At 35.8% G+C, this 144,179-nt stretch overlaps 1 protein-coding gene and 1 non-coding gene across 2 annotated transcripts; both read left to right on the forward strand.

Moving 5' to 3' along the window:
• Window positions 1-42,653: 42,653 nt before the first annotated feature.
• ABCD2 (ATP binding cassette subfamily D member 2) lies at window positions 42,654-110,660 on the forward strand. Its single transcript, XM_037848270.1, has 10 exons — window positions 42,654-43,799; window positions 45,332-45,512; window positions 52,832-52,953; window positions 55,120-55,288; window positions 56,008-56,102; window positions 58,116-58,261; window positions 81,086-81,231; window positions 87,172-87,256; window positions 100,926-101,051; window positions 107,007-110,660. Exons 1-10 carry the CDS (start codon window positions 42,858-42,860, stop codon window positions 107,224-107,226), a joined length of 2,232 nt encoding a protein of 743 aa, XP_037704198.1. The 5' UTR covers window positions 42,654-42,857; the 3' UTR covers window positions 107,227-110,660.
• On the forward strand, window positions 70,694-70,800 carry LOC119543592. The gene has a single exon (XR_005218657.1). It is a non-coding gene; the product is annotated as a U6 spliceosomal RNA (small nuclear RNA).
• Window positions 110,661-144,179: the final 33,519 nt, after the last annotated feature.

Below are 144,179 nucleotides of genomic sequence, written 5' to 3' on the forward strand. Positions count from 1 at the left end.
CCTGCACAGCACCGCAGTCAAAAGCCTCGAGGGAATTTGGGATTCAGCAGGCTTGTGACAGTGTCCAATCTTTCACCACAGGAGCCCGCAGTGTGCATAGCCTAGGGGCAGGGGTGCCGCACGGAAGTGCCACCAACCCTCTTCCAATCCCAGGGACCAGCAGGCAGCACACAGAGAGTGACTCTGGGGCATCTGATCTGGAGGGGGAGACGCACAGGTCTGAAGCCTCAGGTACACCACCTGCAGCCCTGGGAAGACTGGGATCACTGTGTCCTAAAGCAATCACCCTGCCAATCTGCATAGGGCATGACCCCCACTCACAGGACTGGCAGTCCCCACTGCAGATGGAAAATTGGTGCACTGATAGGACTTCCACATGGTTTGGACACCTGCTTAGCACATAGATGAAGCTGGAGAGAACTGGACTGAGGGAAAGAGGAGGCTCAGGAGCCATCTATTGATAGCTCAGGGAAAGTGCACCACACCAAGCTGTAGCTCTGTCAAATTATACATAATTGTTTAAATAAGCCTGCATATCCTAAAAGAACCCTATCAAGATAAGCAAATGCCAAGAGGCCAAAAACAACAGAAAATTATAAAGATATGAAGAAACCAGAAGATATGGATAATGCAAATGCCCAAGTTAAAAAGCCAGAGGAGACACAGAATTTGGAGCAATTAGTCAAAGAAGTACTCACAAACATCAATATCATGGTTCAGGATATAAAGGATATTTAGAAGGCCCTAGAAGAGCATAAAGAATAATTTGCAAGAGTAAGTTAAAAAAAAATAGTGGATCTTATGGAAATAAAAGATTCTGTTGATCAAACTAAAATAATTCTTGAGTCACATAAGACCAGATTTGAAGAGGCAGAGGAAAGAATTAGCAAACTCAAAGATACCATGATGGAAAGTGAAAGCATAAAAGAACAAATAGTGAAAAAAATAAAACAAGTTGAAGCAGGTATCAGGGAAAGGATAGACAACATGAAGCTCACAAATATAAGAATCATCAGCATTCCAGAAGGGGAAGAGAAGAGTAAAGGGCTAGGAAGAGTATTCAAAGACATTGTTGGGGAAAACTTCCCAACTCTACTAAAAGACATAAATACACATATCATAGATGCCCAACGAACTCAGATAGAATAAATCCAAATAAACCCACTCTGAGTCTTATTCTGGTCAGATTATCAAATGTTGAAGAGAAGGAGAAAGTTCTGAAAGCAGCAAGAGAGAAGCAATTTACCAAATAAAAGGGAACCAACACAAGACTAAATAATGACTATTCAGTGGCAACCATGGAGTCAAGAAGGCAAGACATATTTAAAATTATGAAACAGAAAAATTGAGAGAATTTGCCCTACAAGAAATACTAAAGGGAGATCTAGCAACTGAGACAAAAAAAAAAAAAAAAAGAAAGAAAGAAAGAAAGAAAGAAAGGAGAGAGCAGTCGGGAGAAAGGCTCAGAACTGTAGAGCTTTAGTAAGGGTACATTAAATGAAATAAAGAGAGGAATACTCTCTCCTATAGATAGATCAACCAGATGGAGGACCCGTAACGAAACTGAAATCCTAAACAATGTGATAAACAAATTTGACTTAACAGACATGTACAGAGCATTACATCCCAAATCACCAGGATACACATTCTTCTCTAGTGCTCATGGAACTTTCTCCAGGATAGATCATATGCTGGGGCAAAAAACAAGCCTCAATAAATTTAAAAAGATTGAAGTTATTCAAAGCACATTCTCTGATCACAATGGAATACAATCAGAAGTTAATAATCATCAAAGATCTAGAACATTCACAAATATCTGGAGGTTAAACAACACACTCCTAAACAATCAGTGGGTTAAACATGAAATTGCAAGAGAAACTGCTAAATATCTAGAGATGAAGGAAAATGAGAACACAACATATCAAAACTTATGGGATGCAGCAAAAGCGGTACTGAGGGGGAAAATTATAGCTCTAAATGCATACATTAAAAAGGAAGAAAGAGCTAAAAGCAAAGAACTAATGGAACAACTGAAGAAGCTAGAAAATGAAAAGCCACCTATTCCTAAACCAAGTAGAAGAAAAAAAATAACAAGGATTAAAACAGAAATAAATGATATAGAGAATAAAAAAAAATAGAATAAATAAAACCAAAAGTTGGTTCTTTGAAAAGATCAACAACATTGATAAACCCTTAGCTAGACTGACAAAATCAAAAAGAGAAAAGACCCAAATAGACAAAATAATAAATGAGAGAGGGGACATTACTGTGGATCCTGAAGAAATTTAGAAAATCATAAGATGATACTATGAACAACTGTACGACCACAACCTAGATAATTTAGACAAGTGGACAATCTTCTGGGAACACATGAACTACCTAGACTGACCAGAGAAGAAGCAGAAGCCCTCAACAAACCAATCACAACCAAAGAGATCCAATCAGTCATCAAAAAGCTCCAAACAAATAAAAACCCAGGGCCAGATGGCTTCACAGAGGAATTCTATCAAACTTTCCAAAAAGAACTGACACCAATCTTGCTTAAACTCTTTCAAAATATTGAAGAAAACAAAATACTACCTAACTCATTTTATGAAGCCAACATCACTCTAATACCAAAACCAGGTAAAGTTTCTACAAGAAAGGAAAACTACAGGCCATGTCCCTCACGAATACAGACACAAAAAAATTCTCAACAGAATACCTGTAAATTGAACCCAAAGACACATTAAAAAAATCACACACCATGACCAAGTATGGTTCACTTAATACATGCAAGGATGGTTCAACATAAGAAAATTAATGAATGTAATACAACACATTAACAAATCAAAAGGGAAAAATCAAATGATCATCTCAATAGATGATGAAATAACATTTGACAAAATCCAACATCCCTTTTTGATAAAAACACTTCAAACGGTAGGAATTGAAGGAAACTTCCTCAATATGATAAAGGGCATATATGAAAAACCCACAGCCAGCATAGTACTCAATGGCAAGAGACTGAAAGCCTCCCCTCTAAGATCAGGAACAAGACGAGGATGCCCACTGTCACCACTGTTATTCAACATTGTGCTAGAAGTGCTAGCCAGAGCAATCTGGCAAGACAAAGAAATAAAAGGCATCCAAATCAGAAAAGAAAAAGTAAAGCTGTCATTATTTGCAGATGATATGATTTTATACTTGGAAAACCCTGAGAAATCGACGACATAGCTACCTGAGCTAATAAACAGATTTAGCAAAGTAGCGGATGTAAGATTAACACACATAAGTCAGTAATGTTCCTATACACTAGAAATGACCTAACTAAAGAGACACTCAAGAAAAAGATTCCATTCTCAATGGCAACTCAAAAACTCAAGAACCTATGAACAAACTTAACCAAAGATATAAAAGACCTATACATAGAAAATTACATAACTTTACTGAAAGAAATAGCAGGGGTCCTAAAAAGATGGAAAAATATTCCATGTTCATGGATAGAAGGCTAAATGTCATTAAGACGTCAATTCTACCCAAACTTATCTGCAGATTCAATGCAATTCCAATCAAAATTCCAACAACCTACTTTGCAGACTTGGAAAAGCTAGTTATCAAATTTATTTGGAAGGGAAAGATGCCTCGAATTGCTAAAGACATTCTAAAAAAGAAAAACAAAGTGGGGGGACTTACACTTCCTGACTTTGAAGCTTACTATAAAGTCGCAGTAGTCAAAACAGCATGGTATTGGCTGAAAGCAGTGACACGAACAGATATTTGCACACCAATGTTCACAGATGCATTATTCACAATTGCAAAGAAATGGAAACAATCCAACTGTCCTTCAACAGATGAGTGGATAAACAAAATGTGGTATATACACACAATGGACTACTACGCAGCAGTAAGAAGGAACAAGGTCGTGAAACATATGACAACATGGACAAACCCTGAAGATATAATGCTGAGTGAAATAAGCCTGACACAAAAAAAGATATATTGTATGTTACCACTAATGTGAACTCTGTGAAAAATGTAAAATAAATGTTCTATATTGTAGAATGTAGGGGACCTAGAGATAGACAGCAACTAGTGAAGGGGGAACGATAATCTAATAAAAACAGATAAGATATGGAGAGTAATCTTAATGATATAGGAATGCTAAGGAATGACTATGGTTTGTTAATTTTCTTGGGGTATGGTATGAACATGTTGGAAGCAATGTAGTTATTTTAGGTTACTTGTTTTTCTTATCCCTCTCTTTTGTTTGAATTTTTTTAATTTTTTGATAAAGTATAAAAAAGTTTAAAAAAAAAAATAGCCACCCAAAAGAAACAACCCAAACAGATGAAAGAATAAATAAGTTATATCTGTACAATGTAATACAAGTCAACAATAAAGGGACTAAACCATGATATATGTAAAAACATGAATGAATTAAAAAACATTATATTAAGTGCAAAAAGCCTGACATAAAAGCCTAGCATGAAATTACATATATATATATATATAATTCAAGGTAAAGGAAATCTAATTTATAATGACAGAAAGTAGATCATTGGTTGTCTAGGTACAGATAACCTAGGCATCAGGGATCTTTGGGAAGCAATGTTCTCTAAGTTATTTGCTGTGGTAGTTGTACGGTTGTATACATTTGTCAAAACTCATTGAACTGGGTACATTTGTTGTATGTAAATTATAGCTCAATAAATTTGAGATGTAAAGTTAAAAAAAAAAAAAAAGTAAACTGCTGGCATCCAAACTTTACAAAAGAAAAGGAAAGAAATCACATTTAATTGACTCCTAAAAGGTTAAGGCTGGAGAGGACCTTAGAGATGAGATCACTCTACATTATTTAAAACATATCAAAACAAGCACAAAAAGCAAAGAGATTTTCCAAAGTCAAAAATGTAAGGAAAGAGCCAGTATAACATCAAGCAATCCAGATTAAAAGAGATGATAGGAAGAAATATCAATTCTATAAATAGTTCTCATCTCATAGAACTCAGAAGAATTAGGGACAAGCCAAAGTCTAAATACAGTCCTCATATATGTGTAAATGAAGTTATTTTAGGCCAGGCTGATTTTCCGTTATTCAGAGCACTTTAATGGCACTCACCAAATTCTATGCACTACACTCCTATGTGCCTGAGAAAAAATTAATTAGGAATTCAAGACCAGTATCTAGATCAGCACAGTACTAACTAGACATCAGTGAAAGTGAAAAAGGATTCTGACATATATATCAAAGATTGTTTCTTAAACAGAATATTACAGATTATTAGTAAAGCTACCAATGCTACTAAACAGTACTATATGTCTATATAATCTAAATGTCATAAAATATAGCCATCTCAATTACCTGCACTAAAAAAGGAGATTGCATCAGTCAGAGTTCTTAAGTTACAAACAATGGAAAACGTCTTTGGCTAATTTAAGCAGAAAATAATTTTATTAAAAGGAAATTAGGAAGCTGACAGACCTGCCAAGAAAGCAGGCTTAGCAATCATTCTGCAGGAACAAAGAAGTCTAAGCTGCAGAGGGCTCAAAGCTAAAACCATGACACTACCAGTCTCATAAGGAAACCATACTGACACTGCTGAACATTATACATGACCAACTGCATGTATTTCTTTGGGTCATTAGCTCCTGACTCTAAATCCAGGACATGTGCACCAAATTATCTGAGTTTACATACAGACTGGGAGGTAAGCATCTGGTATTTCAGCTTATACTGAGAGAGGTGGTCTGTACTATAACAAAATTCATAAGGTGGGAAAAACCTCACACATAGGAGGCATAGATGCTGGGTTGTCAATGACTACAAATGTCCACTAAAGAGATAAAGAACAATAAAATTAAGATAGTTGATAAAAATCATTTTAATTTGGCTATGTCAGGTATTATATATTTTTTTCCTAATAGTTGCATCTGATGGTTTGTTTTACTAATATTATAAATAAGACAGTAAAAGAAAAACAAGACTATACAACACAGTAAACCCTACTGTAAACAATGGACTATAGTTAATAGTACAATTATAAAAACGTTCTTTCATGAATTGTAAATATACCATATTAATGCAAGGTGTTAATACGTAATAGAGTGTTACATAGAAATTGTATTTTATGCATTATTTTTCTGTAAACCTACAACTACTCTTATGTAAATAAACAAATAAACAAGGAAAGAAAAAGAATGAAAGAAAGAGAAAGAAAGAAAAAGAGAAAGGAAGGAAGGAAGGAAGGAAGGAAGAAGGAAAGACAGACAGCAATGAAGGGAGAACACAGCCACCAAAACTTCGTGAAATTAGCTGGAATTTTATATCTGACAAAAATAAATCATAAAAAGAAAAATTTGCATATAATTAAAAGAGGTTGCCATACATAAAATGCAAATACCTAGAAGCCATTTGCTAAAAGCATTCTACATTGACTACTGTGATACTAAGTATGTAGCCAACTGCTGTGATTATATTTTAAAGGATCTCCTTGATTTTAAAATGTTCTCTAGTACATTTTACTAAATGGGTAATCACACTAAAACCTAGCTCTGATGATTGTGCTCAAAAGCCTCCAAAATATTTCCTACTACTATCAAAAAACACCAAGACTTGGTCTCACATTGAAGAACTCCATAGCCAGGTCCCAACTTAGCTTTCAGTCTTGTTTGACTTCACGTGCTCTAATACTCCAACCAAACTAAAGTATATACTTTTCTTCTCTACATTATGTGCACTTCTCCCATTACATCTTCACATTCAAATTTTTCGTCTCCTTCAAGATCCCTTCAAATGCTCATTTCTTCATGAAATTTATAGACACTTTATAAAAAACAACTTTTAGAGATTTAAATTACCAGAGAATTGCAAGGGGGGGGGGACATAATTTTAACAGTAATTATGCTATTCTGTAAACTTGGTTTTTAAAGAAATATATTGAGGTTAATAAAAAGAAATACTTTTAATCATTTCTTTCATTGAAACTTTGAATGAATATTACTTGCCAATAATAGCTACATCCTTAAAATCAGTAGGTCAACCACTTTATAGACTACTACTATAATTCTGGGTAGTAGGAATATACATATTTGCTACGTTATTCTTCTTAAGAAAAAAAGCATGAATAAAGAGGGAGGTAAGGTTTCGTGGAAAGGGAGGGAAGGAAGGAAATGGAGGGGGGGAGGAGTTGATCATGCTGACTACTGAAGTGTATCAAGACATTTCCACCTCTTGCTATTTCTTAAAAGGAAAGATTTAAAGGAAAAACGATAAAGAAATACTTTCTTTAAATAAAATGATACAATGGTAATAAGGTCACCATTATAATTTTTAAAACAACAGTAACAAGTATATTTAACATGTAGTATGCAGGAAATATTGATATCACATTAAGAATTAAATACAGTGGATGTCACATAAATTCCTTACATATGTTATTCTTAAATAGTTCTTTTTCCTTTCTTTTGCTTTGTTTTCTTTGTAGTTTACCAATTTCTTAGTCGTACGGTACCATGCAAACAGAAACTGTTTCTAGAATGTTAAGCCTCTGTAATATCTTAAGTGTTATTAAAAGTGGAAAATGTAAAGAAAAAGTAATAGAACAACAACTAACCAATGAAAAACAATATTTTATGGATTGTGTTACAATGAAATAAATATTATGCTGAAACACCGTAATTTAACATTGTTAGCTAGGAAACTTATTAAGATTCAGGAGAGTAATTAGCCTAGAAAAAGTACTTACATTGGCTTTCCACAAAACAAAAGCAGGTCAATCTGATGTGTTAGGAATAGTAATGATATATGTTGGAATTTTATGGCTTTTAAATAAATTCTCTCTTATAATACAAGAAAAGAGTTTTTAAAGATGTATGAAAAATTACAAAGGGTAAGGTCTTAAAAAATATAAGCAGAAATCCATCCAATACTCAGAATAACAAACCTAATTAAAATAAATTCTGTTCAGAGATGGTATTGTTACAGTATTTTCACATAGAAAAAATTATTCCACACCTACAGGTTTTAATCATAAACAGGAACAGCCATCTCTTATGTCACACCATGGAGGAGACTTTAGAATCTGAGTAACACCCCAACACAGATGTACATTTCAAGCTATTCATGTTATCATGAAATCAGAAAGAAGCATAAATGTAGTCTTAATACTGTTAGTACTTTTCCTAAAATTTAGAAATACTCTTGAAATATTTAACCTACTTCCATCACTTTATTAAACCAATACTTAAATGAAATTTTCTAACTAATTTTATAGCTAAAAACTTAGTAATTTTTCCACATAAAAATTCCTGGTGGTCTTACTTTGCTTGATAAAGATTTTAAATTTAACAAACAACATTATAAATATTTTTGAAAATCCCTAAATTCCTAAATACGTCTTTCCCTAAATCTTTAAAAACTTATTCACAAATAGAAAAAGGGTAAGTAATGAACTGAGACAATCATAAAGCTCACAGTTAAGCTTCAGTGTGTAAATAATAGGTTTTATTATTTTGTTCCTATTGATACAGATATGTCAGTTTTACCTGCCAGAATGTTATATACTCTCAGGATAATTATGATAATGATACTTATCACCATCACCCTGAAAAGTTTCAAGAGTATTTTTAAATTTTAGCAACAGGGCTATGAATATATTAGTTTTAGCAGCTAACATTTATTGACCACTGATATGCTAGGCACTGGTCAAAGAATATAAGTCTTTAGTCTTTATCACTAAAATTAACATGGAAGCATTTCCAAAATTTCCATTCAACCATCTGGGTCAAACTTAGCACCAGACACCTATATCAAAAAATAATAATTAACATTTATTGAATGCTTGTTATGTACCCAGAAATACTAGCATTTTTACATTTATTGTCCAAACAGGACACTTTTTTCTTTCAGGATGGGGGGGGTGGGGGTAACCAGGACACTTTTGAGAATAAAAAGGCAGCTAAAAACGTATACACACAAGTACATAATTAGTAATAAGTATATAATTAATTAGATAATTATTTGGGTGGTATGCAGGTACCACCTGAAAATGGACAGCTATAGCACAGCAGCCCCTTTCTGGAATGTCCCTGAAAGACAGTGGTGAGGGGAAGTCCTCCCACTGGGCCTTCACTTTGCCTGGAAGGAGAACTGGCCAGAGGTGCGTTTGTATACTGATTCATGGGCTGTTGCTAATGGTTTGGCTGGAGGGTCAGAGACTTGGAAAAAACATGATTGGAAAATTGGGGACAAAGAGGTCTGGGGAAGAGATATGTGGATAGATCTTTCTGAGTGGGCAAAAAACACGAGGATATTTGTATCCCATGTGAATGCTTACGAGAGGGTGACTTCAGCAGAGGAAGGTTTTAATAATCAAGTGGATAAGATGACCCATCCTGTGGATACCAGTCAGCCTCTTTCCCCAGCCATTCCTGTCATTGCCCAATGGGCTCATGAACAAAATGGTCATGGTAGCAGGGATGAAGGTTATGCATGGGCTCAGCAACACAGACTTCCACTCCACTAGGGCTGACCTGTCTACAGCCACTGCTGAGTGCCCAATTTGCTAGCAGCAGAGACCCACAGTCAGTCCCCAATAGGGCACCATTCCCCGGGATGATCAGCCTGCTACCTAGTGGCAGGTGGATTCACGTGGACCACTTCCATCATGGAAGGGGCAGCGATTTCTTCTAACTGGAATAGACATATACTCCGGATATGGGTTTGCCTTCCTTGCACACAATGCTTCCACCCAAACTACTATCCATGTACTTAAGGAATGCCTTATCCACAGTCATGGTATTCCATACAACTTTGTTTCTGATCAAGGAACCCATTTCACAGAAAATGAAGTGAGGGAATGGGCACATGCTCATGGAATTCTCTGGTCTTACTATGTTCCCCATCATCCAGAGGCAGCTCGGAAGACTCAATTACAGCACCAACTAGGTGGCAATACCTTGCAGGGCTGGGGCAGTGTTCTCCAGGAGGCCATGTATGCTCTGAATCAGTGTCCACTCTATGGTGCTGTTTCTCCCATAGCCAGGATTCACAGGCCAGGAATCAAGGGACGGAAACAGGAATAGCACCACTCATTGTCACTCCTAGTGAGCCACTAGAAAAATTTTTACTTCCTGTCCCTACAACCGTAAGCTCTGTTGGTCTACAAGTCTTAGTTCCAAAAGGAGGAGTGCTTCCACCAGGAAACACAACTGTAATTCAATTGAACTGGAAGTTCAAGACTGCACTTGGCCACTCTGGGCTTCTTATGTCTCTGAATCAACAGGCAAGGAAGGCGATTACTGTACTGGCTGGGGTGAATGATCCTGGCTGTCAAGGGGAAATAGCACTGCAACTACACAATGGACATAAAGAAGAGATTTCCTGGAATACAGGAGATCCCCTAGGGCATCTCTTAATAAATACTATGATACCTTGTGATTAAACCCAATGGAAAACTGCAACAACCCAATCCAGACAGGACTACCAATCACCCAGAAACTTCAGGAATGAAGGTTTGGGTCACCTACCAAAGAACCACGGCCAGTTGAGGTATATGCTGAGGGTAAAGCAAACATAAATGAGTAGTGGAAGAAGACAGTTATAAATATGAACTACGACCACATAACCAGTTACAGAAATGAGGACTATAATGATACGAATATTTCTCGCTTGTTCTGAATATGACTGAATTTGTACATAAAGTAAACATCTTTGTTTTCCTCTCTATCTTATCCCCTTATCATATGACATAAGTAATATTGTTCATGTCATAGTATTTAAGTTACAGGATATCAAGTTTAAGAGTGAGTACTGCCCAAGGACTTGCACCCTACTCTGGAGAGATTTAGTGCATTTCTGGTTGTATGCAGTCAACTGAGTATTGTTAGGCAAAAAACATGTCTGTTATTATTTTTTATTTAGAGATTAAGTATGGTTTAAGGTGATGTGTATAGCTGCCAAGTCGACAAGGGGTGGATTTGATGATTGGGTTCATGTCTCAACTTGATCAGGTGATGGTGCCCACTTGTCTGGTCAAGCAAGTACTGCCCTATCTGTTGCTGTGAGGACATTTCGTGGACTTAAATCATCAACAAGTTGACTGTATCTATGGCCAATTACATCTATAATCAACTAAGAGGAGTGTCTTCCTCAATGAGAGACATTTAATCCAATCAGTTGAAATCTTTAAAAGGAGAGATGACGAATTCAGTAGTCAGAAGAGACAATTTCCATCTCTACATCAGCCAGCCTCTCTTGGGGAATTAATCAAAAATCTTCATCGGAGTTGTAGGCTTCAAGCATGCCCTATGGGAATTTGGACTCGTTTATCCCCACAGTTGCATAAGACACTTTTATAAAATCTCATCTTTACAAGTATCTCCTGTTGGTTCTGTTTCCCTCAAGAACCTTGACTAATACCCACACAAACACACATAATTAGTAACAATAATTACATGATTATTATAATTAGATAATTGATAATTAAATTAATAATATATTTAATATTAATGGACCAAAAATATTGTATTATACTGTCAGACCTCTATAATAGTCTACACAAAAGCTACTTTTAAAATAAAGTAACTCTAAAAAATTAAAATTACCTATATCCAGGAACATTAAAGAAAAATACCTTTATAGCAATTATTGAAAGGCTTTAAAAAGAAGTACAAGCAGAAGTTATTCATAGTATATATGTACTATAATCAGTTACTTAAGCTGCATCTGTCTCTAATGCTATGAGTCACTGATATTTTAAGGGGAAAGTATTTTTTCAATTCCTCATTATTTTTAACATCTCTTCATAAAATTGTCAGGAATTGCAGCATTACTCATGAGAACCAAAAGGTGCAAGCAACACAAATGTCCATTGATAGACAAGTGGATAAACAAAATTTGGTACATTCGTACAATGGAACTCCACTTAGCCACAAAAAGGAATGAAGTTCTGATACATGCCATAACATGGAAGAACCTTGAAAGTATTATGCTAAACGAAATAAGTCAGGCATAAAAGGATTTATATGAAATATCTAGTAAAAACAAATTTACAGAGACAGAAGGAAGATTTCAGGTTACCAGGGGCTGGGGGAGGGAAATGAGGGAGTTAGTGCTAAAAGAGTAGAGTTTCTGTTTTGGGTGATGACAAAGTTTTAGTAATGGAAAGTGGTGATAATAGCACAACAATGTAAAAGTAATTAATGCCACTGACTTGTACATTTTAAAATGGCTAAAATGGCAAATGTTCCGCTATATATATGCTACCACTATAAAAAAAATTGCCATCAATCTCTGTTCCGGTTTGCTAATGCTGCCATTATGCAAAACACCAGAAATGGATTGGCTTTTATAAAGGGGATTTATTAGGTTACAAATTTACAGTTCTAAGGCCATAAAAGTATCCAAACTAAGGCATCAGCAAGAGGATACCTTCACTGAAGGAAGGCCGTTGGGTCTGGAACATGTCTGTCAGCTGGGAAGGCATGTGGCTGGCATCTGTTGGTCCCTTGCTCCCGGGCTGCATTTCAAACTGGCTTTCTCCAAAATGTCTCTGGCCTTCTCTCTGTCTTAGCTTCTCTCAGCAATCTGCTCCGTTCTCCTGAGGCGTTTCTCTCTAAACATCTGGGAGTCATCTCTTAGCTTCTCTGGGACAAACTCTGGGCTTCGTATCTTAGCCGATAATCTCCAAATGATAATCTCCAAACGTCCTTCTGTCTGCATCTGTAAGTATCTCCAAGCTTCAGCATCTGTGTCAGCTCTTGGCTCTCTTAAATACTTCAGTGAACTAATCAAGCTCCACCCTGAATGGGTGGGGCCCACACCTCTATGGAAATAAGGTAATCAGAGTTCTCACCCACAGCTGAATGGGTCACATCTCCACCGAAACATTCAATCAAAAGATTCCACCCTAATGAAGACTATAAGTCTACCCTCCACAAGACTGCATCAAGAACATGGTATTTGTGGGGAACATAATAGATTCAAACTGGCACAATCTCTAAAAGTATTTTTGGCTAATAATTTTAAAACTGTTGAACCCTCAATCAACACTTCTCCATTAAAACATTATTATTTTTCATTTTAATTTTTATGTGCAATGTACTTAACTGACTTTATAATTGTATGCACAATAGTATCAGATGTTACGTCTTTCACAGAATGAAGCTGCAAGAACTTCACTATGATGTCATAAATTACATGAAAAACAACACCAAACATTATTTGAATAACTGATTTTCTATTTGTAGTACCTGATGATATTGAAGTAAAATTGGCATCATTTCACTGTTGTTAAGTTCCGCTAAAAAGGCTACATATTTACAGCCATCACTTCACTTTTTTTTTTCCTTTAATTTTTTAATTTGGTGAAGCTGCAGGTTTAGAGAAAAATCATGTAAAAAATACAGCATTCTCATATACTTCCCCTCCATTATTAACACTTTGAATTAGTATGGTACCTTTGTTACAACTAATGAACGATATTATAATTATACTATTAACTACAGTCCATAATTACATTAGGATTTTTTTTTATATTTTCTCCATACACTACCCTTTTATTAACACCTTGCATTAGTATGGTACATTTATTTTAATTCATGAAAGAATATTTTATAACTGAACTATCAACTGTACTCTATCATTTACAATAGGATTCACTGTGTACAGTCCTATGTTTTAACTTTTAAGTCTAGTAAAATATATACAACTTAAAATTCCCCCCTTTTAACCACATTCACATATATAATTCAGTGCTGTTAACTGCACTCACAATGTTGTGCTACCATAATCACCATCCATTTCCAAACCTTTACAATCAATCCAATAGAAATTCTGTACCAATGAAGCATCAACTCCCCATTCCCTACCCCCAACCTAGCCCCTGGTAACCTATATTCTAAATTCTAATTCTTTTAATTTGTTTATTCTAATTATTTCATAGCAGTGAGATCATACAACATCTGTGCTTTTGTGTCTGGCTTATTTCACTCAAAATAATGTTATCACATGAACCAGAACTTCATACCCTTTTAAGGCTCAATAATATTGCATTGTATGTATAGACCACATTTTGTTTACCCATTTATCAGTTGATGGACACTTGCGTTGCTTCCATCTTTTGGCAATTGTGAATTACGCCCCTTGAATGCTGGTGTACAAATATCTGCTCCTGTCCTGCTTTCAATACTTTCAGGTATATATATACCTACTAGAGAGAGCGCTGGGACATATGGTTATTCCACACTAGCCTTAGGAACTGCCAAACTGTCTTCCATAGTGCTGCACCATTTCACATTCCTACCAGCAATCAATGAGTGTCCCTATTTCTCCACATCCTCTCCAAAGCTTGAAATTTTTTGCTTTTTTAAATAGTAGACATTCTAGTGGGTGTGAAATATCTCATTGTAATTTTGATTAGTATTTCCCTAACACCAAATGCTGAACATCTTTTCATGTGACTTAGCCATCTGTATATCCTCTTGGGAGAAATGCCTGTTCAAGCATTTTACCCATTTGTTAAATGGGTTGTCATTTTATTGTTGAGTTGTAGGATTTCTTAAAATATTACAATATATGTGATTTCCAAATATTTTTCTCCCATTGAGTAGGTTGTCTTTTCACTTTCATGATAAAGTCCTTTGATGCACAAAATTTTTCATTTTGATAGGGTCCCATTTACCTATTCTATTCTTTCCTTGCTTGTGCTTTGAGCATAAAGTCTAAGAAAAAAGATCCTGAAGATATTTCTCTACGTTTTCTTCTAGGAGTTTTACAGTCCTGGACCTTATATTTAGGTCCTTGATCCATTTTGAGTTAAATTTGTGTATAGTGTAAGGTAGGGGTCCTCTTTCATTTGTTTCCATATGGATATCCAGTTCTCCCAGCACCAAAAGAGAAGACTATTCTTTCCCAATTTAGTGGACTTGGTTCCCATGTCAAAAATCAGTTGCCTACAAATGTGAGTGTTGATTCCTAAATTCTGAGTTTTACTCCACTGGTCCATATATCTATCCTTGTGCCAGTACCATGCTGTTTCGACCACTATAGCTTTGTAGTAAGCTTTAAAGTCAGGATGTTATAGCCCTACAACTTTGTTCTCTTTTTTTTTTTTTGGTAATTTTCTGTGTATAAGTCCTTTAAATTCTTGTTTAGATTTATCCCTAATTATTTCATTCTTTTAGTTAATACTGTAAATGAATTTTTTTCTTGATTTTCTCCTCAGATTGCTCATTACTAGTGTATAGAAACACTACTGATGTTTGCATGTTGATCTTCTCAGCTACTGTGCTGAATTCATTAATTAGTTGTAGTAACTTTGTTGTAGATTTGTCAGGACTTTCTACATACAGGATCATGTCATCTGTAAATAGTGACAGCTTTACTTCTCCCTTTCCAATTTCGATGCCTATTACTTCCTTTTCTTGCCTAACTGCTCTGGCTAGAACTTCCAGCACAGTATTGAGTAACAGTGGTGACAGTGGGCATCATTGTCTTATTGCAGATCTTCAAGGGAAAGCTGTCTATCTTTCACCATTAGGATGTTAGCTGTGGTATTTTTATGTGGGCCCTTTATCATATTAAGGAAGTTTCCTTCTTTTCCCCTCTCATTTCTGATTTTATTTATTTGCATCTTCTCTCTTTTTCCTTGTCAGTCTACCTAAGGTTAGTCAATATTACTGATCTCAAAAAACCAACTTTTGGTTTCATTGATTCTCTCTATTGCTTTTTTATTCTCAATTTCATTTACTTCTGCTCTAACATTTATTATTTCTTTCCTTCTGCTTGCTTCAGGATTAGTTTGCTGCTCCTTTTCTAGTTATTCCAGGTGTGTATTTAGGTCTTTGCTTTTAGCTCTTTCTTCCTTCTTAACGTAGGCATTTAGGGCTAAAAATTTCCCTCTCAGCACTGCCTTCACTGCATCCTGTAAGTTTTGATATGTTGTGTTCTCATTTTCATTGTGTTCTCCAGGTATTTACTGATTTTTCTTGCAATTTCTCCTTGGACTCACTGATTGTTTACAAGTATGTTGGTTAGCCCTCCAGATATTTATGGATTTTCCAGTTCTCTGCCTGTTATTGATTTCCAGCTTCATTCCATTGTGGTCAGAGAGAGTGCTTTGCATAATTTCGATCTTTTCAAATGTATTGACATGTGTTCTGTAACCCAAAATGTAGTCTATCCCGGAGAATGATCCACGAGCAGTTCAGAAGAATGTATATCCTGATCTTTTGGGGTGCAATGTTCTCTACATGTTGATCTAATTCATCTATCACATTATTTAAGTTCTCTGTTTCCTTATTAATCCTCTGTCTAGATGTTCTTTCTATTGGTAAGAGTGGTGTGTTGAAGTCTCCAACTATTATTGTACAAACGTCTATTTCTTCAATTTTGCCACTGTTTTCTCATGTATTTTGGTACACTCTGGTTAGGTGCATGAATATTTATGATTGTTGTTTCTTCTTGGTGGATGGTCTCTTTTTTTTTTTAATTCATTTTTATTGAGATATATTCACATACCATGCAGTCACACAAAACAAAGCACACATTCAATTGTTTACAGTACCATTATATAGTTGTGAATTCATCACCAAAATTAATTTTTGACATTTTCATTACCACACACACAAAAATATTAAGAATAAAAATTGAAGCGAAAAAGAACAATTAAAATAAAAAAGAACATTGAATGCCTTTTTTTTTCCCCCCCATTTTTCTACTCATCCATCCATAAACTGGACAAAGAGGAGTGTAGTCCATATGGCTTTCCCAATCACATTGTCACCCCTCATAAGGTACATTTTTATACAATCGTCTATAAGATTCATGCGTTCTGGGTTGATAGTTTCAGGTATTTACTGCTAGCTATTTCAATTCATCAGAACCTAAAAAGGGTTGTCTATATCGTGCGTAAGAGTGCCCACCAGAGTGATCTCTCAGCTCCTTTTGGTATCTCTCTGCCACTGAAGCTTATTTCATTTCTTTTCACATCCCCGTTTTGTCAAGACAATGTTCTACACCCCACAATACTGGGTTCTAGATTCCTCCCCAGGAGTCATATCCATGTCCCCTGGGTGTCAGATCCCACATAGGGGGGAGGGCAGTGATTTCACCTTCCAAGTTGGCTTAGCTAGAGAGAGGCGGCCACATCCGAGCAACAAAAAGGCATTTGGGAAGAGGCTCTTAGGCACAATTATAGGCAGGCCTAGCCTCTCCTTTGCAGCAACAGTCTTGCCAAGGGCAAGTCCCGTGGTAGAGGGCTCAGCCCATCAAACCACCAGCCCCCTAAGTCTGGGAGCACATCAGCAACCACTGAGGTGGGGAAGCCCAACACCCATGCATTCCCCACCAGCTCCTCAAGGGGACTCTGCATATTTTTTTCATTTTTTTTAATTAACCTTTTTTTTAAATTAACCTTATCAAAAAAAATTTTTTTAAAGATATACAATAAAAAAAATTCAAACAAATCATAACAAGGGAGTAAGAAAAAGACAATAACCTAAAATAACTACTTTATTTCCAACATGTTCCTACTATACCCCAAGAAAATAACATAATATAGCAACATTTCTGTGAACTTGTTCCTACCATACCCATCAGAAATTAATAAACCATAGTCATTCCTGGGCATTCCCAGAATGTTAAATTTACCCACGATAGCTTATCTGTTCTTATTGGGTTATGGTTTCCCCTTTATTAATTGTTATCACTAGTTCCCCTACATTCTACATTATAAACCATTTATTTTAGGAGTATGTTGTTTAACCTCCAGGTGTTTGTGAGTTTTCTAAGTCTCTGATGGTTATTGACTTCTAATTGTATTCCATTGTGGTCAGAGAATGTGCTTTGAATAATTTCAATTTTTTAAAATTTATTGAGGCTTGTTTTATATCCCAGCATACGGTCTATTCTGGAGAAAGTTCCGTGATCACTAGAGAAGAATGTGTATCCTGGTGATTTGTGATGTAATGTTCTATATATGTCTGTTAAATCCAATTCATTTATCCGATTGTTTAGCTTATCAATTTCCTTATTGGTCTTCTGTCTGGTTGATCTATCTATAGGAGAGAGTGATGTGTTGAAGTCTCCCACAATTATTGTGGAACCACCCATTGCTTCCTTTAGTTTTGCCAGTGTTTGTCTCATGTATTTTGGGACACCATGATTGGGTGCATAAACATTTATGCTTGTTATTTCTTCTTGTTGAATTGCCCCTTTTATTAGTATGTAGTGGCCTTCTTTGTCTCTCATAACATCCTTGCATTTAAAGCGTATTTTATCTGAGATGAATATTGCTACTCCTGCTTTCTTTTGGCTGTAGCTTGCGTGAAATATTTTTTCCATCCTTTCACTTTCAATTTCTTTGTGTCCCTGTGTCTAAAATGAGTCTCTTGTATGCAACATATTGATGGTCCATATTTTTTTATCCATTCTGCCAATCTATATCTTTTAATGGGGGAGTTTAATCCATTTATATTCAATGTCATTACTGTGGAGGCATTTCTTGAATTAGCCATCCATCCTTTGGTTTATGTTTGTCAGATATATTTTTTCCCTCTCTCTCGTACTGTCCTTTAATGAACCAATATTGAATCTCTTTAGTACTGAACCTTTCTCCGTATCTCTCTCTCCTTTCTTTGTTTCTCTGTCGGTAGGGCTCCTTTTAGTATCTCAAGTAGGGCAGGTCTTTTATTAGCAAAATCTCTCAGCATTTGTTTGTCTGTGAAAAATTTAAGCTCTCCCTCAAATTTGAAGGAGAGTTTTGCTGGATAAAGTATTCTTGGTTGGAAATTTTTCTCTCTCAGACTTTTAAATATATCATGCCACTGCCTTCTCGCCTCCATGGTGACTGCTGAGTAGTCACTACTAGTCTTATGTTGTTTCCTTTGTATGTGGTGAATTGCTTTTCTCTTGCTGCTTTCAGAACTTGCTCCTTCTCTTCAGTATTTGACAGTCTGATCATATTATGTGTTGGAGTGGGTTTATTTGGATTTATTCTATCTGGAGTTCGCAGGGCATTTATGATTTGTGTGTTTATATTGGGTAGAAGGTTTGGGAAGTTTTCCCCAACAATTTCTTTGAATACTCTTTCTAGACTTTTACCCTTCTCTTCCCCTTCTGGGACACCAATGAGTCTTATATTTGGACATTTTATTTTATCTATCATATCCTTGATATCCAGTTCAATTTTTTTTGACTTTTTTCCCCATTCTTTCTTTTGTTCTTTCATTTTCCGTTTTGTCCTCCTCCAGGTCACTGATTCGTTGTTCAGCTTCCTCTAGTCTTGTACTATAAGTATCCAGAATCTTTTTAATTTGGTAAACAGCTTCTTTTATTTCCATAAGATCATCTATTTTTTTATCTACTCTTGCAGTTTCTTCTTTATGCTCTTCTAGGGTCTTCCTCATGTCCTTCATATCCTGTGCCATGCTCTTCTTCATGTCCTTTATATCCTGTGCCATGCTCTCATTGTTTGTCTTTAGTTCTTTGATTAATTGCTCCAAGTACTGTGTCTCCTCTGATCTTTTGAATTGGGTGTTTAGGTTTGGGTTATCCATATCGTCTGGTTTTTCATATGCTTTAAATAAAATTTTCTGTTGTTTTCGGCCACTTAGCATTTGCTTTACTTGATAGGGTTCTTTTAGGATATGTAGGATTATTCAAAGACGTATCTCTAATTTATCATATCTACAGCTTGGTGGCGTACAGTTTAACCAGCAGATGGTGTCCATGAGTCACCTATTCCCCTCAAGTCAGTTCTGCCCAACTTCGTCTTTGTGGTGTGTGGGGGTCTGATTCTTGTGGGGTCCAACTGGTGCACCAAGTTTGGGTGTGTTGTTGGTGCTGTCTGCCCTGAATGTGGGGCATGTGTCTGAGCAGTTAGGGAGGGAGGGCAGCTTTAATAATTAAACCTTTCAGGTGTTCCTGGAGATTTAAGGCTGTTGCAAGAATCTAAACCTTCACTTCAGTCTCGCCACAGATTGTCTCTGCCACTGACCGACAAGTACTTGGTATTGGTGTATGATCCCTCAGATTTCCGAGTGGGTCCCTCTTCCAAGCCATGCCCTTCTAGGGCCTCGGCTGAGGGAAGGTTGTACTATGACACAAGTGCACCCCGTCCCTCAAGGGAGGTTCTGAGCTGCTGGGCTGTGTAGATGCATTCCCAGACTGCTGTAAGGATGGCTGTATGCGGAGTGTTAATTTCCCCCATAATTTTCACACAGCTACGCCTTCCCATCTCCTGGACAATTAGCTGTGGGTGCGCAAAAGGCTATTGTCCATGCCTGATATTGTGGCGTGTGCACGTGCTACTGGAAACACTTCCTGTCAAACTGGTTTTTTTGGCACAGTTCTGGGCTGTGGTGTCGGCGCCAGGCAGGAGCGTTCCCAGCCCGCCAGGAAGATGGCTGCAAGGGGCGGGGTTATTTTCCCCTTTTGGCTCACCTCTGCCTTCCTCACTCCAAGACAATTAGCAGCAGATGTGTGAAAGGCTATCTTCCACGCCAGATACTGAGGCATTCGCACAGCCCGTTCCTGCCACGCTTCACTGTGCGGTTCTCGCTGCCGTATTTGCAGCTCCTTTTTTTTTTTTTAAAAAAAGAACTAGTATGCCTCCAAACGCCAACGCACGGTTTCCCCACATTGCAGCTTGGCTGCTGGATAGTCAGCAGGCTTACTCACTCGTTTCAGAACACAGACTCCTGGTTTCACCAAGTGCACAGTCCTTGTGGATTTAGCAGACCTTGTCCAGCTGGTGCATCGCTGGAACTGGTGTTCTGGGTCACTTGCTGGCTTTTATCTAGTATTTTTCACAGAGGTGTTTTTTTTTTTGCCCTGTCTCACTTAGCCGCCATCTTAGGTTCTCCCCTTTTATTAATATATAGTGGTGTTCTTTGTCTCTTATAACAGTTTTGCATTTAAACTTTATTTTGGGTAATATTAGCATTGCTACCTCAGCTCTTTTGTGGTTACTGTTTGCCTGGAATATCTTTTTCCAACCTTTCACTTTCAACTTATTTGTGTACTTGGATTTAATGTGTGTCTCTTATAGACAGCATAGAAATGGATCATACTTTTTTATCCATTCTGCCAATTTATGTCTTTTGATGGAGGAGTTTAATCCATTAACATTCAGCATTATTACTATGAAAAGAGTACTTTCTTCAGCCACTTTTTTTTTTGTATCTCTTTTCCTTTATCACAACCTCCTTTCCTATGTACTTGATCTTTTGTGATATGTTCCAGTTTGCTAATGCTGCTGTAAAGTATCAGAAACAGATTGGCTTTTATAAAGGGAGTTTATTTGGTTACACAGTTACAGTCTTTAGGCCATAAAGTGTCCAAGTTAAGGCAAGAACAATAGAGCACCTTCACTGAAGGATGGACATTCGCATCCAGTAAACCTCTGTTAGCTTGGAAGGCACGTGGCTGGCATCTGCTTGCTTCCAGTTTGCATTTCAAAATGGCATTCTCCAAAATGTTGCTCTTGGGGTGTTTTGTCCTCTTTTAGCTACAGCTCCTCTTCAAAATGTCACTCTCAGTTGCTCTCCAAAATGTCACTCACAGCTGCTCCGAGTTCCTTCTGTTTGTCAGCTTTTTATTTGGCTCAGTGATTTAATTCAGACCCACCCTGAATGGGTGGGGTAACACCTCCATGGAAATTATCCAATGAAATGGGTCACTCAGTTGATTGAGTCACATCTCCATGGAAACACTCAAAGAATTCCAATCTAATCAACACTAATACATTTGCCCCCACAAGATTGCATCAAAGAACATGGTGTTCTGGGGGACATAATACATCTAAACTGGCACATAATATATTTGACTGATACCTTTCTCATGCCTGTTTTTAAATATTTTTAAAGTACTTTCTTCATGGTTATTTTTGGGTTTGTATTATACAACCTACATCTAGAACCTACTCATTTGAATAGATACCAACTTAGCTTCAATAGCATACATATTCTCTGCTCCCTGCTCCCATATCACTCCATTTCCCACTCTGTATAGCTTTTTTGTCCCACTTTACCTCTTTATACTTTGTGTGTCCTTTATCAGGAAACATGACTTTTCTTGTTCAATTGTATATCTAGCTTATAGGAATTAAAAAGTAGAGTTGTATATTGAAGATGCAGTACTATTTGGTTTTACATTTACCCTCAGTTACCTTTACTGAGATCTTCATTTCTTCCCACTACTCCAAGCCACTCTCTCCCATCTTCTCCTTTTAACCTGCAGATCTCCCTTTAATAATTCCTGTAGGGCAGGGTCTTTTGTTGACAAACTCTCTCAGTTCTGTTTATCTGTGAATATTTTAACCTTTCCCTCATTTTTGAAGGACAGTTTTGCTGAATAAAGAATTTTTGGCTGACAGTTTTTCTCTTTCCAAATCCTAACTATAAGCACTATATTGGAGTCTCTCACCACTATATTCCAACCTCCACACCATTAACACCACAAACTAATAGTCACAAAACACCACCTACATTGTATTATTTCTGAATTTTAATGGAACTTCAGTGCCTAACAGATCAAATCTCAACTACTATGGCTTTCAAGGCACTTGTTCTATCCATACTCACCATCAGGCAGACACAAATACACATTTTAAATATTTAAATATATAACCTTATATCCAACTATTTATGTAATGTTAATTTTCTTTTTTATTTTCCTCTATCTGAAGCTTTTCCTTGTTTTTTATTATCCAAGCCTTCTGCTAAAATTATTTTATGGTCATTTTTGTTTGGGATGATGGACAAGTTGTGGTAAAAATAGTGGTGATTGTAGATGACTGTAGCACAACATTGTGAATATAATTAACACCAAAGAATTATATATTTTAACATGGTTAATAGGGGAAATTTTAGGTTGTATATATGTAACTAGAATAAACATTTTATGAAAACTCATAGGGCTATACAAAACAAACAGTGAATCCCAAAGTAAGCCATGGACTACAGTTAATAGTGTAATTATAACAATATTGTTTCATCAATTGTAACAAAGGTACCACACTAATGAAAAGTGTTAATAATAGGGAAAATGTGTGTGTGAGGGTATATATGGGAACTCCGCATTTACTGCACAATTTTTCTGTAAACCCACAACTTTTCCAATAAAATTTTTTTAAAAATTCCATGTTCTACTATTCTTCACAGTAGCTATTTTAAAAGTCATATATTTTGGCCCTTGCTCTTAAACATTTTCAAACTTAATGACTTGTCACATTTTTCTCCCCCACTAGAATATATACACATCCCAGAAAGAGACCAAATCTCAGTTACTTTTGTATCCCCACCTAGAACAGTGCTTGTCATATAGCACTCAATAAATATTTGCTCTGGTGAACATTCTGACTTACATTTACAAATGCTAACCTCTCCCTCACCTAAAACTAGCACTCTACCTGTGCCTTTCTTATGCCAATGGCTGCATTTTCCAACCTGAATTATAAAAATAAACCTCCCTCCATCAAGCGGACTTCCAGTCAAACAAGATGGCAGTGTTATTCACAGAACCGTTGAATAACTAGTAAAAACAAAACAAAACAAAACAAAACAAAAAAACTGGCAGAGCCATCTTCCTCAAAACTCCAGAAAATAGTTAAAGGGTCACAGTAAATGGGCAAGTGCTGAGTCATGAAAACAAAGCTTTAAAACCAGTAGGAGATAAAGGAGAAAATTGTGGGAAGATAGCAGAGTAGGAAGCTCCAAAAGCAGTCACTCCACCAAAACAATTATTGAACTAGCAGGAAGAGTATGAATCAACTATTTTGGAACATTGGCTTCTGGTGGAGCACCTTGCAGTGTCCAGGGAAGAGCAGTAGAAACAGCTGGTAAACTGTGGTAAATATTGGTGAATTTCAGTCTCCATAAAGCACCTACCATTCTCCATCCAGCAACCGGATGGCAGGCAGCAGTGGGGGCTCCTGGTACAGCCTGTCAGGGCCGAAGTGTGATGCAAAAACCTAGTCCTACCAAACCCAATAGGTGTGGGGGATGATCACTAATCACAGCTCATGAAAAGCTATGATTCTGATCGATATAGCTATTTCTGAGAATACTACACGGTCTTAGTTAACCTACCTATTGAAAATCTTAAAATTGGGTAGACTGCAATACTAGTGATCAATAAGAGGGAGGGATAAGGGGTATGGGTAGTTTGGGGTCTTCTTTTTTCATTTTATTTCTGTTTCTGGAGTAATGCAAAGGTTCTAAAAATGATCATAGTTTTGAATAGACAAATATGTGATACACTGTGAACAAGTGATTGTACATGTTGGATGGATTGTGCAGTGCGTGACTATATCATATATCTCAGTAAAATTATGTTTTAAAAAAAAGCTGTGATTGATCAGCTACTTCAGATTGCTGGAGAGCCCATTCTGAGGACAACCATTACTCCAAATCCACTCAGCAAAGAGTGGCAAAGGAGTCTTAAAGAGACAGTACTTTTTTCGCTCTTTTCTCTTTCCAATCTCCATTTGGGAGCAAAAATAGCTAGGAAAAGTCACAAAATGACAGATCCAACCCTCATCATCATCAACAACAATAACACAATAACAAAGAACATAACTAGCAATCCCAGAGTAGTAGGAAAACTACTCACAATATCCAGTGCTCAACAAAAAATTACATGACACACAAAGAAACAGGAAACCAGGGCCCAATCATAGGGAAAAAAAGAATTTGCTAGAAACCATCCCTAAGGAAGTTCATACTTTAGAATAAAATCAGTCAAAGACTTTAAATCAACTGTCATAAATATGCACAATGAGATACAGGAATCCACATACAAAGATCTAAAGAAAACTAAGAAAACAGTGTCTGAACAAAATAAACAGACGGAAATTCTAAAAAGGAACAGAAAAGAAATTTTGGAGGTACAAAGAACAGTAACTGAAAGAAAAAAGCAGACAGATTCAACTGCAGATGTGAACAGGCAGAAGAAAGGATCAGAGAACTTGAAGACAAGATGATTGAAACAATCTAGTGTGAAAAGCAGAAAGAAAAAAAATGAAGAAAAATGAAAAGGCCTGAGGGACCTGTGGGACATCAAGTGTACCAAAATATGTATCACTGGAGTCCCAGATGGACTAGAGAGAAAGGGGCATAAAATATATTTGCAGAAATAATGACCAAAAACTTCTCAAATCTGAAGAATGACATGAATATAAACATCCAAGAATCTCAATAAACTCCAAGCTAGACTGACTCCAAGGAATTGACACCAAACATATTATAGAGAAACTGTCAAAATCCAAAGACAGAGAGGATTTTGAAAGCAGCAAGAGAGAAGCAACCTGTCACATACAAAGGATTCCCAATAAGATCAACAGTGATTTCCCATCAGAAACCATGGGAGGCCAGACATATTTAAATGTTTTAAAGAGGAAAAAAAACCTGTTAACCAAGAATTCTATATTCAGAAAAATAATCCTTCAAAAATGAAGAGGAACTTAAGAAACTGACATATAAGCAAAAGCTGAAAGAGTTCACTACCAGATGCCTGCCCTTCAAGAAATGATAAAGGGATCCCTACAGGCTGAAATAAAAAGACACTAGATGGTAACTCAAAACTATCAGCCATAAGCAGAAATAAAGAACAACTGGTAAACGTTAACTGCAAAGGTAAATATAAAATCCTGCATCCTTGCAATTTAGGTTTGAAACTGCTTCCCCCTCCCCCCACGTATGACAACAGAAAAATGTGTAAAAAATATTTACAGTCTACGTTAATAGGCAGACAGTATATAAAGGTTTTATCTGAGACAATAACAATACAAAGTGGGAAAGATAGAGATATACAGGAACAGGGAATTTGTATGCTATTGAAACTAGATTGGTAACAGTCAAATTAAGTTGTTATTACTTTAAGATGTTAACTGTAACTATGAAGGTAGCCCACCAATAAAACCACTAAAAAATATACACAAATGGAAAGAAGGGACACAAACGGTACACTACAAAAAAGCAACAAGAACAAAAAAGAAAGGCTGTGATAGTTATTGAAGAACAAAAAACATACCAGACATATAAAAAAAAAAAAAGTAGCTAAATGGAAGAAGGAAATCTTTCCTTCTCTGATACCACCTTAAATATTTAAGTCAATGGATTAAACTCCTCTATTAACAGGCAGCGATCCGAAGACTGCATAAAAAAGCATGATCCATTCATATGCTGTCTACAGGTTAGCTCACTGTAAGTACACAGACACAAAATGGCTGAAAGTAAAAGGGTCGAAAAAAAATATTCCACGCAAGCAGTAATCAAAAGGGACCCAGAGTAGGTATATTATTTTGATACAAGACAGATTTTAAGTCAAAAAAGATTACAGAAGACAAAGAAGAATATTATATACTGATAAATGGTTCAACCCAACAAAAAGGTATCATGAATACACCTCACAACAGAGCAAAAATACATCTGAAGCAAAAAAATGACAGAATTGAAGGGAAAAATTTAGTTCTACAAATAATCATGGGAGAACACAATATACCACTATTTTGGTTTGCTAAAGTTGACAAAATGCAATATACCAGACATGGATTGGCTTTTACAATGGGGATTTATTAACTGACAATTTAAGTTCTTAGGCCATGAAAATGTCCAACTCAAGGTATCAACAGGACAACACCTGGACTCTGAACAGTCTACCAGCATCTGAGGCTCCTCTGTCACGTGGCAAGGCACCCGAGTTTTGTTGCTTCCAGCTTCTGGCTACAGTGGCTTCTTCTCTGAGCCTCTGCATGTCTCCTTGTCTCTCAGTTTCCCTGGGGCCTTTTTCTGTGAGCCTCTTTTAATTTCATCTCTTTTAGTGTCTCTGTGTTTTATCCTCTTACAAAGGGTCCAGCAAGGGGATTAAGATATACTTTGAATGGGGTGGGTCACATCTCAATTGAAATAACCTAATCAAAAGGTTCCACCCAAAATAGGTCTGCACCCACAGGAATAGATTAAAAGAACATGGCCTTTTCTGGAGTACATAACAGCTTCAAACTACCACAACCACTTTCAATAAATGGTAGAACATGTAAACAGAAGTATCTATAACGAAATAGATAACTTGAAAAACACTATTCACCAGATAAACCTAATGGACTTATATAGAACACTCAACCCCAAAAAAGCAGAATACACATTCTTCTCAAGTGCACTATGGAATATTTTTCAGGACAGATTACACGTTAGGCCACAAATCAAATCTTAATAAATTTAAAAATACTAAAATCACACAAAGTATCTTCTTGGACCACAAGGTAATAAAGTCAGAAATTAATAACAAAAGAAAACTGGAAAATACATGAACATTGATAATTAAACTATAACTATTAAACAACCAATGGGTCAAAGAAGAAACCACAATTAGGGAATACTTTCAGAAGAGCAAAAACAAAAACAACATACCAAAACTTACGATGGAGCCAAGACAATGCTCACAGGAAAACCTATACCTCAAAATGCCTATATTTAAAAAGCAGAAAGATCACAAATCAATAATCTAACTTCACACCTAAAGAAACCCAAACAAGGGAAACAAACTAACCCCAAAGTTAGCAGAAAAAACAAATAGTAAATATTAGAGCAGAAATAAATGAATTAAAGAACAGAAAAACAAGAGAGAATAAACAAAACCAAAGGTTGGTTTTTTGAAAAGATCAATAAAAATAAATAAAACAAACAAACATTAGATGCACTGACAAAGAAAAAGAGAGAGGACACAATAACTAAAATGAGTAATGAAAACAGGAAACACTACCAAACCCACAAAAATAAAATGATTATAAGAGGATGCTATGAACTACTATATGCCATCAAATTAGATAATCTAGATGAAATGGGCAAATTTCTAGAAATACACTAACTACCTACATTGTCTCAAGAAGAAAAAGAAGATCTCAACAAACCAATAACAAGTAATAACAAGTGAAGAGAAGGAATCAGTAATCAAAAACCTCCCAACAAAGCAAAATTCAGACTAGAAGTCTTCACTGTTGAGCTTTTTCAAATGTTTACATTAGAATTAACATCAACCCTGCTCAGACTCTTCCCAAAAAATTGAAGAGGCAGGAACACTTCCTAACTCATTTTATGAGGCCAATATCATCCTAATACCAAAGCCAGGTAATGATACCACAAGAAAATTAACAGACTAATATCCCTTATGATTATAGATGCAAAAGTCTTCAACAAAATACTAGCAAACCAAATCCAACAGTATATTAAAAGAATTATAAACCATGATCGAGTGGGATTCGTCTCAAGTATGCAAGGTTGGTTCAACATAAGATCATCAATTAATGTAATAAAACATATTAATAGAACAAAGAGGAAAAAAACACATGAACATCTCAATTGACACACAAAAGGCACATGACAAAATCCAATGCCCCTCCTTGGAAAAAAAAACAAAACACTTAGAAAATTAGGAATAGAAGGAAACTTCCTCAACATAATAGCAAGCATGTATGACAACACTACCACTAACATCACACTTAAAGGTGAAAGCTGAAAGCTTTCCTTCTAAGATCAGGAACAAGACAAGGATGCCCATTGTTATTTAACATTATACTGACATTCTATCTAGAGCAATTAGGCAAGAAAAAGAAAGAAAAGGCATCCAAATTGGAAAGGAAGAAGTGAAACACTCCTTATTTGCAGATAAAATGATTCTATATATAGAAATCTTGAAAAATACATAATAAAGCTATTTGAGCTAATAAACGAATCCAACAAAGTGGCAGGGTACAAGATCAATATGCAAAAATCGGTAGTATTTCTCCACACTAGTTATGAACAATTTGAAGAGGAAATTAAGAAAAAAATTCAATTACAATAGCAACTGAAAGAATAAACATAAGCAAGGACATGAAAGCTTGTACACGGAAACCTACAAAATATTACTTAAAGAAATCAAAGAAGTTCTAAATAAAAGGAAGGATATTCTATGTTCATGAGATGGAAGACTAAATAGTGTTAAGATGTCAATTCTACCCAAAGCAATTTACATTTTCAGTGAAATCCGAACCAAAATTCCAAAAGCCTTCTCTGAAGAAGTGGGAAACCTAGTCATTAAATTTATATGGAAGGGTATGTTAAAAATTTCATCATGAAGCTAAAAAGACAACCTATGCAATGGGAGAAAATATCTGGAAACTACATATCCAATAAGGGGTTAATATTAGAATCTGTAAAGAAATCCTACAACTCAACAATAAAAAAGACAATCAACCCAATTAAAATATGGCAAAAAACTTGAATAGACATTTCTCCAAAGAAGATATACAAACGGCCAAAAGTACATGAAAAGATGCTCAACATCATTAGCCATTAGGGAAATACAACCCCAAACCACAATGACAGCATTTTATACCCACTAAAATAGCTACTATTAAAAAAATAATAGTAACAAGTGTTAGAGAGGATATGGAAAAATAGGAACACTCGTTCACTGTCTGCAGGAATATAAAATGGTGTAGCACTATGGAAGACAGTTTGGCAATTCCTCAGAAAGTTAAGAATAGAATTACCATGTGACCCAACAATACAACTTCTGTGTAGATACCCAAAAGAAGTTAAAGCAGGCATTCAAACTATTTGCATACCAATACTGTATTATTCACAACTTGCCAAAAGATGGAAGCAATCCAAGTGTCCATCAACCAAGGAATGGCTAAACAAGATATGATATACACATACAATGGAATCTCATTTAGCCTTAAAAAAGAATGAAGTTCTGATCCATGTGACAACATGGATGAACCTTGAAGAAATCATGTTAAGTGAAATAAATCAGACACCAAAGGAAAAATATTGTATGATCTCATTGTCATGAAATAATTAAATATGCAAATGCATAGTCAGAAACTAGAATACAGGCTACCAGGGACCAGAGTATGCATAAGGAATGGGGAGCTAATGCTTAATTGTTATTTAGTTTCCATTTGGGGTGATAGGATAGTTTTGGTAATGGTTGGTGATGCACAATATAGTAAATGTAATTAATGCACAGAATTATATTTTTGCATGTGATTAAAAGGGGAAATGTTAGAGTATCTACATATATAGATAACTAGAATAAAATTTAAAAAAAAAACTGCACAACACAGTGAAATGAAATATAAACTATGGACCTTAGTTAATAGTATAATTAAAATAATATTGTTTCATCAATTGTAACAAAGGTACCAGACTACTGCAAAAGTGTTAATAGGGAAAACTGTGTGCATGAGGAGAGGTATACGGGGAACTCTGTATTTTCTGCATTATTTTTCTGTAAACCAACAACATCTCTATTAAAATAAATAAATAAATACACTCCCCCCCGCCCCGCAAATGCATACCAAAATATTCGGAAACGAAATTTAGTAACATAAAAAATGAGAATACAACATCATCAAGAGATTTTACTCTAGAAATGGTTTAACATCAAACATCAGTCTGTGGTTGGGCAAGATGGCGGCACAGAGAGGAGTGGAAGCTAAGTAGTTCCCCTGGAACAACTACAAAAAACCAGAAACAACTAGTAAATAATCCAGAATAACTGCGGGGGGACAAATGAGACCATCCACTCATCATACACCAACCTGAATTGGGAGGAATGCCCAAGAACACAGCATAAAATCTGTAAGTAAAACCTGCGGATCCAAGTCGTGAGACCCCCTCCCCCATAGCCTGAGCTGCAAAGCCTCGTGGTGCCAGAGAGAAGCTCTCTCCCAGCAAGCGAATATAACTGAGCTCCAACTGGGATTTTAAGTAGCGAGTGTGAACTGCTCACTACAGGTACGAATCCCCAAAAAACAGACAGAGGCTTTGGGTGACTACTGACCTTGGAGAGCCAGAGGGTTGCCTTGGACTGGGTCTGAAGGGGACTGTCTGCTTCTTTTTCGGCTCAGTGGAGAAAGCCCCAGTCATTTTCAGTTTCCAGGGCTGTGACTCCGGAAAGGGTGGAGACAGCACAAGCAGAGAGAGAGAGAGACCATTGAAATGCTAATGACCTCCACCTGGGGGGGTCTGTCTTCTCTAGGAGGAAAGGGGTGGGGCCCTTTCCATTCAGAACCAGACCCCAGAGCCTGGGGGAACACGGCCATACCTCCTCACACCAGTCAAGAATTATAGGCTAACAGGCGTCACCTGCTGGGCAGAAAAGCACAGTGACCTGAGGCATCACAGGGTAGAGCAGTTTTCTAAGACACACCCTCAGGGAAAGCAGATACTGAATATTTCTTCCCTCTGGGACCTGAGCCTGTTCTTGTCTGGGAAAACCTGATTTGGATAACCAAGGAAACCATGCCTAGACAACAGAAAATTACAACCTACACTAAGAAAAACAAAGTTATGGCCCAGTCAAAGGAACAAATGTACACTTCAACTGAGATACAGGAATTTAAACAACTAATGCTAAATCAATTCAAAAAGTTTAGAGAAGATATTGCAAAAGAGATAGAGGCTGTAAAGGAAACACTGGGCATATACACGGCAGAAAACAAAAGTTCAAAAAAACAACCAGTAGAATCTATGGAAAGAAAGGCACAACACAAGAGATGAAAGACACAATGGAAACATACAACAGCGGATCTCAAGAGGCAGAAGAGAACACTCAGGAACTGAAGAAAAAAACACCTGAAAGCCTACACGCAAAGGACCAGATGGAGAAAAGAATGAAAAAATATGAGCAACGTCTCCGGGAACTCAAGGATGAAACAAAGTACAATAATGTATGTATCATTTGTGTCCCAGAAGGAGAAGAGAAGGGAAAAGGGGAAGAAGCAATAATAGAGGAAATAATTAATGAAAATTTCCTATCTCTTATGAAAGACATAAAATTACAGATCCAAGAAGTGCAGCGTACTCCAAACAGAAGAGATATGAATAGGCCTATGCCAAGACACTTAATAATCAGATTATCAAATGTCAAAGACAAAGAGAGAATCCTGAAAGCAGCAAGAGAAAAGCGATCCATTACATACAAAGGAAGCTTAATAAGACTATGTGCGGATCTCTCAGCAGAAACCATGGAGGCAAGAAGGAAGTGGTGTGATATATTTAAGATACTGAAAGGAAAAAACCACCAACCAAGAATCCTATACCTAGCAAAGCTGTCCTTCAAATATGAGGGAGAGCTCAAAATATTTTCTGACGAACAGAAAATGAGAGACTTTGTGAACAAGACACCCACCCTACAGGAAATACTAAAGGGAGCACTACAGAGTGATAGAAGACAGGAGTGCATGGTTTGGAACACAATTTTGGGAGATGGTAGCACAACAATGTAAGTACACTGAACAAAGATAACTATGAATACAGTTGAGAGAGGAAGGTGGGGAGCATGTGAGACACCACAACAAAGGAGGAAAGATAACGACTGGGACTGTGTAACTTGGTGAAATCTAGAGTATTCAACAATTGTGATAAAATGTACAAATATGTTCTTTTACGAGGGAGAACACACAAATGTCAACCTTGCAAGGTGTTAAAAATGGGGAGGCATTGGGGGAGGGATGCAATCAGCATAAACTAGAGACTGTAACCAACAGAATCATTGTATTATGCTTCCTTTAATGTAACAAAGGTGGTATACCAAGGTAAATGCAGATAAGAGGGGGGGATAGGGGAGGCATGTTAGACACTTGACATTGGTGGTATTGTCTGATTCTTTATTCTACTTTGATTTAAGGTTATTTTTCCTTTTGCTGCTTCCTAGCTGTCATTTTGTTTTCCTCTTTCTTTTGCCTCTCTACCTTCTTTGACTCTCCCTCCTGCCTTGTGGAAGAAATGTAGATGCCCTTATATAGATAGTGGTGAAGGTGGTGAACACATAAATGTATGCCCATGTAGAGAACCATCGATTATTTACTTGGGATGGAATGTATGGTGAGTGAACAAAACCATATTAAAAAAAAAAATGGGTTGATGACAAAACCTCGAGGGCAATATACTGAGTTAAATAAGCCAGACACATAAGGACAATTATTGCAGGGTCTCACTGATAGGAACTAATTATAAGTAAACTCATTGACATGAAATATAAGGTACCAAGGTATAGGACGAGGCTTAAGAATGGGGAGTGGTTGCTTAGTATGAGCAGAATGTTCAGTTAGGATGAACTTAAATGTTTGGAAATGAACAGGGGTGTTGGTAGCAAGATGTGAGAATAACTAACAGGGCTGAATGGTCTGTGAATGAGGTGGAAAGGGGAAGCTCAGAGTCATATATGTCAGCAGAAGGAAAGTTGGAGATCAAAAGATGGGAATGTATAAAACTGAATCCTATGGTGGGCAATGTCTATGATCAACTGTACAAGTACCAGAAATCGCTTCCATGAACCAGAACAAATGTATGACAATACAATTAGAAGTTAATAATAGAGGGGCATATAGGGAAGAAATATATACCTATTGCAAACTACATACTACAGTTAGTAGTATTTCAACATTTTTTTCATAAACAGTAACAAATGTACTGTACCAGTACTACGAGTCAACAATTGAGGTGGGTTGGTTAGGGATAGGGGAGGATTAGAGTTTCCTTTTCTTTTTTTCTTTTTTCATCTTTCACTTTATTTCTTGTCTGGAGTAATGAAAAGTTTCTAAAAATTGAACAAAAATTAAGTGTGGTAATGGATGCACAGCTGTATGAGGGTACCCAGGGGCAAGTGATTGCACACTTTGGATCTTTGGATAATTACATGGTATCTGAACAATCTCAATAAAAATGAAAAAAAAAATCAGTCTGTGTAATTCATCATATTAACCAAATAAAGAAGAAAAGACATTTTTCTAAAAGCCTCCTCTAGTTTAAAAAAAAAAAAAAAAAAACCGCTTCATATACTGAATTATAGTCAATATGCTTCTGAATAGCATACCATGGCCCAATGAGTGGTCATATCTTTACATCCTCCTTCTTCTATTCTCTTCTCTATTACCTTCATGTCTGAAGTGGCTATGAATTTAGTGAAACTAGTCACTGGGCCACAAACAAATAAAAGAAAAGAAAACCTTTTCCAAACAAATAAAACCAATGCTTTTACCTGCCACCTCTCAAATCTGCACTTCAATCTGACTAGGAAAAAAAGGGTCTCAGTGGTGATTTCTAGCATGAGTACAAAACGAAAATAAGGATTTTATGTCAGTGACTCCAAGACCACTAAAAAAAAAATAACTAATTGGTGGGACTGACAAAAGATTGACAATTTTGTCAAGAAAGGATTTTAAAATGGGAACATTTTAATAACAAGTTAAGTAAGGATATAATTTTTTTTTTTTTTAAAGAGCAATCTTTTAAATTGAAAAACTTTACATTATCATTTATTGGTAAAGTTGAAGGGACAGTAGCTTAGGAACTACTCACAGATATGTAAATTAGCTCCTGGTTTGGGCCAAATCTTATTACCCTAAAAGAGACTTTAGTTTGTGACTAAATGTTAAAATTTCTTGCAAAGATGTCTAAAAAGCAACAAAAGTCAAACTAAGTAAGCAATTAAAAAAGAAAATACAGGATACTTACTTCTTCCCCACCCACTAGTCCTTTCCCTCACAAAAAGAAGACATGTTCTGTACGAGTGGTCGAGTCCCTAACCTTAAGGGCAGCAAAAGGCCAAATGACAAGTTTTATACTAGGAAAAAAAAATTGTAAAGTCCTTTGCAACTGTAAAGCTGTAAAGATGCTCCTACCAACTGATTCTGTAGTTAAATTTAATACATCACATTTTGTAATATATGACAAGAAAACTCCTGCTTCAATTTAGTGTACACAATCAGGTTGCTACTACCAGAATATAAATTTGCTATAGCCTACTTCCTTCATTCACTTAACAAAAACTGTATAGAGCACTTATTAAGTGTTCTGGTATCTTAACACAGACCCACCTACTATCTGCCAAATATATGTTTCAAATTTTTTAATATCTACCTTCCCTATCCTTCTAGAGAGCCTTGCTAAATAACTAGATCTACAATTTGATCAATTCCTTATCTCACCTCCTCAAAGATTTTCTCTGGTGCTTATTCTGTACATTTTTGCTATCCTTCAAGGCTTAGTGTAACCTCCTGTTTCTTGACTCTCTAAATTTCTACAACCCTTTTTTTTTAAATTAAATTTTATTGATATATTCACATACCATACAATCATCCAAAGTATACAATCAAGTGTTCATAGTACCATCATATAGTTGTGCATTCATCACTCCAATTTATTTCTTGAACATTTTCCTTGTTTCCAGAAAAAGTAAAAATAAGAATAAAAAATAAAAGTAAAAAATAACACGCAAATTGCTCCCCCCACCCTATTTTTCATTTAGTTTTTTTTTGTCCCCATTTTTCTACTCATCCATCTATACACTGTCCACAAGGCTTTCACAATCACACTGTCATCCCTTGTAAGTTACATTGCTGTACAATCACCTTCAAGAGTCAAGGCTACTGGGTGGCAGTTTGATAGTTTCAGGTATTTACTTCTAGCTATTCCAATGCATTAAAACCTAAAAAGGGTTATCTATATAGTACATAAGAATGCCCACCAGAGTGACCTCTCAGCTCCATTTACAATCTCTCAGCCACTGAAACTTTATTTTGTTTCATTTCCCATCCCCCTTTTGGCCAAGAAGATGTTCTCAATTTCACCATGCCAGGTCCAAATTCATCCCCGGGAGTCATATCCTGTGTTGCCAGGGAGATTTACACCCCTGGGAGTCAGATCCTACGTAAGGGGTAGAGCAGTGAGTTCACCTGCTGAGTTGGCTTAGCTAGAGAGAGAGGGCCACATCTGAGCAACAAAGAGGCACTAAGGGGGAGATTCTTAGGCACAGTTATAAGCAGGTTTAGCCTCTTCTTTGCAGTAACGAATTTCTTAAGGGCAAGACCCATGATAGAGGGCTCAGCACATCAAACCGCCAGTCCTCAACGTTTCTACAACCCTTTTTGTATCACCTTTACGATACCTGTCTTTGGACATAGCATAGTGGTTAAGCACACATGGGCTCTGGAGCCAGACTACTGCCGTTTATTAGCTGCGTGACCTTAAGCAACTCAACCTAACTGGTCTCAGTTTCCCCATCTGTAAAATGGATAAAATATCTGTATCTACCTCATAAGGTTCTCATTAAGAGCAAATGAGTTGATATATAAAAAGCACTTACAACAGCACTTACTGCATATTTAATGTTATTTAAATGTTAATTATTACAGTGATTTACCTAACTCTAATCTTGCCATCCTACCATGGGCTCTTCCTGTGGACCGGAATTATATCTTTCTGATTTCTGAATCCTCCTAAATGGGCAAGCATATAAACTATATATTTGTTGAATTAATTAATATTGAAAGTCCTGGAGCTGTTTTGAAAGAGCTTTGTAATTATTCTGCAGTAACATCACTTGTCTCTATTTTATGTTTCTAACATTTCCTTAAATTAAAGAAATAGATTTTCCCCTAATCTCTGAGTAAAACTGATGCTACCAGGAGATGTGCTATGTTTATCCTGTGGTTTCTTAAACCCCTGGGTACCTAATACCTCCAGGTGCAGCAGTAACCTCATTTTGAGAAACTCAATTCTAGACTAGTTTTCTAGTTTCCTGCAGTATACTGCTTTTGCACATTCCTAAAAGCAACTAAAATAATACTCCTTGAATAGCCAGAAAAGTTTGCCATATATGATACAACAATAATAGCACCTACACTTTAATACTACTTCAGCATTTGTTAAATTTCCTATAAATCATCAATTAATAGTCACATTTTAAAGAATGTCAAATGCATAAACCTCAAAATAGAATCATATCAACTAAATCAACTAAATCCTGTAAGTGAATTTTCACTTTTCTCCAAAGTGCAAGAGAGCCTCTAGAACAATAACCTGAAATGATTAAAATACATTTCTAAAACACAATGCTAATATATTCTTCAACAGGATAAATGCTCCTGCTAAAATTATTGAGCACACTTACAACACCTGGTGAAAACACAAGTTGTCTTTCCTTTTATAAAACTCTTTAGAATTTCTATGTGTTGTAGTCTAACCATATCATCACTGTCCTGGGTCTACCTGTGACAAAAATTGTATATCAGGGCTTAGTATTCCAATCAAAACAATTCTTCTGCTCAAGGATTTTTATCTACATGAAATCACAGGCCTATATGATTTCCATCCAAGTGAATTTTAAGGTCAGTAATAATGAATACAGTATACAAACATAAAATTGTCCAACTAGTACCCTTTAATTTATCCTAAATACGAAATAAATTGTAAATTTTCACACAATTTATTAGAGAAAAAACTTCCCCCTTTAAAAAACAAACTATAATTTGGATTTATGGTGATATTGTTGCACTGCTACGTATTTGAGGGCAGTCCAGACTAGACTCTTCCAAAACACCTTCAAAATTCATGCAAAGATTGTATATTGGCCAAGAAGAGCCCCTGCCCTAGCCTCCACCCCCACCCCATTCCCCAAGCAAGACACACAAGCAAGAAGCCAGTAAAGGAGGGCTCAGGTGTTCTGAGGGCTCTTTAGGGGAGGAGGAGGCATGGAATCTCCCAACCAGCGTACCCCACAAGTAAGGTCTTTAGAATGACGAGTGTGTTGCTTTTGTTTTAGGAACAGGTAACTAGTACCAAGCCTCCACCCCGGCTTAGAGAACTATTAAGGACCCTACCAAGCTCTTTCCATCTAAGGCTGTGACTTCTCTGCCAGGGCCTAGGTCAGAAGCGCCATTATGGGAATGGACATCCAGGGATTTAAGAGCTAGAGTCTCAAATTTCAGCAGCGAAACTCACCTGGAGCCCCCAACCCAGTTCATCTCTCCAAAGCTCCCGAACGAGAAGGTGGTGAGGTCGCCGCCGCTAGAACTTACAGTCCCGTCAGTTCTGCGCAAAGGCGAGTCCTGCGACCCAGCCTCCCAGGACCCTCTGCGGCCCGCAGGCTCCTTAACGGCGGTCGGTTCTTCTAGGCCCGGGCCTGTGGCGCAGGCCCCGTACAACTTCTCGGGCCTCGTTCCGCAGCCGCCTATCCACGACCCTGCCTCCCGACAGCCTCTACGTCTGCCGGAGGCTCCTTTCGGGGCCGAGACTCGGTCCTGGTGGGCCAGAAAAGGATGTGGTGGGAAAGCAGTCAGGCCGACTGAAGGAGGAGGAAAACAACAGTTCTAACCGCTTCAGGCAAGGCAAACTTAAGTCAATGAAGGTATGTGACTGTGAACGCAGGGTTAGTTTTCAAAACACTTCCAACATAATTTGATCTCGTTCTGTACTGGTATCTGGAATCTCTTCACGCCGAAGACCAGATTTGGGGGAGAAAAAAGAAGGCAAGGATAAAGTGACAGATCCCTACCCTAAATATGATGTTTCCATTCCCATTTGTTAGTCCATATCCAAATTCTTTAAATAACTTTCATTTACAGTTTTAATATTTAGTAAACAGTTGTTTGTAAAAAATATTACTATAAGTAATTTACTATCCTTTACGTTTTATGAATTTCTGGTAGAGCCTGATCAGAATTTGATTTTGTTGTAAAGACATTAATGTAATAACCAGAATGAAAAAAAAATCTGAAAATAAAAATTATGTTTTATAGTTCACTTCTGTACTGTTTTATATCCACACAAAACATTTATCTTCCAATCTATTCTATGATATTTTGTTATACACTAGAAACCTTGTCCAAACAAATGCAAAAAGTACATTTTATTATACAATTGCCTTATTTTTCCAGAACTTAACCTAGGGAAGATCTCATACAATATAATATATTTTCTTTTAAGTTGTTGGAAAGTAGTACCTAAAATAGAATTATGTCCCAGGGCGTGTTTTACCATATAAATCCTGATTTTTATAAGAAAAATGCACCGAAGTATATCTATCTATCATTGGTTTGAATTAGACTAGTTTAATTCAGCATTTTACAGCAAATTAGTCTTCTACTTGGAGTGGGTGGAGGGTTTGCAGTAACTACACCATACAGTCAAGGCAGGAGCAAAGACCAGAAGCAATGGCCCTGTGTATCAGCCTTTCCTACTTTCCACTTTTAAAAACATTGACTAAATTGACTAGAAGGGAAAAAGAATTTGCTAAAGGACTGAATGAGGAATTCATGTGGCAGATAGGCAGAAACTTTTTTGGCCTTTTTTTGTGTGAAGGGACATACGGAGAGGGTGAACAATTTGTTGAGAAAAGTCAAAAATTAGGAGCTATGTAGAGAATCATCTCTTCTTCCTGACTAGAGTCACTGCCTTTCTATAAGTCACAGTGAGGAGTGGCAAAGTAGGCTATGGGAAGATTAGTCTATGTACATAAAGTTCCGTTTCCTTATGAACTAGTTAATGGGTAGTTAATTATAACAGCTGAAATGCTGACATAGGATCTCATCTTCAATGTTGCTTAGGCCTTGAATAAAGAAGGCTAGCATGACTGATAAATAATAGAAGTCAAATACTGTCCTATTTTAGGGCCAGTAGGGCAGTAAGGTAATCTAATGGGTCAGGAAGCAGTTTAAGAAAGGAATAGCACACAGATAAAATATTACTCAGCATTGTTGAGAAAGAAATCCATCCAACATTCTTAAACCTTAGACAATTTTCTCTTTATTACTAAAAATTATTTACTTTTTGGATTTTTATGTACGTATATATGTAGTTGTCTTTAGTACAAAAACACTTTCTGCTGCTTAGCAGTTTATACAGCATATATGTATAATTTCTCCAATATATATATAAATATATATATATTCTCTAATATATATAAAATCCAGTTATTCCTACACTTCTGTGGATATTGGTAGTGTCCATAAGAGTATCACACTTGAGAGCAAAGTGATTTGACTATTATTGCTTATTTTTCGTTTTCTTTCATTTTCAAGATCTTTTTCTAAGATTATTTCCCCCTTTTAAAAAACAAATAGTATTTTCCCATATAAACACATGTAAAGTTAAGAACCTTGAGTGGAAATTAGGCTGAATTATATTTACTAAAGTAACAAGTGATTTTTTTTTCACCTTTTTTTCCTTCCTCATTAGGAATGTAAACTAAATTAATAACATTCTTTTTGCTTTAATTGAATACTGCCAGTATGAAAAAAAAAGAAGGAAGTAGCTGACATTTTTTTCTTACTAAATAGCATATGTTTTCTACTCTAATTGCCTGTCTTATTTTCAATCTCTTGAATTCTTCCTCTGCCTTCCTTGAAGCCTTGAGCCTAGTCTCAGAAGCTGGTAAAAACCCAGCTTGGGAGCAGGGTGGAAATGGGAGGTGGAGTTTTAATGGTCAATGCTTAGGTGGCTCAATATCAAGTCAAATCTCACATTGTCTTTTCCCTCATTTCCTCAGTTCTAGTAATTTATTTGTTTCACAATTCTGGTAACAAAACTTCTATCTTGATCATTTTCCTCATACCCAATTTCTCTTTATCACAAGTCCCTTGCTCCAGACATTACAAGCATCATCCTATACCTCAGTTTCACTATCAGTTGGTAAACTAACTGACTTACCAACAAGCAAAGAACCTGTTTGGATTTCTAATGTTCTTTGTTTCTAGTCTTCTCTCTGCCCTGCTTCTCCCCTGATTTGTCTGCCTCTGGTTGTATGCCACTGACGTATGCCTCGTGTGTTGCCTGCCAGCTGCTGTCTGACCCATGCATCCCTCTGTGTACCATGTTCTACCTGGCTGAACATCCTTCTATCACCACCAGTTAGGTTTAGCCTGGTCCTCCACCTGTCCTGTCACAGTAAACCCTTCTGTGTTTAGTGGTCAGGAGATGTGACATAAATTATTAAAATGTATAAATGTAAGGCAACCTTGTTTTGCATACACCAAAAGCATGAGTTTAGGAATAAAGCATTTTGAAACTAACCACTATGGCACAATAATCTACATACAGACCTTGAAAGCCTTCTTGGGGTACTAGATTATGCTACCAATGGTGCCAGCTATCAAGGAAACGTGCATAAATTTGGCACTCACCTATTAGTAAATCTGTTGAATTGAATGCAAATGATGATCTTTGGAATTAATGGAAGTACATGAAAAAGGAGGAGTTTTGAAATTTTAAGACTACTATGACTTATAAAAATGGAAATAATTCTTTATTCATGGCAAACTCCAAATATTGAAGATTGTTCAACACTGAGACATGTTTTATATTCTAGCATAGATGTTGGCAAACTTTTTCTGTAAAGGACCAGATAGTAAATATTTTAGGCTCTGTTTCCACTCAACTCTGGTGCTGTGGCTCGAAAGCAGCCTTAGACAATCGGTAATTGAATGGATGTGGTTCTGGTTCAATAAAACTTTATTTATGGTAACTAAAATAAGAATTTCAAATAATTTTCACAAGTCATAAAATATTCTTCTATTGGTGTATGTTTAATTGTTTTAAAATGTAAAAGCCATTCTTAGTCCTGGCTCATACAAAAGTAGGTGACAGGCCAGATTTGGCCTATGGGTTGCAATTTACCAATCTCTGTTCTAGATTAATGCATATTTTTCCAGATTTCCAGTTAACTAGAAATTGTTTGTTGTGGGGGTGAGGTGGGTGAGCAAAAATGTTTTCACATGTTCAAGTATATACTCAGCCTTGCCTAAAAATATTCAGAATTTTGCTTTACTATTGAGCAGTTTAAGTCCTGCCTTAGGAATGTAAAGGATTTTTGTAAAGCTCTTAATTTTTACCAGATAACCAAAGTGGAAGTAGGAAGTTGTCAGTAGCCAAAGCAAAAAAAACTTGAGAAAGACAAGGAACTCTGAAATGAAGTAAGATCCTAGAGAAGCCATCTCCACCATCTAACTCCAGCCAGTTTCCCAAATGTTTAAATTTTGGTTGTAGAGTAACATACCTCAAAGTAAAAACTACCTAAAGGACATAAGGGGGTGGGAGACGTGAAACACTGCTCTCATTTATTCAATAGTCACCTTTTATATAAATAGGAGTGCATCAGATCTCCATTTCTAAAAATAACAGTTATGGGGCTAGAAGTTCCTTTTATTATAGGTACAAGCAAACCTAGGGATGGAGTGGGAAAAGGGAGGAGGGGTTGAGGTATAGCAAAGATTTATTTTCTGTAGTACAGAAGACCCCTCTCCTGTTTGTTTACAGGGAGTATCCTCAATTACAACATGTCTGGTAGATTTCTGGACCATATCTGAAGTCACAGAAAAAAAAAAAAAGAAAAAAAATATATATATGGGGTACCGAAAGACAGATCCAAGTATTTGATACTTTTTTTCCCCAGTACCCTTCCCACTTGTCACTTTCTTCTCTGATCCCTTTCAGATTCATTCCGTACCCTTTTCATATTCATTTTATGTTGATCTTGTCCCTTCTCCTTCATCTCATTATAGCTCTTGGAAATCTCCGTTTCTGCTTGCTCGTTCCCTTGTGGTATCTACTAAAACCTGAGAGAAGTGATGTATATGCTGAAACTTCTTCGGGTTTCTAAGTGACGCTGAGCATGCTCAGTAGCTAGAGCAGGTTTTTGTCAGCAGCTGCCCTCGATCGACCTCTCCAAAAATAGATATTTAACTCTCTGAACTCCTGTTTAAGGATATAATTCGTTTTTCTCTCTCCTCATTTTCAAGGTTCAAAAGGAAACGAAGAGGATTCCAAGGTCCCACCGCCCTCACAGCCAATGAGGGGCTTGGAAGGGAGGAGCTATGGGAGGCTTAGTGCAGCTCCAGCTTCTGAGGGAATTATCCCCAATAGATGCCTTGGAGTCTGAGCTCTGCTGCATCTGTCACAGCAGAACAAAATAAAAAACGGAAGAGGAGAAACGCTGCAGATTATGGAACACTGTAGGACTTTCTGAAACATTTGCTGGGGATTCACGTGGAGCATGATCTTTTAAAACCAATTCTTTTTGAAACTGGTTCTTATAACCGGGAAGAATGACACATATGCTGAATGCAGCAGCTGATCGTGTGAAATGGACCACCAGATCGAGTGCTGCTAAGAAGGCAGCCTGCCTGGTGGCTGCAGCATATGCTCTGAAAACCCTCTATCCCATCCTTGGCAAGCGTTTAAAGCAGTCTGGACATGGGAAGATAAAAGAGGAAGCTTATCTGGCTACAGAAAACAGGGAAATACTGCATTGCACCGAGATCACTTGTAAAAAACCTTCGCCTGGAGTGAATGCAGATTTTTTCAGACAGCTACTAGAACTTCGCAAAATTCTCTTTCCAAAACTTGTGACCACTGAAACAGGGTGGCTCGGCCTCCACTCCGTAGCGCTAATCTCAAGAACCTTTTTGTCTATCTATGTGGCTCGTCTGGATGGAAAAATTGTGAAAAGCATTGTAGAAAAGCAGCCTCGGACTTTTGTCATCAAATTAATCAAGTGGCTTATGATTGCCATCCCTGCGACGTTCGTCAACAGTGCAATAAGGTACCTGGAATGCAAATTGGCTTTGGCCTTCAGAACTCGCCTAGTAGACCATGCCTATGAAACCTATTTTACAAATCAGACTTATTATAAGGTAATCAATATGGATGGGAGGCTGGCCAACCCTGACCAGTCTCTTACTGAGGATATTATGATGTTCTCCCAATCTGTGGCTCACTTGTATTCCAATCTGACCAAACCTATTTTGGATGTAATCCTGACTTCCTATACGCTCATCCAAACTGCTACATCCAGAGGAGCAAGCCCAATTGGGCCCACCCTGTTAGCAGGGCTTGTGGTGTATGCTACTGCTAAAGTGTTGAAAGGCTGCTCTCCCAAATTCGGTAAATTGGTGGCTGAAGAAGCTCATAGGAAAGGCTATTTGCGGTATGTGCACTCCAGAATTATAGCCAATGTGGAAGAAATTGCCTTTTACAGAGGACATAAGGTAAGATCAAAATTAAGGTGATGGGTGAAATGTAAGACTGTTCAAGCTGCCACTGCAGTGCTAGATACCATCTGTTGTACTGTTGATGGATCCACTTCTTTAGCATTTTAGATTCCTATGACTTCTAAACCTGTATTAAAATTTATGTATTACCCTTTTTTAGTAACAAGCTGTTAAAAGAATTATAGAATATAAACTTTTTTAAAGTTTCATGAGAATAAAATTTTCATCACTCTGAAAAACTCTACTTCACCTCAGTTACCCAAATATCTCAGAATTCCCTCTGAAGTATTTTCTTAAAACATAAACCCTAACTTATAGGTGGCCCTAAAGCATTAGAAGAAAATATATATTTGGAAACTAAGAGTAAGCACATTTCCATTGAGATAGAAAATTTCGGATAGTATTTTTATATACCCTTGTTTTACAAGAGAAAAAACAGTTTTGACAGTTTTGCATGTTTACTCAATAATGGAGTGTCTTCAATCCTAGGAAGTGCAGGAGAATGTCTCATAAAATGACATTTCTATTACTCTTAGTTCATATTTAGCACTGTATTTTGATACAAATAAAAGTGGCAGTGAAAGGATATTTTGTCTGGCTTTGAGGGAAAAGTGGAGGGTAGAGGGAAAATGAGGAGGGGGAAAAAGGAGTTCAAGGTGTCGTTTTTAAATATTGAAGATATTCAACATTTAAACAGGTTCCTAAAATAGTTAACCCAATTACATAAACTCACAGTGCATGAAGGTAACTTCAGAATATTGAATATGTCAGAAATTTGAAGGCAATGCATTTGAAATCTTAATACAAGTGACTTGGCAAATGAAATCTTAAGGTATTTTAAAATTGAAGATAGTGTTTTAATCACCAAACAGAATTATTTGATTTGTGAAGCATCAGTAGTTACCAAAGTTTTTTAAATAACAGTACCAAATTGAAAAAGAAAAATTTAAGCAGATCTGGAACTTCTATACCCACTTGAAAATTGGCCTCAGATGTTGTATTAATCATATTGATTTATCATTCTTCTTGACTCTTTGAACTCACTGATGTAAATTACAGTGTACTGTAGGCGTCTTGCGTAAAAGACAAATATCCAGTAAATTAAGTCAGTTCAAAAGTGGTGTCTAATTACACATATATTTATCATGCATTTATTTTCAGATATTTTTGCTGTAATCAAGAAGGTTCTAACATCATTTATTCATACCTTGAAGAATATCTTTTAATTTTAATGGCTTATTGTACATATAATTTTTAATTCCTAATTATAAATCATTTATATGTTTGTTATATATGGCAATATATTCACTGAGCAGCAAAAGTCTTTTCTAGTAACACAGGTGTTACCAAAACTAAATAATAAAGACTAAATCTGATATTAATCTGTATTTATTGACTGTTGGAGTCATAGGTAATACTATACTAAGTAAAATGAAACATTATACTTATTTTTAAAGAAAGTTCTCAAACATACCCAGTATTTATTTTCATACTTCATGCTGGATTTTTATCTGTTTTTCCCCCCATAGATAGAAATGAAGCAACTCCAGAAAAGTTACAAAGCTTTAGCGGATCAGATAAACCTCATTTTATCCAAACGTTTGTGGTACATCATGATAGAGCAGTTCTTGATGAAGTATGTTTGGAGCAGCAGTGGACTAATTATGGTGGCTGTACCGATAATCACTGCAACTGGCTTTGCAGATGGCGGTAATGACATTTATGCTTAACCTCAAATATAAGTTTAAGATTATTTCTCTTGAAGGTGTTACTGCTAGTTTTATATGAGTGAAATTATGTGTAGTCATTATTCTATAGTTACTAGTGATCAAAAGCAATGGGAGACTTTGCAAAGTCCAATTAATAAGACCATCAATAAGACCAACAGTGTGAAGGAAGGAGACCAATGGTACAAAAAACCTCTCCAGTTCTAAGATATTTCAGAGATCTCTGATGCAGTGTTTCTGGGAGTTGAACTTGAGCAATTTTAATTATATTGCCTAATATAGAATGATTTCTGGTTTATATTTAAACCCAAAACAAATTAATGCCTTCAGGAAGAGTACAGCACAAGCTCTTCCCAAGTGTTGTAGACAACCAAATACTTCAGTTCTGCACATCCCAGGCATTCAGTCTATAAATATTCTATAACTAAATTTGCTCTGATTCTTAAAAAAAAAATTATCAAATTTGAGTCATTTTAACCTGAAATTATTAATTTTGGTAAATTAATATTTATCAATCCTTCCTTCTGGTAAGTGCTATATATACCAAATGTATTCTGTAACACAACTGTCTAATAGACAGTGTATTTAAGCCACTGGGAAAATTGTATTTTGTCTGCTTTATATTTTAAAATTTACTTTTAAAAAGTATCATTTTAAAAGTTTATATTTAAAAAAGTATTGTTAGTAATATTATTTTTAGACCTAATCCTTTCATAATGAAATAAAATAAATTACTTTTTCATTACATTATAAGGACAAAAAAAAGACGCTTAAAAACCTGTTGCCTTAAGATTGGTTTTATCAAGAAATGTGGCAGCATTATCAGATATTTATAATGAATTTCTCTAAGCATATGGATATTTTAAAGATTTCATATATAGTGTATATTTGAGAGAACCCAATGACAAGTTCTGTTAGTTAGTGCTTAGAAGAAAACCCTGGAGTATTTAGTATAGAACAAAGAAAGTACAGCTATTAACGGTGACAAATTAACCCCACAGGGACCAATAAGAAGTAAACATTGTATGCAGAGAATCTAGCAAGCTTACCTTTGTAGGTGATGTAATAAAATTTTAAAAATAATCTCTGCAAATCCTGAAAAATACCATATTAAATTAAAGAAAAAAAATTCAGATTTTAGATTGAAATTATATTAATCATGCTGATGCAAGTGAAACAAAGTATTTCTTAAAGTTTCTTTTCAAAAGAAAATTTTGTCACAGAGAAAAACCATATAAGAATTTCATAAAACAAAAAATGAATTGAGATGACAGAACATTATTATGAAAGTGTGCCTCAATACGTTCTGTAATTTCTAAGGTTATTATACAATGTGTTTATTAAATATATATGAACTACAATGACTTAACACATGAAAATGCTGAGTTATCATTTTACTCAGACAAAATTATTTCATTTTAATAGCCAGATAATGATATATCTTTAAGGCTTTAGGTCTTGGGATTACATGTCATGTGTTCTAATCTAGTCTTTATTCTTAATTTACACTTATGCCTGGAGTTGTCGCTTTTGTTAGAGATAAATAAATGTATGGTACTATACTATTTTAAGACAAAGAAGAGAAGGAAAAATGTGTAAATGAGAGGAATGGCAACAAGAAGTGGAAGAAAGAGTAGGATAGATGAAAGAAAGAGGATAAAGAAAGAAGCAAACCACTGTTTAAATCTTGGTTCTGCTATTTAATAGTTATATATCCTTGGAAAGTTACATAGACTTTATATGCCTCAGTTTCCCTATCTTAAATATAGGGATAATAAAATGTATCTTTCAGAGTTGTTATGAAATTAGATATAATGTACTTAATGTGATTTTTTTCTTTTTAGAGAAGTTGTGGGTTTACAGAATAATCACGCATAAAATACGGGATTCCCATATACTGTGCTTTTGTATAGTACCAGGCAACTAGTAAGACTCAGGTGGAAGCAGTTGTTGATACAGTCTCACCTTGTGAGCTCTGGTCAGATTGCTGGGTTAAAATGCTGGTTCTTCTGCTCGCTAGCTTTTGACCTTGGGCAAGTGATTTAACTTTCCTGTGCCTCAATTTCCTCATCTCCAAAGTGGGGAGGAATTATAGCAGGATTGTTGTGAGGATTAAAGCACCTCAAATATGTAAAGTGCTTAGACCAGGGCCTAATCATAGCTGGCATGATTCCTTTTGTTAAAGAAGCAAGGCATTTGAAAATGATTAGGAAGTCAGAGGTGAAAATACAGAAAGGAAGAAGAATCTGTATAGGTTTTGCTCTGGAGAGGAAAAAAAAGCTCTATTGTAGATTTACTATATTATCCACGTACAACTTTAAGTGAAATCTTATGGTAAGGACACGGCTATGTTTATATTCAAGTTCACATTTAAAAATTGCATATGGAAGCATACCATTTTCACGTCAGAAGAGATGCTTACAAGTCATCTAGTCTTCTCGAGGCCCTGGGAGGCCTAAAACTTTGCCTAAGGTGACATAGATGGTTAGTGGAAGCACTGAGATGGAAGACACATTATGTAACTCCTAGTGCAGCACTTTTTTCTACTGCACCATGCTGCCTTCATATTTACTATACTGAAACTGATTTTATAAGAGACTTAAATTGGTCTGAGACAAGCTACATGGTACCAAATGGTTGGAAAAGAAACACTGAAATAATTATGTATAGTTTTTAATATTTTTTAAAAGATATGATGTCTTTCTTTGCTTTATATTGAGAAAAACTACAGGTATTTAAAGAAAAGTGTCCTGAGAGCTATAATCTCAATTTTTTAATGTTAGTAAGTAACGTTTCTTCTCTTTATGGCAGGAGCAGTTGTGAGCAAGGCCAGATAAAGCTACATAAAGCTCCCTCCTGCCATACCTTATCACAGCCACCTAGCAGGCAGGGAAGAGAACAGCTAAGCCACTAGCACTGCCAATAGTATGTGCATGTTGGTGATCTGAGAGTGTGAGGTGGTGTTTTGGTTTCCTAGCTGCTAAAATAAACCCCATGCAATGGGTTAGTTTAAACAATGGGAATTTATTGGCTCTCGGTTTTGAGGCTGGGAGAAATCCAAAATTGAGGCATCAGCAAGGCAATACTTTCACCCAGAAGACTATGTCATTCTGGGCCTAGCTGCCAGCTATCCTTGGTCCTTGGCTTTTGTGTCACATGGCAATGCACATGGAGCTGTTTTCTCTTTTCTCTTCCAAGTTCTCTTAACTTCCAACTTCTGGCTGTTTCTGGTGACTTCTCTCTGTCTTACTTCTACTCTGTTTATACAGGATTCCAGTAATCCAGATTAAAGCCCAACCTGATTCAGTTGGGCCACACCTTAACTGAAGTAATATCTTGGTGAGATCTTACAGGTCTACTCCCACCAGAAAGTAGAGCAATACTGGCGTATGGATTTCAATCCACCACAGGTGGCATATGAGAAATTGCAACTGAGAAATTCTGCTAGCAGAATGGAATTAACCCTGCCTGCACCCGAATAACATGGATGGTGTTTTGATTGCTAACATGTACCTCCAATGAAATTATATCCATAGCTCTGACTGCATTATCATATCTTACATTCGAATGCCAAATTATTGAAATTTTATATTATACTGTGGGTCAATTTGGATATAATTTCCCTTTGGTTGGCCAGTTAACATAGCAGTTATTATCAATGCATAACTATGCAGATAAATAGCTATCATTTTTTAAAATATAGCATACATATGGTCAATGGCACAATCACGGGTATACCACTCAATGAACTGTCCTAAAGTGAACACATCCACATAATAATCACTCAGAAGAAATAGAACCTTAACAGCACTCCAGAAGCCCCCATACCTAGATCATAGGTTATACATATATTCAGCTTTAGTAGGTATTGCGAAACAGCTTTCTAAAGGTCTACCAATTAACATTCCCTCCAGTAGTGTATGAGAGCTCTGATTTGCTCTACATCCTTGTCAGTGTTTGATTCTATCATTCTCATTTTAGTCATTCTCATGTATGTATAGTAGTACTTCATAATGGTTTTAATTTGCACTTCTCTGATGACTAATGACATCAAGCACTTTTCATTTGTTTGGTGGCCATTTGGATATCCTTTCTTGTGATGTGCCTTGAAGTCTTTTGCTATATTTAAATTGGCTTATCTGGTTTTCTTATTGATTTGTAAGAGTTCTTATTATTCCAGGTATGAGTCTTTTGTCATCTGTATATATGTAGATGACAAAGCAAATATCTTTTCCAGCTATGTGACTTGCGTTTTTATTCTCATAATGATGTCTAAGAGAAATTTATAAATTTAGTATAGTTTAATTTATCAATCTCTTTTTTTGCCTTTAGTGGTTTTATATCCTGTTTAAGATATCCTTGCTGAATAAAATATCATAAAGATATTCTCATGTTTTATTTTTCTAGAAAATTTGTTTTTTCATTTCACATTCAGATTTTCAATCCATTTAGAACTGGTTTTATGTTTGCTGTGAGGGTGGGGTAAGGCCGTGTGGTTTTGATGGGATTTGCCAATGTGACAAATATAAAAAATAAATGAAGAGTGTAAGAATTAATTTAATTGGAGAGCTATTCATAGTATTACCAAATAGACTCGGGTTATAATTCCAAAGGGAAAAGAGTACAAAGGAATAACCATGGTTTTTTAATCCTTTATCACCTTTCAGCAAAATAGCAATGGATATAACTATGTTTCAACATATACTTATTACTATCTGAGTTCACAGGTAGCAGTAAAATGAGCAGGTATAATGTTAAGGAGTAAATCCTTAAGTAAAGAATTTTTGACAAAATATTATTTAAAACTTTGGTGAAGAAAATAAAATTTGTTGACCTAGGATAAAAGTAGGTGACTATTTTAGGTCATGGATTTATATCTCTGACACAAAGGAATCTGGCCTTGTCATGGAGGTCAGGCTTTGGTTATTTGTGTGCATAACAAAATAACAGTACCTGCTAAAGAACAACAGTAGAATAAAAGTCATATGGAATCTGTGGGGAGCTATTTGTTATTTTATTGCTAAAAGCCTGAAGAAAACTCAATATACATTAATCTGCCAAAGCAACATGGAAATTACCATGCCATATCAAACACCGGTCCATCTGTGTTAGTATTTTTTTTCTTCCCCCTTAGCGTAGGCTGTCAATCAAAGTTACCATCCAAACTCCTCATAACCCTAATTTGTAAAATACCATAATTATTTTAGATCATCAACCAGATTCTCTGTGAACCAAAACTGTTCTTAATGCTCTAAGTGATATAGCTATTCACTGTTTTGGTAACCTGCTGAGAAGTCATTCCTTGTTGCATTTTTTATAGCTATCTAAATTTTACCATGTATTTAAAATATGCCTTTAAAAATACCTACATTCTATTCCCATTCTGTGTATCTAATCATATCTTTAACTCCTCACTTACACCAGTACACATCAGATTTTTTTTCCTCCTTCTTTAATGCATACACCATAAAAGTAGTTTCCTAAAACAATGATTATCAATAGAGCCAGGAGAATAGAGGCCATGCTGTAATATTGTAAAAGATCCCCATGAACTCATGGTGATTTTGATTCTCAGTGAAATTAGTGCCTGACATCAACCTATACTCTAGCCTGATCAGACTATTTATCATTCAATCAGAATTGCTTGGAATTTCCTTCTCTGTGTCATTGCTCATGCTGTACTTGTATCTTATGAAAACTGTATGCCGTCTTCAAGGCCTTCCTCAGTCTACTCCTCCATGAAACATTTCCTGTCCCTTGCAGCAAGAAATAACTTTTGCTTCCTTCAAATATCTCACATTAACCTTCATCGTAGGCTGCCCTGTATAATTGTTTAGGAACTGGTCTTCTCTCTCCTACCAGACCATAAGCTCCTTAAAGGAAGATTCTGAATCACATTTGTCCCTATATGTCCCACAGCACCTTGCCTAATTCCCTGCACATCTAGGTGTTCAGTAAATATTTGCTGGGTGAATTGTACCTTATGTCATGTGTGGATCCCTTTAAAAAAATCAGCTGAGCTGTCTGAGCAAGTAAAGGTAAAAGTATTTGGTAGTCATAGCAGGGCAGAAGTTATAGTTCACATTGTAATAAAAAAAGAGCTTCACACTGAGATAAATCAGATGGAATAAATATATATTAAAAAGCATTTACTGCTATCTATGTCATTGCTAATTTTTTCACTAATTAACAGCATCTAATTTGGAACTTTGGAGATAATCTGTAGAAGTTTCAGGTAGAGAATCAAATTGATGAAAAGATTAAAGTAATGGCCTGGAGAAGGTAATTTTGAAGAATAAGACTAAAAATGAGTAGTTATTTAATAATAGCAATAATAACTAGAAAAAATAATAATAACATTTAGAGTACTACTTCATTTGTATTTCACCTTTAAACCTCATAACAACTCCTTGAGATAGGGTTGTCTGTAATACTATTACTTCCCTCATCATACAGATGAGAAGGTTTGGAGAAGATAAGCGGCTTGTCCTAGGTCACAGAACCAGTAAAGTAGTAGAGTCTGGATATAAATCAAGTCCAACTCCTGACTCTTAACCACAGTTCTGTTTAACAGTTCTTTAAGTTGTTCATCCATCCATCCATTCATCCACCAGATACACATTAAGGAGTACTATGTAGTAGACACTCTGCTAAATACTAAGAACAAAGAATATAACATACAGTTTTGACTCTCAAGGAACTTATAGTCTATTGCAGAGACAGACAAGAGTTTTCAGGGAAAGCTGTACTAAAGACAACTCATGAAGGAGAACAAGCTAGGCAAAAAAAGTAAGTGGCGGGTACTATATTTAATCAGAGGAACTCACATAAGCAAACAGAGGACTGACAAAGTATGGCATGTTTGGGATGTTGGAACATAGAGTGAAAGTTGGTTGAGACAGGTAGACAGGAACTAGATTATAAGGGTCACCTAATTTCCATTTCTATTAAAGAAGCCACTCCAAAATGTTTGCTTATATTCAAGTTAGTAGTATTTTACTGCCCAGCTATAATAAGAGCAGGGAGTTAGATATGGAAAATTGTTGAAAGAATGCAAAGGGAAAATAGTTTGTTCCTATACATTGAATTATTCTAACTCTTCTCCTAGAAAAATAATAAAGCAAATGGAAGCTTTAAACAAACTCTGGTATAAATAGTGCATTTTCAAAAATTCATTATATTTTTAGGAGATTGCTGATACTAATGAAAACTTAATGTGGTTGTTTCAGCCACAATTGAGTTTGTATAAATAAAACATTTAGTTACTTGGAAAAACTCAATAAATTTGTAATTTGCTTTCAGATTTAGAGGATGGCCAGAAACAAGCTATGGTTAGCGAACGGACAGAAGCTTTTACCACTGCTCGGAATTTATTGGCCTCTGGTGCTGATGCTATTGAAAGAATTCTGTCTTCATACAAAGAGGTACTTAGCATTTCTTATTGTCAATTTGATTAAAATAATCTATATGAAAATCAAGAAAAATGTAGATTACCAGGTACACTTAGTATTTTGGAAGCATATCTTTTCTCTACCAAAAATTGCTAAGAGTATAACCAGGATTAAAAGCAGTAACTCCCAAGTGTAATGCTGTTAATACTATGTTTAATTTTTATACCGGTAATTGTTATTCCTCTTTTTTTGTCTATAGTATGACATATTTGTTTTTAACTTAAAAAATTTAAAAAAAAACTTCCCTTAGGTATAGACTCTGGAACCAAAGTGCCTAGATTTAAATTCTTGCTCCAATATTTACAAATTATTTGACCTTGGTCAAGTTCCTTAACCTTTCTGTCTCTGTTTCCTCATCTATAAAATGACTTTGTATACTGACTTTGAAGGATTGTTGTAAATCACATATAAAACCTTCTTGCTTTTCTACATCCTTCCCAACTTCCCTGCAGAGTTTGGGTCTTCCTTCTCTGTATGCACAGTATATCTGCTGTTTTCACGTTATGATTTTATGTCTCCTGCACCAGACCCTGAGCTCTTTGAAAGCAGGGGCTGTCTTACTCATCTTTACATTCCTAATATCCATTTTAATGCTTGAAATATAATACCTGGTCAATAAATGTTCTTTGAAAGGATGGTATTAAGACCTGAAGATATCACAGGGTTAAGATTGAAAATCACCTTATTCAATTCAAATATTGTATAATATTCCCATGGACAGTCATTCTCACCTGTATTACTTACTTTTATGGCTTTCATATCAATATAAATTGCTACAGCATGATTATAAATTTAGCTGCCTAGTAAATCAACCTTGAATAAACCATTTAGAGAGTTACAAATTTTATGACTTTTCTGACAAAACTTTTCTATCTATAACAACTGATTTATTGAATCAGGTTTTTTTTTTGTTGTTGTTGTTAAAGTAAAACCAATTGTTTAGGGCCAAGTAGCCAAAACAACTTAATATTTAAGAAAACTTTCAAACAGTAGTTTTCATAATTTGGAGACATTGTCTTTGGGATAGGTTTTTTGATATAATAAATAGTTTATTATTAAGATTAAATGACAAATAAAGATTTTGCTCACAAAGTATTTTAATGTGAAGTATTATTCTACTAACAGACCTCTCACTCAGTAAGACAAGCAGGAGAGGACTTTTCACAATAATACCCACTCCTTTACTGCCATGTTTTGCAAATGAAAAAAATCTTACACAAATATCAGCATTGTTGTACTATTCTACAATTTATTGTTTTAAGAAACATGCCTTGCTTATTGGTACCAGTTTCACTCAGAAGGATGATCTTGATAGACATCATTTTTTATGATTCCTTGATAACAAGTTGTTCTCTTTATAGAAAAACAGCAGGTAACTCAGCCCAAATTGGACCGCTGGCAGGATACGAGCAAGACATGGTTCTGTTGAGACTTGTGTACTAAAACAGAGCTATATCTCATCTTATAATCTTACCTAGAAAAAAATCATATATTTAGTTTTTTTCTTTGGGCATGCAAATCATGTTTGACTTGAAAAAGAAACTGGATTATGCAATTTGTACTGAAAAGAATTGGTGCTTTTCACTGAACTCCCTCTCAGTATTGGTATCTGCTAACAAGTATTTTCTCTGGCCAAACCTAGGAATTTTGGCAGTTAATTTGGCCCAAGAACACTTATTTCATAATAAGAAATAAATACATTTTTATAAAATAGAAAAAAGATACCAAAGATAAGGGATCATTGTTTTACCAAATGGACTTAAAGCTGTTCACAAAATTTTTAATTTTCTGGGAATAAAGTTTCTCATGAAAATGGGTCAAATCAAAATTTGACTGAAAGATCATTAAATATCACTAAAATCTCAAGTCCTTACATTTCATTTGAACCTTGACGTGAATGAATGAATTTTTAATGATTTTCATAATTTCAATCAAACTTACATTGACATCTTGCTATATTGCTCCCTTGGTAAGCTTTTTACCATCACTAGTTTTAGTATTAGGTATATCATGCTTTTTCTCATGTTCAATAAAAAAGAATCCTTAAGGTTAAATCAAGAAGCTTATATGATTACATATCTGTTTAATAGTCTGCCTTGTGTATAATAACTCTGTTTTATTTCTCTGTGTTGGCTTTAGGTCACTGAATTAGCAGGCTATACTGCTCGAGTGTACAATATGCTGTGGGTCTTTGATGAAGTGAAAAGAGGCATTTATAAAAGAACCACTGTTGTTCAAGAGTCTGAAAGCCATAACAAGAATGAAACTAACGTAGAATTACCGCTCAGTGACACCTTGGAAATCAAAGGTATTAAACTCAAGTGTTTATATATTTCTCCTATATTTAAGTGTTTATTTTATCAACAGAACACAATACTGTTTGTAAGATAGCTTTTAACAGTTAAAAGGAACCAACATTTAGTTATTTAAATAGTTATTCCTAAAGTTAGTATCACAGTATGAGCGGTTGCAGGTAATGTCACCAAAATAAAACCATTATTATCCTTCTTTTATTTAGGACAAAATTTTCAGCATTTTTTAAAACTGCACATATGGCAGAATGAATTATTTGCTTTTAAAATTCAACTAACAACTAGAATTAGAGATAATATCATAGTGTTATCCAATATTTTTTAAGTCAACTTTAAATAATATTATTCCAGGTTTTAATTCCTTTTTTGCAGTACCGTGTTTTTTCTGTAGTAAAAGTTAACATAGGGAAATAAAGTAGTTGTAAAAAATATCACTGGGTTGTTTCAGATGAAGTGAGAATTAGCCTTGTTCTTGTAATAATCTTTAGATTATTATAAAATGGTGTTTCTGAGATTTTCCAAATAGATGTATCAAATTGTCCAAATTTACATTAAATTTTGTTTCAAGTATAGATTATCTCTATTTATAATTGTTTCTGTGATTTATTACTGTGAAATTATGTTTAATTAATTCATCTCTTATGCTACATTGTGTTTTAAGTTATTTAACGGTAACATGATAACTGTGTAACTTAAACTATTCCTTAACTTGTAGGAAAAGTTATTGATGTGGATCATGGAATTATTTGTGAAAATGTACCCATAATTACACCAACAGGAGAAGTGGTGGCTTCCAGGCTAAACTTCAAAGTAAGATGATATTCAAGAATCTTCTGATTGTTGCCATCACTCTAATACAAAACAACTCAGAATTCATATACCTTATATTAAATACTTGGAGAAGCTTATGGAAAGGAGGGGAAATCAAGAAAGGTATGCACAGAGGCTCAATTATAGAAGCAGTTACCACCCCAGAGAGCAGAAAGAAAGAGAAATTTGATTTCTACTGCTTTATTTCCTGGTTAAAAATTAAAATTACAGTGCACTGAGAGCCAATACAAGGTAACTTTGGAACAATAGGAAATTTCCTCAGAAATTAATGTCTGGAATTAAACTTAATATTTTTTCCTTTTAGGAATTATTTTTTAAATACACACTTTTATTCTAATACATTTATTAAAATATGAAGGTAGGGGTCATTAGCGTATTTAATTCTAAGTTACACTCTGAATTTAATATCTATTTTAGATAATTATATCTAATTTTAGGAAAAATGATCAGAATATTCATTAAATTGGAATTTAGTTTTTAACTCTGTTGAGAATATGAGTCATTTGATATTTGAATTCTCCTAGTCTTGATGACAAAAACTAAGATGTGAAACTATTCAATAAACCTAAGCCCTAATTTAAAACATTACAAAATTCAGACTACATTTTGGAATGCAAGTACAAAATAATTTGTCTGTCTTGGACAGCACTGTATTTCCAATGCCTAAAAGACTGTCAGGCACGTGGTAGGCATTCAACAAATGTTTTCAGAGGAAATATCTAATTACATAGCTAGAATGTAAACCTGAACTATACTTTTACTTTACAAATACTTACTACATTCATTCCCAGTTCCATTATCTGACCTCCATCCTAACCATACTTTCTTCCTTCTTTCTTCCTTCCCTTTCTTCTTCCCTCTTTCTCCCTCTCTACCTGCTTTCCACAACAAGATCTGGATTCATGTTATGCATAGCACAAGAGTCATGAAGAATAGACATGGAAGTGGTCCCTTGTAATGATATTATGCTAATAATATACTGCTTTATCATCTTTGTTTTTTCAGTGTAATATATTCTACATCATTGATACTTGGGTGTTTGTCTCCATATATACAGAGTTCTCTCTAGAGACATCCTATGGATTTCTACCTCCTTTTCTTTCATATTATATTAATTTTTATATCACTTATTTAAAAATACCATTTGTTCTTAATAAGAGTAGATTAAATTCTCTAATGGTGTTCTTATTCCTTGTTCAACACCCTGGAAATACCCTAGTAAGACAGCTTCTTGATCCTGTTGAGTGGAATGGGAATTCATGAATAGGATTCTAAAGGGAAGCATCCAATAGATAATGGGTACATAGTTTGTTTTATTTAGGGATATTTTATATACAAATATATGTTTTAATTTAATCACTAGCCATAAGACTAAACTACAGTCCTTTTGCTTTCCTCTGTCTTGTTTGGTAAATGTATTTTTTCCATCTGTGAATAAAACACGATTAGAATCATCTTACCTCTCTGATTATGGGCTTTTATGATTTCTGTAGCATTTTAGACTGCTGAATTTCAAAATTAAACAACCTGGCTGGCTCTTAGGATTCCTGTGCTTTGTAGCTAATAACTGCAACTGACTTTCAATTGTATTTGACTTCAATATAAATTTAATCAAATATTAATATAAATAAAATAATTTTTAATATATTTTAATTTAAAAATTTATGGTTTCTCTTATTTCCCATGTGATTATGTTTTTTCTGTATGTGCGTAGTATCTGATAACATCTCGATTACGATTTTGAGAAGCCAGTACTCATTCCTCGAAGATCCGTTTTCTTTGGAATTGAATTATTTTATGATGCTTGTAGGTTCAGAGCATAGTCAAAAGTCAAAATTGGTGTTCTTAACTCTGATATATTTTCCTTTGATTCCTTGCCCGTCCTAGGTTGTCATGTATTTGAAAGTTGTTTCTTTAACAAATCACTTTAAAATGCTGCCAAATGAAATCATTTTTCAAAATTGCAGTTTATAATTTTATTTCTTACCTTAGGTACAAGAAGGAATGCATCTTTTGATAACTGGTCCCAACGGTTGTGGGAAAAGTTCTCTCTTCAGAATTTTAAGTGGGCTGTGGCCTGTGTATGAAGGAGTCCTCTATAAACCACCTCCCCAACATATGTTCTATATTCCGCAAAGGTAGGTAATTTTTTTATACCACAAGAAACAGTTCCCTCTTGCTTTGATTTTCCTGATTCCTTTGGCTCTTCAGTTTGTACTTTTTAAAGAACATTTTCCATGAGAGATCTATTAAGAAATAAAAGTTCAGTCAACTCAAAAAGTTTCATTACTGCATTAATTGTAATAGTCTTCCAGGACAGGAACACTTTGTTTCATTGTCATGTCTGTCTGGATGTAATGAATACTCAAAGACTGCTGGTGTTAGTCTGAAGGAATAGCAAGCTATTCTGAAAAATTATTAGATTACCTTAGATGTCAGACTATTTCTTCTCACAGAAAAAAAACAGTGCTTGGAAAGTTTACTGTCCTCTCAATCATGTAGAGTAATTTATATATTCTGAAATTGTTTATTCATGTTTAAGATCCTCTATAAAATAGACCTTATTAAAATTATGCTATATGATTAATCATGGGCTTTGAAATTACCTTAATTACAATAGTTTTCACCCAGAATGAGTGTAAAGTAAGCATGAAAATATTTTAAAAGAACATTGTTTCTTCATAAGTCTTTAGCCATCTTTCCTCATAATTTAGAAATGTTGAGACACAAATTGGTGCACTTCAGAATTTGGAATATTCATTGTGGAAGAGAGAAAATGCAGTTTGAAGAAGAGGCATGCTTCACACTCATCTGGCCCAGTAATTCTCCCATCTGTCATCCCTCTGATTTAAGTAAACATCATGGAACAGTCCCACTGTCTGAGGGGACTAACCTGTGGAGGCTGGTAGAGCACCTACACTGGAAAGATAGTACCAGAACAAATATAAAAGTTACATCAAGTGTAGTGCTCTCACATGTCTCTCATGCCCCCTTTCCTTTGTTGGAAATTTCATGTACCATTCTGCCCACTAGTCTAATTTTTAGGTCACATTTTGTTGTTAGTCAGATGAGGTTTTGTGGTTTTTTTTTTTCTTTAGTAAGGCCAGTTTTAGTAGTAGGAAACTACCTGGAGTATAAATGGATGCAGAACCACATCAGCAATTTAAGAAAATATGGACATGAGCAGTGTCATGGATATTTTTGTTTAACACAAAATAGAAACAACTTGTGATACCAGAATTACCGTCTCTTTCTGTCTGTGCATAAACATCCTTTGGGAAACCTTCTAATTCTGAAAGTTTAAATTTCGGAACATTGATTCATCAAGTAGAACTTGATTTTAATTTTTATTTAGATTGTAAAACATAGAATTATGAGGAAAATATTCAGTATTTTATCAGAATTCTACTCTCCTAATGCAAATAAAAGTACATAAATAATAAATTTTACATTTATAGCTACTTTAGGTTTTAAATATAATATAAAAGATATAATTCTTGAATATGACTGTGATCTGAGCAGTATAAGACCTTTCTACTTTCTACAGCATTAAAAAAAGTGCATAAATTCCAGTCTTTGCCCAGAGAGATCTATGTTATTTTGTAACAAACGTAAATCACTGCAAAACTTTTCTTAGTTGTGAAATTTACTGTTGCCTAAGCAAGAAGGTCAACTACAACCTAGTTTAATTTAAGGATAAAAATGAGAATAAGAAGTCTATTTTTTAGACTAAAAATGTTTTTTATAATTACTGTTAAAAATCATTTTACCATAATTTCATGAGTTCTAGAAACACAAAATATTGTATTTATGTTTAAGTTTTTCTAGGACTATTTTTTTCTTACAAAAAGCATAGACTTTATTAAAATGCATATGTAAACTAAAGTATTCATTTCTTTCATTCTAGAATTTGCTAACCAGGTAGAAAATAATCTTATAAGTGTTTATGATTTAAGAGAAAGCTACTATACAACCTATTTCAAAATATTTGTCATTAGGTAATCTTAAGCATTTCTTTTTAGGATATTCTCATTAATGAACATTGTAATGTAACATTTAATTGCGTTAATGTAAAAGAATAGAGTAGGTTAACTTCTAGTTTGGCAAAAAAAGCTAAAAGTTCAATATGGAATTGAAGCTTGTATAGTTACTGAGTGAATTTCATAAGCCACAAGCAGACTTTTACAAAAATCTCCCTGTATTCAGTTTTCATCACTGAAAGACTTCTTGGTAGATGATGGATCTTTTTATGCAGTGATCAAATGTACATTAATGGGGTAAAATAGAGTGGGTTATGTTAAAGTGGATTTCTAATAAAGTCATGTAGTGTATAGAAGACAAGAGTGAACTCCTGAGGGAAAAAAAATTCTAATTAAGCTTATTAGGCCACTTACTTTTTTTAAAACACATCCTCACAAAGATTGCAGCTATGGCTCAATTTGCAAAGTAAGAAATCTGAATTCCTAAGAAATTGTGAAAAGACTTCAATGTTTTCTAAGTTAATGTTTTGAAATATTTTAGCAAGACTAATAATGAGAACCTGATAAAAGAAAATCTGGGCCTCAGTTCAAAAATACAAGTAAAGAGTTGTGCTGGATAAGTTAGTTTCAAATACAGCATCCCTTCATCCTATCTTCATTACTGGTTGTATAAGATAACTACTGGAACACTTGATAAAGTGTTTAGAAGAAATGTTTCATCCAAAATGTAGATTATCCACTTTAGAGTGGAAGCTGCACGGTAAAATGCTTAGTTTTGCTCAGGCAGTACTTCTTAAAATATCTGGGAATTTTAGGCTGTTTGAAATTGATTTTCCTGAGCATTGCAACTAGACTGTTAAACCATTGATTGAAACTCCTTCCCCCCTGCTAGATTAGCCATCCTGACCCTCAGGAAAAGTCTTCCGCTTAGATAGAGATCCTGAATTTGTTTTGTCAATTCTTGGTACAGGTTCTTTATTTTCCCAACTACCTAAGGGTAGATTTGTGGTCTCCTGCTCTTGGTCTCACTAATCCCTTTGTCTGTTTCTGCCTTCAACCATTAGTGCTCCCCAAACCCAGCCTTTTATTAGGTTAGCTTACCTGCTGACAAAACCAAATGTTATAATATGCTAATATTCACCAAACTGAGAAATTGAAACCTTGATGGGATTGGGAGAACAGAGAGGGAGGAAGAGAGGGAGGAAGGAAGGAAGGAGAGAAAAAGAACGGAGGGAAGAAGGGAGGGAGAGAAGGTAGGAAGGAAGGAGGGAAAAGGTTGAAAGAGATAGAGAGAGATGAACAGGAAAACAGAAGATAATAGGTATCTAATGACAAAAGATGGTGAAATCTTGGGTTCCCTTACACTACTTATTTTTTTTTTAATCTTCATTTTCTTGAGATATATTCACATACCACGCAGTCATACAAAACAAATCGTACATTCGATTGTTCACAGTACCATTACATAGTTGTACATTCATCACCTAAATCAATCCCTGACACCTTCATTAGCACACACACAAAAATAACAAGAATAATAGTTAAAGTGAAAAAGAGCAATTGAAGTGAAAAAGAACACTGGGTACCTTTGTCTGTTTGTCTGTTTGTTTCCTTCCCCTATTTTTCTACTCATCCATCCATAAACTAGACAAAGTGGAGTGTGGTCCTTATGGCTTTCCCAATCCCATTGTCACCCCTCATAAGCTCCATTTTTATACAGTTGTCTTCGAGATTCATGGGTTCTGGGTTGTAGTTTGATAGTTTCAGGTATCCACCACCAGCTACCCCAATTCTTTAGAACCTAAAAAGGGTTGTCTAAATTGTGCGTAAGAGTGCCCACCAGAGTGACCTCTCGGCTCCTTTTGGAATCTCTTTGCCACTGAAGCTTATTTCATTTCCTTTCACATCCCCCTTTTGGTCAAGAAGATGTTCTCCATCCCACAATGCCAGGTCTACATTCCTCTCTGGGAGTCATATTCCACGTTGCCAGGGAGATTCACTCCCCTGGGTGTCTGATCCCACGTAGAGGGGAGGGCAGTGATTTCACCTTTCAAGCTGGCTTAGCTAGAGAGAGAGGGCCACATCTGAGCAACAAAGAGGCATTCGGGAGGAGGCTCTTAGGCACAATTATAGGGAGGCCTAGCCTCTCCTTTGCAGCAACCGTCCTCCCAAGGGTAAAACCTATGGTAGAGGGCTCAACCCATCAAACCACCAGTCCCCTATGTCTGTGGTCATGTTAGCAACCATCGAGGTGGGGTAGGCCAATACCACTGCATTATCCACAGGCTCCTCAAGGGGGCACTACATATTTTTTTTCCTTTTTTTTTTTTTTTTTAAACTTTTTTTTCTTTTTTAAATCAACTGTATGAAAAAAAAATAAAATAAAATAAAATAAAATAAATTAAAAAAAAACATACAATAAAAGAATATTTCAAAGAGACCATAACAAGGGAGTAAGAAAAAGACAACTAACCTAAGATAACTGCTTTACGTCCAACCTGTTCCTACTTTACCCCAAGAAAGTTACCTAATATAGCAACATTTCTGTGAACTTGTTCCTAGTATATCCATCAGAAATTAACAGACCATAGTTATTCCTGGGCATCCCCAGAACGTTAAATAGCTTATCTGTTCTTCTTGGATTATTGTTCCCCCTTCCTTAATTGCTCTCTATTGCTAGTTCCCCTTCATTCTACATTATAAACCATTTGTTTTACATTTTTCAAAGTTCACATTAGTGGTAGCATATAATATTTCTCTTTTTGTGCCTGGCTTATTTCGCTCAGCATTATGTCTTCAAGGTTCATCCATGTTGTCATATGTTTCACCAGATCGTTCCTTCTTACTGCCGTGTAGTATTCCATCGTGTGTATGTACTACATTTTATTTATCCACTCATCTGTTGAAGGACATTTGGGTTGTTTCCATCTCTTGGCAATTGTGAATAATGCTGCTATGAACATTGGCGTGCAGATATCTGTTCGTGTCGCTGCTTTCCGATCTTCCGGGTATATACCGAGAAGTGCAATCGCTGGATCGAATGGTAACTCTATATCTAGTTTTCTAAGGAACTGCCAGACTGACTTCCAGAGTGGCTGAACCATTATACAGTCCCACCAACAATGAATAACAGTTCCAATTTCTCCACATCCCCTCCAGCATTTGTAGTTTCCTGTTTGTTTAATGGCAGCCACTCTAATCGTTGTTAGATGGTATCTCATTGTGGTCTTAATTTGCATCTCTCTAATAGCTAGTGAAGCTGAACATTTTTTCATGTGTTTCTTGGCCATTTGTATTTCCTCTTCAGAGAACTGTCTTTTCATATCTTTTGCCCATTTTATAATTGGCCTGTCTGTACTATTGTCTTTGAGTTGTAGGATTTCTTTATATATGCAAGATATCAGTCTTTTGTCAGATACATGGTTTCCAAAAATTTTTCCCATTGAGTTGGCTGCCTCTTTAACTTTTTGAGAAATTCCTTTGAGGTGCAGAAACTTCTAAGCTTGAGGAGTTCCCATTTATCTATTTTTTCTTTTGTTGCTTGTGCTTTGGGTGTAAAGTCTAGGAAGTGGCCGCCTAATACAAGGTCTTGAAGATGTTTTCCTACATTATCTTCTAGGAGTACTACGGTACTTTCTTTTATATTGAGATCTTTCGTCCATTTTGAGTTAATTTTTGTGTAGGGTGTGAGGTAGGGGTCCTCTCATTCTTTTGGATATGGATATCCAACTCTCCCAGCACCATTTGTTGAAAAGACCATTATGACTCAGTTCAGTGATTTTGGGGACCTTATCAAAGATCAGTCGGCCATAGATCTGAAGGTCTATCTCTGAATTCTCAATTCGATTCCATTGATCTATATGTCTGTCTTTGTGCCAGTACCATGCTGTTTTGACAACTGTGGCTTTATAATAAGCTTCAAAGTCAGGGAGTGTAAGTCCTCCCACTTCGTTTTTCTGTTTTAGAGTGTCTTTAGCAATTCGAGGCATCTTCCTTTTCCAAATAAATTTGATAACTAGCTTTTCCAAGTCTGCAAAGTAGGTTGTTGGAATTTTGATTGGGATTGCATTGAATCTGTAGATGAGTTTGGGTAGAATTGACATCTTAATGACATTTAGCCTTCCTATCCATGAACATGGAATATTTTTCCATCTTTTAAGGTCCCCTTCTATTTCTTTTAGTAGAGTTATGTAGTTTTCTTTGTATAGGTCTTTTACATCTTTGGTTAAGTTTATTCCTAGGTACTTGATTTTTTTAGTTGCTATTGAAAATGGTATCTTTTTCTTGAGTGTCTCTTCAGTTTGTTCCTTTCTAGCATATAGAAACATTACTGACTTATGTGCATTAATGTTGTATCCCGCTACTTTGCTAAATTTGTTTATTAGCTCTAGTAGCTGTATCGTCGATTTCTCAGGGTTTTCCAGATATAAGATCGTATCATCTGCAAACAATGACAGTTTTACTTCTTCCTTTCCAATTTGGATGCCTTTTATTTCTTTGTCTTGCCAGATTGCCCTGGCTAGCACTTCCAGCACAATGTTGAATAACAGTGGTGACAGTGGGCATCCTTGTCTTGTTCCTGATCTTAGAGGGAAGGCTTTCAGTCTCTCACCATTGAGTACTATGCTGGCTGTGGGTTTTTCATATATGCTCTTTATCATACGAGGAAGTTTCCTTCAATTCTTACCTTTTGAAGTGTTTTTATCAAAAACGGATGTTGGATTTTGTCAAATGCTTTTTCAGCATCTATTGAGATGATCAATTGATTTTTCCCTTTCGAATTTTTCATGTGTTGTAAAACATTGATTGATTTTCTTATGTTGAACCATCCTTGCATGCCTGGAATGAACCCCACTTGGTCATGGTGTATGATTTTTTTAATGTGTCTTTGGATTCGATTTGCAAGTATTTTGTTGAGGATTTTTGCATCTATATTCATTAGGGAGATTGGCCAGTAGTTTTCCTTTTTTGTAGCATCTTTGCCTGGTTTTGGTATTAGATTGATGTTAGCTTCATAAAATGAGTTAGGTAGTGTTCCATTTTCTTCAGTGTTTTGAAAGAGTTTGAGTAAGATTGGTGTCAGTTCTTTCTGAAAAGTTTGGTAGAATTCCCCGTGAAGCCATCTGGCCCTGGGCATTTATTTGTGGGAGGATTTTTGATGACTGATTGGATCTCTTTGCTTGTGATGGGTTGATTGAGGTCTTCTATTTCTTCTCTGGTCACTGTAGGTTGTTCATATGTTTCCAGGAAATTGTCCATTTCCTCTACATTATCCAGTTTGCTGCCATACAGTTGTTCATAGTATCCTCTTATAATTTTTTTAATTTCTTCAGGATCTACAGTTATGTCACCTTTTTCATTCATTATTTTGCTTATATGGGTCTTCTCTCTTTTTGATTTTGTCATTCTAGCTAGGGGCTTGTCAATCTTGTTGATCTTCTCAAAGAACCAACTTTTGGTGATATTTATCCTCTCTATTGTTTTTTTGTTCTCTATGTCATTTATTTCTGCTTTAATCTTTGTTATTTCTTTTCTTGTACTTGGTTTAGGATTGGTTTGCTGTTCATTTTCTAGCTTCTTCAGTTGATCCATTAGTTCTTTGATTTTGGCTCTTTCTTCCTTTTTAATATATGCATTTAGTGCTATAAATTTCCCCCTCAGCACTGCTTTTGCTGCATCCCATAGGTTTTGGTATGTTGTGTTCTCATTTTCATTCGTCTCTATATATTTAGCAATTTCTCTTGCTATTTCTTCTTTAACCCACTGATTGTTTAGGAATGTGTTGTTTAACCTCCAGGTATTTGTGAATTTTCTAAGTCTCTGATGGTTATTGACTTCTAATTGTATTCCATTGTGGTCAGAGAATGTGCTTTGAATAATGTCAATCTTTTTAAATTTATTGAGGCTTGTTTTATGTCCCAGCATATGATCTATTCTGGAGAAAGTTCTGTGAGCACTAGAAAAGTATGGGTATCCTGGTGATTTGGGATGTAATGTTCTGTAGATGTCTGTTAAATCTAATTCATTTATCAGATTGTTTAGGTTTTCAATTTCCTTATTGGTCTTGTGTCTGGTTGATCTATCTATAGGAGACAGTGATGTGTTGAAGTCTCCCACAATTATTGTGGAAACATCAATTGCTTCCTTTAGTTTTGCCAGTGTTTCTCTCATGTATTTTGTGGCACTTTGATTGGGTGCATAGACATTTATGATTGTTATTTCTTCTTGTTGAATTGCCCGTTTTGTTAGTATGTAGTGGCCTTCTTTGTCTCTCAAAACATCCCTGCATTTAAAGTCTATTTTATCTGAGATTAATATTGCTACACCTGCTTTCTTTTGGCTGTAGCTTGCATGAAATATTTTTTTCCGTCCTTTCACTTTCAATTTCTTTGTGTCCCTGTGTCTAAGATGAGTCTCTTGTATGCAACATATTGATGGTTCATTTTTTTTGATCCATTCTGTGAATCTATATCTTTTAATTGGGGATTTTAATCCATTTACATTCAACGTTATAACCTTGAAGGCATTTCTTGAATCAGCCATCTTATCCTTTGGTTTATGTTTATCATATATATTTTGCCCCTCTCTGTATTAATATCCTTTATTGTACCGATACCGAATCTCTTTAGTACTGAACCTTTCTGCAAGTCTCTCTGTCCTTTCTTTGTTTCTCTGTCTGTAGGGCTCCCTTTAGTATCTCCAGTAGGGCAGGTCTCTTGTTAGCAAATTCTCTCAGCATTTGTTTGTCTGTGAAAAATTTAAGCTCTCCCTCAAATTTGAAGGAGAGCTCTGCTGGATAAAGTATTCTTGGTTGGAAATTTTTCTCACTCAGAATTTTAAATATATCGTGCCACTGCCTTCTTGCCTCCATGGTGGCTGCTGAGTAGTCACTACTTAGTCTTATGCTGTTTCCTTTGTATGTGGTGAATTGCTTTTCTCTTGCTGCTTTCAGAACTTTCTCCTTCTCTTCTGTGTTTGACAGTGTGATCAGAATATGTCTCGGAGTGGGTTTATTTGGATTTATTCTATTTGGAGTTCGCTGAGCATTTATGATTTGTGTATTTATGTTGTTTAGAAGATTTGGGAAGTTTTCCCCAACAATTTCTTTGAATACTCTTCCTAGACTTTTACCCTTTTCTTCCCCCTCTGGAACACCAATGAGTCTTATATTCGGATGTTTTATATTATCTATCATATCCCTGAGGTCCTTTTCAATTTTTTCAATTTTTTCCCCCATTCTTTCTTTTATGCTTTCATTTTCCATTCTGTCATCTTCGAGGTCACTGATTCGTTGTTCAACTTCCTCTAGTCTTGTACTATGAGTGTCCAGATCTTTTTAATTTGTTCAACAGTTTCTTTAATTTCCATAAGATCATCCATTTTTTTATTTAGTCTTGCAATTTCTTCTTTATGCTCTTCTAGGGTCTTCTTGATATCCTTTGTATTCTGTACTATGGTCTCATTGTTCATCTTTAGTTCTTTGAGTAGCTGCTCTAGGTGCTGTGTCTCTTCTGATCTTTTGATTTGGGCTCTTGGGCTTGGGTTATCCATATCGTCTGGTTTTTTCATATGCTTTATAATTTTCTGTTGTTTTTGGCCTCTTGGCATTTGCTGAACTTGATAGGGTTCTTTTAGGATTTGTAGACCAACTGAAGTCCTTATCTCTAATTTATCAGATCTATAGCTTCGTGGAGTACACTTTCTCTAACTAACCAGCAGGTGGCATCCACGAGCCACCTGTTCTCCACAAGCCAGTTCTCCCCTGCTTTGCCTTTTTGGTGAGTGGGGGAGTGAGTCTTGTGGGGTCCAATTGGTGTACCAAGCTTGCGTGTGTAGTTGGTGTTGCCCGCCCTATATATGGGGCATGTTTCTGGGCAGTCAGAGGGGGGGGGGTGGCTCTAACAATCAAATCTCCCTGGTGATCCTGGAGTTTTAAAGCTGCTGCAATAGTGTAATCCTTCAGTTCAGTCCTGCCACAGTTTGTCTCTGCCACTGATCCACAAGTCCTTGGTATTGGCGTATGGCTCCTGAGACTTGCAAGTGGGTCCCTCTTCCAGGCCGTGCATCCCCTGGTCCTCTGTTGAGGGATGACTGTGCTATGTCACAGTTGAGTGCTGTCCCCCCAGGGCGGTTCTGGGCTGCTGGGCTGTGTAGGGAGGGTCCCAGTCTGCTGAAATGATGGCTGAATGGGGCTTTGTTAATTCACACTGCTCCACCTTCCCAACTCTGGGACAATCAGCTGAGGTTGCAGGGAAGGCTAATGTCCACGCCCAGTTTTGTGGAGTGTGCCTGTTATTTGAAGCACTTCCGTCACACTGGGTTGTGTGGGGCAGCTCTGGGCTATGGGACTGGCGATGGGCAGGAGTGTTTGCTGTCTACCAGGATGATGGCTGTGAGCGGACACCCCCCTTTTCTTGGGAAGTTGTGGTGTTTAGTTTCTCAGCCACTGGATTATTGCCTTTTGTCTCAGAGCTCTCTTAGTTCTGCTCTTGTCTTGACCTGCCCAAATTGCAAGTCTTTGAAGCTTTCTGTATTGGGCTTGTTAGAGTAATTGTTTTAGAAAAAGAAAAAAGGATTAAAAAAAAAAGGGCCCTCCTCTGAGATCTAATGGGTTATTGAAATGCTAAGAGACAAAGCAATTAGGGCCATTAAGGAAAGGTCCACAGGGCAGAGAGATCAGCTTTTCTTCGGGATTTGCATATGAGCCTCAGGGCCTGAGCTCTGCCCTTCCCCTTTCTATGTTCACCAGAACTCCAAAAATCCTCCGCTTTTATTTTGGAGTTTTTCGTGCTGTTTTTTTCTATGCCTGTCTCCTCTCTGCTGGGCTGGCTGGTCTCAGATTCTCTGGTGTCTGGTCTCAGTCTGTCTATGGTTGGAGTTTGGATCAGTAGAATGAGTTTCCGATAAGGGCTGCCACTGCAGTTCTCCCTTCTCCTTCCCGGAGCTGACAGCCCCTCCTCCCACAGGACTGAGCCTGGCAGGGAGGGGTGCGGGTCCCCTGGCCGCAAAAACTTACAGATTTCGCTGATCTCAGCAGTTCCATGTTTTCATGAGTGTTGTATGAAGTATGCCCAAAGTCAGATTGCTCTGTGGTGTCCAGTCCACGCAGTTCCTGGCTTTCTACCCACTTTCCTGGAGGAGTAACTAAAACATACAGCTCACCAGTCCGCCGTCTTGCCCTGCCTCCTCAACTGTCACTACTTATTTTTTTATCCTTCAGAGGATTATTTGTATAGATTACATTAAATCTCTCCTCAGCAACTGTGTCCAGTTGGGTACCAACCCACCATGTAATTCTGTTCCCAAGGCTCCTGTTCTCACTACCCTTCCTTGACAAAAATGTCTAGACAGAAATTTTAACCATGATCTTCTTATTACTCAAAACTGCATGCCCAAATACTTATGCTAAGGCTTTTCCTTGTCCAATAGATCCAAAATAGATTCAGACTTCCCAGAAATGTGTATGAAAAGATCACTTTTACAAATTTCTGTCTATGACTTTGTAGTCTGAGAAATGAAGGGTAATGAGATTGGTGGAAGGAATGTATTATAAGGATAGAATTAAGTCTAACCAACGTTTTCCAAAAAAAAAAAAAAAAAGGAAGATGGGGGAAAAAGAAAAGGAAAGATAAAAGGGAAAAAAATACCTGGAATATTGTATTCTATATCTTAGGAAAATTATTGTACTTTATTCTTTGTCAATATATTTACTTAAAGTGATTATTTTTTTCATTTTAACCAATGTTTATTGAAGCCCTGCTACAATGTATTATGGAATATAGATGAGTAAGACACAGTTACTCCCTTTATGGTGCTTACATCTATATTGGATATAAACAAAAACAAGCAGCTAACTGCAAAAAGAGTCAGAGTAAGTGCCTCAAGAAAGTCAAGAAATACTATGGATATTTAAAATGAGGAGAAATAGATTAGAACAGTGTGCCATATGACCTGGGCTTTGGAAGTTGATTAGGGTTTTAACAATTAACATGAGTTTCATGTTTCTACAATTTCTGAATAGGTAAGAAAAGTACAGATCCAAGTATACTCAAGTTTTTTATTTTGCTCTTTGGACCCTTCTAAACTGGGCTGTCCCACCTTCTCCCTAACACACTAAGCTGAGAAATACATAATCCTCCACTAATAACCAAATTGTATGTCATTAGTACGTATTAGAGAGAGATGACCATCCCCCTTGCACCTTAAGCGTTGCTGGAGTATTCCTTTTAGCCGAATTTCTTTGGTTTGCTTGTTAAGGTTCTCTAGTGCTATGAGGGGCTGCCATTTCCCCAGTCTCTATATAAGGGTAGATGACACAGTCTTATGTGTTAAATTTTGTAACCTAATATTAATTCTTTAAAAAACACAACAAAAAAATTATAGTAACTTGCTTCCATAACACTTTTTATCTCTTTGTTCAGAAAATATTCTGAAATTATAAATAACATTTTATTTACCAACTTAATATTTGTTTACTGAGTACTTCATTCACAGTGTAGCATCTTTAAGCACAATGTTGCTTAATTTCCAAGACCATAAATACCGCTTAATGGACTAGTTATGAATCACATTTTAAAATTAAATGTGGCAGTGCTAACTTAGGCAGCACATCTGCTAAAACTGGAATGATACAGAGAACATTAACATGACCCCTGCACCAGGACGACATGCAAATTCACGAAATGTTTCTTATTTTTCTTTATTTTTTTCCATTCTTTTTCTGTAAACCTACAACTTCTCTAATAAAAATAAATAAATATGACATAATGTATGGTGGTAATGGTGGGACAACATTGTGAATGCAATATATATAATATATATTATCTATACCTTTATCTTCTTGTTTATGAATAGTTCATATTGATTATGTTCTACATAATGCTAAATAGATTACTTAAAATTATTAAATTGGAGTTAAGGAATTAGAGGCATTATACAGGCTCAGAGCCTGGGTTAGAATTCACCAAGTCTTTGGAGGCAGGCCTTATGTATTCACAGCCTCTCATTTTTAGATTATTGAAATCATCATATTAAGAACACCTCTTGATGATGGAAAAAAAACAGTGTCAGACCTCAAATATTTTCTCAGGTAATCATAATAAAACTTCTAGCACTCTCCCAACTTTCTGGGGGATGACAAAATACCGTTTTTTATCATTTGCATTCACGTTTTAAAAATTTCTATATTCTTCAATTATTTTTCTTAGTAAGAACCTTTGTCATGAAATCTCAGCTTTTAGAAGTGCCAGTATTTAATCAATGTTTTTATAGCATTTCTACTCCTGCCCTTTAGTGATATAGCCTATGTGTTTTGAAAAATAAAGTGAATTAAAATTCCTTTTATTTTGAAAATGTTATGAACTCTTAAAATAATTGTTGAATTGAATCCTAGGGCATCTTGGATAAGGGCTGAGCATCACTGGCCTATTAATTTTTTTTATTTACGATGTCAACTACTGTGTACTAGTTGCCATTCTACACATATAAACTCATTTTTTCGTTATAACAACATAGAAAGTTGGTGTTTATCACTGTTTTAGAGGTGAGAACACAGAGCGAGTTTGAAGTCACCAACTGATAGCATTTGAACTCAGGTGTGTCAGATTCTAAAGTCTCTTTGTTTTGGTTATTGCTAGCAGCTGGGGAGATCTCCCTTCCCTGGCCTTGAGTATCATCAGCTGAGATTATTTCCTTGGCACACTGAATCTGCACTAATATCAAACTACTGTTTGCAAGTGGAGGGCCTTATAATCTTAGGGGAGAAAATCCAAGCCAATTTAAAATTTAATTTTAGCACAGGTACTTGACTATCTTTCACATATATTAAAGTATGTTGAAGTAGAGGAAGCTATATTCTTATATAAAAGTGAGATCCCTTGAAGTTTTCAATTGCGTTCAGTTCACTTTCAATGTAAATTATGTTCCCTACTCTTTCTGGTTTTTCTAAAATCCATCTCTCTATAAAATTTAAATAATCTCTCAAAAGTATACTCTTAACTTAAAATCAAACTTCTTTGCAGAGGTATTGAACAAGCAAATCTTAATCTTCAGGGTGCATTATGGGATTAAAAAATGTCAATGTTTACTCTTTTTGTCATCAAAAGAAGAGATTGCCTTTTGCAACAGAGCAAAGACTGTATTTTGTTACAGAATTACAGCACGATGGGCAGAGTATTTCTTAAAAGCTACTAACACCAACATTAGCACTGCACATTCAGGTAGGTGCCAAATGACTTTGTACATATTTAAAAATCTGAACTTCCTTTTGGATTATATTTATTTTGAATGCCTTTCAAATCCCAGGATCTCTTCTTTGGAGGGATAGGGTAACTCTGTGTTATATAACAATATTGTTTATTTCACACATGTAAAACCGGATAATGACTTAAAGAACTAGGAAGCACATGAGATCAGGAGGGAGGTTAAAAGACTTAATTTCCTCTTTTCTCCATGAAAGGACAGAAGGGTGCTGTTATAGTCTGTGAACTATTTTCAATGAGATCCTTGCTTTTCACTTTTTGCCTCATATCTCATATTAAATAATGAAGATGTGGCATAGAAAAGAATCTAAGTGAGAATCCACTGTTGTTTGTTTGTTTGTTCTGGGTCTTTAGTTTTGGACCTTTTGATTCTTAATGAACCTGTAGATGTCAAAACATAAATAGGGAGAGCCTCTTGAGGACAAAGAATGTGTTTATTTAAGTAACAGACAGGTTAGCCAGGCCATTGCCTGAGTGAAGTGTGGATCTATAAGGGGCACAAGAGCCTCTTGGAATGAAGGAGGAACTTTATACAGCTTAATCCAGACTTCCTCACAGAGCTCTGTACCTAATGGATCCTGTGTACACTGGCCCTGCTACCACAGAATAGACAATACCCAGGCTTGGGAAGGGGAGAATTGTTACTACAATAGACTTTGCCCATTCTGAACCTCTGCTGAACAAATCTTTATAGAATATAAGCTAGAAAGTGTATATATCCACTTGTCCCTGTCCAGCAACGATGGTATTCCCAGTACATCTACATTGTGCCTATTGGCATTTTGTAATTGTTCAATAAATGTCTGATTCATTTATTTATTCATCATTCATTTATTTATTCAACATCTCCAGAGAGTTGGTTTCTACTACCAAGTTAGACTAGCTTCTTCCTCATATTAATCATGAGCAATCTGACTATTTATTTTGTTGCTTGCATTATATATTGCATGATCTCCTTTTAATGGGGATAAATATCTCTCACCTAAATATCCTTTTCTTTTCTTTTTTTTTTTTTTTTTTTAATTAGTTTGGCCATGAAGAAGGCTCAGTAGCAGTGATGTAGCCAATTGATTTCTTTTTCTGTTTTTTTTGTTTGTTTGTTTTGATTTGTTTTTTGTTGTTTTGCTTTCAGACTATTAGACTAAAAGCAAGTACACTTTACATAAATTTCTTTGAGCAATTGGCTGACAGAATTGTAAATTGTGTATTTTGGTACCTTCTATGTAATGCTTGGTATGGTTTGGTTTTTAAAAAAGACCTCCTTTTAGTTTAAAGGGATCAAAAAAAGTACCAGTAAATGTCATTTTTTATAGCTTTCTATTGCTTGGAAAAATGTTTAAAACACTTTTTTTCACATTTAACTCTTCTATGGACTAGTTTATAAAAATAATAATGGAGGGAAAAAATCCTTCCTTTTTATCCAAAGGTTTTCCCCATTTTATGGATCAATTTCTAGTTTAAAATATGAAATTGCCTTTTTTTTAGGTAAAAAAGATCAAATACCAGGAATTTCATACACGAATCTAATGTAATGATAAATACTCTCAACCAAGTTAACTTTTAGAGAAGATTGCATTCTTATCAGCTTTGCAATACTTTGAGTCTTTCATTAGCATTATTCTTATTACTTAGAAATAAACACAGTCTCTGCTCTCAAGAGGCTGTGCTTGTTTTGGCACTTAGAAATATCTATTCCAAAAAATATAATTAGGTAATAGTAAATATTTCTTCTCAATTGAATATTCTTCTTTTTGCTACATATTTATTTTAAGAATTTTAGGAATGACTTATGCATTCGGAACTCAAATCCAGTTCTTGCCATACGTGAAAAAATTGATGATGTGATTGGTCTCAACATATGCATTTATATAAATTACTAATAACTAGATTTTATGGCTTTCAGATTTTTAACTTCTTATTACTATGAGAACACAGCAGTACTTGAGCTGTACATTATTCTTAAGTTTAATATGTCCCATGCCTTAAATACATTTAATATTGCTGTGAAATTTTTATCAATATTGTACCCAGTTAAATTCTAGATTGCTATGAAAAAGCATTTCATGTGCTCTGCATGTATACCTGTTATATTTTTTCTTAGAGTTTGAATTGTCTCGTTTATTCTCAGTTTATGTAGTATTTAGCATTTGAGGTGATCATTTCAGAGACTCTGAGCACAGAGACAGCTAACACTTCTCAGTGTTCTCTCCTTTCTATGTTTGTTTCTGTTAAAGAGAATAGAGAATAATTTAATATAGAAGTATATGAATATAAATTTTTATAAATTTGACATTTTGCTAGAAAATCATAAATTATCATATATGTAAATTTTCACACAAAAAATAGGTAGTATAATACAAATTATAAAAATACCCTGATATATTTGAAACATAACACAGCTATAAAAAGCCATAAATTGGGAATGGATTTGCTCTCAAATAATTTTACTTTTATTTCAATATTATAATTGAGAGTTTTTAAAATAAATGTATTTAAAAGAATTCCAGATTCCAAAGGAAAAAATTATAATAATGAGTTAGTGATAACTATTTAAATTATAACATGATACCTATGGATTTATCCCAGTATCTTTTTCACAACATATAGAGCTACTTCTAGGGTTTATTCTGAGAAAGTAAATTAAAAGTAACTAGTGTTTCTTTTTTGAAAGCTACAAATTATGAGCTATCTATTTCTTTTGTCACTTGTCCTAGATATGTTGCATGATTCCCTTTCTGATGAGCCAGAGCAAGTAAGCAAACAACTTTTTAACATGGTAATTGATCTACCTGAAATATTTAGAAGATAATCTGAATAGGTCTGTATATCTGGAAAGGAAAGTTTAGTAAAGGGTACTCTAAGAGCTTATCAATTATATATAGCTTTGATAGGACTACAGAAACTTGAGCTAGGTTAAAATGTTAAATTCCAGACCTTTGAACTGGAAAGAGAATCACAAACAAAAAAATTATATAAATATTAGATATAGGGTCCTCCATTTCCTTGTGCTCTCAAATTGATTCAACATCATCCCAAATTTTCTTAACATAGCTTTCCAGAGAAATAACATTTAAAAGTCATTATATAAATAAAATATAATTAAATTTTCGTAACGTAGCTTTTCCAGAACATTCGATGATGACATTAACTTCAAAATAACATTTAAAACTCATTATATGAATAAAATCTAATGAAATGTCCTTAGTTGCTTTGTAACTCATTAAATGCATATAAAATGTTATTTTTACCATTTCACATGATCATAAAACAATAATTGAGAGAAAATGGAACTTTAATAAAGCAATATTTGGGTCCATTCTAATGAATATATAATTTTATGAAATATTTTTTGTATATTTCCATCAACATTCCCATTCAGATATGTTTCCAAAGTGAGCAATTTTCATACTGTTATAACATTTTAAGTAAAAATAGCCCAAATAACCAATTACATGGGGACATTTGCAGTTCTTTTAGCATCAGAAAGTTTATGATTTAGCATTTTATTTGAATCTCACTGTAAATGAATAAGAAAACAGTAGCTAAAAATCACTTTTTCTTTTTTGTTTTGTTTTGTTTTAGTTTGGGAGTGCATATTCACAACCTTCTTGGACTTTAATAGATTCAATAAGAAATTAAGCACGTAAAAACATAATTTAATTATTTTGCTTTGCTTTTCTAAGAAACCCTTAGAAGATAAAATTCCATATCTGTTCATCAGAGACATAAGGCAGATTTCAAAAGAAGTCTAAAAATAATAAGTAACATTAAATTAGTCTTTTAAAGAAGTTACTAAGTTTTGATCCTCCAAATTCTTCTTATAAAGCTCCATGCATTTTGATACTTTGAGGCCCCATAAATTGCTCCAGTGAACTAAGTGGTGCTCCAGTTACTAAAATAAATACTTCTAGATAAGCCTGAGGTACTCTCTTGGGTGCTTAATATAAAATAAACTCTAAAATCTATATAACTAGGTACTTCTTATTTATTAATCATGTTGAAAATAATAAAAATTTACTGCAAGATATAAAACCATAGGTCTCTTACCTAGGTAGAAAATCTTTTGCATCTGTTCTTTTTTAATATATTGCTTTTCACTTAAGTGGAGAACTTAGCCTAAGTATAAGTGATTTTTTAATAAATGATCTTTTCATTTTTAAAACAATCATTTATTAAGTGCCCACTGCATGCCTGTACATACAGCTAGTGCCTACTAGATGCTCTGACTACATTACTTAATTTAGCTTCATAAAAACCCATCACTTCATTTAGTCCTTACAAAAAATGTGGTCAAGTAAGTAATTTTACAGAAGTGGTGCCTCTAGCTCAGAATTTGTGTCACATTACTAATAAATGGTGAGGTGAAGATTCCAGCCAAGATTCATGTATCCAAGCCCTGTTATCACTGCCATGACTTTATACTGCCTTCCCTGAAATGTGGACTTCATCAAATATTACCAGTGAATCGAGTTTTATAGAATGCTGTAGAAACACTTGTGAAATATGTTCAGCTGTATTTTAATCATTGTATTCTCAGTTGTATATTACGTCATGGTTATTCTATGGATTTGGTTATGTCTTTGTATTATGCCAAGGTGGTAGCATCTGTTTCTGATTTACCTTAAGTTGGAGCTGGCACCAATTTGGAAGATAAAAAAATACTGTCACCTAAGGTTTCCATCAATTTTATCTTTTGAGTAATTGCAAAGTATGTATTGAAAAACTGCTCATTAGTCCAAGTGGCCAATTTCTATTCTATTATTATTGCTACTTTATACTAATATGAGATACTGTAGCATTATATGAATGCTTAAGATTATGTACATAAATAAATAATAGTGTGCTATAAATCTATTTTTTTTAATAGGTTAGACTGGAGAGAAAAAGACAAAGAAAAGGGAAGAGGGGAAAGGCAAATAAGGTAGAAGAAAAGTGACCCGAAATGGTGCAGCCACTTTGGAATACGGTCTGACAGTTTCTCAAAAAGTCTCTTCCTAGTTATATACCCGAGAGAACTGAAAGCGTATGTTCTCATAAACTTGTACATGAATGTTCATAGTAGCATTATTCATAATAGCCAAAAAATGGAAACAACCAAAATGTCCATCAACTGAATGAATAAACAAAATGTGGTAGACCACATGGAGTAGTACATGGTATACAATAGTATATTACATGGAATACAACGGAATACTATTCAGCTATAAAACTGATTGAAGAACTGTTACATGATCCAACATGGATGAACCTTGAAAACATTATGCTAAATAAAGAAGGCAGTCACAAAAGACCACATAGTGTGTGATTCCATTGATATGAAATTTCCAGAATAGGCAAATTCATAGAGACAGCAAGTAGATTAGTGGTTGCTTCTGGCTTGGGAGTGGGGGAAATAGGAGTGATTGCTAATGGGGTTTCTTTTGGATGTGATAAAAAATGGTGTCAATGACTGCACAATTGTGTGAATATACTATAAAACACTGACTTGTACTTTTTAAAAGGATGAAATTTATATGTGCATTATATCTCAATTTTAAAAAAAGAAATAAAATCAGAGCGATTTCTTACTTGTGTGAAAGACCCCACTGAAAAATCTTATTTATGAATAGTTGAAATATAAACATTTTGCTTTTCAAATAATAGTTGTATCTGTTATAAAATAACCTTGCATCATCTATCCTTCAATAAAATTATTTACACATAGGAAAATAAGCAGATAATTGATCTACAAAACATATTTTATATAAAAGCATATTTTTTAAAAACCTATTATCTCTCTCAGTGTGTATCTACATGTGCATACACATAGGTTTATACCCACGCACATCCACATATATATAAATAATATACACATTATTTGTTTTATTTTTTTTTTTCAATTAAGTTGCAGTAACCACATCTTAACCACTAAATATTTTAGGGTGTATTTCTAAAAATCAAGGGTGCTCTCTAACATAACTACATTGCAATTATCAACTTCAGGGAATAACATTGATACAATACTATTATCTAAGTTTATAGTCCACATTCAAATTTTGACAATTGTCCAAATATTGCTCTTTATGATAACTTGTTTTTCCAAATATAGCATTACATATTGTCATGTCTCTTTAGTTTCCTTTATTTTTTTTTCATATTAGGATGAGCTTTATTTATTTTTTTTAATCATCATTTTATTGAGATATATTCACATACCACGCAGTCATACAAAACAAATTGTACTTTCGATTGTTTACAGTACCATTACATAGTTGTACATTCATCACCTAAATCAATCCCTGACACCTTATTAGCACACACACAAAAATAACAAGAATAATAATTAGAGTGAAAAAGAGCAATTGAAGTAAAAAAGAACACTGGGTACCTTTGTCTGTTTGTTTCCTTCCCCTACTTTTCTACACGTCCAGATGAGCTTTATTTTTACATCGTTGTATACTTCATCTATAAACTGTAAAAAGTTTCCTTTAATCTGGAAGAGTTCCTCAGCCATTCTTTGTTTTTTTCTTGCCGTATTTTTGACAGGTGCAGCTTTGTTGTTTTACTAGAAAGTCCCTCAGTTGGGTTTGTTTGATAGTTTCCTTGTGATATAATTCAGATTATGTATTTTTTTTTTTTTTGCAGAAATACTACTTCAATGATGTTGTGTCCTTCTCGAAGGATAGTATCAGGTTGTACAAGATGTCAGTTTATCCCATTATTGATCATTTTAACTTTGATTGTGTGGTTAAGGTGGTGTCCACCAGATTTCTCCACTGTAAAGTTACCTTTTCCCCCTTTGTATTAATAAATAATCTGTGAGAAAATACTTTGAGAATGTGTAAATAAACTGTTCCCCAACATTTTTTCATTGTGGTTTTAGCATCCATTAACAATTTTAGCCTGAATCAGTTATTGCTATTATTTCTCCAAAGGAGCCCTGGCTCCTTTTAAAAGGGAACAATATGTAGAAATCAAGGGCCAGGTGCTAGTTGTCATTGCTTCTGGGCCCTTTCAGTGGATGGATTAGGAAATACATTTTTTGTAAACAAAACAAAATGAATTCATACTGATACTCTCCTTCAAATTTGATATCACAGAGTAGTTTTTTTCCCCTTGTCTTTCCACATTCCATATTTGTTTCTCCCTTCTTCCACAGGGAGAACCCTGACTCCTAAATTATCAAAATATTTACTTATGTGGCCAATTCTACAATGAAGTTTCAGAAATGCTATACCTATCTAATTACCAACAACAGACTTATAAGAAAGGTTCAAGATTTCTTTGTGATTCTTTTGTTTTCAGACTGCAATTATGTAGTCACAGAATCATATTCATAAATTACTTGGATTAGTTCTTTTTTTTTCCCCTTTCTGTGTTGTTATGTTACCCATTTGATCTTTTGATATACCACTTAATTCATTTGTTTCTGTTTCTATTCAATTTTAGAGTTTCTCCCTTTATCCTTCTTGGTTTAATTTTATTTTTTTGAATTCATAACGTTTTAACATGACACTAAAAATAAAAATTATACTAAAGGGTACTTAGAGAGGTTACTACCACTCCTATCCATTCCACTTCCTGTGGATAATCAGTTTCATTAGTTTCTGCTTTATCTTTCTTGTGTTTCCTTTGTAAATATAGGCAGATCCATTTATATTTTCTTACATTGCTTTCTTTTTACACAGAAGATAGTATAGTTTATTTGGGGGATGATTTTGTCCCCCAGGCAACATTTGGTAATATATGGGGACATTTTTGGTTGTCAACCGTTAGACAGGGTACTACTGGCATCTAGTTAGTAGGTGCTCCTAAACATACTACAGCCACAGGATAGTCCTTGACAACAAAGAAATTATCCAGTTCAATATATCAGGAGTTGTTGGGTTACCACTGCTGGGAAACCCTGCTATACATCTACTTTTGCACTTTGCTTTGCAATTTAATTTATTATGGAACTTATCCCGCATCAGTTCATAGAGACCTTCTTCATTCTTTTCTACAGCTGCATAGCAGATGTACCATATTTTATTCAATCATTCCCCTATGGATGGGCATTTAGAATGTTCTCAGTGTTTTGCAATTACAGGTAATGCTGCAATGGAGAACCTTATGCTTAGTTTTGGAAGTGTACTTTAGGGAAAATTCCTAGAAATGGGTCAAAGGGAAAATAATATGTTGTTTTGCCAAATCCCCTCTAAAGATGTTGTACCATTTTATATTTTCACTATCATTTATGAGCATCTGTTTCCCCATAGACCTGCTGGCTGAGTGAGTTGCCAAGCTTTTGAATTTTTGCCAATCTGATAAGTAAGAAATTCAGCATAGTTTTTAAATTTGCATTTCTCTTATGAATGACTTTTTTGGAAAGTTTTTGTTTGTTTGCACTGCTGGGTAAAGCCTCCAAATTTTAGAATATTTAACCTAAATAATTTTAGATGAAATACAAAAGCATTGTTTATAAAATACAATGAAACAAAGTATGTATTTCTCTGCTGAAAATGCGAAACTGTTTTTTGCAGAACTTTTTCCTGTGGCTATGTCTCAATAATTTTTTTTACATAAAATAACAGGTTATTGTCCTACAATGCCTGAGAGAGAAATACTCATCACCAGGTAACAAATATAACTCTAGAAATGTGGTATTTAAAGTCCGCTCTTAAGTTTTCAGGCTACCAGGTCATGACACTGAGTAAGCCAAAGTGATTTTACACAAGATTCTTGTGTGCTTGATGTTTTATAGGCCATATATGTCTCTTGGAAGTCTTCGAGATCAAGTCATTTATCCTGATTCAGTGGATGATATGCATGATAAAGGCTATACAGACCAAGATCTAGAATGTATTCTACACAATGTCCACCTCTATCACATAGTTCAAAGAGAAGGAGGTAAAACCATTCATTTTTTTTTTTTTAATGCATTTAACTTCTTTTTAAAAACTCAACTTGGGTAAATATTTGGTCTATGGTTTCATTTAAATATAAGCTATTATTGGAACATAACACACAGTAAAGATGGGTTTTATGGGTTTTATTTCCTCTCCATCTTTGACATCCACTTTTTTTCTTGTGTCATATTTCATGCAGGACATCAGGCTTTTATCTAATGTCTATGCCACTGCAGCTAACATTTGAAAAACAGAACTTTTTTTCATATTTAAATGTACAAGTATCCCTGAGGCAATTGCCAGTCTAAATGTATATAAAGTTTGTGACAGAAATATTCACCTGTCAAGCTTTCAGCTTACATTCAACCAAATAATTTGAGAAGCAGGTGTTGCAAACACCTGATTGTTTTCAGAACCACAATCTTACCAGTATGTACCTTTTCTCTGCTGAGCAACAAATAGAGAATTAGATGACATACAGAAACTTCTGTATTGTTGTTTTTTAGCATAATACATTTTCAAAAGAGTAGAAATAACATTTATGGATATTTAAAAAAAATATATCTTCACATAGTCACACTGTCAAATATTTGATAGCTCGTATGATTTGATAACCTAGGAAAACTACAGAAGTATCAAACTAGAATTCCATATTTCATTTGCATGGATTTTATGATACATTTCTCATGACAGTTGCGTTATCAGAAGGAGCCAACATAATTGAAAGCATGGGCTTTGATGTCAGAGAGGACTGGAATTGAATCTTAGCTAGCACTGTTCTCTGTGTCTTCAAATGTAAAATGGGGATAAATATGTACCTTATAACATAAAGTATTTGTGAAGATTAAATAAGTCTATATATAAAGTATTTAGTACAGTGGCACATGGTGAATACATAAGAATAGCAGTTAATGGAATTATTAGTAGTTGTAATATTGATACTATGATATTTTACTTTTATGTGATGGTACTTGATATTTACACAGCAATTTCACGTGTTTATTTCATTTGATACTTATAAGCAAATGAGGTGGGCAAGAGAGGTGGTATTATATTTACATTTATGATATACAGGTTGCCTTTTTCTTTCATATGGTTAATTCTTTCCCAATTTCAAACTGATGTTTATCTTGGGTAAGTTATTTTGAGCTTGAAATCCAAAAATCAAAATAGAAATTTATAATAAACATGGAATATTGTGTCCCTACAGAAGTCATTCAGAAGTTTTGGAACTCTTTTGAAAAAAGTTTCAATCTACATCTTATACCAGTAATTGTGATGGTTTATGGAGTCCTTACCATGTGGAATGTAGAGTACTAAGCAATTTATGTGTATTATCTCATTTAATACTTACAACAGTCCAGTGATATAGGTGTTACTATCCCCATTTGATAGATAAAATTCAGAAGTTTAGCAACTTACCCAGGGTTCCACAAGTAGTGGAACAGGGATTCAAACATAGATCTGGCTTTAAAGTTAGTGCTCTCTGCTACGCCGTGACCTACTGTGCTATGCTTTGTCCTTGCTTCTTAGACACTAAGAACTACTATCCTTACATATAAAATAATCTTGAGGAAACCCATTAATCCTTAAAGCATTATACATTTAAGTGAAGCAGGAAAGTACTTAAATCTTCAAGTGCATCACTTATTTTGGAAGAAAACTACTGAAATTCTATTTAGACTGTCTAATGCTTGCCTAGTGAAATGTGTTGCTTAGTAAAAGAGGAATTAAAAACTACATTCCATTCCATCTAACAGGATACAAAATAAGAAGGAGTGTGAAGAGTTAACTGAAACAGTTTGTGCATCTCTAGCATACAGGAAAATCACTCTTATTAGCTGGTTTGCTCTCACTAAATCAGCATCTGAGCCACTATTATGACTCACAATTCTGATTTATGTGTTCTGTGATCATGTAATATTGCTTCCTAAAACCTTTGTGTTGGGTAGAATAAAGGGACATGATTAATTAACATATGTGAAGTTAAAGTTCCCTTTAACCCAAATAGTTTTCTCTTATGCCTTGTTCTCACTGGGCAGGGGTAAAAGAGACTTTTAAAGCCCAGAATATTTCTCCACAGTTTAACAGTCTGAATCCATTTTTCAGATCCTCAGTTACATTTCATAAATGCTATAAAATTCAGTCATAGAGAAAGTTTTATTTCAACAGTTTTCCCCAGAAGCAAGAGGTTTAAATCAGGTAGCATTTTGAGATTTTTTTTTCCAAATTTAAAATCATAAGGATATGTTTCTAAACTGATAGAAAATTTCTAGAAGTTTGCCCAAGGAAATGATAATAGTAGTCCCTTCTGGAAAGTGGGATGGGAGGTTTCACTGGGAAATAGGGGACGTTTCCTTTCCATTTCAGATATTTTTATATGGACAATTTTTAAAACATTGTATTTACTTTCATTATATTTCTTTACTTATTTAATTTTGGAATAGGTAACACTTTGACATAATTCAAAAAAAATAAAAGTATTTTTTAAATGTACTCTTAATAATAGGGTGGTATATAAGAACCCTGTATTTCATGCATGATTTTTTCATAAACCCACAACTTCTCTAATTAAAAACAAAGGAGGAGGATTAGATAAGGAAAAATCTCCATCATGTCCCTATGTCTTCACATCCAATTCTCACCTACCACTCAATAGGTAACTACTATTTTTAGTTTCTTATTTATAGTTTTAGATTTTTTTTATGCAATGTATTTTGTAATTATAATTTTAAAGGAAGAAGACAGAAGTATATTTAAAAGATGCATTTTATGTTTAAGATTAGTGTATATTATTCTGTGAAAAAAGCATTCACATTTGCTTTGAACTTTGGTTGTCAGGAGTCCACATTTTCTTTCTGACCAACAGAAGACTCAAATAATCATTCTGATAATTTGACTTTTCAGATACCTAGTTCACATAAACAATGAAGACTCTATTTTCTATTTTCTTTCCCTTTGACCAAGTTTGTATAGAAGTTTTCATAATGTTGAAAATTCAGCTGAGGGAGAAAGTAGTGGGCAAAGGGCATGGATTTTTTCCAAATGGGGGTTAAGTCCTGAATGGTTAAGATTTTGGAAATGTTGCCCTAAGTACTTGTCATGTTTTGGCAGTCATTTTCCTTTTTGAAAATCAGGCTTTGCCTATTTTCCTCTGTTTTCTTATATTCCTACCTCAGAAAAATATTTGATATGACCTTTTTTCTAATTGGCCCTATGGTTTTGTTTTTACATAATGTTTTTTCTGATTACAAAAGCAAGATGTGCTTATCATAAAAATTTTCAAATATTATAAAAATGTGTAACTTAGAAAGTAAATGACTGACAGTTCCACCCCCAAAGATATGTGTATATGTTTAAAGATATGTGTATATGTTTATCTACAGGAATGCAATAGAAATACACACATAACATGGCAACTTGGTTTTTCATATTTAAAAAGTTATTTTCACCATAAGTCCATATCATTATGTATAGATCTAACTAATTTTTAAAAAAATAGAAGCCTTGCTTTTTGCATTAATATCCAGCAGAAAGTCTGTAGTTAAGATATTGTAGGGGGTAGCATAGATAAATTGTAAAAGCATCAGATAAGCCTAAGTTTAAATACTAGCTCTGATACCTAGCTATGTAAACTTAGACATATCAATTGCTCCCTGAATTTTACTTGGCTCACTTGTAGAATGCAAGTAATAATGTCTACTTAATTAGGCTGTGGAATATATAATGAGACAAATCACATAAAGTTTCAGGCACATGAGAGCCATTTAGAGTTAGTTCCTGTTTTATCCCATGTCAGCTTTGCAATTGACCTATGCAGATTTGTTGGTCTTTTCCCCCATTTATCTATCCTTTGGGAATATTGAAAAACAAGTAAGTATTTTTAAAGTGTCAGTATTTAGAGTTCTTAGAACACGATTGGTAAGTATAAGGAATTATTACCATTAAGAGACTATCAAGGGATGAAATAATGGAAAGATGGCAGAGTGGGAAGCTCTTGGAATCAGTCTATCCACCAGAACAACCATTAAACAGACAGGAGCTGGATTTTGAAACCAGAATCCAGTAAAACACCGTATAGCATCCAGGGAAGAACAGGAAGGAGCAGCTGATAAATTATGGTAATACCAGAAAATTGTTCTCTCCATGGGGTGGTTGTCATTGCCCAGCCCTTACTCTCACAGCAGGAAGCAGTGGGGTCCTGCCCCTGGCATAGTGTGCTGGTGCCAGCAAGGGACATATTCCACTTCCCCAAGACTTGGGGTATGGGGTGGGGGTGGGAGCAGCCAGTCGATGATCGCTGCTTTTGATCAGCTACTTTGGATTACTGGGGGCCTGGCTCTGAGAGCACCCATTGTTCCAACCCACCCCAGACAAAGGTGGCAGAGGTGACATAAAGAGTAAACACTTCTTCAGAGCTGCAGGGGGCAGTTGAAGGGTTACGTTAGCTGGGCAGGAGCCAAGTGAAGAAAGCACAGCTTTGGGGAGCTGTGGAAGATGCTCCTGGCACACTTCCTGGTCCCTCTTTCAGCCCTCCCCAGGGCAGTTTGGGGCCTATCAGTGCTCCCTTTGAGGGTCCTTGGCTGGGAAAGACTGACAAGGAAAACTCCTTTCCCTCCTGCTCCTTCTCCCTGAATTTGCCCTCCAGGCAAAAGCAGCTTGAGACAATGAAAGCATCTAAGAACAAAATTGAGGCAGATGGCCTGGGACAAAGGCTTACCTGCTTTAAATCCTACAGTGGAATATCCAGGAAAGGGAAAGTTTTGTTTCTTAGTAAGTAGTAGAAGGGGCTAACTTCTATTACCAGGGGAACTCCGAAGGCCATTAGCAAGCATAAGCCCAGGACAAGACACCAGCCTAGAAAAGACAGGGAGGATCCTGCATTTTGCATTCACCTTGGGCTGTCTTTCTGGATAGGAGTGCAGAACACTAAGGTAGAGCACTAGCCAACACAAAACCAATCTGTAAAGACGGTGAAAGGTATTTCTTGCTTAGATTTGTGTGGTTTTATTAGCTCCCAATACAACTCGCAATCTCACTTCTAGATATATACCCAAAAGAATTGAAAGCAGGGACTTGAACAGATATTTGCATACTGATGTTCATAGGGGCATTATTCACAATGGCCAAAAGATGGAAGCAAGTCAAGTGTCCATCAACCAATAAATGGATACATAAATGTGAGCTATACACAATGTAATATTAGTCAGCCTTAAAAAGGAATGAAGTTCTGATACATGCATCAACATGGATGAACCATTAAGACATCATGTTGAGTAGCCAGACACTAAAGGGCAAACATTGTATGATCTCACTAGTAAGAAATAATTAGATAGGCAAAGTTATAGAGTTTGAGTCTAGCATATAGGCTGTCAGAGGATTGGGTGGGGATAAGGAATAGGGTGTTAAGGCTTAAAATGTCGAGTTTCTATTTGGGATGATGGAAAAGTTTTGGTAATAGATGATGGTGATGGTATAACAACAATGTGAACATAATTAACAGAATTGAATTGTATTTTTTAATGGGGTTAGAAGGGGAAGTTTTAGGTTGTATAAATGTTGCTAGAATAAAAATATAAAAAACAAATCCATGGAACTGCACAGCACTAACTAACAAAGTTAGTAATACAAATATAAAAATACACTTTCATCTATTGTAACAGATGTACCACATCAGTGGAAGTTAATAGGATGGTATATGGGAGCACTGTATTTTATGTATGATTCTTCTGTAAACTTACAACTTCTGTAATAAAAAAAAGAGAAATATCAAATATAAACAAAATGAATATACATGAGACTCTATCTTATTCAAGCAAATTTTCTGTGAAGTACCAAGTTCTCCATGTTAATAATTTAAACTTGCCAGGAACCCCTTATCCAGGGTAGAAACAGTAACACACAAATGATTTATAGAATAAATATATTTTATTTTTTTAAGGATGGGATGCTGTTATGGACTGGAAAGATGTCCTGTCAGGAGGGGAAAAGCAACGAATGGGCATGGCTCGCATGTTTTATCATAAGTAAGTGTGCTATACTCAGGTAACTACTATTTCATTTTTGTAGCCAAAAGGCCTTTGAGTAGGATTGCAGTGCCCTCATCCTAGTTTTAAAATGTATTACTGTAAAACTAATGCATAGAGTTTACAATTTTTGAATTTCTTAAATTATGTTTTTGTGATAGAAATCTCTAAGTATCTTACTGTATTCTATTTATTATATGTTGAATAACTTTATGTAATGATATGTAAAAACCTAAATTAAAATTTTATGTATCCTATACTTGAAAGTAGGATTACTTTTAATTTTAAAATGTGAAGAACGCGTAACGACTACTGGTGTGAACACTGTAGAGTAGGTAGGCATTAAAGTAATACTTGTGAATTAAAATATTAAAATCAATCTACATCAACTTTTCAGTCACTCATTACCCTGTTACACCAGCAGTGCTCTCTTCCTCAAAAGTCAGAGGCATAATACAATGGAAAAAGGAACTAACCAGCTTAGATCTTAATTGGCGAAGAAAAATTGAGAGGCAGGAAATAATTTATCTTGATAAAGCTTTCTCTCTCTTTGTGACTAGGTTCATAGCTTTTGAGTTCAAGGATACCAAGCACAAACACTGGAAGGAAATATTAAAGCCATTCTGATTTGTCCTTTCTCTTATTGGTCTTATTTCTCCTCTGAAAGAAGAAGTCTTTTTCTTTATTTCTTTTAGTTCTTACTTATGTGCATGAATACATGAATGAAGCATAAGCTGGGGCAGATGCCACACTCCTGAATGAGCTGCAGTGAGAGCAGTAATATTTTTGTAGAGAACTTTTAAAAGCTGATAATGAAAGCAAAAAAATAAAATAAGCATTATTAAATATTTAGCATCTAGTTGGCCCACATTTAGCAACTAATTGGACTTTTTAAATCACCTTGAATTTTTTAAAACACCTTTCATTATGGGAAAAAAGATCATATTTTATGAAAAAACAAATTTCATCAAAGAAAAGAAAATTGCAAAATGAACCCCATATTCCCATCACACTGATTCCACAAGTCTGACATTTTGCCACATTCCAGCCATCATGACATTTTCCCTAAATACATTGGTATACATCTCTGAAATATTAGGGCATAATATTACTTACTAATAAGATGCCACAATCATACCTAATACAATTAATAATAATTCTTTAAATTTGTATAACCTAGTTCATACTCAGAGTTTCCCTGATTGTCTCAAAAAATGTCTTTTTACAGTTGATTTGTTCAAATCAAGATCTAAACAAGTTTCACACATTGCATTTGGTTGTTATATCTTTTAATTCTATTTTAATCTATAGAGGCTTTCCTCTCCCCCTACCCCCACCTCTGCTTTTTATGTCATTTGCTTGTTGAAGAAATCAGGTCACTTATCCTGTAGAATGACACCCATTCTAGATGTGTCTGTTTCCTCATGGGGCCCTTTACCCTGTTCCTCAATCCCCCATTTTTCCTCTAACCTGGAAATTAGAGCTAAAAGCTTAATTAGATTTAGGTTTAGCCGTTTTTTAAATAAGAATGTAACATATAAGTTTATCATTAAAAATAACTTATTTAAACAATTTTATTAAAATATAAATATACTCATTTTTTAAAAGTAGTAAATGTTGACAGGCAAAAAGAAGAAAAAAAAATGTATCTGATTACCAATATACAAACACTTGAAATTTCAGTAAAATTCCTTCCCAGTCTTGTTGGTACACGAAAGTTGGTTGTTGTCTTGATTTTTAAAATATTGCTGTTTTCATAAAGTATATTGTAATATCCTTCCTTTTATTCTGTATGCTATTATGTGCATTTCCTATATTATTATGTAATTGCTAGCCAGGGTTTTAAAAAAATTATTAAGGTAAAATGTATGTACCAAATGCATAGATATTATGTATACAATTCAATAATTTTGACAAATATATCTATACTATATTACCAACCCCCTGTCAAGGTGGAGAACGTTTCTATCACCCCAGAAAATTCCCTTATGACCCTTTCCAATCATATCACTCCACAAGCAATTTCTGCTCTGATATCTATTACCATAAATTGGAATCATAGAGTATGTATTATTTTATTTTTACTCTAGCAGGAATTTTTATGAGAAAAGTTTAGTTATGTTAATAACTTTTTATTTGTAATAATGTGCCTAGTTAGTTTAAGAATATGAGTTTAAAACAAATATGAGCCAAGTTTTGCTAACTCAGAATTTTTAGGGAAATGCTTTTTGGAATGCTGTGTCTCAAATGATGTGGTGAGATTGAAGAGTAAACTTTACAGCTTGACATTTATGACCAGCTGTTACCCACTATCTACCTGAATCTGTTTGACTATTACCCATAAACATTCACTAATATGATCAACAGCATAGTTGACGAAATATAATATGTAACCATAACACACTATGTCAGTGTGTTAATAAAATAAACCTTTTAAGGAAGAGCAAGATGCATGAATAAAAGATGTCAACATGAAGAGATTTCAAGTAATGTAACTTGAAATAAATAATTGATATTTATGTATCTGAAATATTTTTAATATAACATGAGACTGTGTAAAGATCAAGTCACAAGAAAGTAGATCTTTATAAATCAGTGGCAAGAAATTTTAGTGAGCCATAGAAAAATCAGTAAAGGCAAGCAAGTGGTTGGAAAACAGAATATATTGAGAAAAGACAAAAGGAAGTAGAAATATTAAATCCAGTGATGGAAAAGTATAATAATGAGAAACTGCCCCCTCTCATCCTGAAAGGGTTAACAAGTTTTGAATTACAGTGTGAAAGACCTGAGCCTGCTAAAATAGAGAACTTTGCCAAGGAATGTTAAGTATTGCAATAGGATAATTTTTTGGGGGGGAGGGGGGTGCAGGATTCAAATGTTTTAATATTTTATTATGTTAAAAAAAAGAGAAAAAATTTGAAGAGTACAAGACAAGAAAAGTTACATTGACAATCTGGGTAGGTATATAAAGGTATTGATTATGTTATTACTTGTAATTTTCTGTATGCTTAAAATATTTCTGGTTTTAAAGAGCAAAAAATTACCTCTCCATCCCAATAAATATTACTGGAACACTTGTTACTATCTTTATATTACTTTTTTTAAAATTTGCTCTTCTCAGAGATAGCAACTACAATATTAAGTGTCTTTCCATGTTCACCTTTTCTGAAAGGTTTTTAATTTTGATGTTTAAAGAATGATCAGAAAAATGCTGTCTTAAGGGAGATGGATTAGGTCCTTCACATGGCCCACTCTACTGATGATGCACCAAAGGAAAAAAAGACAGAAAAGCTGAGAAACAATATTATCCAGTGTTTTATTTAATGATATCAGTTCCAGATTCCAGCTATTGCTTAACATATTTAAGTACACATACACACATACACATACACACATACACATACACATACCCCAGTCCTGCTGAGGAAACAGAAGCGTGTGATCTATTTTACATCTTCTAGACTAGGGGTTGCTATGACAACAGAGTGTAAGATATATTTTTTCTAATTCCAAAATGATATCTCTTCTCTCTTTAGCTCAAAACACTCTGAAAAAAATAAGACAACATTTAATAAATAACTTAGTTACTAGAAACAGCTATATACAAAAAAAGAAATTTGCACCCAAACCTCTATATATTACACTTCCTTTTTTTCTTCCTCTTTTACACACACACACATACACACACACAAAATCCATGAAACTGTAATCAACTCTGAGACAAAGAAGTAGTGCTTGATACTGAAATCAGAACAGCAACCAGAAGCCAACTGCAAAGCTACTTCTTCCGTTGATGTTGTCATGGGGACCATGCAGTGCTCTTTTTGTTCTTTGCATGGAGAGCAGTTATTAGAGTTAAATGGGGTATTAAAGTTGCCATTGACTCGAGTATTTATTAATCTTCACTACACAGCCTGGAATAGGTATCAGGATTCTATTAATAAGCAAATCCATCCTGGAAAAGCAACCTACAGTGCTAAATAATTATTTATGCTGACTGAGAAATGACTACTGATTTTATCTTTTCCCTTTTTTTGACTTTCATTTTTAAAAATCAGGATATCTTCATGGAGGAAATTGTCCTGGTAAATATTTGAGACTGCTCTTCAAACCCTGAAATAGACAGTAAATGACAGTTCAGGGGTTGACTTTTGGTGCCATTAACAAAAAACTAAGTCATATTGCTGAGTACCAAATATATACTTAAGCTCCAGACAAGCTTAATTGAAGAACAGGAAAGGAAAAAGAAAGACAAGAGCAGGAGGGCACAATGAAAAGAAGAAGGAAAAGAGAAAAAGAAATAATGGCAAGAGATAGAGAGCCTCTGGTAATAGACATGTATTTCCAGAGTGAAAAAAATAGGCTAGAAAAAAAAAGAGTACAAGCAGAAATATATTCACCCACTTTTGCCTAAGAATTTGATTCTGAAGCATGTTCTCAAAGTTAAATACTTACTTTAAATTCAATAAGATTATGCATACTCACTTTTGCAGAGTCCTGTAGCAATGAAATTCTATTAGTAGTGCTTAGGAAATCACATTGCTGATAAAATAATCTCATTAAATCTTTGCTGACAGGGATGTGGCCTGTTTGATAATTACGTACTGTAATGTATTTTTCATGTAATTAGTCAGAACCTGGTCACCAAGAATGAACCTGCCTTCTGCGGGAAAATGCACTCAGTGGCCTGTCCCCATCTACATAACAATAAAGCTTATTTTCTTGTGAGCAGGTATCAGAAAATCTATATAGCAATTTTTTTTTTTGATTTTTTTTTAATTCAGTTTTATTGAAATATATTCACAAACCATACAGTCATCCATGGTATACAATCAACTGTTCACAGTATGATCATATAGTTATGCGTTCATCACCACAATCTATTTCTGAACATTTTCCTTACATCAGAAAGAATCAGAATAAGAATAAAAAATAAAAGTGAAAAGAGAATACCCAAACCATCCCCCCATCCCACCCTATTTGTCATTTAGTTTTTACTCCCATTTTTCTACTGATTTTTTTCAATTTTTTAACTTTGTTTATCAAAAAATTAAAAACAAACAGGCAAACAACAACCAAAAAAACCCCACAACATTTCAAACAAAGCAATGGATTAAGGAAAACAAATAACCTAAAATAATTACTTTGCTTCCAATATGTTCCTACCATACCCCAAGAAAATTAATAAACCATGTCCAAACAGAGGAGTAAGAAAAACAAATAATCTAAAATAACTACATTGCTTCCAACATGTTCCTACCATACCCCAAGAAAATTAACAACCCCTAAGAAAACAAAGAAATAAGAGAAAAAAAAAACCTAAAATAACTCTATTGCTTCCAACATGATCTTACTATATCCAAGAAAGTTTACAAACCATAATCATTCCTGAGCATTCCCATAACATTGAGATTACCCTCCATAGTTTATCTGTTCTTATTAGATTATCATTCCCCCTCCACTAATTGGTATCTCTAGGTCCCCTACATTCTACAGTATAAAACATTGTACATTTTTCACAGAATTCACATTAGTGGTAACATACAATATGTCTCTTTTTGTGCCTGGCTTATTTTGCTCAGCATTATGTCTTTTTTTTTTTTTTTTTTTTTTAATCTTCATTTTATTGAGATATATTCATATACCACGCAGTCATACAAAACAAATCGTACTTTCGATTGTTCACAGTACCATTACATAGTTGTACATTCATCACCCAAATCAATCCCTGACACCTTCATTAGCACACACACAAGAATAACAAGAATAATAATTAGAGTGAAAAAGAGCAACCGAAGCAAAAAAGAACACTGGGCACCTTTGTCTGTTTGTTTCCTTCCCCTATTTTTCTACTCATCCATCCATAAACTAGACAAAGTGGAGTGTGGTCCTTATGGCTTTCCCAATCCCCTTGTCACCCCTCATAAGCTACATTTTTATACAACTGTCTTCGAGATTCATGGGTTCTGGGTTGTAGTTTGATAGTTTCAGGTATCCACCACCAGCTACCCCAATTCTTTAGAACCTAAAAAGGGTTGTCTAAAGTGTGCGTAAGAGTGCCCACCAGAGTGACCTCTCGGCTCCTTTTGGATTCTCTCTGCCACTGAAGCTTATTTCATTTCCTTTCACATCCCCCTTTTGGTCAAGAAGAAGAACTCCGTCCCACGATGCCAGGTCTACATTCCTCCCCGGGAGTCATATTCCACGTTGCCAGGGAGATTCACTCCCCTGGGTGTCTGATCCCACGTAGGGGGGAGGACAGTGATTTCACCTTTCAAGTTGGCTTAGCTAGAGAGACAGGGCCACATCTGAGCAACAAAGAGGCATTCGGGAGGAGGCTCTTAGGCACAACCATAGGGAGGCCTAGCCTCTCCTTTGCAGCAACCGTCTTCCCAAGGGTAAAACCTGTGGTAGAGGGCTCAACCCATCAAACCACCAGTCCCCTATGTCTGTGGTCATGTTAGCAACCATGGAGGTGGGGTAGGCGAATACCCCTGCATTCTCCACAGGCTCCTCAAGGGGGCACTGCATCTTTTTTTTTTTCCTTGTTTTTTTTTTTTTTTTTTAACTTTCCCTTCTTTTTTAAATCAACTGTATGAAAAAAAAGTTAAAAAGAAAACAAACATACAATAAAAGAACATTTTAAAGAGACCATAACAAGGGAGTAAGAAAAAGACAACTAACCTAAGATAACTGCTTAACTTCCAACATGTTCCTACTTTACCCCAAGAAAGTTACTTAATATAGCAACATTTCTGTGAACTTGCTCCTACTATATCCATCAGAAATTAACAGACCATAGTCATTCCTGGGCATCCCCAGAACGTTAAATAGCTTATCTGTTCTTCTTGGATTATTGTTCCCCCTTCCTTAATTGCTTTCTATTGCTAGTTCCCCTACATTCTACATTATAAGCCGTTTGTTTTATATTTTTCAAAGTTCACATAAGTGGTAGCATATAATATTTCTCTTTTTGTGCCTAGCTTATTTCGCTTAGCATTATGTCTTCAAGGTTCATCCATGTTGTCATATGTTTAACGAGATCGTTCCTTCTTACTGCCGCATAGTATTCCATCGTGTGTATATACCACATTTTATTTATCCACTCATCTGTTGAAGGACATTTGGGTTGTTTCCATCTCTTGGCAATTGTGAATAATGCTGCTATGGACATTGGCATGCAGATATCTGTTCGTGTCACTGCTTTCCGATCTTCCGGGTATATACCGAGAAGTGCAATCGCTGGGTCGAATGGTAACTCTATATCTAGTTTTCTAAGGAACTGCCAGACTGACTTCCAGAGTGGCTGAACCATTATACAGTCCTACCAACAATGAATAAGAGTTCCAATTTCTCCACATCCCCTCCAGCTTTTGTAGTTTCCTGTTTGTTTAATGGCAGCCATTCTAACCGGTGTTAGATGGTATCTCATTGTGGTCTTAATTTGCATCTCTCTAATAGCTAGTGAAGCTGAACATTTTTTCATGTGTTTCTTGGCCATTTGTATTTCCTCTTCAGAGAACTGTCTTTTCATATCTTTTGCCCATTTTATAATTGGGCCGACTGTACTATTGTCATTGAGTTGTAGGATTTCTTTGTATATGCAAGATATCAGTCTTTTGTCAGATACATGGTTTCCAAAAATTTTTTCCCATTGAGTTGGCTCCTCTTTACCTTTTTGAGAAATTCCTTTGAGGTGCAGAAACTTCTAAGCTTGAGGAGTTCCCATTTACCTATTTTCTCTTTTGTTGCTTGTGCTTTGGGTGTAAAGTCTAGGAAGTGGCCGCCTAATACAAGGTCTTGAAGATGTTTTCCTACATTATCTTCTAGGAGTTTTATGGTACTTTCTTTTATATTGAGATCTTTGGTCCATTTTGAGTTAATTTTTGTGTAGGGGGTGAGGTAGGGGTCCTCTTTCATTCTTTTGGATATGGATATCCAACTCTCCCAGCCCCATTTGTTGAAAAGACCATTATGACTCAGTTCAGTGACTTTGGGGGCCTTATCAAAGATCAGTCGGCCATAGATCTGAGGGTCTATCTCTGAATTCTCAATTCGATTCCACTGATCTATATGTCTATCTTTGTGCCAGTACCATGCTGTTTTGGCAACTGTGGCTTTATAATAAGCTTCAAAGTCAGGGAGTGTAAGTCCTCCCACTTCGTTTTTCTTTTTTAGAGTGTCTTTAGCAATTCGAGGCATCTTCCCTTTCCAAATAAATTTGATAACTAGCTTTTCCAAGTCTGCAAAGTAGTTTGTTGGAATTTTGATTGGGATTGCATTGAATCTGTAGATGAGTTTGGGTAGAATTGACATCTTAATGACATTTAGTCTTCCTATCCATGAACATGGAATATTTTTCCATCTTTTAAGGTCCCCTTCTATTTCTTTTAGTAGAGTTATGTAGTTTTCTTTGTATAGGTCTTTTACATCTTTGGTTAAGTTGATTCCTAGGTACTTGATTTTTTTAGTTGCTATTGAAAATGGTATCTTTTTCTTGAGTGTCTCTTCAGTTTGTTCATTTCTAGCATATAGAAACATTACTGACTTATGTGCATTAACCTTGTATCCCGCTACTTTGCTAAATTTGTTTATTAGCTCTAGTAGCTGTATCGTCGATTTCTCAGGGTTTTCTAGATATAAGATCATATCATCTGCAAACAATGACAGTTTTACTTCTTCTTTTCCAATTTGGATGCCTTTTATTTCTTTGTCTTGCCGGATTGCCCTGGCTAGCACTTCCAGCACAATGTTGAATAACAGTGGTGACAGCGGGCATCCTTGTCTTGTTCCTGATCTTAGAGGGAAGGCTTTCAGTCTCTCACCATTGAGTACTATGCTGGCTGTGAGTTTTTCATATATGCTCTTTATCATGTTGAGGAAGTTTCCTTCAATTCCTACCTTTTGAAGTGTTTTTATCAAAAAGGGATGTTGGATTTTGTCAAATGCTTTTTCAGCATCTATTGAGATGATCAATTGATTTTTCCCTTTTGACTTGTTAATGTGTTGTAATACATTGATTGATTTTCTTATGTTGAACCATCCTTGCATGCCTGGAATGAACCCCACTTGGTCATGGTGTATGATTTTTTAATGTGTCTTTGGATTCGATTTGCAAGTATTTTGTTGAGGATTTTTGCATCTATATTCATTAGGGAGATTGGCCGGTAGTTTTCCTTTTTTGTAACATCTTTGCCTGGTTTTGGTATTAGATTGATGTTAGCTTCATAAAATGAGTTAGGTAGTGTTCCATTTTCTTCAATGTTTTGAAAGAGTTTGAGTAAGATTGGTGTCAGTTCTTTCTGGAAAGTTTGGTAGAATTCCCCTGTGAAGCCATCTGGCCCTGGGCATTTATTTGTGGGAAGATTTTTGATGACTGATTGGATATCTTTGCTTGTGATGGGTTGGTTGAGGTCTTCTGTTTCTTCTCTGGTCAGTCTAGGTTGTTCATATGTTTCCAGGAAATTGTCCATTTCCTCTACATTGTCCAGTTTGTTGCCATACAGTTGTTCATAGTATCCTCTTATAATTTTTTTAATTTCTTCAGGATCTGCAGTTATGTCACCTTTTTCATTCATTATTTTGTTTATATGGGTCTTCTCTCTTTTTGATTTTGTCAGTCTAGCTAGGGGCTTGTCAATCTTGTTGATCTTCTCAAAGAACCAACTTTTGGTGATATTTATCCTCTCTATTGTTTTTTTGTTCTCTATGTCATTTATTTCTGCTTTAATCCTTGTTATTTCTTTTCTTGTGCTTGGTTTAGGATTGGTTTGCTGTTCATTTTCTAGCTTCTTCAGTTGATCCATTAGTTCTTTGATTTTGGCTCTTTCTTCTTTTTTAATATATGCGTTTAGTGCTATAAATTTCCCCCTTAGCACTGCTTTTGCTGCATCCCATAGGTTTTGGTATGTTGTGTTCTCATTTTCATTCGTCTCTATATATTTAGCAATTTCTCTTGCTATTTCTTCTTTAACCCATTGATTGTTTAGGAGTGTGTTGTTTAACCTCCAGGTATTTGTGAATTTTCTAAGTCTCTGATGGTTATTGACTTCTAATTGTATTCCATTGTGGTCAGAGAATGTGCTTTGAATAATTTCAATCTTTTTAAATTTATTGAGGCTTGTTTTATGTCCCAGCATATGATCTATTCTGGAGAAAGTTCCGTGAGCACTAGAAAAGTATGTGTATCCTGGTGATTTGGGATGTAATGTCCTGTATATGTCTGTTAAATCTAATTCATTTATCAGATTATTTAGGTTTTCAATTTCCTTATTGGTCTTCTGTCTGGTTGAGCTATCTATAGGAGAAAGTGATGTGTTGAAGTCTCCCACAATTATTTTGGAAACATCAATTGCTTCCTTTAGTTTTGCCAGTGTTTCTCTCATGTATTTTGTGGCACCTTGGTTGGGTGCATAGACATTTACGATTGTTATTTCTTCTTGCTGAATTGCCCCTTTTATTAGTACGTAGTGGCCTTCTTTGTCTCTCAAAACATCCCTGCATTTGAAGTCTATTTTATCTGAGATTAATATTGCTACACCTGCTTTCTTTTGGCTGTAGCTTGCATGAAATATTTTTTTCCATCCTTTCACTTTCAGTTTCTTTGTGTCCCTGTGTCTAAGATGAGTCTCTTGTATGCAACATATTGATGGTTCATTTTTTTTGATCCATTCTGCGAATCTATATCTTTTAATTGGGGAGTTTAATCCATTTACATTCAACGTTATAACCGTGAAGGCATTTCTTGAATCAGCCATCTTATCCTTTGGTTTATGTTTGTCATATTTTTCCCCTCTGTCTATTAATATCCTTTATTGTACCCATACCAAATCTCTTTAGTACTGAACCTTTCTCCAAGTCTCTCTGTCCTTTCTTTGTTTCTCTGTCTGTAGGGCTCCCTTTAGTATCTCCAGTAGGGCAGGTCTCTTGTTAGCAAATTCTCTCAGCATTTGTTTGTCTGTGAAAAATTTAAGCTCTCCCTTGAATTTGAAGGAGAGCTTTGCTGGATAAAGTATTCTTGGCTGGAAATTTTTCTCACTCAGAATTTTAAATATATCGTGCCACTGCCTTCTTGCCTCCATGGTGGCTGCTGAGTAGTCACTACTTTGTCTTATGCTGTTTCCTTTGTATGTGGTGAATTGCTTTTCTCTTGCTGCTTTCAGAACTTGCTCCTTCTCTTCTGTGTTTGATAGTGTGATCAGTATATGTCTCGGAGTGGGTTTATTTGGATTTATTCTATTTGGAGTTCGCTGAGCATTTATGATTTGTGTATTTATGTTGTTTAGAAGATTTGGGAAGTTTTCCCCAACAATTTCTTTGAATACTCTTCCTAGACCTTTACCCTTTTCTTCCCCTTCTGGGACACCAATGAGTCTTATATTTGGACGTTTCATATTATCTATCATATCCCTGAGGTCCATTTCAATTTTTTCAATTTTTTTCCCCATTCTTTCTTTTATGCTTTCATTTTCCATTCTGTCATCTTCCAGGTCACTGATTCGTTGTTCAACTTCCTCTAGTCTTGTACTATGAGTGTCCAGAATCTTTTTAATTTGGTCAACAGTTTCTTTAATTTCCATAAGATCATCCACTTTTTTATTTAGTCTTGCAATGTCTTCTTTATGCTCTTCTAGGGTCTTCTTGATTTCCTTTATCTCCCGTACTATGGTCTCATTGTTCATCTTTAGTTCTTTGAGTAGCTGCTCTAGGTGCTGTGTCTCTTCTGGTCTTTTGATTTGGGGGCTTGGGCTTGGGTTATCCATATCGTCTGGTTTTTTCATATGCTTTATAATTTTCTGTTGTTTTTGGCCTCGTGGCATTTGCTGAACTTGATAGGGTTCTTTTAGGATTTGTAGACCAATTGAAGTCCTTATCTCTAATTTATCAGATCTACAGCTTCGTGGAGTACACTTTCTCTAACTAACCAGTAGGTGGCGTCCACGAACCACCTGTTCTCCACAAGCCAGTTCTCCCCTGCTTAGCCTTTTTGGTGAGTGGGGGAGTGAGTCTTGTGGGGTCCAATTGGTGTACCAAGCTTGCGTGTGTAGTTGGTGTTGCCTGCCCTGTATATGGGGCGTGTTTCTGGGCAGTCAGGGAGGGGGGGGTGGCTCTAACAATCAAATCTCCCTGGTGATCCTAGAGTTTTAAAGCTGCTGCAATAGTCTAATCCTTCAGTTCAGTCCTGCCACAGTTTGTCTCTGCCACTGACCCACAAGTCCTTGGTATTGGCATATGGCTCCTGAGACTTGCAAGTGGGCCCCTCTTCCAGGCCGTGCATCCCAGGTCCTCTGTTGAGGGATGACTGTGCTATGTCACAGGTGAGTGCCGTCCCCCCAGGGCAGTTCTGGGCTGCTGGGCTGTGTAGGGAGGCTCCCAGTCTGCTGAAATGATGGCTGAATGGGGCTTTGTTAATTCACACTGCTCTACCTTCCCAACTCTGGGACAGTCAACTGAGGTTGCAGGGAAGGCTAATGTCCACGCCCAGTTTTGTGGTGTGTGCCTGTTATTTGAAGCACTTCCGTCACACTGGGTTGTCTGGGGCAGCTCTGGGCTATGGGGCTGGCGATGGGCAGGAGTGTTTCCTGTCCACCAGGATGATGGCTGTGAGCGGACACCCCCCTTTTCTTGGGAGGTTGTGGTGTTTAGTGAATTTTCTCAGCCACTGGATTATTGCGTTTTGTCTCAGAGCTCTCCTAGTTCTGCTCTTGACTTGACCTGCCCAAATAGCAAGTCTTTGAAGCTTTCTGTATTGGGCTTCTTAGAGTAATTGTTTTAAAAAAAGAAAAAAGGATTAAAAAAAAAAACAAAAAAAAAAAACGGGCCCTCCTCAGAGATCTAATGGGTTATTGAAGTGCTAAGAGAGAAAGCAACCAGGGCCATTAAGGAAAGGTCCACAGGTCAGAGAGATCAGCTTTTCTTCGGGATTTGCATATGCGCCTCAGGGCCCTTCCCCTTTCTGTGTTCTCCAGAACTCCAAAAATCCTCCGCTTTTATTTTGGAGTTTTTCGTGCTGTTTTTTTCTATGCCTGTCTCCTCTCTGCTGGGCTGGCTGGTCTCATATTCTCTGGTGTCTGGTCTCAGTCTGTCTATGGTTGGAGTTTGGATCAGTAGAATGAGTTTCCGATAAGGGCTGCCACTGCAGTTCTCCCTTCTCCTTCCCGGAGCTGACAGCCCCTCCTCCCCCGGGACTGAGCCTGGCAGGGAGGGGCGTGGGTCCCCTGGCCGCAAAAACTTACAGATTTCGCTGATCTCAGCAGTTCCACGTTTTCATGAGTGTTGTATGAAGTATGCCCAAAGTCAGATTGCTCTGTGGTGTCCAGTCCACGCAGTTCCTGGCTTTCTACCTACTTTCCTGGAGGAGTAACTAAAACATACAGCTCACCAGTCTGCCATCTTGCCCCGCCCCTTCCCTGATTTTTTAACAGCAGCCATTCTAATGGATGTGAAATGGTCTATATAGCAATTTAAAGTTTAAAAATATGTGTTATTCTAATCCAAAAGGGGGATGACTACTTTCACGCTTTGTCACTTATCACCTTTAATAATGACATGTTCTTCTTTGCTCCTTTAAAGTGTTAACATTGCAACTTACATTGTCAAAAAAAAAAAAAAAAAAGATGTGTCCTTCAAACAGGAAAACCATTATATATTTGCATTTATTTTTTTCAAGGCCAAAGTATGCATTGCTGGATGAATGTACCAGTGCTGTCAGCATTGATGTTGAAGGAAAGATATTTCAGGCTGCGAAAGGGGCTGGAATTTCCTTACTGTCTATAACACACAGGCCTTCTCTTTGGTAAGTGTTTCCAATGCTAACATATTTTCAATAGATGATCCTTTCTATGTTTCTTAAAGAAAAACTAAACTTTTCACTATAGAGCATAGGACATCACATCTGTTTCCTAGCTGTATTTCTTTTAAGTTGCACACTCGTAGGCTAGATATCCCAAACCTAGTATCATAAAGTTAATGTATTATTTGTCAATTATCACCACTTTTCAGTGATTTTTTAAAAACTGAAAATATTCAGGATAATAAATCCATAGCGCCTACTGAGAAAGAATGTGTTTATATATTTGCATCATTCTTTTAGTCCTTTCTCTGAAATCCAGGAAAAAAAAAATACCACAACTTGATATTCTTCCCAATGATTAAATTGGAAAAACACAGAATAAAAGTTTTTTTTATTTTGTTTTTTAGAAAAAAATGAACTGAAATTTTTATAAATAATAACTCATATTAGCTAATGGGATTTCCTCTTTTGAAATCTAATGATACTATTTTTTACTATTCCCCTATTTTTTCCATTGATTCATCATCATAGTAATAGTTGCTAATGCAGATTTATCACCTCTTCTGTTCCAGGCTCATCGTATTTAAGCTTCACAACAACCCTGTAGGGTATAGAAAGTCTAATTATGCACATTTTACAGATGAAGAAACTTAGAACTAGAAAAGTTAGAAAAGTTAAGTGACTTGCCATGATCACACTCTGTACTACCGTATATTCCTCTACTTAAGTTAAAAACTCAAAATACATCTTATCCAAACCTTAAAAAACTTCCTTCACACTACATTCCATTTTCTCTACTTTCACATTTTATTTCATCAATAAGGTCTAGTTTTGTTGTTGTTGTTATTGTTGTTGTTGGTATATTAAAAATCATAGTTGACCGTATTTGCGTTGCCTTCTTATTTCCCAAGGAACTGGCAGAACTCCTTTGTCTTTGGCTACAGCATTCTGTAGCTGGTGGCTGAAAAATTCCATGTGTAAAGCTTCCATCATCTACATGGCTTCAAACTTAGCTAGATAGCAAACTTTTAAGTTAATCCTTGAAGCCCTTCTAGTTCTTTCACCTTATAGAGATTGTTTGCCTTTTTAATTGTAGGAAAACTGTATTCAGTTCAGATCATTCTTTGTTGTTCAAAGTTTTTTTTTGACTCTTCTTGAATTCCACTTCTACTTAGAAGATAATAATCTATTCTCATACTCCATCCCAACATTCAGATTTTTCAGAAAATTTTCCCTCAGATTGTTGACCTGTAAATAGAGCATTTCACAAAGTGAACCTTTCTGTGGAACCTTATAGTTTGTCTCTGTTAAGAATTAAGTGGTATCTGGCATGATAGGACCCTGATTTACTAATCTCTCCAGAGACAGTCTGGATCTAGCCCAGGATGAGTTAGGGTCCTTATCAGTGACTGTGATTCCTCTGACTCAGCCCTAGAGAAGACAAACAGGACCTGGAACTCTGAGACAATTATGACATTTGTCTGTAAATCCTCTGACTCAGAGATGACATAGAACTAGGCCAGAAGAACTCTTCAGCCCTTCCTAGTGTGGACCAGTAATTTCCAGACATGCTCCCTAATTGACCACATGCTGAGTGTTAGAAAAATGGAGTTCTCTCTTCATCCTAGAGTTTTTCTAACTTCTCTCAATAGATTTATTTTGTTATCCTGTCATTCAGTTCCTTATTAAAGTAATGTAAAAGAGGCACTGTTTTCTCAAACAAAGGAATAATTTTTTAAGCAACTAAGAAAATCTATGGCTATTACATCTTTAAAAAAGAAAAAAAACACATTTTTATTGAAGCTACTATAGTATATTTCTCCATAAAACTAAAAATCATGTTGTTTTTGCTTTGTGAATTAGTTTACCCATTTTAGGTTGTAGAAATCCATCATTTCTGATTATTTTTCCTTCAATGGAGTTCTTATTTTCCCTGTAAAAGTTTCAGAAGTGGGAAGAGAGAGGTATTACATTTTCTCCCATAACAACAACAACAACAACAACAAATGGGTAAGCATTGGTTTTAAAGATTAAAATCAATACCAGTATCTGAAGAGGTTAGAAAAAAAATGTAGATGATTATTAAGTTATTTGATTCTTGAATATAGTTATAGCTTGATAATTGCCATTTTCCTCTGCTTTATCCTATTTGTAAAGGAAGTCTACAGCAGATTATCTCCAATAAGCCTCAGTTAAAACAGCAGTTTTTTTGTTATGCCTCTATTAAACTGTGAAATATTATTCTAGCTCATAATATAGAACACTCCTTTGGATCTTAGGGCATGAAACACCAACACAGTTTCTTCTTCCCATGTAGGTATCAAATAATGTTGTTAGACCAGAGTGATGAGCCAAACCTTCATTATACATTGAAAGTGGAACTTGCCCAATATGTTAACTACTGCATTCTAAATTGCTCCTGATTATAGATCCAAGGCCAGGAAAGCCTGGGAAAAGTTGAAAGTAAATAAAATGAACTATTTACCTTTATTTTTCCTTCTCAGTGTATGACCAGCCTTCTTGGTTTTTTTCATTACTTTTGTTTTAGCTTTCTGATTTTAATAGTAGTATTTTTACATTTTTTCCCTTGACAAAGAAATGCATTGTTTTCAATTTAATTTAGGAAGGGTCTCATTTTTGGAAGTCTTATGAACCTAAACATAATTAGGTACTCAAAAGTATATGGCAAAGATAATGAATGTCTTTTGCATGTTATCAAAACACATGAACTTCAACCTTCAGTTTCAGTGTTTTTACTCTTTTACATGTAATTTAACCAAGCTTAGTTTTTTTGTTTGTTTGTTTTTTAATTTTTTATTTATTGAGATTGTTCACATACCATACAATTATCCAAACATCCAAAGTGCACAATCTGTTGCCCCCGGTACCATCATACAGCTGTGCAGCCACCACCACAATTAATTTTTTTTTTCAATTTTTAGAACATTTTCATTACTCCAGAAAAGAAATACAGACAAAAAAAAGGAAACTCAAATCCTCCCATACCCCTAACTACCCCCCCTCCATTGTTGACTCATAGTATTGGTATAGTACATTTGTTACTGTTGATGAAAGAACGTTAAAATACTACTAACTGTAGTTAGTTTGCAATAGGTATGTTTTTTCCCTATATGCCCCTGTATTATTTTTTTTTAAGTTTCAGAATAGTATTTAATTTTCAGATATTTATAGTCATCTTATTTGATATCACAAAATAGTGGCCCCCGTGTTATAAATTTTACAGATGAGGATATTGTTGCACTATTCTCACCATACATAGGTTGCAGAATAAATCTGAATACAGATCAATATTTCCCCTTCTTCCTCCTTTGTATATTTACAAACATGCCTACACATAACCCTTGCTATTCAAATTGTTTTTATCTGAACCAAGGAACTAAATGCATTGAGATAATTTTGTTTTGTTTATAAGAATTCTCACTATAAACTCTACAAGCTTAGGGATCAGAGAGTAAATAGATTTTTTTTTTTTTTTTTTTTTTTTTTTTTTGCCAAACCCTCTATCTGAACTCAGAAGCTAAAATGGTTCAGTATTTTCCATTAACTATGCAATAAATAGCAAATCTTGGGTCCACAATTAATGTTGTTTTGTTTCAGTGTATGAAATAGAGGTTAATAATTGCCACTTAAATTTAGTGGTTCAATGACTACCATAACAGATGTCTCTCCATATATAAATAGACATTTTCACAAACACTGCTCCCTATATGCCTTTGCTCTATATATCCCATGCCTGTCTCCAGACAGTGGCATCTAATCTACACCAACCAATAAAACATAATTGAAAATACACATTTTTCAATGCTCTCAAAAAGTATAAAAGTATTCCTTTGGATTTTCAAAAGAGGTCTATATTTGCAGACTTAAATTTAACAGTTTTTAACTATTATTAGTCTAATTCCTGTTTTATCAATTAGGAAACTAAGAGTCATCTTACAAGTTAAGTGAGATGACCACATTTACAATCAGCAAGTCAGAAAAGTGAGTCAAGTATCTTCATCTTCTGACTTCTAGTGTTTCAGAAAGAATGCCATACCATAAACCTGAGTTATCCATTTGAAATAGAGTGAAAGAAATGGTAGCATGAAATAGGGTGTGATACCAAATGTGTTTTCTCCTTCAAAATGTCACCATTCTGCAATGTCTGTCTGTTCCTCTCTGAAATAAGGAATTAAAGATAATTTAATATAGGGTTGTGTCTTATTATGACTATGATAATAAAGCCAAATTTATATTCAATGGTCACTATATGGCTTAAAAAATGCATCTTCATCTAATATTATGGAACCTTTCTCCGTATCTCTCTCCTTTCTTTGTTTCTCTGTCGGTAGGGCTCTCTTTAGTATCTGAAGTAGGGCAGGTCTTTTATTAGCAAAATCTCTCAGCATTTGTTTGTCTGTGAAAAATTTAAACTCTCCCTCAAATTTGAAGGAGAGCTTTGCTGGATAAAGAATTCTTGGTTGGCAATTTTTCTCTCTCAGAGTTTTAAATATGTCATGCCACTGCCTTCTTGCCTTCTTGGTGGCTGCTGAGTAGTCGCTGCTTAGTCGTATGTTTTTTCCTTTCTATGTGGTGAATTGCTTTTCTCTTGCTGCTTTCCCAAGCTTAGTTTTTACAGCCATTTCACCCATTGATGAATGGATAAAGAAAATGTGGTATTTCCAAACAATGCAATATTATTCAGCCATAAAAAGATATAAAGTACCAATACATGCTACACCATCAATGAACCTTGAAAACATCATGCTAAGTGAAAGAATACAACCACAAAAGGCCACATATTATAAAAGTCCACTGATATGAAATGTCTAGAATAGGCAAATCCATAGAGACAGAAAGTAAATTAGTGGGTGCCTAGGTCTGGGGGGAGTAGAGAACGGGGAGTGACTGTTAATGAGCACAGGGTTTCTTTAGGGAATAAGAAAAACATTCTGAAATTAGATAGTGGCAATGGTTACACAACTTTGTGAATACACTAATAACCACAGAATTGTATATTTTAAAAGACTGAATATTATGGTATGTGAACTGTATCTCAATTTAAAAAAAAAAGAAGGTAGAAGCTGCTAGAAATAGGCCTAATGATCATAGTAAATAATGATAGATGAGAGCTTTAAAGGAAGAGAGATGTAAGGAAAACTTTAAGACAGAAAAGCTGAAGAAACGTAAGAACATGGGCCAGTTTGGCATAGAAACAAAATGAAGGTTGCTTAGCTATGCAGAACCAGCTCTGTCAGCTTTACTCTCTCCACTCATCCCCGAACTCCAGATACTGGTGGCCGACTCAGCTTCCCTTTAGGAAAAGATAAAACCATCTCTGTACCTCTCTGAAGTTCCTAATTATGGACCTGAGCATGACAAAAGAGATTAAATTATAAAATGGCATGGAAGATTCCTTTAAATTTTTCTATCAGAGTTCATTTTTTAAAAGTTTAAAAACCTTAATTATTGAAAAAATTTTACTTACATAGAATAATTTATTCCAAAAAGGTGATGTATAAATGAATTACTATTACATTTCCTTTATTTTCTTTGTTTTTTTTTTTTAGTAGAACCTTTCTAATTTTTACTTTCTTCTCTCAGCTTTCTTTCCTTACTCCCTTGCTGCATATGTTTTGTTATTTATTCATGAGTCATACCTGGTTAGGAGGTTAAGCTAAATAGGTGCAACAGCATTCTTCTTCTGCAATTCAGATACATTCAGAATATGAAGTAATTTTAATCTAATCAATGTGAATTTTCTATAGATTGACTAACGACTTTGAGGTTTTAAAAAAATAACAGTGTATAACCTCTTTTGGGATCCTTGCAAATCAAATATAAGATAGGCACCTTACTTAAAATTTGCTTTTGATTATCAATTAGAATGATAAACCTATAACTGAAATGGCTTTTAACAATTGTTCCTAATGATATTATTTTATTTTAATTTTGCAGGAAATATCATACTCATTTATTACAGTTTGATGGTGAAGGCAGTTGGCGCTTTGAACAATTGGATACTGCTATCCGTTTAACACTGAGTGAAGAAAAACAGAAGCTAGAATCTCAGCTAGCTGGAGTTCCCAAAATGCAGCAAAGACTCAATGAACTTTGTAAAATTTTGGGAGAAGACTCAGTGCTGAAAACATTAAAAAATGAAGATGAGACATCCTAATTTGTTTTAAAAGTTAATTTTTAGATAAAGGCCTTAAGGAGCTCAGAGACACTGTTAAATAGTGCATGCATTGTATTAAACTAAGCACAGAGAAAAAGGCAGCAAGAAATGTTTTATAAGATTTAGCATCAAGGAAGTACACAGTCTGACTTTTTGGAAGAAAATAAACAAATGCATTATGTAAAGATTAGTCATTATGGCTTATATTAATTCCTACTGAAAGCCTAATTCACCTGCATAACAGGATTTTCTAGGTAAATTCATGATGAATTTACTATGTGTATGTGTCTGACATTCTTAACATGGGGTATATCTTGGGAACAGAACAATTTAAGAGCAGCATTTGGGTTGATGCCAGGTGCATAAAATTAGAAGTTTGAATAACATCTCAGTCCATTTATGGTTAATATTAGATTTAATAACTAAAATTATTGTTTATGATTGCTAGGGGCCAACTAAACTTCTGTAGAAAACAGCTGACAGTTTGGTAAATAATTTCAATGTAAAAAAAAATTATCTTAATGGCAGTGGTTGAAACAAAGAGCATGGCTCTACATGTATAAAATGCCATATTATTTCATTTTAGAATTTGAGCACAAACATTAATTTTAATGAGACTCATATATTTGTTAATAAACCCTTATATTTTAAAAGAGAATAGGCAGTCCAGAAAAGGAGTATCCAAACAATATTGGTCTCAGCCTGTTAAGTTACTTGGCAACAGTATCTTTTGCAACTTCTGTCCCCAAATACTCTGCTTGATTTTGTGCCCAAAGGAAGAGTCCACCACACTTTTTTTTCTTTTATTTTTTATTGTTTTTTTTCTTTTATTTTTTATACCACATATTTTAAAACTTGCAGTGCTTTAATGGAAAACAGGGATTCAAAATCACAGTAGTAATATCATACATTGAAATAGTACCTTACATTTTACACTCCTTATTCACATTTTCTCATTTTAATCCTTGTGGCAGTCTTTTTTGGAACATATTATTGTTCCTAGTATGCTTTTGAGAAAACTGACACCCAGACTTGTTCCAATCATGTGATTTGGTTAGGGGCAGAACCAGGGATCAAACATAGGTCTCCTGACTCCTTGATTCAGGGCTATTCCCATTACTATCCTTTAAATCAAACTGGTTTATAATAGCAACAACAGTTAGGTGAGATGTTAAAAGAAAATAGATAATGATGGTGTTTACAAGAAACAGAAATTAAGTGCAAAGAGAAAAGAGCATTGGTCTGGGGTTAAAAATGAGCAGGGAACTTAGCAAATCTTTCGGCAACTTGGCACTCATACTTAGTACTAATGTACTTCTAAGGTATCAGCCATCAGAAGGGCAATTAATAGTGTCTTAGGTGAATTCAATATGCATTGAATACAATAAGAAAAATCTATAGACTATGCCAATGAAATAGATCTTATCAATTAGTGTGACCTGGAGTTGGAAGTGCAAAAGCCAGGACCAGCAATCTCCTGCTGCCTAGGCCACCAGGAAAAACTGAAATGATCTTAGTGGCTTAGGATTTTATTTGCATATTTAGATACCACCATAATATATGCTAAGACAATGATTCTTAGACTTTTTTGTAGTTGGGTACCTGGAAATAATTCATGATGATAGTTGTAGAACTTCATAACATTTTGACATTTTCAGTTCTTCCATGCCAACTAGGACATTTTTAATTATCAATAACTGCTACCATATTATATAAAGGAATGCAATATAAAGCCATAATCAATATATGTGTACAAGGTTTTCCGTTAGTATTTGTTAGCTATTCATTCATTTTGTCAGTTACTACTAGTTCCCATTTTAAAAGTAAGGCGGGAATTAAAGAAAAAAACATGGACCCAAAACTTGACATGAAAAATATTATCCATACATCTTAATTTGTTTATTAGCAGTCATCTGCTCAGTTTATGCAATTCAGTTTATACAATAGTGATGTAAGGGGGAAAATCTGAGGCAAGTGTCTTGATTTTTAAAGGTACAAGAAAAAAAATGAAAAGTCTTCAATTAAAACGTGCAGTTTTCAAGCCATAATTTTCAAAATTAAAATAAAAAGTTCAAGACCTGATATAGTGTGTTTTGAGGCTTTTATTCCTTTTGATGAAAAAGGATGCCAAAACAAATATCAGATGCATAATTAACCCCTTATTTAGTATATTATACCAATGAGTGGAAGTAAGACTCACTATTTATTATATACAGGATTCAAGACTATTCAAAATTCTGTATTAAAACCTATACACATTGTAATTTAAACGTTAAAGTTCTAAGGGAAATGTTTTTCAAGTGCTTTTTTTGTACCTATTTATTTTCTGAGTTTTTTTCCAGGACCAATATCTTCTAACTTGAGGGGAAAAAATCTATTTGAATTTATATTTATGTACCATTTAACTGTTTCCAAAATCATCCAGTGGGTATATCGTATTTTACTATTTCTACAGGTGGGCTTTATGAAATGTGAACACTATTGAGAAACTAAGTAGTCATCTTTGAATAAACCAAGGAATAGATGAGGGAAGGAGGAAAAAGGATATTTCAATTTTCAAACTACTTTTACTTTGTTCTCTATTTGCACAAACTTTCAATTTTTACTTTCTTGCAAGACAAAGCTATAACTTTATGGAGTTTGATTTAAAAATGCACATCATTTTTTGTTAACTCAAACTTGGAAATTAAGCTGCATTATATGAAAATGTTGCATAGTATTTCTACAGCATGTAGGGTTATGCCAAGCATGAGTCTAACATAGTGTGTGTTCTTGTAAACAGGATAATATGTAAAAATTCCTCTAGAATAATCTCGAGGAGAATGATTTATCCTGAAACTCAACACAGTCTTACACTTATTTACAGTAAGAATGGTTTTCCCTTGATAGTAATTTGGTTTTCTTGCCAAACTTTGGTATGCCAGCAAAGGTAAAATTGAAGATGTTAGTTGTTTATTTGAGACTTTGGTTCCAAGTATAATTTCACATTTAGTAATAGACTTATGTATTACAATCTGTTTTTAATAGTATTTTGATTCCATAAACCTAGAAAAATCTATTGCACATTAGAACCCAAATCCAGGAAAAGTTACACACTTCAGAAATGTGCAGAAAATGGTAAAGGCTATTAAATCATTGATATAGGAGATGCCTTTGTTATAATTACTTTAAGGGCAAAAATTAGTCTCATTTAGAAGTGTAGATTACTTTCACATAACCCAGGGTATTTTCAGTCCTGCTGATATACATTAAAGTATATCATACATTTAAGTATGTCAAATATGTTTTGGAGTTGTACATTTTAACGTTTGCCTAAGAACTTTCAGGTGAATGTATAAAATATTTTTATTAAAAACAAAATTCCTTCTTCATTATTGGTGCCTTTCATGATTACCAAGGACAGAGCTGTATTACAGCTTTATTGTGAAATTTTCAAAATCAAGTAGATACTTGAAAGTGAATGAGAAAAAAAATGTCCTTAATGTTAAAAATCTCTATGTAGCTAAATTAGAATGTGGCTTTATGTGAATACAGTCTCCATCCAATGTGCAGTTTCTTGAGCTCAGTATTCTTTGTGAATTCCTTAATCATGAAGACTTGAATTACAGGTTATTCCAGTGGTAGAAAATGCCTCATTATTATACTTCAAATGACTGTGTTGAGTAGATGTCTACACATACAAATTGTATGGCACACAAACTTGCGTAGTACTATACACAATGGTCACCAAATAGACATTTACATATATATTTTCTTTATTAATTCACCACATACTTATTTGTTAAATGCATACCTATGCCAAGCACTGTGCTAGGTTTAAGAATAGATAAAATGAGGCACCTGTCCCAAGGAAATTATGTGGTCCATTGAAAATTAAAATGAGCACCGTCAGTCAGAGAAAAAGTCAAAAGCTACTGTTTATTATTTACCAAGGAGGCATAAAGCAGTGCATGTATATTAACTTCACAAAACTCTAATTTCATAGAAGAAAACGAAGCACAGAGTGGTTAACTCATCCATCCTCAGCTACCCAGCTGACATTTGAACCTAACTATTTTCATTAAAAATGAGTCCATGGGACTTAATCATCCTTCACCAGTAGGTGCTCCCATACAGTTATCATGTTATCTTGAAACCTGAGATATATTAGGTTCTCAAGTTCAGGTTGCGTAAAACAAGCCAGTGTTGTACATTCAAAAGTATCTCTCTCATGTTAACACAAAATGCAGATAACTATAGCAGGAAAGTTCTAAACAGCAAAAAAAGAAGTCAGTAAGTAGAAAAGTGAATAAACAAGACTTCCAAAGTTAAGCATATTTTGAATTATATGGTCTATCCCAGTACTTGTGACCGTATGTAGATAGCAAGGTGAATTAATTGTTTACCTTATGTGTTTTTTGTGTTATTTAATACCTATAAAACAGATTAGGCAGCAATGATGCAAAGAAATATTGTTAATCACTAAATAATATTGATTTGGCTATACGATAAATTTATCCATATAAAATAGGGGCTGCCTTATATAATCAATATATTTTACTATATTTAAGGTTTATAAATTGAATATATTACACTTAATAAGTAAAATTGATTTAGACTAACATACAAATGTATAAAACTAAAGAACAGTCTCAAGACTCACATAAGGTACAGGCAAAAGGGGTCCTATAATGAAGTGACATCTTATTGGGAAGCCGATATAATGGCCCATTTTCAATTTGCGGATGTTGATAATTCCAGGGTGACCAAGACTGACAAGACAAGTGTCAAAGACCCTTGGTTAGGCTATAGGCTCTTGCAGTTCAGCAATACAGGACAAGTTTCCAAGATCCGTATAGGTAAGGTTTAGATAAATAAGGTTAATGTAGGGCAAAGCAGATACATGTATTTTCCTGCAACAAAAATACACCCTTCATAAGGCATACTTCTCCAACCAACCTAAAATGACATTTTACACACATACACACACACACACACACACAATCCCTCAGAAGTTTAATACAAAAACAGCAGAAAGATTTGAGGAGTTAAGTAACCGAAGAATTTTTTTTTTAATTCTTGTTTCATGGTATTCAAAGCCCACCATGATCTTCCTTAATCTATCTCCTCTGCTTCCAAACAGTTGTCTCCTCATGCCTCTTCCTCCAGCCCTTTGCTCCTCATTCCTTTGGCTGGACATGGTAGGTGTTCCTTTTTTACTTTCCTTTAATTTACTCTATTTGCTTAATTAGGCGGTTCTTACCCCACTATTTACATCTGTCAAACCCCTATCTATTTTAAGGACTTCTAAAATTTTTTCCTGTTATAAAACTTCTTCCTCTTTTATGCTTACAGAGTGTTTGTTTGAAACCCTGTCATCACATTTATTACATGCTACCTTTTCTTACTGATGAGAATACTTGTCTTCCCTACTCATTTGTTCATTCATTCACTCACTCATTTATTCATTTGACACATAATCACTGAAGCCTTATCAGACTGTTCAATCTGAAATAGCCACCCCAACCACTCCATCTCTATCACATATCCCAGTTTTATTTTTTATGGAACTTATTATCTCCATTTATCTTATTCACTTATAAATCATTTAAAAATATTTTTGAATAGGTGCACAAATGAATGAGTGAAAGAATGAACAAAAGTTACGCAAAAGAATAAATATACAAATGAAAAAATGAGAATGAATCTGTGAGAATAAATGAAATCTCCAAGGGAGTGCTATAAAAAAAGTGCACTCTCTCCTTCACATGCTTAGAGATAAAACCAGGCTACTATCTAAAACAGTAACATTCAGTTGTTTCCTGTTCTGTCAAACAGAACATTTTGGGAATTGTATACTATTTGCTTCATCCACTTTTTTCCCAACTCTCCAGAATAAATTAAGTAATCCACTGTTCTTAATCTTCCTGGCAGGATACTGATCATAAGATCTTCATGAACAGTTCTTCTAATTTCTGATTCAATAGAAATTAGATGTTACATTAATTGTCTAATTTGGTCGCCTACCTCTGTGTTTTCTCTCTCTCTCTCTCTCTCTCTCTCTCTCTCTCTCTCTGACAACCCACAAATGGATTATCTCTTCTTCTTCTCTGAGTAGTTCTCAGCTTGAGTAAGGTGGACTATGGACTATGCCTAGGAATTTATAGATCTTACACTCTCATTGTTATCTCAATGACCATAAAGAGGTTTTTCCTCAAATTAGAGTTATGAATAGAATTTTACTTTCTCTAATGTTTATATAAAATTCAATACCAATGAAACAACCCTACCTTAATGACTACCAAACTCCTAATGATAAGAACAAAAGGGTCAATCAAGATTGAACACAAATTTAAACCAATAACAGAGAAATAATAGAATAATAGAGTAATAGAGCCCAGTAGAAATGAAGCACCTCTTCTCTGCTCAAAACTCAAGTATAGGCAAAATTGGGCAGGGATTAGAAACACTGGCTCTGGAAAAAGACTGCTTGTTTGAGTCCTACCTCTGCCACCTCCCTGCTGAGTAAGTTGCTAAATCTCTCCATGCCTCAGGTTTCTCATTTTTAAAATGGAAATAATAATTGTACCTACCTCATACAGTGTTGGGAGGATTAAATGTATTAATACTTATAAGTGCTAAGGAGAGAGCTTGGCATATTGTTATAGATAGTTATTACCATTATTACTAGTGATGCATATATTGGTAAATGTTATTTAAATAAAAAAAATCTAATCAGCATCCCTCAAGGAGTTATTGTTCTTGATTGAGTCATGGAAGAGGGAGAGTAATTTAGGGGGAGGAGAAGGTGTTAGGTTGAGAAACCCCACGTGTGTGTTGCTAGAGGACAGCTAGCTCAGTGCCTGATGCATATTAGTTACTCAATACATATTTGTGGAACAAATGACTAAGTGACTAACTGAGATATTAGTAGATGAAAAAGAAGAAAGAGAGGCACATGCCAAAGATAAAACTGCCTTCTTTACATTCTTTGCAATTTTTCCCGGGGTCCAAATGCTAGTAGGCACGTCACTGAAATTGTGTGGACTTGCTATCTTTGCAGTGGGCCCCAATGATTACTAACTTATGGAGTTATATATAACTGATGTGCTCAAAAAGCTGAAAGACTAAGCTTCCCCTCAGTTCAGTTTCCCAGTCCCAAACCTGCCCTAGACCATTTCAGCATGTCCACTGCATGTATATTTCTTTATGTGATCCCCACAGAGAAGCCAGAAAAAGAAATAAAAGGGACTTAGAGAAAAATAAAAATGAAAAGAAAGATGAAGAGAGGACAGAGGAAATGGTAATATGTGACTGCAAGAACAGAAAGTCAGCTTAGGATGGAGAGGAATACAACCTTCACCACACTGGCTTCCTTCATCATCTCTCCAACCTTCTCAAGGAAATTTCCATATTCCCAGGGAACTCGAGAACATGTGCCTATCAAAGGTCTTCATTCTTTAAGATGAAGATGGAAAATTGGGATTTAACACAACCTCTTATTGATCTGTTTTGACTTTTCAGATTGCCCCCAAACTATACTGATCATGCTCTTCTGGCAAAATTCTAATCACATGTGATTCTAATCACAGGCTCCCTTCAGGCCTGGGCAGGGAGCAAGTCACTCTTCAGGGCAAAATTTTGACTATAAATTCATGATGATCAATTTCAAATGAGTTCTCAACAGCCTTCAGCAACCCTACTAGGTTTCTTTAGTTCACTCACTCTCCCACTCTCCACAACCTTCTCTGTTCTCTGAACAACTCCATCCCTCCCCCAACCCCACCTCCTTTTCTCACAGCAGGTCATCTGCTGACCTTTTATCATTCTGCTACCAAGTATAAAAACTTACCTTCATCTTCATCCATCCTCTCCTTGTTCCTTCTAACAAACAGAAGATTGCTGCTTCTCCTACCTAAGCTCAATATTTCCTGGGAATCATCCTTGACTCCTCCCCATTCCTCACATTCCATATGTAATTCACCACCAAATTCTGATCATTTGCATTCTGAATTATAGCCCTTGAATAAGTCCCCTTCTTTCCATCTTCACCATCTTCCCAAGATTTGAGGAACTATTGCTTTCTCTCACCCAGGCTACTGCCATTGCTTCCTAACTGATCTCTCTCATCCATTTGATCCTCTTCCAATCTTGTCTTTAAAAAACAAAACAAAACAAAGCAAAAACACAAAACTTTAATAAAGTTTTTTTTTCAAGTGTGATATTACACATTGACTTGGTTTGCCATGCTGCTATGACAAATATCACATAATGGTTCAGCTTAAACAAGAATTTATTGGCTCATGGTTTTAGAGAAAGACCAGAAATCCAAAATCAAGACATCAGCAAGGCCATGTTTTCTCCCTGAAATCTGTAGCGTTCTGGTGCTGGATCTCCACAATCCTCTGGGTTCCTTGGCTTGCATGTCTGCCTCCCATCACACAGTAATGTCCTTGATCTTCTCCTCGTGTCTGCTTTTCTGACCCCAACTGACTTCTGGCTTCTGACTCCTCTCTGGCCTTCTGTAACTAACTGGGTCCAAATTTCTTCTGCTTATAAAGGGCTCCAGTGATACAAGTTAAGGGCCACACTGATTCAGTCAGTCCACAGCTTAACTAAAAGTAATATCTCCAGAAGTTCCTATTTACAAAGGGTTCACCCCATAGCAATGGGAATTAAAGTTAAGAAGATGTTTTTGTTGGTGTACATAATTCAATCTACTACAAACACACACACTGCAAAAACATAAATTTATGCATTATCACAAGGCCAACAGCTGTTTAACCATTACTCCAATTAAGAAACAAAGCATTGCCAGCACTGCAGAAACCCACTTTATGTCCACTTCTGATCACTACCCATTCTCTCCTCCATCCTAATAAAACCAGAATACTGACTTACAACACCACGTATTAGTTTTTCCTAATATTTTATACAATATGATCATACTGCACATATTGTTCTGTCTGGCTTCTTTCATTCAATATTATGTGGGTGCAGTTCATCCATGTTGTAATGTATAATTGTGGTTTGTTCATTCCCACTTTTATATAGCAATCCATAGTTTATGTATATCACAATTTATTTATTTACTCATTCTACTTGATGAACATTTGGTCTGTTTCTGGCTCGAGGCTTTTGGGAACAGTAAACTGTTATGAACATTTTTATACGAGTCCCCAGCTACAAATGGGCATGCAATTCTCTTGGCCTATCCATTCCAGTCTTGGAAGCCAGAGTGATCTCCTAATGCAAATCTAATCCTGTTATTCTTCTCTCAAAGACTTTCAAGAACTCTTAGGAAAAAGGCTAAAATCCTTAATTTGTCCTACAAGACCCTGTGTAATCTGGGTTCTCTCTTTCTAGAGTTGTTTTCAAATCATGCTTTCTCTGTTCCAGGTCCTTCCTGAAATGAGAAATGATCCCCTGCCTTTCATAGGCTCTGCACTTACCCGGATAGTCACCCTTCTCCCTCCTTGCCTAACTGACCCTTTCTTTCTTCACAGCTCAGTTCTGTCTTCAATTCCTTGGGAAAGCTTTTCTTCAACTCCCTCAGCAGTTTAAGTTTTATTGCATCACGTACTCCTCCATCATATCATTTATCACAGTTATAGTTTACCTTTAACATCTATTCCTAATCCCCCGCCCACTAGATTGCAAATTCCATGAGCACAAGGACTATGAAGTTTGCTTTAGATTTTATCCTAGTCTTCTGCCTGGCCTGTAGTAAGAACTCAAGAAATATTTATTCCAGAATGAATGAATGAATGAATGAATCAAATTTCCACTTTTCACTATATGCAGGGGTTTTTTTGTTTTTCTTTTCTTTAAAATGCAATTTTATTAAGATACAGTCACACACCAAATAATCCATCCAAAGTATATAATCAATGATTCACAGTATCATCATATAGTTGTGCATTCATCACCACAGTCAATTTTAGAACATTTATATCACTACAAAATAAAGAAAAAAATAAAAATAAAAAAGAACACTCAAAACATCCCATACCCCTTATCCCCCTCCATTATTTATATATTTTTGTATATTTATTTTATTTCTCATCTGCCCATACATTGGATAAAGAGAATGTCAGTCACAAGGTTTTCACAATCACACAGTCCCATGATTAAAGCTATATAGTTATATAATTACCATCAAGAATCAAGTCTACTGTATTACAGTGAAACAGATTCAAGTATTCCTTCTAGCTATTTGAATACACTAGAAACTAAAAAGGAATATTATATAATGTATAAGAATAACCTTCAGAATGACCTCTTGACCCTATTGAAAATCTCTTAGCCACTGAAACTTTATTTTATTTCATTTCTTTTCCCCTTTTTGGTCAAGAAGGCATTCTCAATCCCATGACGCCAGGGCCAGGGCCAGGGTCAGCCCTGGGAGTCATGTCCCACATTGCCAGTGAGACTTACATACCTGGAAGTCATGTCCCATGTACGGGGGAGGGTAGTGAGTTTATTTGCAAGGTTGGCTATCAGAGAGGCCACATCTGAGCAACAAAGACATTCTCTGGGGGTGACCCTTAGGCATAATTATAAGTTTCATAAGGGCAAGCCCCAAGATCGAGGACTTGATTTTTAAATTGGGAGTCCCTAATGCTTACAAGAATACCAGGAATTCCCCAGATGGGAGAAGTTTAGTATTTCTACATTTTTCCCCAGTCCCTCAAGGGACTTCACAAATACTTTTTTATTTTCTGCTCAAAATACTCTGGGATGTACTGGATTATTACATTCACTTGTACAGAATAACAAGATCTCATTCCCTATTCTAGGTTCCATGTAATTATGTTGGTTAAATAAACTGAACTTTCAGGTTAAATTAGATAGTGTGCTATAGAGAATATAAATTTTACAACAAATGAACATTTCTTAAATAACAGCTAAAACTCAGGAACAAATGTGACCACTGTAAGAGCTTATAATCTGGGAACATTTACAAGAAGACTTACTGAACATTCAGGAACAAATGTGACCACTGTAAGAGCTTATAATCTGGGAACATTTACAAGAAGACTTACTGAACATTCTGTACCCCAGCATTGTCAATTGCCCAATCTCTATGCAGGGGTTTTAAAAATAAAGTCAAGTATAAGAGAGTTGCGTGTCGAGTCACTAATCATTTCCTGAGAAGATTATTTAAAAATAAAAATAAAACTTTCCTCCCCATTTTTCTAAAGTGAAGAATCTGTCAGCCTTCTCATTAGCTTTACTTAAAATCAGGATTTGGTTTTTCCATGTATATAAAAATGTTACTTTAATTTTACCAATTGTAAATAGCATTTATGGACCAACGTATAAGTTACTTGAGCACAAGAATAATTTGAACACTTCATATAAAAGGAGTGTTAATTATAGAAATTTTAGCTGTCTAATCCTCTCCCATGCAGCTTTATAGTATAGACAGAACTCTCTCAGTCACTAGTGTTCCTGTGATGAAACTTTCTGGGGTCTGGATTTTTCTCAAAACAACCAGAGCAATGAAAATTTTTTAATGAAAGAATAACATAAGTAGTAAGTAAAATGAGAAATACCAAGCACCTTCCCAGTCATAAGAACTATGGATATATGTGTGAAGAGCAATTGGATGAATATAATGTATATCCCCTGGATTGTGCATTTTACATGGACTTTATTTTATTTATTTACATCCTTAATCTATACTTTTGATAGTATAGGATATTTACTTAAAGCTATTTTTCAATTAAGGCATTGGAGCTTCTAGTTAAATTTGTGGGTGTGGACACTTCTTTGTATATTTTGTATATATTTTGGAATGAACATACGTTCAAAGTTAAGAAATTGCTTTAATGCTTAAAGTTGCTTGGATGTCTAAATGCAGACTATTTTCAATTTGCTGAATGTCAAACAAAGCAAAAGTTAAAATATATCTGAGATATTTTATACATTTTTACTTGGATGTGTGGACTTTAAATTGGGTGAAGTGAATTAAAGAAAATAATCTACAAATTTACCTTTGTTGCTAAAAGAGATTTGCCCTGAATAAGTCTCCCCACACCTCCACCCAAAAAAACAAAAAACAAACAAACAAACAAAAAACAACAAAAGCCAGTTCTACAGTGAGAAAAGTTTCAAAAGAAAAGAAAATTTATTTTTTAACAATGTATTTGTATATGAGTAGGGTGGAAGCAGTTATTTGAAATGTATAATACTTACATGATTGGATTTGTTTAAAATACTTAATTCTCTCATCTTTAAAGTTATGCATTGGATTCAATGGTGTCTAATGTCTCTTCTGCACTCTATTTTATTTGATTCCTCTTTTATTCATCCTCTGCTCCAGCACAGTTAGAGTGGAATTGCGTCTTATCCTAAAGCCCTCTAGTGGCTAGAATGTAAAAGGGGCACAATATTTAAGGAAGAGAAGGAATTGCAATTGTTCCAGAGCAAAGAAAGTCTGTTTAGAGAGAAGTAAAAGGGTCAGGAAAGACTGAACGTAAGTGAACTAAACACTGAGAGAAAAATTAAATGACAGATTAGTATTGGCACGAAATAAGTAGATAAGAGAGATTAGGAGTCAGACATTTTACTAGGCAGTTTTCACATATTTTTTCACTTAATCTTTACAAAAAATTCTATGAAGAAGGTACAGTCTCTATTTTGCAGGTAAAGAAATTGAGGCTTAGGGGAAGAAATAGCAAGGCCAAATCACAGAATAAAAAACCATAGAGCTGGGATTTGATTCCAAAGCCCATGTCCTTACTATGTCACGTAACAAGGGAAATTGGGTACATTGAAGGTAATGAGTTTGATGAAAGTTTTCCTTTATTCCTTATAGGGTTGCAACTCCTGTTGGCCCAACAACTGGACTAGCAAGATCATGATGGCTGTACAGAGCCACCTCCCTACCTTACACCTATCCACCTACTAATGATTCCTGTGTAACTGGAAGTAAGGGGTGGAGTTCAGTGATGACTCTAGGCTCATTGCTCCCCTACCATGATGCATTAGCTCAACTGGGTAGAGGGAGAAAAAAACTAGCAATACTATGACAATTTGGGCTAAAGGAGTGGTTTCTATATCCCACATTCTGCAAAGCATACTATTCACTTGCAGCAATTTTCCATCACTTTGGGTTAAGAGCGATAACCTTAATTACTTGCATATACCTACTGCTCCTTATTTTTCTTTATCTATTTTGGTGGCATGTAATATTCTATTTATACCCAAAGGCTAGGGAGGTTGTGTTTGGAGAACATTACCCTGGTTCCAGGTAATATCTAAAGATACTGTGAATAGTTTTAAGGGTTCTTGTCAGGCAATAAGAGAAGATGTGTGTCAGGGTATATCTGTCAAGTTCCAGTACCGTATGTCAATTTTTACAAACGATTGCTACTTTTTGAAGCAATTTAAAACAAATTTTTTTTTAGTGAGCCCCTAAAACACATAAAGTGGAAAATTTCCTGTAAGGTAGAACTCAAAGTAGTAAAACCTTTACATGAACATCCAAATTTAAAAACTGAATAGGTGGGCTTTTTTCTTAAAAATATTATTAAGTATGAGAAAAATTCTTGGAGTCCTTTGCTATTAGTATATTTATTGATTAATTTAATCTCTTTCAGCCCATCAATTGTTCTGCCTCTTGAAACTATTTGCATACTTCTCTTATCTCTTTACAAGATGGTAATTTCTTTTGAGGAAATAGCTTGTTTTGCTCCTCATTGTAGTTTTATTTTTAATAGTAAAAGTAAATAACACTTGATAATAGATGGCTAGCTGGATTGATAGAATGATACAGAAAATATGACAAAATGTTAAAATTGGTGGATCTAGGTGTCTGGGGGTAGGGTGGCATGTTGGAGTTCTGTATGGGTTTTGTATTACTTTTTTTTTTTTTAACTTTTTTTTTTTAATCTTCATTTTATTGAGATATATTCACATACCACTCAGTCATACAAAACAAATCGCACTTTTGATTGTTCACAGTACCATTACATAGTTGTACATTCATCACCTAAATCAATCCCTGACACCTTCATTAGCACACACACAAAAATAACAAGAATAATACTAAGAGTGAAAAAAAGCAATTGAAGTAAAAAAGAACACTGGGTACCTTTGTCTGTTTGTTTCCATCCCCGATTTTTCTACTCATCCATCCATAAACTAGACAAAGTGGAGTGTGGTCCTTATGACTTTCCCAATCCCATTGTCACCCCTCATAAGCTACATTTTTATACAACTGTCTTCGAGATTCATGGGTTCTGGGTTGTAGTTTGATAGTTTCAGGTATCCACCACCAGCTACCCCAATTCTTTAGAACCTAAAAAGGGTTGTCTAAAGTGTGCGTAAGAGTGCCCACCAGAGTGACCTCTCGGCTCGTTTTGGAATCTCTCTGCCACTGAAGCTTATTTCATTTCCTTTCACATCCCCCTTTTGGTCAAGAAGATGTTCTCCGTCCCACGATGCCAGGTCTACATTCCTCCCCGGGAGTCATATTCCACGTTGCCAGGGAGATTCACTCCCCTGGGTGTCTGATCCCACGTAGGGGGGAGGGCAGTAATTTCACCTTTCAAGTTGGCTTAGCTAGAGAGAGAGGGCCACATCTGAGCAACAAAGAAGCATTCAGGAGGACGCTCTTAGGCACAATTATAGGGAGGCCTAGCTTCTCCTTTACAGCAACCGTCGTCCCAAGGGTAAAACCTGTGGTAGAGGGCTCAACCCATCAAACCACCAGTCCCCTATGTCTGTGGTCATGTTAGCAACCATCGAGGTGGGGTAGGCCAATACCCCTGCATTCTCCACAGGCTCCTCAAGGGGGCACTACATATTTTTTTCCTTGTTTTTCTTTTTTTTTTTTTTTTAACTTTCCCTTCTTTTTTAAATCAACTGTATGAAAAAAAAGTTGAAAAGAAAACAAACATACAATAAAAGAACATTTCAAAGAGACCATAACAAGGGAGTAAGAAAAAGACAACTAACCTAAGATAACTGCTTAACTTCCAACATGTTCCTACTTTACCCCAAGAAAGTTACCTAATATAGCAACATTTCTGTGAACTTGCTCCTACTATATACATCAGAAATTAACAGACCATAGTCATTCCTGGGCATCCCCAGAACGTTAAATAGCTTATCTGTTCTTCTTGGATTATTGTTCCCCCTTCCTTAATTGCTCTCTATTGCTAGTTCCCCTACATTCTACATTATAAACCATTTGTTTTACATTTTTCAAAGTTCACATTAGTGGTAGCATATAATATTTCTCTTTTTGTGCCTGGCTTATTTCGCTCAGCATTATGTCTTCAAGGTTCATCCATGTTGTCATATGTTTCACGAGATCGTTCGTTCTTACTGCAGTGTAGTATTCCATCGTGTGTATATACCACATTTTATTTATCCACTCATCTGTTGAAGGACATTTCGGCTGTTTCCATCTCTTAGCAATTGTGAATAATGCTGCTATGAACATTGGCGTGCAGATATCTGTTCGTGTCACTGCTTTCCGACCTTCCGGGTATATACCGAGAAGTGCAATCGCTGGATCGAATGGTAACTCTATATCTAGTTTTCTAAGGAACTGCCAGACTGACTTCCAGAGTGGCTGAACAATTATACATTCCCACCAACAATGAATAAGAGTTCCAATTTCTCCACATCCCCTCCAACATTTGTAGTTTCCTGTTTGTTTAATGGCAGCCATTCTAATCGGTGTTAGATGGTATCTCATTGTGGTCTTAATTTGCATCTCTCTAATAGCTAGTGAAGCTGAACATTTTTTCATGTGTTTCTTGGCCATTTGTATTTCCTCTTCAGAGAACTGTCTTTTCATATCTTTTGCCCATTTTATAATTGGGCTGTCTGTACTATTGTCATTGAGTTGTAGGATTTCTTTATATATGCAAGATATCAGTCTTTTGTCAGATACATGGTTTCCAAAAATTTTTCCCATTGAGTTGGCTGCCTCTTTACCTTTTTGAGAAATTCCTTTGAGGTGCAGAAACTTCTAAGCTTGAGGAGTTCCCATTTATCTATTTTTTCTTTTGTTGCTTGTGCTTTGGGTGTAAAGTCTAGGAAGTGGCCGCCTAATACAAGGTCTTGAAGATGTTTTCCTACATTATCTTCTAGGAGTTTTATGGTAGTTTCTTTTATATTCAGATCTTTCATCCATTTTGAGTTAATTTTTGTGTAGGGTGTGAAGTAGGGGTCCTCTTTCATTCTTTTGGATATGGATATCCAACTCTCCCAGCCCCATTTGTTGAAAAGGCCATTATGACTCAGTTCAGTGACTTTGGGGGCCTTATCAAAGATCAGTCGGCCATAGATCTGAGGGTCTATCTCTGAATTCCCAATTCGATTCCATTGATCTATATGTCTATCTTTGTGCCAGTACCATGCTGTTTTGGCAACTGTGGCTTAATAATAAGCTTCAAAGTCAGGGAGTGTAAGTCCTCCCACTTCATTTTTCTTTTTTAGAGTGTCTTTAGCAATTCGAGGCATCTTCCCTTTCCAAATAAATTTGATAACTAGCTTTTCCAAGTCTGCAAAGTAGTTTGTTGGAATTTTGATTGGGATTGCATTGAATCTGTAGATGAGTTTGGGTAGAATTGACATCTTAATGACATTTAGTCTTCCTATCCATGAACATGGAATATTTTTCCATCTTTTAAGGTCCCCTTCTATTTCTTGTAGTAGAGTTATGTAGTTTTCTTTGTATAGGTCTTTTACATCTTAGGTTAAGTTTATTCCTAGGTACTTGATTTTTTTAGTTGCTATTGAAAATGGTATCTTTTTCTTGAGTGTCTCTTCAGTTTGTTCATTTCTAGCATATAGAAACATTACTGACTTATGTGCATTAATCTTGTATCCCGCTACTTTGCTAAATTTGTTTATTAGCTTTAGTAGCTGTATCGTCGATTTCTCAGGGTTTTCTAGATATAAGATCATATCATCTGCAAACAATGACAATTTTACTTCTTCTTTTCCAATTTGGATGCCTTTTATTTCTTTGTCTTGCCGGATTGCCCTGGCTAGCACTTCCAGCACAATGTTGAATAACAGTGGTGACAGCGGGCATCCTTGTCTTGTTCCTGATCTTAGAGGGAAGGCTTTCAGTCTCTCACCATTGAGTACTATGCTGGCTGTGGGTTTTTCATATATGCTCTTTATCATGTTGAGGAAGTTCCCTTCAATTCCTACCTTTTGAAGTGTTTTTATCAAAAACGGATGTTGGATTTTGTCAAATGCTTTTTCAGCATCTATTGAGATGATCAATTGATTTTTCCCTTTTGACTTGTTAATGTGTTGGAATACATTGATTGATTTTCTTATGTTGAACTATCCTTGCATGCCTGGAATGAACCCCACTTGGTCATGGTGTATGATTTTTTTAATGTGTCTTTGGATTCAATTTGCAAGTATTTTGTTGAGGATTTTTGCATCTATATTCATTAGGGAGATTGGCCGGTAGTTTTCCTTTTTTGTAGCATCTTTGCCTGGTTTTGGTATTAGATTGATGTTAGCTTCATAAAATGAGTTAGGTAGTGTTCCATTTTCTTCAATGTTTTGAAAGAGTTTGAGTAAGATTGGTGTCAGTTCTTTCTGGAAAGTTTGGTAGAATTCTCCTGTGAAGCCATCTGGCCCTGGGCATTTATTTGTGGGAAGATTTTTGATGACTGATTGGATCTCTTTGCTTGTGATGGGTTGGTTGAGGTCTTCTATTTCTTCTCTGGTCAGTCTAGGTTGTTCATATGTTTCCAGGAAATTCTCCATTTCCTCTACATTATCCAGTTTGTTGCCATACAGTTGTTCATAGTATCCTCTTATAATTTTTTTAATTTCTTCAGGATCTGCAGCGATGTCACCTTTTTCATTCATTATTTTGTTTATATGGGTCTTCTCTCTTTTTGATTTTGTCAGTCTAGCTAGGGGCTTGTCAATCTTGTTGATCTTCTCAGAGAACCAACTTTTGGTGATATTTATCCTCTCTATTGTTTTTTTGTTCTCTATGTCATTTATTTCTGCTTTAATCCTTGTTATTTCTTTTCTTGTACTTGGTTTAGGATTGGTTTGCTGTTCATTTTCTAGCTTCTTCAGTTGATCCATTAGTTCTTTGATTTTGGCTCTTTCTTCCTTTTTAATATATGCGTTTAGTGCTATAAATTTCCCCCTCAGCACTGCTTTTGCTGCATCCCATAGGTTTTGGTATGTTGTGTTCTCATTTTCATTCGTTTCTATATATTTAGCAATTTCTCTTGCTATTTCTTCTTTAACCCACTGATTGTTTAGGAGTGTGTTGTTTAACCTCCAGGTATTTGTGAATTTTCTAAGTCTCTGATGGTTATTGACTTCTAATTGCATTCCTTTGTGGTCAGAGAATGTGCTTTGAATAATTTCAATCTTTTTAAATTTATTGAGGCTTGTTTTATGTCCCAGCATATGATCTATTCTGGAGAAAGTTCCATGAGCACTAGAAAAGTATGTGTATCCTGGTGATTTGGGATGTAATGTCCTGTATATGTCTGTTAAATCTAATTCATTTATCGGATTGTTTAGGTTTTCAATTTCCTTATTGGTCTTCTGTCTGGTTGATCTATCTATAGGAGAGAGTGATGTGTTGAAGTCTCCCACAATTATTGTGGAAACATCAATTGCTTCCTTTAGTTTTGCCAGTGTTTCTCTCATGTATTTTGTGGCACTTTGATTGGGTGCATAAGCATTTACAATTGTTATTTCTTCTTGTTGAATTGCCCCTTTTATTAGTATGTAGTGGCCTTCTTTGTCTCTCAAAACATCCCTGCATTTAAAGTCTATTTTATCTGAGATTAATATTACTACACCTGCTTTCTTTTGGCTGTAGCTTGCATGATATATTTTTTCCATCCTTTCACTTTCAGTTTCTTTGTGTCCCTGTGTCTAAGATGAGTCTCTTGTATGCAACATATTGATGGTTCATTTTTTTGATCCATTCTGCGAATCTATATCTTTTAATTGGGGAGTTTAATCCATTTACATTCAACGTTGTAACCATGAAGGAAGTTCTTGAATCAGCCATCTTATCCTTTGGTTTATGTTTGTCATATTTTCCCCCTCTCTCTATTAATATCCTTTATTGTACCCATACCGAATCTCTTTAGTACTGAACCTTTCTCCAAGTCTCTCTGTCCTTTCTTTGTTTCTCTGTCTGTAGGGCTCCTTTTAGTATTTCCAGTAGGGCAGGTCTCTTGTTAGGAAATTCTCTCAGCATTTGTTTGTCTGTGAAAAATTTAAGCTCTCCCTCAAATTTGAAGGAGAGCTTTGCTGGATAAAGTATTCTTGGCTGGAAATTTTTCTCACTCAGAATTTTAAATATATCGTGCCACTGCCTTCTCACCTCCATGGTGGCTGCTGAGTAGTCACTACTTAGCCTTATGCTGTTTCCTTTGTATGTGGTGAATTGCTTTTCTCTTGCTACTTTCAGAACTTGCTCCTTCTCTTCTGTGTTTGGCAGTGTGATCAGTATATGTCTCGGAGTGGGTTTATTTGGATTTATTCTATTTGGAGTTCGCTGAGCATTTATGATTTGTGTATTTATGTTGTTTAGAAGATTTGGGAAGTTTTCCCCAACAATTTCTCTGAATACTCTTCCTAGACTTTTACCCTTTTCTTCCCCTTCTGGAACACCAATGAGTCTTATATTCGGACGTTTCATATTATCTATCATATCCCTGAGGTCCATTTCGATTTTTTCAATTTTTTTTCCACATTCTTTCTTTTATGCTTTCATTTTCCATTCTGTCATCTTCCAGGTCACTGATTCGTTGTTCAACTTCCTCTAGTCTTGTACTATGAGTGTCCAGAATCTTTTTAATTTGGTCAACAGTTTCTTTACCTTCCATAAGATCATCCATTTTTTTATTTAGTCTTGCAATGTCTTCTTTATGCTCTTCTAGGTTCTTCTTGATCTCCTTTGTATCCCGTACTATGGTCTCATTGTTCATCTTTAGTTCTTTGAGTAGGTGCTCCAGGTGCTGTGTCTCTTCTGATCTTTTGATTTGGGTGCTTGGGCTTGGGTTATCCATATCGTCTGGTTTTTTCATATGCTTTATAATTTTCTGTTGTTTTCGTCCTCTTGGCATTTGCTGAACTTGATAGGGTTCTTTTAGGATTTGTAGACCAATTGAAGTCCTTATCAGATCTACAGCTTCATGGAGTACACTTTCTCTAACTAACCAGCAGGTGGCATCCACGAGCCACCTGTTCTCCACAAGCCAGTTCTCCCGTTTAGCCTTTTTGGTGAGTGGGGGAGTGAGCCTTTGGGGTCCAATTGGTGTACCAAGCCTGCGTGTGTAGTTGGTGTTGCCTGCCCTGTATATGGGGTGTGTTTCTGGGCAGTCAGTGAGGGGGGGTGGCTCTAACAATCAAATCTCCCTGGTGATCCTAGAGTTTTAAAGCTGCTGCAATAGTCTAATCCTTCAGTTCAGTCCTGCCACAGTTTGTCTCTGCCACTGACCCACAAGTCCTTGGTATTGGCATATGGCTCCTGAGACTTGCAAGTGGGTCCCTCTTCCAGGCTGTGCACCCCGGGTCCTCTGTTGAGGGATGACTGTGCTATGTCACAGGTGAGTGCCGTCCCCCCAGGGCGGTTCTGGGCTGCTGGGCTGTGTAGGGAGGGTCCCAGTCTGCTGAAATGATGGCTGAATGGGGCTTTGTTAATTCACACTGCTCCACCTTCCCAACTCTGGGACAATCAGCTGAGGTTGCAGGGAAGGCTAATGTCCACACCCAGTTTTGTGGTGTGTGCCTGTTATTTGAAGCGCTTCCATCACACTGGGTTGTCTGGGGCAGCTCTGGGCTATGTGGCTGGCGATGGGCAGGAGTGTTTCCTGTCCACCAGGATGATGGCTGTGAGCAGACACCCCCCTTTTCTTGGGAAGTTGTGGTGTTTAGTGAATTTTCTCAGCCACTGGATTATTGCGTTTTGTCTCAGAGGTCTCCTAGTTCTGCTCTTGACTTGACCTGCCCAAATTGCAAGTCTTTGAAGCTTTCTGTATTGGGCTTCTTAGAGTAATTGTTTTACAAAAAGAAGAAAGGATTTAGGGAATAAAAAAAAAAAAGAAAAAAAAAGGGCCCTCCTCAGAGATCTAATGGGTTATTGAAATGCTAAGAGACAAAGCAATTAGGGCCATTAAGGAAAGGTCCACAGGGCAGAGAGATCAGCTTTTCTTCGGGATTTGCATATGAGCCTCAGGGCCTGAGCTCTGCCCTTCCCCTTTCTATGTTCACCAGAACTCCAAAAATCCTCCGCTTTTATTTTGGAGTTTTTCGTGTTGTTTTTTTCTATGCCTGTCTCCTCTCTGCTGGGCTGGCTGCTCTCAGATTCTCTGGTGTCTGGTCTCAGTCTATCTATGGTTGGAGTTTGGATCAGTAGAATGAGTTTCCGATAAGGGCTGCCACTGCAGTTCTCCCTTCTCCTTCCCGGAGCTGACAGCCCCTCCTCCCACAGGACTGAGCCTGGCAGGGAGGGTTGCGGGTCCCCTGGCCACAAAAACTTACAGATTTCGCTGATCTCAGCAGTTCGACGTTTTCATGAGTGTTGTATGAAGTATGCCCAAATTCAGATTGCTCTGTGGTGTCCAGTCCACGCAGTTCCTGGCTTTCTACCTACTTTCCTGGAGGAGTAACTAAAACATACAGCTCACCAGTCCGCCATCTTGCCCTGCCTCCGGTTTTGTATTACTTTTGCAACTGTCCTATAAGCTTGAAATTATTTAAAAATAAAAAAAGTTTAAGAAAAAAACTTTCATGACATGTGTACACACACAAAAAAGTGAATCATACTTTAAACAGATCAAAAAAGTCAGGTGTTGTTCTAGTTTGCTAATGCTGCCAGAATGCAAAATACCAGAATTGGACTGGCTTTTATAAAAGGGGGTTTATTTGGTTACACAGTTACAATCTTAAGGCCATAAAGTGTCCAAGGTAAGGCATCAACAATTGAGTACCTTCACTGGAGGATGGCCAATAGTGTCCAGAAAACCTCTGTTAGCTGGGAAAGCATGTGGCTTTCTGCTCTGGAGTTCTGCTTTCAAAATGACTTTCTCCCAGAATGTTCCTCTCTAGGCTTCAGCTCCTCAAAAATGTCACTCTTAGTTGTTCTTGGGGTGTTTGTCCTCTCTTCGCATCTCCGAAGCAAAAGTCTGCTTTCAAAGGCCATCTCCAAAATGTCTCCGTAAGCTGAAGCTTCTCTCTCGGTTCCTGTGCATTCTTAAAGTGTCCCTCTTGGCTGTAGCAAACTTGCTCCTTCTGTCTGAGCTTATATAGTGCACCAGTAATTTAACTCAGACCCACCCTGAATGGGTGGGGCAACACCTCCATGGAAATTATCTAACTAAAGGCCTTGTCCACAGTTGATTGAATCACATCTCCATGGAAATGCCCAAAGGATTCCAAAATCTAATCAACACTAATATGTCTTCCCACACAAGATTGCATCAAAGATAATGGCATTTTGGGAGACACAACACATCCAACTGGCACAGGTGTATAAGGAAAGCATTCATAATCTCCTTCCTTCAAGTTTATCCCATGATATGGCTCATGTGAACAGTTTGGTGAATATTCTTCCACATCTTTCTCTATTTTCATAACAACATATATAGAATGTATTTCCTTTTTATTGTATATTCTATATGTAATTCTCTAAATTAAAATTTTTTAACTTAATATATTATAGATATTTGCACTTAATTATTTCTAACCTGTTCCTTTCAGTAGGAACATACTATTCCACTGTATGGATGCATTGTCCCTTTATTGATAGGTATTTTAACTGTTTCTAGTTTTTTAATACTACTACCAACACAGCAATAATTTGCCTTGTGCATACAGCCTTCCATATTGGTGCCTTTGTTTTCTGTGGAATAGTTTCTCAAATGTGGGATGGAAGAATTAACAGATATTGCCAGAACACTTCCTAATAATAATAATAATAACAATAATAAGGTGGCAGCACAGAAAATTACATAACTTTAGTAAAAGAAGTAAAAGGGACCTAAAGAGGTGGAAAGATATTCCATTTTTATGGATAGAAAGGCTAAACATCATTAAGATGTCAATTCTACCCAAACTGATACACAATTCAATGCAGTTCCAATAAAAATTCCAACAACCTACTTTGCAGACTTCGAAAAGCTAGTTATCAAATTTATTTGGAAGGCAAAGGGTCTAAAATTGCTAAAAAATTCTAAAAGAGAAAAACAAAGTGGGAGAACTTACACTTCCTGACTGTGAAACCTACTATAAAGCCACAGTAATCAAAACAGCATGGTACTGGCACAAAGATAGACATATTGATAAAGAGAATTGAATTGAGAGTTTGGAAATAGATCCCCAGATCTACAGTCAACTGATTTTTTTAAAATTATATTCAGTTTTATTGAGATATATTCACAAACCATACAATCATCCATGGTGTACAATCAACTGCTCATAGCAAGATCATATAGTTATGTATTCATCACCCCAATCTATTTTTGAACATTTTTCTTACACCAGAAAGAACAAAAGTAAAAAACAACACCCAAATCATCCCCCCTTCCCACCCTATTCTTCATTTAGTCTTTGTCTCCATTTTTATACTCATCCTTTCATACACTGAATAAAGGGAGTGGGATCCACAAGGTTTTCACAATTACACAGTCACCCCTGGTAAGCTACATTCTTATACAAGTGTCTTCAAGAGTCAAGGCTACTGGGTTGGAGTTTGGTAGTTTCAGGTATTTACTTCTAGCTATTCCAATCCATTAAAACCTGAAAGGGTTATCTATATAGTGCATAAGAATGCCCACCAGAGTGACCTCTTGACTCCATTTGAAATCTCTCAGCCACTGAAGCTTTTTTTCCGTTTGATTTCGCATCCCCCTTTTGGTCAAGAAAATGTCCTCAATCCCATGATGCAGGGTCCTGATTCATCCTTGGGAGTCATACCCTGTGTTGCCAGGGGGATTTACACCCCTGGGAGTCAGGTCCCACATAGGGGGGAGTTCAGTGAGTTCACCTGCTGAGTTGGGTTAGCTAGAGAGAAAGCGCCACATCTGAGCAACAAAGAGATACTTGGGGGAGACTCTTAGGCACAATTATAAGCAGGTTTAGCCTCTCCTTTGTAGTAATGAGCTACAAGATAGAGGGCTCAGTATACCAAGCTGTCAGTCGGCAATGACTGACAAATCCAGGTGAACAACAAATCCAGGTGAGGAAGTCCAACACTTCCGCATTTTTCCTCTAGCTCCTTAGGGGGCCCTGCATATATATTTTTATTCTCTGCCCAAATTATTTTGGGATGTGTCAACTGATTTTTGATAAGGCCCCCAAATCCACTGAACTGGGAGAGAACAGTCTCTCCAACAAATGGGGCTGGGAGAACTGGATAGCCAAAACAAAGAGAATGAAAAAGGACCCCTACCTCACACCCTATACAAAAATAACCCAAAGTGTATCAAAGACCTCAATAGAAGAGACAGTGCCATAAAACACCTAGAAGAAAATGTAGGGAAACATCGTCAAGACCTAGTATTAGGAGGTAGCTTCTTTGACCTTTCACTCAAAGCACAATCAACAAAAGAAAAAATAGATAGATGGGAACACCTCAAAATCAAAAGCTTTTGTACCTCAAAGTAATTCATTAAAAAAGTGAAGAGGCAGCCAATGCAATGGGAGAATATATTTGGAAACCATGTATCTGATAAGAGACTGATACCTTGCACATATAAAGAAATCCTACAATTTAAGGACAATAGTACAAACAGCCCAATTATAAAGTGGGCAAAAGATATGAAAAGTCTTTTCTCTGAAAAGGAAATGCAAATGGCTAAAAAACACATGAAAAATGTTCATATTCACTAGTTATTAGGGAAATGCAAATCAAGACCACAATGAGTTGTCATCTCACACCAATAAGAATGGCTGCCATTAAACAAACGGGAAACTGCAAATGCTGGAGAAGATGTGGAGAAATTGGAACCCTTATTCATTGCAGGTAGGGCTGTATAATGTTACAGCTGCTGTGGAAGACAGTTTGGTGCTTCTTAGAAAGCTAGATATGAAATTACCTATGATCTGGTAATTTCACTTCTATGTATATACCCAGAGGATCTGAAAGTAGTCACACGAACAGATATTTGCACAACGATGTTCATAGCAGCATTGTTCACAATTGTCAACAATTGGAAACAATCCAAGTGTCCTCCAACAGATGAGTGGATAAACAAAATGTGGTACATACATATGGTGGAATACTATACAGCAGTAAGAAGGAATGAGGTCTTGAAACATATGACAACATGGGATGAACCCTTGAAGATGTAATGCTGAGTGAAATAAGCCAGACACAAAAGGAGAGATATTGTGTGTTATCACTAATGTGAACTCCATGAACAATGTAAAATAACTGTCCTATAATGTAGAATATAGGGGACCTAGAGATGGACAGAAGCTAGTGAAGGAATCTTATATGTATAGACATGATAATGAGGGTGAACTTAATGGTATGGGAATGGACAGGTGTGATGATGGTTTGTTAATAGGATTATAAGTATCAGTGCCACATTGAAGGCTGACAGTTCAAAAGTGGTTGTTTAAAGGCATGTGACCCACAGAGCAGCGCCACAAACATACATAAGTGTTAGCATGGTATGCTTATAAGGTATGACACAGAGAGTTAATAATAGAGTTGTATATGGAAAACTACCCATTACATATTATAGACTACATTTAATAGGGATATCTCACCGGCACTGCACTAATACTAGTGATGAATAATTGGCAGCTGATAAGAGCTCTGGGATGTTTTACGTAATGATAATTGTTTAAAATTGAGAGTGATGATGATTGTACAACTAAGTGAAGATAATGTGAAAAACTGTTTATCTTGGGACAGAATATATGTCATGTGAAATTAGGAAACCACTACTTAATAAATCAGGCCCTCAGGTGAGGCTTGCTCTTGTGAAACTGGGCTGTGAATGGGACGCTAAGTCTTCCTACAATTATGCCTAAGAGGCGCCCCTAGGGAACCTCTTTTGTTGTTTAGAAGTGGCCTTTCTCTCTCTAAGCCCAAACTGGCAAATAAATTCATTAACACCCACCCCCCCCAACACACAAACACACACGAGGGTCATGACTCCCAGGGAAATGAATCTCCGTGGCGATGTGGGACATGACTCCCAGGAATGAGCCTGGCCCTGGCAGTGAGCAATTGATAATGCCTACTTGAGCAAAAGTGGGAAAAAAGAAAGGTAACACTCTGAAGTCACAGTGGCTGAGCAATCTGAAATAGAGTCGAGAGTCTATGCTGGAGGTTTCTCTTATGCAATCTCTAGCTGGACATCCCAAATGACCACAGTATACCATGCCCTTACCAGCAGTAGTTCCAGAATACCTGGGTCCCTACCTGAGAGTCTATAAAAGATTCACTCACTAAGTTGTATCTCTCAGAAACTTAAATCCACCAGTGTCCCTATGCCAGACAAGTCCTAAAACCCAGAGGTAACAGCCTCTTTAAGAACAACAGTCAGATGCAGCTCCCTTCCCCATGGTATCAACACCACCTTTCAGTATGGACAGGTTTGGGTGGTCACTGCCTAGACACCCCTGAAGATGGAGAAAGTGATTAAATGAGAGGAAGGGGTAGCAACAAACAAGGTAAGATTTGATAGAGGATTATGAATGTTGAAACTTTATATAAACATATATATGTATTAGATGCTAGGTATTAGAATAGCTAGAAGGAAATAACTGAAATGATGGAGCAGTAACCTATAACATTCTTTGAAATTGGCTCTACAACTATTCATTGAATTGTGCTTTGAAAGTTAGGACCTTTCTGTATCTACCCTATATTTCATAATAAGGAAAGAACTGAAACTGTGGAACTGTGACCCATAATATTTTTTGTGATTACCTATATAACTGCTTGTTGAGCTGTACTTTGAAAGTTGACACCTTTCTGTATATATGTTATATTTTACAATAATGGAAATAACTGAAATTGTAAAACTGTAACTCATGACATTCCTTGCAATTTGCTATTTGTTAAATTGTACTTTGAAGGCTATCACTGTTATGTATACATGTTAAAGTTTACAATTTTAAAAATGCATTAAGGGGGCAAGATGGTGGACTGGTGACCTGTATGTTTTAGTTACTCCTCCAGGAAAGTAGGTAGAAAGCCAGGAACTGCGTGGACTGGACACCACAGAGCAATCTGACTTTGGGCATACTTCATACAACACTCATGAACACGTCGAACTGCTGAGATCAGTGAAATCTGTAAGTTTTTGTGGCCAGGGGACCCGCAACCCTCCCTGCCAGGCTCAGTCCCGTGTGAGGAGGGGCTGCCAGCTCCGGGAAGGAGAAGGGAGAACTGCAGTGGCAGCCCTTATCGGAAACTCATTCTACTGATCCAAACTCCAACCATAGATAGACTGAGACCAGACACCAGAGAATCTGAGAGCAGCCGGCCCAGCAGAGGGGAGACAGATATAGAAAAAAACAGCACGAAAAACTCCAAAATAAAAGCAGAGGATTTTTGGAGTTCTGGTGAACATAGAAAGGGGAAGGGCAGAGCTCAGGCCCTGAGGCTCATATGCAAATCCCGAAGAAAAGCTGATCTCTCTGCCCTGTGGACCTTTCCTTAATGGCCCTAATTGCTTTGTCTCTTAGCATTTCAATAACCCATTAGATCTGTGAGGAGGGCCCTTTTTTTTTTTTTTTTTTTTTTTTTTTCTAAATCCTTTTTTCTTTTTGTAAAACAATTACTCTAAGAAGCCCAATACAGAAAGCTTCAAAGACTTGCAATTTGGGCAGGTCAAGACAAGAGCAGAACTAAGAGAGTTCTGAGACAAAAGGCAATAATCCAGTGGCTGAGAAATTTCACTAAACACCACAACTTCCCAAGAAAAGGGGGGTGTCCGCTCACAGCCATCATCCTGGTGGACAGGAAACACTCCTGCCCATCGCCAGCCCCATAGCCCAGAGCTGCCCCACAGAACCCAGTGTGACGGAAGTGCTTCAAATAACAGGCACACTCCACAAAACTGGACGTGGACATTAGCCTTCCCTGCAACCTCAGCTGATTGCCCCAGAGTTGGGAAGGTGGAGCAGTGTGAATTAACAAAGCCCCATTCAGCCATCATTTCAGCAGACTGGGAGCCTCCCTACACAGCCCAGCAGCCCAGAACCGCCCTGGGGGGACGGCACTCACCTGTGACATAGCACAGTCATCCCTCAACAGAGGACCAGGGGGTGCACGGCCTGGAAGAGGGACCCACTTACAAGTCCCAGGAGCCATATGCCAATACCAAGGACTTGTGGGTCAGTGGCAGAGACGAACAGTGGCAGGACTGAACTGAAGCATTAGACTATTGCAGCAGCTTTAAAACTCCAGGATCACCAGGGAGATTTGATTGTTAGAGCCACCCCCCCTCCCTGACTGCCCAGAAACACGCCCCATATACAGGGCGGGCAACACCAATTACACACGCAAGCTTGGTACACCAATTGGACCCCACAAGACTCACTCCCCCACTCACCACAAAGGCACAGCAGGGGAGAACTGGCTTGTGGAGAACAGGTGGCTCGTGGACACCACCTGCTGGTTAGTTAGAGAAAGTGTACTCCATGAAGCTGTAGATCTGATAAATTAGAGATAAGGACTTCAATTGGTCTACACATCCTAAAGAACCCTATCAAGTTCAGCAAATGTCAAGAGGCCACAAACAACAGAAAATTATAAAGCATATGAAAAAAACAGATGATATGGATAACCCAAGCCCAAGCCCCCAAATCAAAAGACCAGAAGAGACACAGCACCTTGAGCAGCTACTCAAAGAACTAAAGATGAACAATGAGACCATAGTACAGAATACAAAGGATATCAAGAAGACCTTAGAAGAGCATAAAGAAGACATTGCAAGACTAAATAAAAAAATAGATGATCTTATGTCTTATGGAAATTAAAGAAACTGTTGACCAAATTAAAAAGATTCTGGACACTCATAGTACAAGACTAGAGGAAGTTGAACAACGAATCAGTGACCTGGAAGATGACAGAATGGAAAATGAAAGCATAAAAGAAAGAATGTGGAAAAAAATTGAAAAAATCAAAATGGACCTCAGGGATATGATAGATAATATAAAATGTTCTAATATAAGACTCATTGGTGTTCCAGAAGGGGAAGAAAAGGGTAAAGGTCTAGGAGGAGTATTCAAAGAAATTGTTGGGGAAAACTTCCCAAATCTTCTAAACAACATAAATACACAAATCATAAATGCTCAGCGAACTCCAAATAGAATAAATCCAAATAAACCCACTCCGAGACATATTCTGATCACACTGTCAAACACAGAAGAGAAGGAGCAAGTTCTGAAAGCAGCAAGAGAAAAGCAATTCACCACGTACAAAGGAAACAGCATAAGACTAAGTAGTGACTACTCAGCAGCCACTATGGAGGCAAGAAGGCAGTGGCATGATACATTTAAAATTCTGAGTGAGAAAAATTTCCAACCAAGAATACTTTATCCAGCAAAGCTCTCCTTCAAATTTGAGGGAGAGCTTAAATTTTTCACAGACAAACAAATGCTGAGAGAATTTGCTAACAAGAGACCTGCCCTACTGGAGACACTAAAGGGAGCCCTACAGACAGAGAAACAAAGAAAGGACAGAGAGACCTGGAGAAAGGTTCAGTACTATAGAGATTCGGTATGGGTACAATAAAGGATATTAATAGAGAGAGGGGAAAAATATATATGACAAACATAAACCAAAGGATAAGATGGCTGATTCAAGAAATGCCTTCACGGTTATAACGTTGAATGTAAATGGATTAAACTCCCCAATTAAAAGATATGGATTCGCAGAATGGATGAAAAAAAATGAACCATCAATATGTTGCATACAAGAGACTCATCTTAGACACAGGGACACAAAGAAATTGAAAGTGAAAGGATGGAAAAAAATATATCATGCAAGCTACAGCCAAAAGAAAGCGGGTGTAGCAATATTAATCTCAGATAAAACAGACTTTAAATGCAGGGATGTTCTGAGAGACAAAGAAGGCCACTACATATTAATAAAAGGGGCAATTCAACAAGAAGAAATAACAATCATAAATGTCTATGCACCCAATCAAGGTGCCACAAAATACATGAGAGAAACACTGGCAAAACTAAAGGAAGCAATTGATGTTTCCACAATAATTGTGGGAGACTTCAACACATCACTCTCTCCTATAGATAGATCAACCAGACCGAAGACCAATAAGGAAATTGAAAACCTAAACAATCTGATAAATGAATTAGATTTAACAGACATATACAAGACATTACATCCCAAATCACCAGGATACACATACTTTTCTAGTGCTCATGGAACTTTCTCCAGAATAGATCATATACTGGGACATAAAACAGGCCTCAGTAAATTTAAAAAGATTGAAATTATTCAAAGCACATTCTCTAACCACAATGGAATACAATTAGAAGTCAATAACCATCAGAGACTTAGAAAATTCACAAATACCTGGAGGTTAAACAACACACTCCTAAACAATCAGTGGGTTAAAGAAGAAATAGCAAGAGAAATTGCTAAATATATAGAGACGAACGAAAATGAGAACACAACATACCAAAACCTATGGGATGCAGCAAAAGCAGTGCTGAGGGGGAAATTTATAGCACTAAACGCATATATTAAAAAGGAAGAAAGAGCCAAAATCAAAGAACTAATGGATCAACTGAAGAAGCTAGAAAATGAACAGCAAACCAATCCTAAACCAAGTACAAGAAAAGAAATAACAAGGATTAAAGCAGAAATAAATGACATAGAGAACAAAAAAACAATAGAGAGGATAAATATCACCAAAAGTTGGTTCTCTGAGAAGATCAAGAAGATTGACAAGCCCCTAGCTAGACTGACAAAATCAAAAAGAGAGAAGACCCATATAAACAAAATAATGAATGAAAAAGGTGACATAGCTGCAGATCCTGAAGAAATTGAAAAAATTATAAGAGGATACTATGAACAACTGGATAATGTAGAGGAAATGGAGAATTTCCTGGAAACATATGAACAACCTAGACTGACCAGAGAAGAAATAGAAGACCTCAACCAACCCATCACAAGCAAAGATATCCAATCAGTCATCAAAAATCTTCCCACAAATAAATGCCCAGGGCCAGATGGCTTCACAGGGGAATTCTACCAAACTTTCCAGAAAGAACTGACACCAGTCTTACTCAAACTCTTTCAAAGCATTGAAGAAAATGGAACACTACCTAACTCATTTTATGAAGCTAACATCAGTCTAATACCAAAACCAGGCAAAGATGCTACAAAAAAGGAAAACTACCGGCCAATCTCCCTAATGAATATAGATGCAAAAATCCTCAACAAAATACTTGCAAATCGAATCCAAAGACACATTAAAAAAATCATACACCATGACCAAGTGGGGTTCATTCCAGGCATGCAAGGATGTTTCAACATAAGAAAATCAATCAACGTATTACAACACATTAAAAATTCAAAAGGGAAAAATCAAATGATCATCTCAAAAGATGCTGAAAAAGCATTTGACAAAATCCAACATCCGTTTTTGATAAAAACACTTCAAAAGGTAGGAATTGAAGGAAACTTCCTCAACATGATAAAGAGCATATATGAAAAACCCACAGCCAGCATAGTACTCAATGGTGAGAGACTGAAAGCCTTCCCTCTAAGATCAGGAACAAGACAAGGATGCCCGCTGTCACCACTGTTATTCAACATTGTGCTGGAAGTGCTAGCCAGGGCAATCCGGCAAGACAAAGAAATAAAAGGCATCCAAATTGGAAAAAAAGAAGTAAAACTGTCATTGTTTGCAGGTGATACGATCTTATATCTGGAAAACCCTGAGAAATCGACGATACAGCTACTAGAGCTGATAAACAAATTTAGCAAAGTAGCGGGATACAAGATTAATGCACATAAGTCAGTAATGTTTCTATATGCTAGAAATGAACAAACTGAAGAGATACTCAAGCAAAAGATACCATTTTCGATAGCAACTAAAAAAATCAAGTACCTAGGAATAAACTTAACCAAAGATGGAAAAGACCTATACAAAGAAAACTACATAACTCTTCTAAAAGAAATAGAAGGGGACCTTAAAAGATGGAAAAATATTCCATGTTCATGGTTAGGAAGGCTAAATGTCATTAAGATGTCAATTCTACCCAAACTCATCTACAGATTCAATGCAATCCCAATCAAAATTCCAACAAACTACTTTGCAGACTTGGAAAAGCTAGTTATCAAATTCATTTGGAAAGGGAAGATGCCTTGAATTGCTAAAGACACTCTAAAAAAGAAAAATGAAGTGGGAGGACTTACACTCCCTGACTTTGAAGCTTATTATAAAGTCACAGTTGCCAAAACAGCATGGTACTGGCACAAAGATAGACATATAGATCAATGGAATCGAATTGAGAATTCAGAGATAGACCCTCAGATCTATGGCCGACTGATCTTTGATAAGGCCCCCAAAGTCACTGAACTGAGTCATAATGGTCTTTTCAACAAATGGGGCTGGGAGAGTTGGCTATCCATATCCAAAAGAATGAAAGAGGACCCCTACCTCACACCCTACACAAAAATTAACTCAAAATTGACCAAAGATCTCAGTATAAAAGAAAGTACCATAAAACTCCTAGAAGATAATGTAGGAAAACATCTTCAAGACCTTGTATTAGGCTGCCACTTCCTAGACTTTACACCCAAAGCACAAGCAACAAAAGAAAAAATAGATAAATGGGAACTCCTCAAGCTTAGAAGTTTCTGCACCTCAAAGGAATTTCTCAAAAAGGTGAAGAGGCAGCCAACTCAATGGGAAAAAATTTTTGGAAACCATGTATCTGACAAAAGACTGATATCTTGCATATATAAAGAAATCCTACAACTCAATGACAATAGTACAGACAGCCCAATTATAAAATGGGCAAAAGATATGAAAAGACAGTTCTCTGAAGAGGAAATACAAATGGCCAAGAAACACATGAAAAAATGTTCAGCTTCACTAGCTAGTAGTGAGATGCAAATTAAGACCACAATGAGATACCATCTAACACCTATTAGAGTGGCTGCCATTAAACAAACAGGAAACTACAAATGCTGGAGGGGATGTGGAGAAACTGGAACTCTTATTCATTGTTGGTGGGACTGTATAATGGTTCAGCCACTCTGGAAGTCGGTCTGGTAGTTCCTTAGAAAACTAGATATAGAGTTACCATTCGATCCAGCGATTGCACTTCTCGGTATATACCCGGAAGATCGGAAAGCAGTGACACGAACAGATATCTGCACGCCAATGTTCATAGCAGCATTACTCACAATTGCTAAGAGATGGAAACAACCCAAATGTCCTTCAACAGATGAGTGGATAAATAAAATGTGGTATATACACACGATGGAATACTACGCGGCAGTAAGAAGGAACGACCTCGTGAAACATATGACAACATGGATGAACCTTGAAGACATATGCTGAGCGAAATAAGCCAGGCACAGAAAGAGAAATATTACATGCTACCACTAATGTGAACTTTGAAAAATGTAAAACGAATGGTTTATAATGTAGAATGTAGGGTAACTAGCAATAGAGAGCAATTAAGGAAGGGGGAACAGTAATCCAAGAAGAACAGATAAGCTATTTAACGTTCTGGGGATGCCCAGGAATGAATATGGTCTGTTAATTTCTGATGGATATAGTAGGAGCAAGTTCACAGAAATGTTGCTATATTATGTAACTTCCTTGGGGTAAAGTAGAAACAGATTGGAAGTTAAGCAGTTATTTTAGGTTAGTTGTCTTTTTCTTACTCCCTTGTTATGGTCTCTTTGAAATGTTCTTTTATTGTATGTTTTTCTTTTTTGTTTTTTTTTGTTTTTTATTTTTTATTTATTTTTTTTTAATTTTTTTTTTCCATACAGTTGATTTAAAAAGGAAGAACAGGTTAAAAACAAAAAACAAAAAACAAAAAAAAACAGGAAAAAAATATGTAGTGCCCCCTTGAGGAGTCTGTGGAGAATGCAGGGGTATTGGCCTACCCCACCTCGATGGTTGCTAACATGACCACAGACATAGGGGACTGGTGGTTTGATGGGTTGAACCCTCTACCATAGATTTTACCCTTGGGAAGACGGTTGCTGCAAAGGAGAGGCTAGGCCTCCCTATAATTGTGCCTAAGAGTCTCCTCCCGAATGCCTCTTTGTTGCTCAGATGTGGCCCTCTCTCTCTAGCTAAGCCAACTTGAAAGGTGAAATCACTGCCCTCCCCCCTACGTGGGATCAGTCACCCAGGGGAGTGAATCTCCCTGGCAACATGGAATATGACTCCCGGGGAGGAATGTAGACCTGACATCGTGGGACGGAGAACATCTTCTTGACCAAAAGGGGGATGTGAAAGGAAATGAAATAAGCTTCAGTGGCAGAGAGATTCCAAAAGGAGCCGAGAGGTCACTCTGGTGGGCACTCTTATGCACACTTTAGACAACCCTTTTTAGGTTCTAAAGAATTGGGGTAGCTGGTGGTGGATACCTGAAACTATCAAACTACAACCCAGAACCCATGAATCTTGAAGACAATTGTATAAAAATGTAGCTTATGAGGGGTGACAATGGGATTGGGAAAGCCATAAGGACCGTACTCCACTTTGTCTAGTTTATGGATGGATGAGTAGAAAAATAGGGGAAGGAAACAAACAAACAAACAGACAAAGGTACCCAGTGTTCTTTTTTACTTCAATTGCTCTTTTTCACTCTAAGTATTATTCTTGTTATTTTTGTGTGTGTGCTAATGAAGGTGTCAGGGATTGATTTAGGTGATGAATGTACAACTATGTAATGGTACTGTGAACAATTGAATGTATGATTTGTTTTGTATGACTGCGTGGTATGTGAATATATCTCAATAAAATGAAGATAAAAAAATGCATTAAGAAATTTAAAAAAGAAAAAAAAAAGATAGTAGCAATTAGTCCCAGGTTCTGAATATTATCAATCTTCTTGTTTAACAATCTAACTGGTGAAAAATAGTGCCTGATTATTTTTTAGTTTGCTTTAAAAAATAATTTTGCTCTTTCCTTACAACTAGTGATATTGAACATCTTTTAAAATGTCAAATATCAGTTTCCCATTTTAAAGTTCTATTACCTAACACAGTTTCCTCTTCATCCCAAGTCCTGACATCATCCTGAGTCTTTTCAATGTATATGTGAATAACTCATCAAAGAACATGGTCCTAGACCTCTTCATGATATTCGCCTTCACCCAGATGAGCCATCCCCTTCCACAGCCACAACTGGACTTGATCATCATCTGGAACTGCTTAAACTTCTGAACTTAAATTCAGAGATCTCATTCTGACTCCAGCCTTCTTTCCACTCTTCTGGTTCTCCTTCTTAGAGACTCCTCAAATGCCTGTTAATCTACCTAATTGAGGTTTCCCTTCTGCCTATTTTCTATAAGGATATCATCCCATAAGCAAGAGGCAATCTTCCAAAAAGAAGGCAAAGTTTTGAAAAGCAATGCTTCTTAATCTTCTTTGGGATTGTGTAATGTCCAGTGAATTTGTTTTTAATTCAGTTTTATTGAAATATATTCACATACCATACAGTCATCCATGGTATACAATCAACTGTCCAGTGATTTTTAATCTGAGGAGTCCTAGGGGTGTTTTGGGAATGTGCAGATTGTTTTGGGTTGTCACAAAGACTAAAGGATCATTCGTGGCATTTAATGAACATGCTTCCTTCCAGGGATTCTAAATGACCTTCAAAGCCTGGGACAGTCCCTTACAAAGAAGTATTTCTCCACTCAAAATATCAACAGTGGCCCTAGTTGAGAAATACTAAATCCCTTTAATAACGTGGTTTAAAAAAGGAATGCACATATACATAAAATTCTGCTTATGGTTTAAAGTGTTCCACTGACTCCTGAAGCCCATCCATGGAGCCCAGATTAAAAACTCCTGCCTAAACTGTGTATTGTTTAAAAATATGGTTGGTTGTAGTTTGCTGACCCCTAAAGCATGCCATCTGTACTGCTGTTCTCACTTGGTATAAGGGTTAGTTCTACAAGTATGCTGGCGGCTAGACTGTAGTGGCTTGCAAGAGCCAACTGTTAAATTTTCAGGACTTTTGCAAGCTGGCTGTTAAACACAGCCATTATTAAAAATTAAATAATATATTGCCTACCCTTAAATAAACTATATTAAAAGCGAAGTTTATATGTACTCAATTTAAAAAAATAGTTGATAGCACGCAGCTGTTTCAGTTTCCTCATGTTGGTCCTTGTACCATACTTGAAACCACAAATAAACTGCTCCCCTTTTCTGTATTTTAGAAATGTCTGGTTAAACATGAACACAATAATTCCTTCACTTCAATTTTCCATAAAACAGCTGAGATAGGTTACAAGTTCCACAACAAATATCACTAAACTAAGGATAATTTTTAAAATAACATAGAACGCAAAGATTTTACATAATACTATCACTAAGTGCCCTCTTTCTTCTCATACTCTGAAGAATTTACTAAGAAAATTCCTTTTCTTTTTGTTCCTTGGAAAGGGACTGGGTAGGACTCACAGTTTCATGGATGTTCTTGGAAATAATGAGTTTTAAGGAGGTTCTCAATCTTCATAAGAAAGATATCAACATAGAAAAAAGCATCAATGATTACACTGATCACCCTCTTCTTCTCAAAGTTGGGTAAAAGGTTGTTTCTTCTTTCCCCTATTGCATTCAGCTCTAATATGATCAGGTTCCATTTAATAAGTAATCTCCTTTTGTCTCCCCATATGCCTCCACTCCCCTTGCTTTCACTATATCAGACAACTCATACACTCCTGGGTTTCGGAATGAAATTTCACCCTTTGTTTTAGTTTCCTAGGCTGCTTAAAGCAGATACCGTGAAATGGCT

This window comes from Choloepus didactylus, chromosome 8, assembly GCF_015220235.1.
Source record: "Choloepus didactylus isolate mChoDid1 chromosome 8, mChoDid1.pri, whole genome shotgun sequence".
NCBI classification, from domain to species: domain Eukaryota; kingdom Metazoa; phylum Chordata; class Mammalia; order Pilosa; family Megalonychidae; genus Choloepus; species Choloepus didactylus.

Bases quoted from the DNA above. Each gene is read 5' to 3' on its own strand.
- ABCD2 (XM_037848270.1), top strand. From the start codon at position 42,858: ATGACACATATGCTGAATGCAGCAGCTGATCGTGTGAAATGGACCACC. The intron at 43,800-45,331 runs GTAAGATCAAAA...TTCCCCCCATAG, and splicing joins CCTTTTACAGAGGACATAAG to ATAGAAATGAAGCAACTCCA. The intron at 55,289-56,007 runs GTATTAAACTCA...CTTAACTTGTAG, and splicing joins TGACACCTTGGAAATCAAAG to GAAAAGTTATTGATGTGGAT.